Consider the following 144,179-nt stretch of genomic DNA (forward strand, 5'->3'; position numbering starts at 1 on the left):
TCCCGCCCACCGGCAGTCTCGGTATCTCTGATTGGTTGCAGTCAGACCGCGTCCCTACCCTGTGTGACAGCATCTATGATTAATTGGAATCACACATGCGGTCTGAATCCCTAAAATAGTTTAAAAATAAATAAATAAAAAATTGGTGTAGGATTCACCCATATTTTATTTCAAATAAAGGAATTTTTTGGTGTCTGTGTTTTATTTCTTTTTGCTCAAAGGATTAGAAATCAGGAGGGACTCATAGACCGTTCCTCATTGCTAATCTAGGGCTTAGTGGCAGCTGTGATCTGACATTAACGCCTTATATTACCCTGATTGCCACCGCACCAGAGCAATTGGGTTGAGCCCAGAATTGTTGCATTTTGTGGATGTGACACGTCTGGGAGGCTGCAGGCTACTATTTTTAGGTGGGGGGGTCCCAATAACCATGAGCCTCCGCAGCCGGACAATAGCAGCCCACAGCTGTCTGCTTCATCTTGGCTTAGTATCACAAATTTGGTTTGGACCGCACACTGTTTTTTAATCATTTATTTAAATAATTAAAAAAGCTGCATGGGGTCCCTTGTATTTTGATACACAGCCAAGATAACACACACAGCTAGGGGCTGAAGCCTAGAGCCGTTGGCTTTACCTGCGCTGGGTATCAATATGCAGGGGACCGCATGCCATCATTTTATTTATTTTCACACTTCACCCAGGCAGACAGAGAGCTACTGTGTGGGCAACCAATCACAGACGCCGGCATGCCAGAAGTCTGACTGCAGCCAATCATCGATGCTGTCACAGAAACTGGGCAAGGAAAGCATTGAATATGAGTTAGGGACAATGAGCCGACTCGAAAGTAGTGCTACAGCTAAGAATATCCTGCTTTAACCATTTTGCTTTCTGTTTTTTTTTAGTGATTTCCCTGGCCAATCACAGCCACAGTTATCGAACAAAGGCCACATTTTACCGCTTTTGAAAAAAAATGTTCAGGAATCCGAATTCGAATGGGCATGGCTCGTGCCAAATTTGAGATGTAATAAACTTTTTTGAACAAGTTTGCTCATCTCTAGTCCCTACCTTTGACTGACTAGACAGGTATACCACCCCAAACCACACATTCGTAGACTCTATTTGCCATTCACTATGTTTTCTGGCCTGAAAAAAAAAAAAAAATTAAAATCAAAACCCAATTCAATAATAGTTGGCAGCATCCTTCTCTGTCTCTTGGACCTACACTGCCACATCTACTGCAACATCATCCTCCAATTGGTACTCCTCCTCCTCTTCCTCCTCCTCCTCCTCCTTGTTCAAACCATTTCTTGGTTCTTCTATCTTATTTTAAAGGGTTTCTGGGTGCTGGGAAAGCTGTGGGAAGTCTGGCAATCTTGGTTGTGTGAGTCAGCTGTTTAAACCGGCTACATTTCAAATTTACCCTCTTTGGTTAAACTCTGGCATTCTTGGCTGTGCGGGGCAACTGTTTAGCGACATTGTTAAGGCCTAAATTTCAAATTTAGGCTCTGTGGTTAAACTCTTGCAATCTTGGCTGTATCGGTGAACTGGGAATTCAAGCTATACAGGGTACATTATTTGTTAAACTTGGTTCCCTGTGGGTAAACCCTGCTAATGTTGTATGTCTGATTCACAGCAAGAAAGAGCAACAATGTTTACCTGTCCAGGCCACAGAAACAAATGCACTCCCAGGATGCAGCAAAACCCCTTATTAAAGATGGAGGCCACAGGTGCAAAAACACAGATGGAGCAACCACTCACACACTGCCACTTCATGGAGGGGGTGATTGCTTAGTATTAAAATTGCACACAAATAGCTTGTATAGGGCGCCGTTCACATATGTAGGTGCACAGTGTCTGGCTTACAGTCTATTGATGATGCCCATACTATTAGACTAGGCGGGCTGCCCTGCACTATACCGTATAAGTGCACCACACAGGAATGTATACCCTAATTTACAAGGCCTACATTAATAGGCCTGGCTGCATCCTGTATAAAGATATGATAAGTGCAAAGTCTAGCTGACATACCTTCAGCTCAATCCCAAATCCAACGCCAAGCATTTTAGCTGCATCAACTATACTGTATGGAACAGAATTTAAAAAAATTGGTCCTGTGGGGGGAACTGGTAAAACAGACAATATAGCAATCAATGCCCTGCTGAGAAAGGGCAAAGTTGGCACCTGAGGACCATGGACATCTTATTTTAACATCACCCCCTTCAAAATGAGCAAGGCAGTTTGCACCTGCCATTTCTGTTTTTTGACCACGCCATTGGATGGGGTTCTGTGTCCCATCTCTGTTAAAATTGGGTGCTGTATGGTAGCTCTCGGGCAATCTTGGCTGTGAGGATCAACTGGTTAAAGAGATTGCTTAGGGGCCATTTTTAAAATTCGGTTTTCTGTGGGGACACTCTGTCAGTCTTGGCTGTGTGGGTGAACTGGGAATACATATTATATATAATTATATATATATATATATATACATATATATATATATATATATATATATATATTTGTTAAACTTGTTGCCCTGTGCGGGAAGTCATGCAATCTTGACTGAGTGGGTAAACTGAAAATATAGGCCTTTTTTAAATCATTGGAGTCTGTGGAGAATCTGTGAAATCCATCTCTGTGAGGTCACAGTTAAAATGTTTTGTTTATAATAATAATACCTGCTATGTAACCATAATTTCTATGGGGACAGAAGCCTTTTAAGTCATTTCCCTATCGATATGCTCTTACACCCATTTAGCTTCCTTTTGCAACTCTCTAGCCCTTACTATGACCAATTTACAGCACATATTGGTTCCGCATTAATTTGTATGGGATTCGTTGCCCAGGGTTAAGTTCAGGTCAAGTTCAGTTCCTGAGCCAAACTCTTTTTTTTAGTCGCTGTGAGTTCGGCAAACCCAAATATCCACAGTCTTCCTCATGTCTACAAATGGAATTTACAGGAAAAAATGTTAGGAAATATTTTTTTACAATATAATGACTACAAAAAGAACAAATAAAAATGCCTCCTCCACCTCAAAGGGCATTTCACTCGATCAGTGTATTTTCAGGCTTTCACATAGCTGAATTTCCGCATGTATCCCACACCTCTGGTCATTTGCGTTTTTGATGCATTTATGACTCCAGCATTTTTACCTTGTTGATGTCAGTTGTGTAGTTTCGTTAGCATCAAACCCTGGTGTTAGTAATCGAAAGGCATCTATCAGACACCTCCATCACCAATCCAGTAAGTTAAAAAAATAAAGACGCACACTAATACTTTATTTTAAAAAACACCCCCCGACTCTAACCCTAGTTCACCAATTTATTAAAAAAAAAGAGCCACACAGATCTGAAGTAATTTACTGAATCCGATGTAGTCCACAAATGTAATCCTGAAAGAAATAAAAAGAGAGACAAGATACTGTCCTTAACTCCCCAATTTATTGTTAAAAAAATCATCCCCGTAACTGCAACATAGTCTATGGTGTTCCCACAACGTTCACCTGATTCTGTTGTACAACCTATGGAGATACTTCATAGGTCACTACTAGAGATGAGCGAACCGGTCGTGGTTCGGCTCGAGTTCGGTTCGCCGAACGGAGGTCTCGTTCGACTTCGGTTCGGCGAACGGGTTCGGCGAACCACTCGAACCGCATAGGAAACAATGGGAGGCAATCACAAACACATAAAAACACCTAGAAAACACCCTCAAAGGTGTCCAAAAGGTGACAAACAACTCACAACACAACACAAACACATGGGAAAGTGACCAGGACATATACTCATGCGAAAACAAAACAGCTGGACAAGGAAAAAGAGGAGGAGACACAGATATAGGCATGGCACGCCCTTCTAAAATCATGTAAAACAACGCAAGGTGACTCCAAGCGGAGTCTCCCTTTTTTCCAAAAATTGGGCCACACACACACCCACCCCTTCAGTGGCAGCACTTGTGCCCCAGTTGTACACTTCACAGCTAGATTTGCATCAAGCACATTCAAAAATACGCCATACTTAACCGTCCCCAGGATGACACCGGGGTAGGTAGCAAAGTCTTTCCTGATCCCAGCTCTGTGCATCTTGGATCATTTTTAAAAACAATGTAAGCAAGGGTTACTCCAAGCGGAGTCTCCCTTTTTTCCAAAAATTGGGCCACACACACACCCACCCCTTCAGTGGCAGCACTTGTGCCCCAGTTGTACAATTCACAGCTAGATTTGCATCAAGCACATTCAAAAATACGCCATACTTAACCGTCCCCAGGATGACACCGGGGTATGCAGCAAAGTCTTTCCTGATCCCAGCTCTGTGCATCTTGGATCATTTTTAAAAACAATGTAAGCAAGGGTTACTCCAAGCGGAGTCTCCCTTTTTTCCAAAAATTGGGCCACACACACACCCACCCCTTCAGTGTCAGCACTTGTGCCCCATTTGTACACTTCACAGCTAGATTTGCATCAAGCACATTCAAAAATACGCCATACTTAACCGTCCCCAGGATGACACCGGGGTAGGTAGCAAAGTTTTTCCTGATCCCAGCTCTGTGCATCTTGGATCATTTTTAAAAACAATGTAAGCAAGGGTTACTCCAAGCGGAGTCTCCCTTTTTTCCAAAAATTGGGCCCCACACACACCCACCCCTTCAGTGGCAGCACTTGTGCCCCAGTTGTACACTTCACAGCTAGATTTGCATCAAGCACATTCAAAAATACGCCATACTTAACCGTCACCAGGATGACACCGGGGTAGGTAGCAAAGTCTTTCCTGATCCCAGCGCTGTGCATCTTGGATCATTTTTAAAAACACAGCAAGGGTTACTCCAAGCGGAGTCTCCCTTTTTTCCAAAAATTGGGCCACACAGACACCCCATCAGTGGCAGCACTTGTGCCCTAGTTGTACACTTCACAGCTAGATTTGCATCAAGCACATTCAAAATACTCAAGCATTTACTCTCCCCAGGATGACACAGGGGTAGTAAATTCCTTGTGGATATATGACTTGTTCATTTTGATGAACGTTAGTCTGTCCACATTGTCACTGGACAGACGCGTGCGCTTATCTGTCAGCACACACCCAGCAGCACTGAAGACACATTCAGAGACAACGCTGGCAGCTGGACACGACAAAATCTCCAAGGCGTAAGTGGAGAGCTCTGGCCATTTTTCAAGATTTGAAGCCCAAAATGAGCAAGGCTCCATTTGCAAAGTCATGGCATTGATGTTCATTTGGAGATACTCCTGTATCATCCTCTCCAGCCGTTGACTATGTGTCAGACTTGTTGTCTCTGGTGGCCTTGCAAAGGACGGTCTAAAAAAATTATGAAAAGATTCCATAAAATTGCTGTTACCAGCACCAGATACGGTGCTACTGGTACGGGTAGACTGTTGAAGATGACGAGACCGTCCCATGTTTGTCAAGTTACAACTGGGAGATTCACTCCCTGCACCTGCACGGTTGTTTGGTGGAAAAGCCGAGCTAAGATCAAGTAACAGCTTCTGCTGATACTCCTGCATACGTGCGTCCCTTTCTATGGCTGGAATTATGTCACAAAATTTGGACTTGTACCGGGGATCTAATAGTGTGGCAATCCAGTAGTCATCATCACTTCTAATTTTGACAATACGAGGGTCATGTTGGAGGTAGTGCAGCAAGAAGGCACTCATGTGTCTTGCGCAGCCATGCGGACCAAGTCCACGCTGTGTTTGTGGCATAGAGGTGCTAACCGTTCTTTCTTCCTCTGACATCTCCCCCCAACCTCTTTCAACTGAAATTTTACCAAGATCTCCCTCATCCGCTGAGTCTTCCATGTCCATGGACAGTTCGTCCTCCATTTCTTCATGTTCTCCTGCACCTTCCTCAACATTTCGCCTGCTACCATGCGCCATTGTTGATCCCTGTCCCCCATGGTCCCATGCCTGCCGCGTTGGTGATGATGAACGTCTGGACCTTGGTGATGTTGTTGTGTCTTGCGCATATGAATCCTCCTGTAGTTCCTCCCCTTCCTGTTGTCCCACCCCCTGACTCCGAATAGTGTTTAGCGTGTGCTCCAGCATGTAAATGACTGGAATTGTCATGCTGATAATGGCATTGTCAGCGCTAAACATATTCGTCGCCATGTCGAAACTGTGCAGAAAGGTGTATAGGTCCTTGATCTGAGACCACTCCTTCAGGGTGATCTTTTCCACCTCTGCATCTCGTTGGCCCAGGCTATACGTCATGACGTATTGCACCAGGGCTCGGCGGTGCTGCCACAGTCGCTGTAACATGTGGAGAGTCGAATTCCAGCGTGTCGGCACATCGCATTTCAGGCGATGAACCAGCAGGCCGAAAGACTTCTGGAGCGATGCAAGTCGCTCAGCAGCGGTGGTTGAACGACGGAAGTGAGCGGACAGTTTTCGTGCCCTGTTCAGAAAGCCATCTAGGCCGGGATAGTGTGTTAAAAATTGCTGGACAACAAGGTTCAACACGTGAGCCATACAAGGCACGTGTGTCACCTTGCCCAGGCGAAGGGCCGCACCCAGGTTTGCAGCATTGTCGCACACGGCCTTACCAGGCTGCAGGTTGAGTGGAGACAACCATTTATTAAACTCAGTCTCCAGAGCTGCCCACAACTCAGCCGCTGTGTGACTCCTATTTCCAAGACATGTCAAGCTAAAGACCACCTGATGCTGTTGCGCTCTGCTGCCAGCATAGTAATGAGGGGTGCGTGATTCCTTCTGTGCAGTGAGAACGCTGGTGGCCTGAGCAGGCAGGCTTGGGACGGAGGTGGAGGACCCAGATGAGGTGGAGGAGGCAGAAGCAGTGGCGGAACTTGGACAGACAGAGGATTGACACACAAGTCGTGGGGATGGCAAGACTTGTGCAGCAGACCCTTCACCATCTATCACCATAGTTACCCAGTGCCCAGTCAGCGACATGTAACGTCCCTGTCCATGCTTACTAGTCCAAGTATCGGTGGTGAAATGCACCCGTTCACACACAGAGTTTCTCAAGGAAGCGGTGATGTTGTGTGCGACATGCTGGTGTAGCGCGGGCTCACCTTTCTTAGAGAAGTAGTGGCGACTGGGCATCTGGTACTGGGGCACAGCAACAGACATAAGGTCTCTAAAATCCTGTGTCTCCACCAAGCGGAAAGGAAGCATTTCGGTAGCCAAGAGCTTACAGAGGGATAAAGTAAACCTCTTAGCTTTGTCATGGGTCGCAGGAAATGGCCTTTTATTTGTCCACATCTGAGGGACAGAGATCTGGCTGCTGTGTGTAGACGGTGTTGAGTAGGGTGTCCCTGGAAAAATGCAGGTTTGTGAGGAAAGTGCAGGCGTAGACATGATGTTGCCATCATCCAACGTTGGTGCTATCGATGTCTAAGAGAGCTGTACACACGCACTTGTTTCACCTTTCAAACCAACTGACGACCTACCAAGCAAACTGCCTGTTGCGGTTACAGTGGTGGAAGTTGTGCGTGGAAAACCAGGTGTGACAGCTGTCCCCACAGACCTAGAAGATGAAGAGCGTGCGGATGCACTAGAAGGGGCAGGCGGTGGATGGTTCGCTCCGCTAGGCCGCATTGCAGCACGGTGAGCTTCCCACTGGGACATATGATATTTATTCATGTGACGATTCATGGAAGAAGTTGTCAAACTGCTGAGGTTTTGCCCTCTACTAATAGAATCACGACAAATTTTACAGATCACATAATTTGGGTGATCTTTTGCTATGTCAAAAAAGGACCAGGCTAGGCAAGGCTTAGAGGGCATGCGACCTGCTGATCCACCCCGACTAGTGCTCAAAGGCACAGTGGTGGCTGAGGATGCAGTTGTAGACGTGCTACCAGTACTCCAACTCTGTCCAGGAAGGCGCAAGGTAACTTTGTCGTCAGTTGCATCCTCCTCCACCGTCTCTGTTGACCTCCTCGAGGGCCTGACTGTGGGTTGACAGTAGGTGGGATCTAGAACTTCCTCATCAATTGTTGTGTTTGCACTCCCCTCACCCTCAGACCGAGCCTCTTCTTGCCCTGACCGAATATTTAAGTTGTCATCCCAATCTGGTATCTGCGTCTCATCGTCATCAGTATGTTCCTCATTGTCTATTACAACAGGTGTTTCAGTTTTTTAATAAGGGTCAACATTATGCTCAGAAACTTGGTCATCACGGCCTGAATCTGAGTCACAAAGGTTCTAGGCATCACTGCAGACCATTTCCTGGTCTGTACTCACTGTAGCTTGGGAGCAGACCTCTGATTCCCAGGCTATAGTGTGACTGAACATCTCTGCAGACTCAGCCATCTCAGTTCCACCATACTGTGCAGGGCGGATGGAGACTTCAGAGCTGGGAGAAAGCAAGTGGGATTGGGATGACAACTCAGAGGACTGGTGTTTTTTGGATGCGGTAGTTGAGGTGGAGGAGAGGGCACTTGTTGGACCACTTGAGATCCATTCAAGCATTTTCTTTTTTTGGCCATCATCTACCTTTGTTCCAGTTGGTCGTGTCCGTAAAAAAGGGAGCACATCGGATTGTCCACGGTAAGTAGTAGACATCTTACTTTTGCTGGAAGATGGTCTATCTTCAGCAGATGTTAATGGAGCTTTGCCACCTTCCTCACGGACAAACCCTTTTTTTCCTTTTCCAACACGCCTCTTCCCCTTTCCACCAGCATCTGTCATTTTGCCACTCATTTTGATTGCGAAAAGATTGTGCACTTAAAATGTGGTAGTAAAAATTGAGAGGTGGTATAGATTGCAGCAGTGGTCTATCTTTATTAACAGCAGAATAAACAACAATAACTATCCCTGACAATGCAACTACGGCCCTTAAACTGGCAGCATAGTTTGCTAGCATAATGGCTTAGTAATTATGAGTTTGAGTGTGCAATGCAGAGGTGCTGCACATAGATTTGCACCAGTGGAACACTAATGGAAGTCCAACAGCCACTTTTAGGATGCCACTAAGTTTACTCAGTGTTTGCTAGTATAATGGCTTAGTAACAATGAGTTTAAGTGTGCAATGCAGAGGTGCTGCACATAGATTTGCACCAGTGGGACACTAATGGAAGTCCAACAGCCACTTTTAGGGTGCCACTAATTTTACTCAGTGTTTGCTAGTATAATGGCTTAGTAACAATGAGTTTGAGTGTGCAATGCAGTGGTGCTGCAAATAGCTTTGCACCTGTGGGACACTAATGGAAGTCCAACAGCCACTATTAGGATGCCACTAAGTTTACTCAGTGTTTGCTAGTATAATGGCTTAGTAACAATGAGTTTGAGTGTGCAAGGCAGAGGTGCTGCACATAGATTTGCACCAGTGGGACACTAATGGAAGTCCAACAGCCACTTTTAGGATGCCACTAAGTTTACTTAGTGTTTGCTAGTATAATGGCTTAGTAACAATGAGTTTGAGTGTGCAAAGGGCAGGAGGGTACAGTGGCAGGGTTGTGGGTCTGGGTAGAGGAAAGGAAGCCTCCCTTTCTATCCCTCCTAATGGGGAAATGCAGCGAGGAAATCCCTGACCTTAGGAACACAGACGCTGTCATCTTGTGTAGCTGTTAAAATCTGTTTTCACGGACCTGACTGTCACCTATGGCTCTGACCCTGCCGGTATTAGCCCTTACAAGGACTAATAGAAACCTCTATCCCTATTCTGTATAGCGCTGTGTATAGAGCGTACACAGCAGTATCGGAGACAGGAGCTACGCCAGCGGTGACTGACACCAAGACGCAGAAGGCAGATAATGGCGTGCTGGAGGAAAATGTCCGTTTTTATAATGCAGGGACATGTGACATGGACATCCTATCACACATGCCGTTGCTTCTCTGGCTAAAAGTCCACTTAGCTGTGTGTGTGTCTGGGATTGGCTGACATGCTGGCCCGCCCCACTACACGCACGCGCTTAGGGAAGGAAGACAAGGAAAAAAATCCAAACAGCAGTGATCTGAATGCGCTGTTCCCGCACACTATACGCTGAAATTTCATAATAGTGTGAGTCACAGAGTGACTTACACTATTACAGCGGAAAGCCAGCTAGTAATTAGCTTGTCTTTTTGCTGCTAGAACCGTTCTCAAACGTATCTAGAACTATCGAGCTTTAGCAAAAAGTTTGAGTTCTAGTTCGATCTAGAACAGCCCCCAAAATCACTCGAGCCGCGAACTGGAGAACCTCGAACCGTGAACCGCGCTCAACTCTAGTCACTACAGGTCAGGCTGTGCTCTGCGATACCCGGTCACAGAGATGAGCGGTGATGATATCAGTAATATTACTGCTCATCAATGTTCTCACTGGGTCACACAGAGGGCAACGCGAGACCCAGAATGACTCATGAGTGGTGATGTTACTGAGTTACTGACGTCATCGCTAGAGAGACATTCGGGGGAAGTTGTGCGAACGCCATGGATTTAATCAGGCAGAGCCGCACAGGGTTATCATATTAAATTTGTGAACAAGGGACTATCTCTCCCTTATGTCTTATAGGTTTCCATTTGTGGACTATATCAGATTAAGTAGACTACTTCGGATATGCATGGCTTTATTAATTAAATTGGTGAACTAGGGCAACAGTATCTTTTGTGCATGTTTTATTATCTTTATACATACTGAGTTAATAATAGAGGTGTCTGATAGATGCCTCTCTATTACTAACACCAGGGCTTGATGACAGCTGACACTAGACAGCTAATATCAACCCAAATTAACATTATCCTGATTGCCACTGCACCAGGGCAATTAGGAAGAAGGCAAGTAAAGTTGAAGAACTGGCACATCTAATTTGATGCTCCACTTCTGTGGCAGCTGTGCATTGCTATTTTTTAACTGGACCTCTTTTGTGCCTCTCTTTTTCCACAGTTTTTTACTTTGTGCTCCTAGTGGATATTTCTCTATGTCACTAACCTGGTGGTCCGTCTGCATTGGAACATGAGTTGGGAAGAAATACAATACACCCAAGTCACCTATATGCGATTGTCTATTAGACTTTGTTTTATTGATTAATATGCTGTCATATTTTGATAATGCATAAACAGTGTAAATACTTCCTATATACATCCTTGTAGATGCTATCATGATGTAATTGTATGTATTCTCATCTCCTTACAGTGTTCTGTATTCATTTTGACTCTGAATGCGATTTGGCCTCTTTTTTGCCAGGAGTAGACATGGCATTTGCAGCCTTACTTCCTGTTTGCGGCTCTGCGCATGCGCAGTGTGCGCGGCTCTCCGTGAAACGTCTCCTGGGGAATACTGACGTCATCAAAGGGGTTTTCCCTAGCCCAGGTGACGCTGGAGTAGCCGCCCACGCTAGCTCAGCGTGTTTGAGTACTCTACGGCCGCGACAGGTGCTGCAAATGATCCGATATACACTAGTGTATAAATATGACCATTTCCCTCCTTTGTCCACGGTCCCCCGAGGAAGTCATCACGAAATACGTATTGGGACTGCTCCCCTTGTGCGTCTGCATGTGAGTGTTACATTTGGTGGATTCCCCGCCGGGTTATGTGCTTAAAAAATGTGCCTATGGTTCTTTACTTAGCAGTATGTTGTCTCTATACCTTGAACCTGCTTGTTGCTAAGGCACTCACACTGGCCCTGCTGGGAGTATACCTTTGTGTCTACCATGATAGATCCATGCAGCCACACATGGGGATTTTTTGCTCGCTCTTTGTGTCATTTAACCTCTTCACTCACTATGATGTTTTATATCCCATGTAATATTTATATGCCTGACCCAATGAATTAAAGTTTTTCTATGTGCAAATTGCCTTGGTATTGGTGGTTTCTGGGCCATGGGATATGATGTAACATGAGGCAAATTTAAAGACTTCTCTGTCTGTCTTGTTAATATGTTCTTGAAGTTGTTGCCTTTTACTTCATTTAAGTCTGCTGTGACTGTCTTGGTTGTTGCTTATTTTTAGGCTGGGATGGAACAAATAACCATGGACCTTCCCAGCCTGGTTATCCAAAATAAGGAGGACCCTCAAGTCATTTATTTATTTTTATATTATTTACTGTTTGTCCTCCACAAGCACCCACAATACTCGTTCAAATAACGAACGTACCCAAGCAACCCTATGCTCAATCGAGTATCGAGCAATGTCGAGCATGCTAACTCATTACTAGTATTGCGCTGTTCTGGCTCCATTCAATGCTTACATCCACTCTGACCTAGAGCAGAAATCAGCTTATTGGAGGTGGTTCTGAATCTGGAACTGATGAACTGTCCTGTAAACATGTCATTTATTTCATACACCGTGTGCAGAATTATTAGGCAAGTAGTATTTTAGAGATTTTTTTTATTATTGATAAACAACTATGTTCTCAATCAACCCAAAAGACTCAAAATATCAAAGCTTAATATTTTTGAAAGTTGGAGTGGTTTTTTTTTTAGATTTGGCTATCTTAGGAGGATATCTGTTTGTGCAGGTAACTTTTACTGTCCAGAATTATTAGGCTACTTAATAAAAACCAAATATATTTCCTTCTCACTTGTTTATTTTCACCAGGTAAACCAAAATAACTGCACAAAATTTAAAAATAAACATTTCTGATATGCAAAAACAAAACCCCAAAAAATTAGTGACCGATTATAGCCACCTTTCTTTATGATGACACTCAACAGCCTACCATCCATAGATTCTGTCAGTTGCTTGATCTGTTTACGATCAACATTGCGTTCAGCAGCCACCACAGCCTCCCAGACACTGTTCCGAGAGGTGTACTGTTTTCCCTCCCTGTAGACCTTATATTTTATGAGGGACCACAGGTTCTCTATGGGGTTCAGATCAGGTGAACAAGGGGGCCATGTCATTATTTTTCATCTTTTAGACCTTTATTGGCCAGCCACGCTCTGGAGTAGTTGGATGAATGTGATGGAGCATTGTCCTGCATGAAAATCATGTTTTTCTTGAACAATACCGACTTCTTCCTGTACCACTGCTTGAAGAAATTGTTTTCCTGAAACTGGCAGTAGGTCTGGGAGTTGAGCTTCACTCCATCCTCAACCCAAAAAGGTCCCACAAGTTCATCTTTGATGATACCAGCCCATACCAGTACCCCACTTCCACCTTGCTGGCGTCTGAGTCAGAGTGGAGCTCTCTGCCCTTTACTGATCCAGCCTCAGGCCCATCCATCTGGCCCATCAAGAGTCACTCTCATTTCATCAGTCCATAAAACCTTTGAAAAATCAGTCTTAAGACATTTCTTGGCCCAGTCTTGACGTTTTATCTTATGTTTCTTGTTCAAAGGTGGTCGTTTTTCAGCCTTTCTTACCTTGGCCATGTCCATGAGTATGGCACACCTTGTGCTTTTTGATACTCCAGTAACGTTGCAGCTCTGAAATATGGCAAACTGGTGGCAAATGGCATCTTGGCAGCTTCACGCTTGATTTTCCTCAATTCACGGGCAGTTATTTTGCACCATTTTTATCCAAAACGCTTCTTGCGACACTGTTGGCTATTTGCCATGAAACGCTTGATTGTTCGATGATCACGCTTCACAAGTTTTGCAATTTCAAGACTGCTGCATCTGTCTGCAAGACATATCACAATATTGGACTTTTCAGAGCCCGTCAAATCTCTCTTCTGACCCAATTTGCCAAAGGAAAGGAAGTTACCTAATAATTAAGCACACCTTCTATAGGGTGTTGATTAGAGATGACCCACCCCCCTAGAGTTCGAGTTCGGTTTGGTTCATTGAACGGAGGACAAGTTCGACGAATGTTCGACGAACCAACTCGAACCCCTCTGAAAACAATGGCAGGCATACACATACACATACAAACACATTATACATGTACACATGCAGTTAATAAACATTTCCATTACACTTACAGGTACCTGCGACTTGTCCTGCAATCTGTCTCCCGCCACTTTTCCTTCCGATAATCGATACATCCTCCCGGTAACCAGCACTGATGATAGGACCTAACGTAACGTCAAAATACCCATGTGACCAGCACGTGTCTATTATCTTATTGGCTACAGACTGGTCACATGGCTAAACATCATGCTAGTTCCTGTCAGTGCATCTCTTCGGTACGCAGTGCTCGTTTGAGCATGTCCATGTACCGGCGAGATGCTCTGGCACATGGTTGGCTTCCCCGTTTCTGCATGTGGGCACTCTTTTAGAATCAGCCCACATGCAGGGACTAGATGCCACAGCCGGTGAATAGCGGCACCAGGAATCACGTGATTGGAGCACCGTTGCTATGGTAACCCGCCTGTTAGCAGTGACGTCACCGCTTACAGCCCACAGCCTCTGCTCACTCTCACTGAGTGATTAGACTGCACGGAGTAGCAGCATCTTCCTCCCATGCAGTGCTGTCTGATGTAGCAGAGCTGCATGGGTTGAAGGAGAAAGAAGACAGAAGACCATGATCGTGGAGAGATGAGAGGGAGTAATAAACATGGAGTCTCTAAGTGTGTCTGTGTATTTATTTCTATTAAAGTATTTTTTCTCTCTGTGGTGTCTTTTTTTCACCCTTTATTGGAGATTCTTAAAGGCCGGGTCAAACTGCCTGACATTAAGAATTTCTGGCTTAATACTAGCTAGTAAAACAAAGCTAGTATTAACTCATTATTACCCAGCAAGCCACCCGGCTTCAGGGCAGCTGGAAGGGTTGCATACAGTGCCAGATGATGGCGCTTCTATAAAAGGGCCATTTTCTGGGGCGGCTGCAGACTGTAATTCGCAGCAGAGGGGCCCAGAAAGCTCGGGCCAACCTATGCTGCGGATTCCTTTCCCCAGCTGCCTTGTTGTACCTGGCTGGACACAAAAATGGGGCGAAGCCCATGTCGTTTTTTTTTTTTTAATTATTTCATGAAATTCATGAAATAATTAAAAAAAGGGCTTCCCTATATTTTTAGTTCCCAGCCGGGTACAAATAGGCAGCTGGGGGTTGGGGGCAGCCGTACCTGCCTGCTGTACTTGGCTAGCATACAAAAATATGGCGAAGCCCACGTTATTTTTTTTTTTAGTTTTTTGGCAAAAAAGAATAAAAAATGCTTCCCTGGATTTTCCATTGCCAGTGAAGGTAACACCAAGCAGTGGGGGTTAGCAGCCAGTAGCTGCTTGGATTACCCTTAGCTAGCAATACAAAAAATGCAGCGGGAGCCCATATTTTTTTTTTCAATTATTTATTTAAATAACTAAAAAAAAAAAAAAATGGGCTTCCCTGTATTTTGATTGCCTGACATCACAGTACTGTAAAAATAAATCATTAAAAAAAATGATGTAGCGCTCCGCAGTATTTTTGATTCTCAGTGCAGATAAAGCAGACAGCTACGGGTTGCCACCCCCATCTGCCTGGCGTTACCTTGGCTGGCAATCAAAATACAGGGAAGCCCATTAATTTTTTTTATTTAAAAAAATGGTTAAAAAAAAAAATGACATGGGGTCCCCCCATTTTTTGATAGCCAGCTAGGGTAAAGCAGATGGCTGTAGCCTGAAAACCACAGCTGGCAGCTTTACCATGGTTGGTGATCCAATGTGGAGGTCCCCCCAGGCTCTTTTTTATAATTATTTTATAAATAATAATAATTACAAAAAAAAAGTAGAGTCCCCCTAAATTGGATCATCAGCCAGGGTAAAGCGGACAGCTGTGGTCTGGCATTCTCAGGGTGGGAAGGTCCATAGTTATTGGCCCTTCACAGCCTAAAAATAGCAGGTCACAGGCGCCCCAGAAGTGGCGCATCCACTAGATGCGCCAATCCTGGCGCTTCACACCAGCTCATCCCGTGCCCTGGTGCAGTGGCAAACGGGGTAATAAATGGGGTTGATACTAGCTGTAAGGTCACCTGACATCAAGCCCAGCAGTTTGTGATGTCATGGCGTCTATCAGATACCCGACATCACAAAATGTCAGTACTAACAGAAAAATAGACAAAAAAATGTATTTGAAAAAACACTCCACAAAACATTCCCTCTTTGACCAATTTATTGTAAGGAAAAATAAAATAAGGGTGTCCCACGATAACTCTGGACCATCTAGAATATGGGTAGACACGATCAGGGAACGTATCCCCCATTTTCTAGGAGTGCAGACCCTCCATGTGAGGCGTGTGGGTGGAATGAATCTGCACCCACTCTCCCCGGGTCCACAGCAGCAGAGTCCATGTCGTAACTGTTGCTACCAAAGCTGCAATGCCCTGCTCATGAGGTAAGGGCATGCCTAATCAGGAGAACTATTCTACATTTGCAAATATTGGTATTTGCTGATATTATTGCTATTCCACCTACTATATATTGGGGATAGGATCTTGGAGATGGAATACCCCTTTAAGTCCAGTTATCCTGCTGAATGAATACTAAACAACAGAGCTCGCTATTTACACATGTTATTTTGCGGCGTATGACGGACTCTCATGTTTGGTATTCTTTCAGCAGGGCAACAGAAATAGCAAATACCTCCATTTGGAAATGTAGTGTAGCTCTCCTGATTAACTTTGTTCCTTACCTCATGAGCAGGGCAATGCAGTTGCTTACAGGTGCATGGTTACCACCATTCATAGAGACAGTGGGTTGTTCTTGGTCATAACTGTTGCTACCAAAGCTGCAATGCCGTGCTCATGAGGTAAGGGCATGTCTAATCAGGAGAACTATACTAAATTTGCTAAAAAAGGTATGTCCTGATATTATTACTATTCCACCTACTATATATTGGGGATAGGATCTTGGAGATGGAATACCTCTTTAAGTCCAGTTATCCAGCTGAATGAATACTAAACAACAGAGCTCGCTATGTAGACATGTTTTCTTGTGGAGTATAATGGACTGTCATGTTTGATAGTCGTTCAGCAGGGAAACTATAAAATCAAATACCTCCATTTGGAAATGTAGTATAGCTCTCCTGATTAACTATGTTCCTTACCTCATGAGCAGGGCATTGCAGTAGCTTACAGATGCATGGTTACCTCCACTCACTGTGTCTGAACACAGGAAGCTGAGCTGAAAGCCGCTCTGTGCATGCGGCAGCGTCTATTGTGAAGGAGGGAGCCACGGGAGATCAACGCTGCACAGGTACCGTGGGACACCGGGGAAAACCGGTGGGGTTATAGGGGGTCACCTGGCAGGGCCTGGGGAGGAGTTTTCTGTCACATGTGTTATGGCATATGCGACAGAAATCAGAGTAGGGTGAATGCGGCCGGCCCCCTGCTACGCACGCGGCCATCTTGGATTTCCGGGAGGGGGTCAGGAGGGGGCACTTTGGCGACACCGGGGGACCGGAGGGGACCGGGGAGGAGATTTATCTCCCATCTGACATGTTTGTTCATGCCGGATGGGAGATAAATAACTTTTTACCGGCGCTGTCATTTACTGTCACGTGATCATCGGTATACTGTGTATACAGGTAATCACGTGAACGGGGACAGGAAAAACCAGCCTGAATCATGATCTCCAGGGTCTCAGCTACCCCCTGAAACCCCGGAGGTTTTCTAACGCTGGGGGGGCGCTATTCACTTATTTCTGCCTGCTGTTTATAAACGGCAGATCATAATAAGGCTACATTCACACGACCGATCCGTTTTTTGCAGTCCGCAAAAAAGGTCCGTTTTTTTCACGGATACATCCGTGTGGCATCCGTTTCCGTTCCGTATATGGTCCATATGTCATCCGTTTGTCATCCGTGTGCCTTCCGTTTTTTTTTGCGTACCACAAAAAACTGAAGGAGGGAAAATACATAAATTTACCCAGGATCCATAGCTTCATCCTACATGAGGCAGTCACATGTTTACTCTAGTGCCATTTTCTACTGCTTTTCACAGCGTAGAGCGCTCTGGTGATTTTCCTGTGCTTCTACACTTCATATCAGTCTTGTCTGTCATTATAATGGCAGAAAGACACATTATGTCCCACTCTCCTGCATTTTGTAATTTTGCACCCTTTGGTGCCTTTCATGTGGCACTAAGGGGTGCTTAGCCTTCTATTTAGCCAAAAAAATAAATAAATAAAAAAAAAAATGATGTGGGGTTCCCCCTATTTTTGATAGCCAGCTAGGGTAAAGCAGACGGCTGCAGCCTGCTGACCACAGCTGGCAGCTTCACCTTGGCTGGTAATCCAAAACTGAGGGCACCCCATGCTGTTATTTTAAATTAAATAAATAATTTAAAAAAAAAAAAACACATGGGGGTCCCCCAAAATTGGATCACCAGCCAAGGTAAAGCGGACAGCTGGGGTCTGATATTCTCAGTCTAGGGAGGTCCATGATTATTGGACTCTCCCCAGCCTAAAAATAGCAGGCCGCAGCCGCCCCAGAAGTGGCGCATCCATTAGATGGGCCAATCCTGGTGCTTCGCTCCAGCTCATCCTGTTGCCCTGGTGCGGTGGCAAACAGGGTAATATATGGGGTTAATACCAGATGTGTAATGTCACCTGGCATCAAGCCCTGGGGTTCGTGAGGTCAGGCGTCTATCAGATACCCGACATCACCAACCCAGTCAGTGATAAAAAAAAATAGACGACAAACACATTTTTATTTGAAAAAACACTCCTCAACACATTCCCTCTTTCACCAATTTATTAGAATGAAAAACAAATCCAGGTCTGGTGTAATCCAAGGGGGTCCCATGATGATCCATACCATAGTCAATGTCCCAGTCAATGAAGAACAGAATGTTCCATATTGGCTGGGAGAGCAATGCAGTGACCTGAGCTAACATCAATAGGTCAGCCCAGGTCACTGCAGGGGATGGCGAGCGCTGCTGTCAGGAGGTTAGATGAGATAATTATCTGCTGTGATGATCTCCCACACTCCTGACGTCAGCGCTGTCACTGCAGGGCATGACGAGCGCTGCTGTCAGGAGGTTAGCGAGGTACATTACCTGCGGTGATCGCTGTACTCCTGACAGCAGCATTGTCACTGACTTCAATGACCGCTGCCTTCCCAAACCAAGTATCGCGGGAGCCTGTGACGTCACCGCTAATGACAGTCTCGAGTCGGCAGCGAAAGGAGATGTGAGAAGCGGCGGCCATGGAAGATAGTGACAGCGCTGATGTCAGGAGGACAGGACTTCATCACCGAAGGTAAGGAACTTTACTAATCTCCTGACGGCAGCGCTTGTTATCCCCGTGGCTGCTGACTCTGCAGTGTGGGCAGCTGCGGACACCGTACAGTGCGGGCAGCTGCGGACACTGCTGAGTGGGCAGCTGCGGACACACTACAGTGCGGGCATATGCTGACACTGCAGTGTGGGCAGCTGCGGACACCGTACAGTGCGGGCAGCTGCGGACACTGCTGAGCGGGCAGCCGCAGGGCTGGGGCTAGTGTTGGGGCTGGAGCGGGACAGGGACACAGACTGCGGCGGCATCCGACGAAGTCACACGAAAGTGCTTCTGTGTGGCTTCCGGGGATTTTTGCACACGTAGCCAGGGTACACATCAGGTTACTAAGCAAAGCACTTTGCTTGGATAACCAATATTTACCCTGGTTACCAGCTTACCGCAGGCTGCCAGAGATGGCTCCCTGCACACGTAGCCGTGAAAAGCCACGCATTTGGTGATCGAATCGTTCTCGAACGTAACTTGAACTGCCGAACTTTTAGCAAATTGTTCGAGTTCGTCGAACGACTCGAACACCCCCCAAAATCACTCAAACATGAAATTGGCGAACCTCGAACATCGCTCATCTCTAGTGTTGATGTAATTACACCACACTCCTCCTCATTAAAGAGATGAACATTACTTTATTTATTTAATTGGTAGTTGGCTCTCATGCCTATACGGCTTGGAGTAGGACAACATGTATAAAAATTATCATGTGATCAAAATACTCGTTTGCCTAATAATTCTGCACACAGTGTAGATCTTTAAATCTCAAGGTTTATCACAGGTCACTTACATTATTTCCATTTATCTTCTTGAAAAAATGTATTAAAAAAGGCTCATAGTGTAACTGTGACAACATAGTAAGCCTGCCTTTAGAAGTGTTTATACTCAATTCTCAAGTGTCGGAGTCCTATCTAATAAGAAAAGTGAAATGAAATCGAAAAATGAAACTACCATAACACAACTGTAAACAGGACATTTTATGTATTGGTTCATGTCAGCGGGGGATGAATTTACTCAGAAACATGTACAACTTATGAATGATTTTCTGACATTCAAAGGAAAACAATGCCATACATTATCTTCTACAGTAACAGGTGGGAATATGCCAGGCTCCAGGAGAGCTCTTTACGATACCATTAAACATGAGTCATGGCAGCATTTAGCTTTTAATATGGTTAATGCAGTTCACCTACATTTTCATTTTTAAAAGCCTTATAAATAGAAATTCTTAACCTCATAGGATGTGGCCTATTTTAGCCTGCAGAATGTATAAATTATTTTTATTTTTTCATTTTCTTTTTAAAAGAGCCATCATTTTTGTAATTTTTCCATTGATGAAGTAGCATGGCTTTTTTCCTTTTTTTTTAAAGGGACAAGGTATATTTTTCAATTGTACCATTCTGGTGTTCTCATTAGAGAACCCCAGAATGGTACCCCCACCGCCCCCACTTACCTCCCATATAGGAATATACATGCCATTAACAACCAGGAATTTCTGAAGAAGTTGCAGTCATCACTGGCCCCAATATCCTCCCTCTCATGTCCTGACTCTGCTGTAAAACATTATAATGACACCCTACAGAGCGTCCTAGATGAAGCTGCACCTGCTACACACAGAGCAACTCGGCGCAGATGGCAGCAGCCCTGGCACACGTTGCAAACACGCTTTCTCCAGCGGTGTTCCCCGGTGCGCTGAATGTCTGTGGAGAAAATCCAATCTAGCCGAAGATTTCATCCATTACAAGTTTATGTTCAAAACATACAATGCTGCCCTTCACCTCTCCAAACAAGCATACTTTAACACCCTCATCACCTCTCTAGCCAACAATCCTAAACGACTCTTTGATACTTTCCATTCCCTCCTAGGACCAAGAGTTCTGGCCCCAACCACCAACCTCAGTGCAGATGACCTGGCCAATTATTTTAAAGAAAAAATTGACCATATACGCCAGGAAATTTCCTCCCAGCCTCATAACACCACACATTGTCTGCCCTCCTACACTTCATCTAGCTCACTTTAACTCTTTGATCCAGTCACAGAAGAAGTCACCAGGCTCCTCGCATCTTCACGCCCTACTACCTGCACCAGTGACCCTATTCCCTCACATCTCCTTAAATCTGTCACCCCAGCTGTCACCACTCACCTAACTAAAATATTCAATCTCTCTCTCTCCTCTGGTGTCTTTCCCTCCTCCTTCAAACATGCCAGCATACACCCATTACTTAAAAAACCATCCCTGGACCAAAATTGTGCCGCTAACTACAGACCTGTCTCTAATCTCCCATTCATCTCCAAACTCCTGGAATGTCTGGTCCACTCCCGTTTAATCCGCTATCTGTCAGATAATTCTCTCCTCGACCCTCTACAATCCGGTTTCCGCTCCTTACATTCTACTGAAACTGCTCTTAATAAAGTCTCTAATGATTTACTAACAGCTAAATCTAATGATCACTACTCCCTGCTGATCCTCCTGGATCTCTCTGCTGCATTCGATACTGTGGATCACCAGCTCCTACTCACTATGCTCCGCTCTATCGGGCTCAAGGACACCATTCTTTCTTGGTTCTCCTCTTACCTCTCTGACCGCTCATTCACTTTATCCTTTGCTGGCTCCTCTTCCTCTCCTCTTTCCCTAACGGTGGGGGTTCCTCAGGGCTCAGTCCTAGGCCCCCTCCTGTTCTCTCTATACACAGCCCCTATTGGACAAACAATCAGCAGATTTGGTTTCCAGTACCATCTCTATGCTGATGACACCACCCAACTGTACACATATTCTCCAGACATCACCCCTGCACTATTACAAAATACTACCGATTGTCTGTCCTCTGTCTCCAACATCATGTCCTCCCTCTATCTAAAACTGAACCTGTCAAAAACTGAACTTCTCCTGTTTCCTCCCTCTCCTAACCTTCCGAAACCAATATTACCATTTCTGTGTGTGGCTCTACCATTACGCCCCAGCAGCACGCCCGCTGTTTTGGGGTTATATTTGACTCCGATCTTTCCTTCACTCTCCACATTCATTCACTTTCTCATTCTTGTCACTTCCACCTCAAAAACATCTTAAGAATTCGACCTTTCCTTACCGTTGACTCTGCAAAAACTCTTACTGTCGCTCTCATTCATTCTCGCCTGGATTATTGTAACTCTTTACTAATTGGTCTCCCTGTTACTAAACTCTCCCCTCTCCAATCCATTCTGAATGCCGCAGCCAGGATCATTTTCCTCTGCAACCGCTTCACTGATGCCTCTGCTCTGTGCCAGTCATTGCACTGGTTGCCTATCCGTTACAGAATCCAATATAAACTTATCACTCTCACTTACAAAGCTCTCCACGGTTCTGCACCACCTTACATCTCCTCCCTCATCTCTGTCTATCACCCCACCCGTGCCCTCCGCTTTGCTAATGACTTAAGACTGACATCCTGAACAATTCGAACCTCCCACTCCCGTCTTCAAGATTTCTCACGAGCTGCGCCTATGCTCTGGTACGCACTACCAAGAGAAATCCAATTAATTCCCAACATCCACACCTTTACGCGGGCCCTAAAAATGCATTTCTTTAGACTAGCCTATCACCTCACCGCCCTGATCTAATCTAGTCCCTTTCTGCCCTTCAAAAAACTTACTTCCAGTTCTCGTCCCCTGTACCTTTATAAATTCTCACCGAAGGGTTCATGCAGCTGCTTTTGAATACCCTATTAAATCGATGGCTGGACCATATATAACAAGCTTTTCTCCCCCCCATTCACCTTTTGTGTCTCCCCTATTTCCTCATAGACTGTAAGCTTACGAGCAGGGCCCTCACTCCTCCTGGTATCTTAATTTTGTTATTTTGTATTGTCTCATATTGTCTGTACATGTCACCTCTTAATTGTAAAGCGCTGCGGAATATGTTGGCGCTATAGAAATAAAACTTATTATTATTATTATTATAGATGAGCCACCTCCCTGGCGTTCGAGTTCGGTTCGGTTTGTCGCACGGAGGCCCCGTTCGATGAACGTTCGACGAACCGTTCGATGAACCACTCGAACCCCATTGAAAACAAAGTGAGGCAAACAAAAACACATAAAAACACATTATACATGTACACATAAAGTTAATAAATATTGCCATTACACTTACAGGTCCCCGCAATGTGTCCTGCACTCTGTCTCCCGCCGCTTTTCCTTCCGATAATCGGTTCCTCCTTCCGGTAACAAGCAATGAAGATAGGACCTATCGTGACGTCAAAATAGCCATGTGACCAGTCACGTGTCTATTATCTCATTGGCTACAGACTGGTCACATGGCTAGACGTCATTGCTAGGTCCTGTCTGTGCATCTCTCCGGGACACGATGATCGTTCAAGCATCTCCGTGTACCGGCGAAATGCTCTGGCACATGGTCGACTCCCCGTCTGTGCATGTGGGCGCTCTTTACAGAGTCAGCCCACATGCAGGGACTAGACGCATCAGCCGGTGAATTGCGGCACCAGGAATCACGTGATCAGAGCACCGTTGCTATGGTAACCCGTCTGTCAGCGGTGACGTCACCGCTTACAGCCCACAGCCTCTGCTCACTCTCTGAGTGATTGGACTGCACAGAGCAGCAGCATCTTCCTCCCATGCTGTGCTGTCTGATGTAGCAGAGCTGCATGGGTTGAAAGAGAAAGAAGACAGAAGATCAGGATCGTGGAGGGCTGACAGGGAGTAATAAACATGGAGTCTCTAATGTGTCTGTGTATTTATTTCTATTAAAGTATTTTTTCTCTGTGTGGTGTCTTTTTTTTTAACCCTTTATTGGAGATTCTTAATGGCCGGGTAAAACTTGCCTGATATTAAGAATCTCTGGCTTAATACTAGCTAGTAAAACCAAGCTAGTATTAACCCCTAATTACCCAGCAAACCAAGGGCAGCTGGAAGAGTTGGAAACAGTGCCAGATGATGGCGCTTCTATGAAAGCGCCATTTTCTGGGGCGGCTGCGGACTGGAATTCGCAGCAGAGGCGTCCAGGAAGCTCGGGCCAACCTGTGCTGCGGATTCCTTTCCACAGCTGCCTAGTTGTACCTGGCTGGACACAAAAATGGGGCGAAGCCTATGTCGTTTTTTTTTGTTTTTTTTTTTAATTATTTCATGAAATTCATGAAATAATTAAAAAAAGGGCTTCCCTATTTTTTTTAGTTCCCAGCTGGGTACAAATAGGCAGCTGGGGGTTGGGGGCAGCCGTACCTGCCTGCTGTACTTGGCTAGCATACAAAAATATGGTGAAGCCCACGTCATTTTTTTTTTTTTTTAGTTTTTTTGGCAAAGAAAATAAAAAATGCTTCCCTGGATTTTCTATTGCCAGTGAAGGTAACACCAAGCAGTGGGGGTTAGCAGCCAGTAGCTGCTTGGATTACCCTTAGCTAGCAATACAAAAAATGCAGCGGGAGCCCATATATTTTTTTTTTTCAATTATTTATTTAAATAACTAAAAAAGGTACAGGCCAGGTACAAGTAGACAGCTGGGGATGGGAATCCGCAGCTCAGGGCCCCTCAGCTGCGAATTGCAATCCGCAGCAACCCCAGAAAATGGCGCTTTCATTGAAGCGCCATCTTCTGGCGCTGTATTCAACTCAGCTGCCCTGGTGACGGGTGGCTCGCTGGGTAATAATGGGGTTAGGGCTAGCTGTATATTATCAACTGGACCTAAGCCCGAAATTCATGGTGTCACGCCAATATTAGATATGGCCACCATGAATTTCAATTTCTAGTACAGATAAAAAAACCACAACACACAGAAAAATACTTTTATTAGAAATAAAACACAACACAATTAGTCCAATTAGCGCCGTCCAATCCGATTCCAGTATCATCTGATCGGTTTGCTGGAAGGCAAAGCGATCAGATGATGTGTCAGTTTCAAGGGCCTGAATCACATGACATAGCAGCTGATTGTTTAAACGCCTTTTAGACAATCAGGTGATGCATCAGTGCAAAAAACCCCCAAAAAACTACACACTTCTGTGCAGACTCCTGTTCGACAGCAGCAGCTGATAGTTTAGCCGACCAGGCGGTAAAAAGCCGGCCGCATCGCTCGACTTATAGTGTCAGCTGATTCCGTCAGGTGACTGCATCAGCTGATCATCGCCAGGTCTGAGAGAGAGAGAAGAGAGAAAAGAGAGAGAAAAGAGAGAGAAAAGAGAGAGAGGAGAGAGAGAGAAGAGAGAGAGAAGAGAAGAGAGAGAGAGAAGAGAGAGAGAGAGAAGAGAGAGAGAGAAGAGAAAGAAGAGAGAGAAGAGAGAGAGAAGAGAGAGAGAAGACAGAAGAGAAGAGAGAGAAGAGAAGAGAAGAGAGAGAAGAGAGAGAAGAGAGAGAAGAGAGAGAAGAGAGAGAAGAGAGAGAAGAGAAGAGACAGAGAGAAGAGACAGAGAGAAGAGACAGAGAGAAGAGAGAGAGAAGAGAGTGAGAAGAGAGTGAGAAGAGAGTGAGAAGAGAGAGAGAGAAGAGAGAGAGAGAAGAGAGAGAAGAGAGAGAGAAGAGAAGAGAGAGAAGAGAGAAAAGAGAGAAAAGAGAGGGAAGAGAGGGAAGAGAGGGAAGAGAGAAAAGAGAGAAAAGAGAGTGAAGAGAGGGAAGAGAGGGAAGAGAGGGAAGAGAGGGAAGAGAGGGAAGAGAGGGAAGAGAGGAGAGAAGAGAGAAGAGAGAAGAGAAGAGAAAAGAGAAGAGAGAAGAGAAGAGAAGAGAGAAGAGAAGAGAAGAGAAGAAAGAGAAGAGAAGAGAAGAGAGAAGAGAAGAAAGAGAAGAGAAGAGCGAGAGAGAGAGCAATGCAGCGTCATTCCGTGAACTGCTCCGATTTTAGAGGTGTGTCCCGCGGCTCACAGCTGATGTCCGGCTCCTCCCCTCAGTGCATAATTAAATTAAATTATAATTATGAATAAATAATAATTATAATTTAAAATTAAAAATAAATTCAATTTTTTACCGGGACGGACGGGATTCGAACTCGTGAAGTAATGCTTTTTAGATGGGAGCTCAATCCATTGAGCCACTGGCTCTATTGAGAAACATAGGCAGATTTGGTAATCTTGACGTCTGCATTGAAGAGTGAAGTCTGGTGACAGCGCGGCTCACTTCAAGTGCTACATGGAGAGGACACAGATCGCTCCCTGTCATCTTCATGTAGCAGAGCTGACAGTGTCGTGTGGATTACTTCGGACCTGGATTGTTGTTTGGGGATTTTAATAAAAAGGTAAATGAGGTGTTTTTTTTGTCTTTTATTCCAAATAAAGGATTTTTCACTGTGTGTGTTTCTTTACTTTCACTTACAGTGTAATCATGGAAGGTGTCTCGGGGAGACGCCTGGCATGATTAATTCCTTATTACCCCGATTGCCACCGCACTAGGGCAATTCGGGATGAGCTGGGTAGAGTCCCAGGACTGCCGCATCTAATGGATGTGGCAATTCCGGGCGGCTGCCTGCTGATATTGTTAGGGTGGTGGGCTCCCCATGATAAGGAGCTCTCCATCCTGACAATACCAGCCTCCAGCCGTGTGGTTTTGTCGCGGGCGGAGGAGGGGACGCTGCACTCTCCCACTGCTCGGGTCCGGCCGCTGTTGCTGCTGCTGCTCGAGCGGTGGGCCGGATCCCGGGGACTCGAGCGGCGCTCCTCGCCCGTGAGTGAAAGGGGTGGGGATTGGATTGTGGGGATTTGGTTATTGTCCGTGACGCCACCCACGGTTGTGGTGAAGTTGGTGACACCACCGCTGCTCTGGACGGGGATCCCGGGAGCGGTGACAGGGAGCAGCATGGATGTTAGTTCTCCACTCCGTGGGTAGGGGGTTGGTTGTCCCGGGGCCCGGTGATGGGGTAGGGATGGATGGCAGGCGGGTTACGGGGTCTGGTGAGGTGCAGGGTCACGGGGGCAGCGCTGTGCCGCACGGCACGGTGGTACTCACTCAGCCAATGATGAGGACACAGTTCTCGGTAAAACACACGGCTGGATGGACGGGTCCCACAGACAGCTGCGGTGTTGTTTCTCCCGGCAGGTTGATGGTGACTGCCTTTCCCTGCACCTATGTAGTGTAACGGTTCCAATGGGTTCCCACCGGTAACCCGCTCCCCAGCTTGGATGGTTGCTGAAGGAGCCCCTTTTGCCCGCAGGCTCTGGCCCTGGGAACTTTAGCCTTGGCGGTGACTGTGTTTCCCTCTCTCGGTTGGACGGTTGCCTTCTGTCGGGACTTGGCTGCTGGGAAACCCAGGAGGTTCCCTTCGCTAACGGATTTGGCAAATTCACGGTGACTCCTAGCCTTGTCGGGGTCCGTAAGCCCTGGTGCTGGCTTCTCTTTGCGTACCGGTCCGGTACCGCCGGGCCACCGCCCGTCCACGGTCCTTACGGTTAGCTCCAATAGGCCACTCCTGCAGACGGTCACCACCGTCTGCCAACCTTGCTGTACCGTCCGGGCCACACACCCGGACGCTGTCAGATAGTTGCTCCACTACCACACTTTACTTCCTCCAACTTCAAACTCCACAACTAAACTGCCTTCTTTTCCCGCCTCCAGGACTGTGAACTCCTCGGTGGGCGGGGCCAACCGCCTGGCCCACCCCCTGGTGTGGACATCAGCCCCTGGAGGGAGGCAACAAGGGTGTTTGTCTGACTTCGGTGTGCCTGACCGGGAGTGTGGGGTGTGTAGGTGTTGTTCTCTGTGGCCCCTGGCTTGTCCAGGGCGCCACATTTTTATCCTGGCTGGTATCAAATATGGGGGGAACCGCATTTTTTTTTTTTTATTTATTTTTTCTGCACGATATAGAGCTGCCCGTCGGTGGCTGTGATTGGTTGCAGTGAGACAGCTGTCACTCATCGTAGGGGCATGTCTGACTGCAACCAATCATGGGTGCCGGTAGTCGGGGAAAGCACGGAATAACTAATTGAATAATGAAGCGGCAGCCATTTTCAAAAGAGGAAATGCCGCTGGAGATTTGTGACCTTAAATAAAGGGAACCTGTCACATGATTTACGCTGCTTGAACAATGGTAAGTAACAGCAAAGATATAATAATAGAAATGAGCCACTCAGAATAGATATGAAATAGCAAATGAAAAGGCTAAAACATAACCTTTAATTCAAAAGTTATTAAAAAACCTATAATAATAGGTATGTAACAAAAAGTCCCTCTGGGATAAGGATAGGGCTGTTCAGTAAGATCAAAAAGTGGCCATGCATACAAGTAGTTGAAGTGGCCTAGCCCAGAGACCCCATCAATATATGAAAAAAACAAACACAACAAAAAATATAACTGGTGGGTTCTTTTTCAAAATCCCTAAGCGAACAGTGGTCCCGCAAGTATAACTAAATAAATAGACAAACACAATATAATCAACTCAAATTCATATTGACAATGGTAAACAAATCATGTGACACCAATAATTCACATTTGCAGTACATGTAAAAATAATATGGAACAGTCTTACCGGATTAGTAGGGTATGGGGTTAACCGGCATCTCCTTCATGTGGGTACTCAGGTGTCCATGACATCACTTATCCTGTACATCCCTAAAAAACTTATTAAAGCCTGTCATCCTACCAGCTTCTGCCCTAACAAGAGCAGACCACAGCTAACCCTATTACTGAACCCCTAAAATCTCACTAATTCCACCTGATGTGTTTCATCGGCAAAGACTCATCTGGGGACATCAGTGCATATAAGGGTAAGAAGTTCTGTGTCCCAGCTCCCACACAAAATAAACTGTGGAACCAGGACAGCTCAAAAAAGGGGGTATATGTACAATGTTTAACCAATCACAGGTCATATCATAATTGATTAACTCACCCGGTGAGTAATAGAAATTCGTGTCCCATGGAATCCCATTGGTTCACGAAGAAAACGGGGAAGTTATGGGTAATATAGCAGTCTGATGTAGATCACATCCATTACATCACATGACTTTGTTGAACGCAATCTGCGTGCGCTCCACAGGCTATGCGCCTCACTGGAAGTCACAAAAAATGTAGAGACCTCCGGAGGTATCATGTGTCCATGACATGAGTAGCTCCCTGACCAGCACACCACACGAGAGGTGGAGCCTATAGTCCAAAATTGCATCATCACTGGGGCGCAGTGCGCATGCTCCCCCAGTGGAACGCAATGTGTATATGCTCAACAGGCTGTTCGTCCATCCAGAAGTCATAAAAATCTGCATGCCTCCAGTGGATATAACATGGGATAGCATGAGCCTGTGATGTGATGGACTCTACCCCTCACACATCACTTGAGGGGTGGAGCTAATCCTCCGTCCTTGTGTCATCACAAGGAGATAGCACACATGCTCACACAATGAAGCACAGACTCTGTGTATCAAAACTGTGCATGCGCTGGATGTATCAAGCAAATAAACAGGGAACACTCAACGTTAAAGTTATCCAGACGGATACAATAGATAACCCCCATATAGATCACGTGGATGTCCTATAGCTGCCTTCAGTACACACATAAGCTACCTAAATGAATCCAAAATTCCCCGATTACAAGGATTACCTGAAACCAAAATATAACCAAAAGGAATAAAGAATTACAAACAAAGCTATAATCGTGCTCATCATTTCAAATCCTATCATACATGTTAGTGGCTTAGAAACACGCAAGAATCCGTTTAAAGCGTGTATAATAAAAATCCATAATAGTTTATAGGGAGATATTTATCCCCAGTATTCATTCTCCCATAACTATATTGTACTGTTACAGTAAAAGTAATATCAAGGTTAACTCTTTGCAGGTTAATCCATCACAAATGAAGACTCTTTGATGAAACTGGCAAATTGCAAATGCTCCTTAAGTCCCTGAGGTGACAATGTTCCCAGTGTGAAAATCCACCTCATTTCTTCCCGCAACACTTTTTTGTCCCAATTCCCTCCTCGCTTCAGTCTGGGGATGACATCAATGCCTATAAAGTGCATGACTGTAGGGTTATCCCCATGTTTCTCCAATTCATGTCTCGCTATTGGCTTATCCCTTTTATGTTTGATGTCCCCAAGATGATCCCTGATTCTCTGCTTAAATTCGCAGATAGTCTTTCCAACATACTCCTTGCAACATATAAATGTGGCTTTATAGATCACCCCTTGTGTCTGGAAGTTAAAGAAATGGTGCATTTCAAAGTTCCTATTCAATATATTGCTTCTAAAGGTTTTTGCCATCTCCATGTAGGGACATGCCACATATTTTGTGCATTTAGGACATCCCTTAACTTCCTTAGTTAGCCAATTGGTCTCTTTAGGTCGTATAAAGTGGCTATGGACTAAGCTGTCCCCCAAAGATCTATCTTTTTTTGTTTGTGATCAATGGTCGTGAAGGAAGCAAGGGGCCTACATCCCTGTCCATCAACAGAATGAACCAATGATGCTCAAGAATTTTTCGAACCTCTGGGGCTACATTGTTGTATGTGGTAATGAATCAGGTAGTACTGTCCTGGGGGGAGGGGGGGTTCTTTTTGTGCCAATAGTTCTGTCCTCAAGCCATTTTTGGTCTCTTAATAGACTTTCTTGAGAACCTCCCAAAGGTTCCCTAAACGTATCATGGAGATCTCTTCCTTGACTCTCAAAGATCTGTTTAACGGTGCAGTTCCTCTGAATCTGAACGAATTGCCTCTTGAGAATGCCCCTTCTCAAATGGAAGGGATAACTGCCCTTTTGACTTTGCAAAAACTCTTACTGTTGCTCTAAGTTATTCTTGCCTGGTTTACTTTAACTCTCTACTAAGCAGTCTCCCTGTCACTTAAAGTCCCCGTCACACATAGCGATGTCGTTAGCGAGATCGCTGAAACCTTACAGGTTTTGTGACACAACAGCGACCTTGCTAGTGATCTCACTATGTGTGACACATAGCAGTGACCAGCCCTCTACTGCGATATCGCCGATCGTACCTGAATGCCCTGGTTCATTTTCTCATCGTTGGTGTCCTGCTGGCCAGCATGCATTGCTGTGTTTTTGCTTTGTCTTTTCAAAGTCCGTTAGAATAGCTGCTGTGTGACAGCGTCCTAACGACTGCCGAGGATCACCATATCGTTGCTGCGTCGTTACTTAGATCTGCCTGTTTGACAGCTCACTAACAACCATGTAGCGACGTACCAGCGATCCTGACCAGGTCATATTGTTGTCGGGATCGCTGGAACGTCGCTACTTGTAAGGGGACCCTTACTCCCCCCTCTCCAATCTATCATGAATGTAGCAGCAAGGATCATATTTCTGTCCAACCGCTACACTGATGCCACCATCATGTTCCTGTCTTTGCACTAGTTGCCCATATGCTACAAAATCCACAGTTCTGCACCATTCTACATGTCTTCCCTCAGCTCTGTCTACCACACTACCCATTCTCTAAGCTCCACTAATGAACTAAAATTAACATCCTCTATAATCTAAACCTGCCACTCCTATCTCTAGAACTTCACTCGTGTTGCGTGAATTAACTGGAATGAGCTACCCCAGTCAATCGAAGTATCCCCAGTTTCAAGCATGCCTCAAAATCCAATTTCTTCAGACTGGCCTATCACCTCACCTCACTAATCTAACTAACTATCCCTTGTTCTCTCTTCCATGTGCCCAGTAGCACTTTGTACATGTACTTATGAAGATTCTGGCTGGTAACTGGCTCATGCAGTTATTTGAATGCCCCTAGTTATTATACTGATGGCTAGACCTTACATGACATGTATTTTCTTATTACCTTTTACCTTTTGTTACCCCTATTTCCTCATACATTGTATGCTTGTGAGCAGAGCCCTCACTACTCTTGTTATGCGTTGGACTGTATGTTACTCTGTAAAGTCTTATCTTGCTTATACACGTCCTCTCTGATTTGTAAAGTACAATATTTTGGTGCTATAGATATAAAAAAAATGTATTATTACTATTTTGTTAACAGGTAGTGATGGGCAAACCTGAACTGTAAATTTCGGGGTCCATACTAGATACCTAGTGTCCATGCGCGGACCCCATGTCCGGAGTGCTCAGGGAACTCTGTGTAACTATTCGGATTCAGGAACCCAGATAATTTAAAAAGAAAAGAAAGGAAAAAAAAAAATGAGAATAAGGCAGGAGTGTTATACTTAGCAAGTCTCCTGCGTGGCTGTAACACTACTTCTGGATCCTCTCTCTAACCCTCATACATATTTACTGCTTCCCCTCTCCCTGTCATTCCTGGCATGTTATTGGTTGCAGTCAGACTGTGAGTCCACCCTGTATGATAGCGTCTGTGATCAGTGGGAATCATACAGGCTGTCTGTGTCGCTACCGTGGTTTAAAAATAAATAAATAAATTGGTGTAGGGTTCCCCCATATTGTGATACTCAGTGCAGATAAAGCATATGGCTGCAGTCCCCAGCCGTGTGCTTGTCTTGGCTTTGTATCAAAATAAGAGGGACCCTATGGAGCTTTTTTAAAATTATTTAAATAAATAATTTTAAAAAACGGTGAGAGGTGCCCCCTAATTTTGATAACCAGTCATGATAAAGCTGGGAACTCGTAATCTTAGACTGAGGAGGTCCATGGTTATTGGACTCCTTCAGGCTAAAAATAGCAACCTGTAGCCACCCAGAAATGTCGCATTCATTACACCTTGTGTGGATTATGTTGGTATTGGGTGTATGGGGTAAATAAATTGGAGAAAGAGGGTTTTTTCTAATTTATTTCAAATAAAGGATTTTTTCAGTGTTTGTGTTTATTTCTTTTCACTTATAGACATAATCTCATAGACACCTCCCATTACTAATCTAGAGCTTAGTGGCAGCTGTGAGCTGTCATTAACCCCTTATATTACCCCGATTGCCACAGCACCAGGGCAATCAGGATATGCATGGTAAAGTGCAAGAATTGTAACATTTAATGGATGTGACAATTCAGGGTCACTGCAGGCTGCTATTTGTAGGCTGGGGGTCCAATACCATGGTCCTGCCCAGCCTGAGAATACCAGCCCCCAGTTTTTGGCTTTATTGTGGCTAGGTATCAAAATTTTTAACAAAGTTGCATGGGGTTACTTTTATGCTTTATCTCCACAGGGTAACACAATGTGGGGGGATGCTACATCAATTTATTTACTTATTATTACCCTATAGGGATGCAGACAGTCTTTGTGATTCCAACCAAACACAGATGCTGTCACACAGGGTGGGGGGGGTGGTCTGACTGCAATCAATCACATGTTGGGACTGATGGTAGGTAGGGGAAGCACTGAATATGTATGCGGGTTACAGCTGATCTAAGGACCCTATCCTTTTCAACCTCCATTTTACAGCACAATATTTGGGTCCCCATAGACTTAGATCGGGTTCAGGATCCTTGCAAATGTTCAGGTTCAAGCCCGGTCCCAAACTAGATTTTTTTAAATCGAGCCAGAGCTGCTGAACTTGAATATCTATGGGTTCGTTCGTCTCTACTGACCAAACTTTTAAAAGTTGATTTCCAGTAAACTAACTTTATTAACCTAAAAAGCTAAACCAGCTGCTGCGATTCATGGCAAACCTCCAGTTCTCATTTTGTTTGTTATCATATCAATTACACTAATTTCTCATTTTCATTAGAAATTCATCCCATAGGTTCATCAAATGACATTCTAGTTATATATTTGTCCAAAATAGTTTTTAAAAAAAGTGTACTATTGTTTTTATTTTCCCAATTCTAAAACTTCAACTTGTGATTCTCTTAGTAGCGCTGTTTTAGCTTTTCCTAATCTTAGCATTTAAAAAGTCATTTCATCAGAATTTTACCCTTTTAGACTTTGGGTAGGAGTAAATTAAATATCTAAACTTACAAAATGATTATTTCCACAGATTTTGTCCAAAAAATATGGGACACCAGAATAAAATATAATTTGATAAGTTAATTAAATAATTAAGAAAGTAGTTTTAATTTTATTCTGCGGCTTAGCCTGTTGTCACATCAACAGAGCAGAGACTTGTCTTTCACTCTGCTCTATTGCTGGATCACCCCTGCCTATGCCATGCTAATTGACAGGCAGTCATTCACTACCTAACTGCGGGGAACAACTTGTCAATCTCCATGACTTCTGCATTGATACCCCATTGACAAAGCAGACTGGAAGAGAAGGTGATGCTCTGTTGATGAGAAGTGAAATGAAACAAGGATTTGACCTGGCAAAAATTGCCTCAGTGAAGAAAAGACAACTGTTTAGTAACTACCTGCCTGTTAGTTCTTAGCCTAACAAACAAAAATAATAAAATCTTGGTTGACCTCTTTAATGGAGCATGCTGAGGAAAACCATTGGCAAGTTGCAAATTACTTTAATGCCATTGAAATTCACCAGGCCAGAAATGGGTTGATTGAAAAGGCCCCTTCATTCATTGCCTATATCATAGCCGAAAATAGTTGAGTCCTACTGTAAGCTATCATCAATACAAAGTTAATGAACTGTGCTGAAGGGTACATGAGCAACCACCTGTTTCATTTAACCCTTCTGGGCTGTGGTCTTGTACCTGTGACGCTTGCAGGGTGTAGCAAGCATGGCGAGGTGCGTTCAGACCTATGTGCGTCTGATGCACAACAAAAAACACAAGGAATTGGGGGCACTGGGACATAAAAACAACAGGATGCTCTGGAACTAGTGAAAGGGTAGATGGACACCTCCTAACCTCACCTGAGCTGTCCCTCCTCTCCTCACCAGTCTCTATACAATCTCCACAACTGTCGCCGAACCAGAACCTGAAACCCTGTGACCTGACTAGTGAGGGACAGGTGGGGTTTACTAGACTTCACCACTGCATTAACAACACCCCAGGGAAGTAAAGACAAACAGGCGGAAAAAACACTAAAAGGTTATAGCTTGAGCACAGGAAGCTACTTTTGCAGAACCTTCCTCCAAGATGGCCAGAGACCAAATAACTTTATATCTTCAGCAGGGATTGCTGGGATACACCACTATATAAAGCTGAAGGGCATGATTACCAAGTGAAGCAGCTGAACACATTCAACAAGGAACTTCTTGGAAAGGCTTAAAGAGCAAAACTGACATTTAACTACTTCAGTGCCAAGAGAAACAAAACCCATTTAAATATAGAGAGCCAAGTGAGAGACTCCAGTCCAAAGGTTGTCAATGGTCTCTACATGTAGGGAGACAAGCGTTACAGTAAACAGGAAAGAACCAAACACGTATCTAACACAAGAAGGAAACACATTTATGAAAAAAAGGTTCTCCAGAAATGGTATTCAATGGCGAATACTAGAATGGATGAAAACAAAAATGTCAGAATAGTAGACAGGTCATCTTTAGTTGAGTACATAAAAGGAGGTAGAGTGAAGAATACAATTCATTTTAACCACAAAAGCTTAATAAAGCTAAAATCTGGTGAACCTATCAATGAAAGTAAACTTTCTGAATAAGTTTAATAAATAGTATAATGTTTGTTTTTATAGGGAAAACAACATAATTAGGCACAACAATAATTATCTTAAAATCAAAAAATGACTGCTGTGCACATCCAGTGTCCTAGAATAAACATCAATTAAAGCTCTCAATGATCTTTCCAATTTTCACACTAATAAAATAATCACTTAGACTGCCTACTAAAATAAAACATTCATTATATCTGTAAATACAAATGTCGGGAACATTTGGAAAAAATATATATATTTTTTTTACTTTGAAAAACAACACAAGTGTCTATGAACAGCAGCATGATGCACTCATTCTTCACGGGATACATGAGAATATTGCACCTGAATGCACACACTCTCAGCAAGAATCCACTTTGCTGCACAAAAGCCATGAAGCTTGCCAAGGTTTAGAGTTCTCCACTATTTTATTCATATATTTAGAAAGACAAAGTGAATATATATTTGATATTGGCAAATATAATGTGAGATCAATGAAATAAAATAAGTACAATGCCAAGGTATACTTGTACCGATGTGGTAAAGAGTCACAAGTGATCTGAAATGGAAATCAATTCTCCAGTATTAATCTGCCAAAAAAAGGTACAAAAGAAGTTCAGGGCACTAATTAGGAATGAGCACCTATTTAGTAATGAATAGCATACTCAGGCAATGATACTGACAGAATGCAACATCTGTTTCTTGTCGATAGTATCATGCAGATATTGGCATTGTAGTACATCTTAAAAGGTAATATTAACAAATCCAACCTAGGTATGTAGAGCACAGTGATCCCTATATACAATATATTACAGCAGCTAAAATTATACAGTTTAGGAAATGATTAAGTTTTAATTCAGATTTTTGGATTAAATCAATTTTTTATAATTTTTATCATTTTTTTTTTCATATTCTAATATATACTGTATTTTTCAGAATGAAAGATGGACTTTTTGTTGGCAGCGGATTATCAACGATACTCTCCAAGCGTGCAACACAGTAACAGTTGTTATATTCAGGAACAATCAAGGACAAATATGAAGCTTAGTAAATCAGCAAGTAATCATTTCTGTGTGTCTTTATCTGGAGCTCTTGCAGCAAGCATCCTCTCACATAGAACATAGGAAGGAAGAGTATAGAATACAGTCACATACTCTTCCTGTGAACTCCTTTCCCTTTTTTTTGTTCTACCTTTATTAACAGTACACAAACCTAGAAACTAATTACTTATAGACAGGAATGGAGTTGTTGCACTAAACATATTCCAACACTTCCCACACCAAAAAAAACCCACATCTGCCACACATCTGAATTCTCACTATGTTTCATAGTGCTAGACAGTACTAGTGGTGCTGGGCAATGTACTCTCTTGGTTGTACATAAACCTAAAACAGCTCCTAACACAGCATTATTTTTTTTAAAAGGCTTGGTGTCAACGCGTCATAGCTTCTTCACTTTGAAGACAGTACTCTTGTTTTTTCTTTCCAAACAGGTGATAATTTTTGGATCACTTGAGAAAATCCTTTGTAATTGTCTAATCATTTTAAGATTTAAAATTGAGTTCCAGATCCCCCCAAAAAACAGGTGAACTCCTAGTTGTGAAAAATTACTTATTCATGATCAAAATAAAGCAAACGTTTTGTATCAGAAAAAAAAAGAGAATAATTTTTGGATAGCTTGATAAAAAGTGTTTCTAATTGCCTAATCATTTTGTGACTAGCTATTTAGCTGTAGACCCAGAAAAGTGAAAATTTTCAATCCTAGTTTACAAACAGTAACTTCTTTCCATTCAAAACAGTTTAACTTGTCTCTAGTGATGGACGGACTCGCAGATAACTGGGATTGGTGGATTTAACTGGGTTTTTAAAAAAATGGTTGTGGCCCGTAATCGATCACAGAAGCCAATCTCCATATAAGTCTAGGGAGACCAGAATCTGGCTCTTAAAAATGGTGGTAGGAAGTATAGGTGGATTGGAGCAAGCGCGCTATACTTACCAGTCTCCACGTGGCTGTAAGAGTTTCCAGGCCTCTCATTCTACTTACGGGACCATTCATTATCGCTCATCCATAAGTACTGCTTTCCCTGCCCACTGGCAGTCCTAGCATCTGTAATTGGTTACAGTCAGATGCAGTGATTACTTCAATTATTCCAAATATACAAATTTTTATTAGAATGTAGGTAAACATACCACCAACGTGCAAATATAGGTAAAGGTAAAATGACCAAATCGGTCGCTTGCATATAGACAAAAAGACAAAATGTACGATAAACATATACAATTGTCCAAAGAGAGGGTTCACATGAAAGGGATAAAGTCAGAGCCCAAACTTATCTTTGGGACCACAAACAATGGTTCAGGCAGCGCCACATAGTATGGAAGGAAAATTTCAGTCCATATAAATCCAAAGAGGTATGTAGAGGTGCTCTCCAGACAATCCCTTATTATTGTTGAAAGTGAGCCGTCAACTTCATTGAAAAACGGATTATCTCCACCCCAACGCGTTTCCCCATATAAAAAACGTATGGTTCATCAGGAGGCTAAAAGATAAATACACTATATCAGCAACCAAGTGAATTACAATAAGACAAACAATTTAAAAGTGCACCACAAGTGGTATGGAAGCATGACAATAATTAACAAAAAAGTACTTGCCCAAAGAGATATGGTATCAGATATGCAGGTCCATGGTGTCATCAGCAGGGATCCATAGCAGACAGACAATGCTGTAGGTATATTGCTGCCACAGTCCAGAGCGAGGCGTCATGGAGCTGCATATCACAGTGGATTTAAATAGCAAGAGGCAGCTGGGTATAATCTAATTAATCATGCAAATGTCATCCTCCCTGCAGATGCAGGGCAATATGCATGAACGGGGTCCGGCCGGACCTGCATTCAAGGCGGTCCTGCGCCGCCATTAGTATCGCAGGCGCGCATGCCCAGGATTTCCTAGGCAGCGTGCATGCTTAGACGGTGGCCCGGTGGCGCCACATTTAGTCACCCAGACCGCAAGTGCGCATGCCTGGGATCACCCAGGCAACGCACATATACAGATGGCGACCCGGCGGCACTATATTGGGCCCAAGCGCGCATGCCCAGGATCTCCTAGGCAGCGCGCACGCATGGACGGAGGCCTGGCGGCGCCACATTCAGCCAGCTAGACCGCAGGTGCGCATACCCGAGATCTCCCGGGCAACGCACATACACAGATGGCGGCACCACATTGAGTCCAATAGCGCATGCGCAGGACCCCTGATGTCAAAGCACCATAATTAGATAAAATAAATCATATGATCCTGCTGAGGAGTTGCCACACATACGCAGTAGTGTGCAGGAGATATTCTATCTCAATCCTCCCTGCACACCACTGCATTATCGCCTAGAATAAACGATTTACAGATAGAGGCACCGTTCCCAACCAAATTGATACTGGGCACTAAGAGAATCATAGATAACAAATGAAATACATCTACTTTATTGACATACCCCTACTTTACTACTCAAAGCTCAAAAATTAATTTAAGGATACAGGTGCCATGGCAATTGGGGTTCCCGCTTACAACGCTAGGCATATGAATAAATATTGAATATTTTTAATACAGTAATATATAGTATAGTGTAGTGTAGTATAGATATAGCATATTTATATGTACAATGTAACCTACATTAGCATACCATTACTGATAAGAAGACAAATTGATAAACGGATTATCTCCACCCCAAAAATACCAAAAATTGCAACCAGATATACCCCCCCATGCTCCCATTGGGAAAGCACATCTGGAGCAAAAATCCCAAGGGCAACATAAAAATTCTATAAATATTGGCCATCAATATGGCTCCATCCCTCTAAAGAGAAGGGTCATCCAAAGTAAGGCATAGGGACTATCCAGAACGATTCGGGATTCCACTCAACACTACGTGGGAAGAAAGCAAGAAAAGGAGAGCTGTTCGTTAAGCCCTCTCGGAGCCAATGAACCCATTTTAAAGATCCACGCTGATTCTTTTTGCAATAACATCCTATCGAAATTGCCTCCCCTAGGACTAGGTCTGACCCCCTCCAAAACAGAAAACCGAACATGAGTTAAGTCACCACAATGAGCCATATTAATGTGACGAGAAATTGGCGTGTCTCGCCCATTTCGGATGTCCGAGAGATGTTCACCCACCTGCCTCTGGAGTTCTCTTAGGGTCTTACCTATATAGTCCATAGGACACGTACAGGTAGCCCTATAGACAACTCCGGAGGTTTTGCAGTTACTGAAGTTACGCAGAAAGAAAATTCTTCCTGTGGCTGCACTAGTCACCCTTTTACATTGCTCCATGGAACCGCAGTACTTACATTTGCCACAACGGAACATTCCGCAAGGACGTCTATCCAGCCAGGTTCCTGGCGACTTAGGCCCTTGGTACATGCTATCTACAAGTCTATCACCCAGAGTGCGGCCCCGTCTGTAGGTAATACTTGGAGATTTTGTAATGTATTTTGCCAAGTCAGGGTCAGCCCTCAGGATATTCCAGTGTTTTTTTATTGCTGAGAATACCCTTTCAGACTGCATATCGAATGTACCAATGACTCGTGTAACGTTAGAATCATCCTTACGGATCCTAGGGGCCATAAGATTATGTCTATTAATATTCCTAGCATGGGCATATGATTGTTGTAAAATCCCTCTTGGATATCCACGGTCCAAAAAACGACCAAAAAGGTCCGAGGCTTGGGCCTTAAAATCATTCTCCCTTGAGCAATTTCTGCGAATCCGCAGAAATTGCCCCTTTGGGATGCCCTTCCTAAGTGGGAGAGGATGATGGCTATCCCACTTCAGAAGGGAATTGGTCGCTGTTGGTTTACGATGAGTGAGGGTATGAATTTTACCCCCCTCATCTTTAAATATTACCAAATCCAAAAAGGTGATGGAATTCCGATCACATGTATGGGTGAACCTTAAGCCAAGAGAGTTCCTGTTGAGGCCTTCAACAAACTGTTCAAACTCAAAAATAGACCCTGTCCAGAGGATGAGGATGTCATCAATGTACCGGACCCATAGTCCGATACATTGATGAGATTCCCCATCCTCCCCCCCAAAAACTACCGATTTCCTCCCACCAGCCCAGGTACAGGTTTGCATAGCTGGGGGCACAAGGGCTCCCCATAGCTGTACCCCTGAGCTGGTGGAAGTACTGGGTATTAAATAAAAAATAATTATGGTGCAGGGTAAATGATAAGAGTTCCTCAACAAATCTCCTGTGCCATGAACACTCAACGGCCCTAGACCTAAAAAAAAAGTTCACTGCCATGATACCTAAATCGTGGGGAATAGAGCTGTAGAGTGCCTCGACGTCAATGGAGGCCAGAATAGTATCTGGGCCAACATTGACGTCCTCTAGGATTTGCAAAAGATGTGGAGTGTCCCTAACATAGGAGGAAAGGGATGTGACAAATGGGCGTAAACTCTGTCTATATAGATGCCAACATTCTGGGACAGAGAATTAATACCAGCCACAATAGGCCTACCCTTCAAGGGCACAAGGCCCTTGTGCACTTTCGGAAGGGCGTAAAAGACCGGAGTTACTGGGCAGTGTGGTCTCAAAAACTCGTGTTCATTCACCGATGTCAAGTTACTCTGTCTGGCTCCATCAAGTATCGGAAGAAGAATATCAGTATAGGTAAAAGTAGGGTCATGAGGCAACCGTTCATATGTATCACTATCATTAAGTAGAGCGTGACACATATCAAGATATTGTGAATGACTCAGGATTTCAAGATTTCCGCCCTTATCGGACTGTTTGATGATAAAATCATCATTCTTTGATAGACGATCCAATGCCTGGAACTCATCATTGGTTAAATTAGATTCCAAACCACATAATGATTGAGGGATTTTTTGAAGATCATCCTGTACAAGTTTTAAAAAAATATCAACACTTGTACAACTTTGAATTGGTGGAGACTTTTTACTTGGTCTCTTCAGATTAGTGAAGGGGCCATCACCCCTCCCCCTAGTGTTATCCCTAAGGAGGTCAGTAAGGGACTGAAAACAGTCATAATCCTCCTCTAGGATGCCCAATGCCCTACATTGTTCCTGGGTATTACGCTCAAAAAATAATTTCCACTTTAATTTTCTGCCAAAGAGTTCCAGGTCTTTTATCCACCCAAAACAGTCAAACCAGTTTGAGGGGATAAAGCCCAACCCCCTAGAAAGAACCGCATAATCGTTACATGAAAGGGAGATATCAGATAAGTTTAATATCCTCCCCTGGCCTGATGTGCTCTCGTATGGGGGTGGTAAGCCCCCATGCATCTTTGCTCCAAAAAAGAAGAACCAGGAGGACCAGAGGACGCATGGGAGGGCCCACGATAGCCATACTGACCCTCCCTCCTTTTTTTTTATTTTTTTGGGCCAACCCATGTGTGTGGATTGCGATTAAACAATTCAGGGGGATTAGCACCGGTCCTTGGTCAGATGCACCCGCGGTCTGAGTGACAACGTGCTGTACTGCTTGCGATCACAGACCCTGTCTGCGGGACTATATCGTGGCGTGGTGAAAAAATAAATACATTTTTTTAAAAATTGTTGTAGAGTCATAGTATAAGGGTACGCTCACACGAGCGTGAAAATCGGACGAGTGCAATGCGAGAAAATCTCGCATTGCACTCTGACCAATGTTAGGCAATAAGGGCGAGCAGTTGGGCAGCTTTTATCGCATCCAGATTCTGGATGCGAGAAAAGTGGCAGCATGCTGCGATTTTCTGCTACAGCCGTATCTCTCGCACCCATTCAAGTGAATGGATGCGAGAGATACATCGGACTGCACTCGGATGTTATCCCAGTGCAGTGCGATATACGCACAGGCTGACAGTGGAGGAGATGGGAGGATTAACCCCTCCCTCTCCTCCGCAGCCCCCGTAGTCAGCTTCACAGCTGTGACCCGATCGCAAGATCGGGTTACAGTCGCATGACACTCGGCTCAGGCTTGCTCTCGCATCGGATGCCATACGCTCGCGTGAGTCCAGCCTAAATAAAAGTGTCAGCTCAGAACACAAAAACTAAGCCCTTACCCAGCCCCATATCTTGAAAAATTAAAACGGTACGGCTCTCAGAAGATGGCGGCAAAAGCAATTTTTTTTTTACGAATTTCAAAAAACAAAATTCACCACTTAAATAAGAAACAAAACTATACATATTTGGTATCTGTGTACTCATACAATCCCATACAATCATATTATAAGGTCAATTTAACCATATAGTGAATATGGTTAATAACCCCCCCCAAAAAAACAATTGTGGAGTTGCACTTTTTTCAAATTTCAATGCTCTTGGATTTTTTTTTCCATTTTTTAGTACTTTATGTTGGAGAATGAATGGTGTCATTGAAAAGTATAACTCATACTGCAAGAAACAAGCCCTCATATGGCTATATTAATTGAAAAATAAAAAATGTATGGCTCTTGGAAGAATGGGAGAAAAAAAATGGAAAATCACCCAGTCATGAAGGGGTTAGCATTTAAGTTTAGAACTTTATGTTTCCCTAAATGGTAAAAAGTCATAATTATTGCAATTGTCCCAATGAAAATTTAAAAGTGAAGAAAAATATATAATTTAGTGGCCTTAAAATAGCAACATTGTAAAGAAAAATTGTATTTTACATTAGAATTTTATTCTTTTTTTTAAAATGGAGGTATGCAGCAATATAAAGATTTGGATTAACCGGTAGTACTAAATCAAACCAAAATTAAATGATCCTAAATTGCTAATATTTGCGGACGCAGTGTTTGTAAAGTATCTCTACCATGTTTATCACAGAGTAATTCCCCATAATGGGCTTGTTGCTGTTGTTGTTGCTGTAGTGCATTTTTTAGTAATCAATTATATCTTCTTTCAATGTCACTGTTAATTGATGTAATTATTTCCATTTTCTCCTCGGAAAATTACGCTTTTGCATACATTTAGCACTAAACTTTCATGCGTGACTCAGTCAATTATCCTGTATGTAACTAATAATCTACTTGTCTGAAAAATAAAGCCATGCTCATTATGTAGATGTCATGAACTGATAAATTCAATTTTTTTCCGCTACTAAACAGTATTGTAAATGAATTACTATCATTAATGGTCATTTGTGTTAAGCATTCTGCTCTATATAGTACATGTACAGTATAGCTTTCTCACTAAACAACCTCATGTACAATAGAATAATGATAACCAGATGCTAGCCCAGAATTTCCTAAACTTTCAATCATTGAAGAACCCAAACCAGATCTCAAAATAACGAGGAAAATGAAATACAATTTATGGGTTTGGTCACCTTTGCGTATAATTACGAAATGTAAGCCGATAAAAAAAAAACGGATTGCACTCAGACCAATGTTATTCAATGAGGCAGTGCTGATCAGTGATGTTTTTCTCAACAGTATTCAGTCTAAAGAAAAAAATCTCAGCACGCTGCAATATGGTCACATAGAACATCCGTACTCACCAATGCAAGTCAATGGGTGCAAGAGAAAAACGGATGTCACGCAGACCAACTGTATGCTGTCCAATATTTACAGATACATTACCATTCTGTAGCATAGAACAGAATGAAAAGAAGGAAAGAAAAGAAGGAAAGAAAAAGAAAGGAAGGGAGGAAGGGAGAAAGGGAGGAAGGGAGAAAGGGAGGAAGGCAGGAAGGCAGGAAGTAGTGAAGAAAGAAACAAAGAAACAAGAAAAAGAAGAATCACCTTTGCATTATTCCCCATTAACAATACAAGATTGGGCAATTACTGCAGTGTAAATGGCCGGTCTATCAAAATGAAAAATTATGCAACTCTTATGGTAAATTTCCTAAACAAAAAAATAATCCAAATGGTAGAATTGACGTTTTTTCAGTCCCATCAACTCCCTAAATGTAAGCTGTTGGTAACGCAAAATGGTATCAATCAAAACATCAGCTCATCATGCAGCTCCTCATGCATGCATCATGCAGCTCATCATGCATATCAGCCATTACATACCTCTATGAATGGAAAATAAAAACTTAATGGGTGTTTGAAAATGCTGCCACAAACCAATTATTTTCTAGACTTAGAAGTAGTTTTTTATCATATCCACACTCTTAAAAACTGTATCTTATATTACTTATTGGCATGCTCATATTTGGAGACAGGATCTATAATATGCAAGACCTAACAGAAAGGGGCCTGGCTGTATCCTGTACAAAAAAGATGAGGTTTTTAGTTGGTATTATGGCCATAAAATGGAAGCCTACATCCCTCATCACGGGAACCTTATGCTTGTAGGTCACTATGCTATATATAATATAAAAAAGCAACAACAAAGAGGAATAAATATCATTACTTACAGCAAAGATGGGGCTGCAGTTGTAATGACAACCAAAAACATCCAAATGACCCTTATCAAAAGCTCACATATCCTCATGATTTTGGCCTGATAACATGCACAGAGGTTGACAGAAATGGGTTTGAATGGCTAATAAAGATAACATCCTCACCTGTGACCTGTTTGCTTGTAATCAGTGTGTGTGTGTGTGTGTGTGTGTGTGTGTGTGTGTGTGTGTGTGTGTGTGTGTGTATAAAAGCTGAGTGAGTTTCTGAGATCCAGACAGACTCTTGAAACTTTAATCCAGCCACTGACATTTCTGGATTGTGAGTCATAGGGAGTGCAAAAGAATTGTCAACGGATAAGATAGTTGAACTGTATAAAACAGGAAAGTGCTACAAAAAGATATCCAAGGAATTGATAATGCCAGTCTGTAGTGTTCAACAGTGATTAACAAATGGAAAATCAGGGGCTCTGTCAAAACCAAACTACGATCAGGTAGACCAACAAAAAGTTCCACCACAGCTGCCTGGAAAATTGTTTGGGATGCAAAGAAAAACCCACGAATAACATCAGCTGAAATACAGGACTCACTGAAAACTAGTTGTGTGGCTTTATCTCGCCTACAGTATGCCAAACAGGACAGAGACAAACTTCCAAACTTCTGGAACAAGGTAATATGGAGTGATGAGACCAAAATCGAACTTTTTGGCCATGAACATAAACGTTACATTTGGAGAGGTGTCAATAGAGCCTATGATGAAAGTAACACCATTCCTACTGTAAAGCACGGAGGTGGATCGCTGATGATGTGGGGATGTGTGAGCTACAAAGACACAGGAAACTTGCTCAAGGTTGAAAGAAAGATGAATGCAGCACATTATCATCAAATACTGGAGGCAAATTTGCACTCATCAGCATGGAAGCTGCGCATGGGACGTACTTGGACGTTCCAACATGATAATGATCCAAAACACAAGGCCAAGTCGATCTGTAATTGGCTACAGCAGAACAAAGTGAGGGTTCTGGAGTGGCCATCTCAGTCTCCTTACCTCAATATCATTGATCACTCAAGCGCGCAGTTCATGCAAGAAAGCCCAGGAATTTACAAATTGTCTCTCCAGAAAAGGAGACAAACTCTAGCACCATCTATTGGAAGTAGCAATCCTAAAAGTCACAAGTGGCTGTCTAACAAGCCTTTTCATATGACCTAGGATATGTGCCAGATAAGAATCCCAATTTGTAGATACGGTGTTTCGGGGTGATTGCCCCTCGTCAGTGAAAAGTGTGGGTAACTGATCTGGCTTATGAGAAGCTTTGTGGGGATCATGGGGGAAGACTATTCTCCTTACGGAGACCTGACAAACCAGTCTGGCTGTCAGTGGTGAGGGGACTTATAGCTGCAATGCCCCTCTGGGAATTAATCATATTGTCTCTTCAGAAAAGGAGACAAACTCTAGCGCCACCTATTGGAAGGAATTTACAGGAACCGGAGGCTTTTTGCCAAGAAGAATGGGCAGTTTTACCATCTGAGAAAATAAAGAGCCTCACTAACAACAACCACAAAAGACTTCAAGCTGTCTTTGATGTTAGAGGGGGCAATACACGGTATTAAGAACTGGGGTATGTGAACTTTTGATCAGGGTCATTTGGATGTGTTTGGTTATGATTATGATTTAAAAAGAAAACACAGTAGTTTGACAATAAATGATTTCACCCAGACACTAACCATGAGAGGAAAAAAGATTTTGTGTTATCATTCATATTCTCTGTAAAAAGGCCAAGAAAGTATAAAATCTACCCGGGTATATAAACTTTTGAGCACAACTGTATGTTTACACTCCTACCTCTGAGTCCTGCTTCTCTTGCATGCTTGCCGGCGAATATGGCTTATTGTCCACGGCCTTGCTGTTCTACAAGCCATCTGACAAATCTAGCATTCTGTGTCACCACCCTCTGCCCATGTGTTTAATCACACAAATTCGTTAGTGAATCCACCTAGCTAGGTGAGAACTAACACTTTCATATAATTTCATTCATAGACAAAGTGTTGTATGCTGCAATTCTAACTTTATATAACAAAGAAATTCTCAGTTAGGGATACCGATGTGCCATACAATGCTCTTATGTATAGGACAGACATACAGGATACACATATAGTATATCACAAAAGTGAGTACACCCCTCGCATTTTTGTAAACGTTATATTTTGTATACGTTATAATCAGTGTACATCGTGTATAACAGTGTAAATTTGGTGTCCCCTCTAAATAACTCAACACACAGCCATTCATTTCAAAACTTCTGGCAACAAAAGTAAGTACACCCCTAAGTGAAAGTTGCCAAATTGTGCCCAACTAGCCAATTTCCTTCCCTGGTGTCATGTAACTTGCAAGTGTTACAAAGTCTCAGGTGTGAATGGGGAGCAGGTGTTTACATTTAGTGTTATCACTCACACACTCTCTCATACTGGTCACTGGAAGTTTAACATGGCTCCAATGGCAAAGAATTCTCTGAGGATCTGAAAAAAAGAATTATTGCTCTACATAAAGATGGCCTAAGCTATAAGAAGATTGCTACCACCCTGAAACTGAGCTGCAGCATGGTGGCCAAGACCATACAGTGGTTTAACAAGCCGGTTCCACTCAGAACAGGGCTTTCTATGGTGGACCAAAGAGGTTGAGTACATAAGCACAGCATAGTATCCAGAGGTTGTCTTTTCAAAATATACCTGTGAGTGCTGCCAGCATTGCTGGTGAGGATAAAGGGGTGGAGGGCAGCCTGTCAGTGCTCAGACCATACGCCGCACACAAATTGTCCTGCAGGGCTATCGCCCAAGAAGAAACCGCTTCCAAGATAAGCAAAATGTTTCTGAAGACTATTAGACTAAAGACATGGATTACTGAAGTCCTGTAATCTGATGAGACTAAGATACATTTATTTGGTTCAGATGATGTCAAGTGTGTGTTGTGGCAGCTAGGTGAGGAGCACAAAGACAAGTGTGGCTTGCCTACAGTTAAAGGGAATCTTTCACCTGTAAAAACACTATTAGCCAGCACATATGAGGTTAATCAACAGATTATTAGCGTTTGAATCCTGCTCGGTGATTGCACATTGAACCCCACTGCCAGGAGGAAATGAACTTTAATCCTCCCGGGAGCATTCTGGTTTCAATTACAGGGAGGTGCTGAGGCTGGTTAAGTGTTCACTATGTATATGGAGAGCAGCAGCTGTAACCACAACCCCTGCACTGACTGGCAGCTGGTTCAAGAAAGAGTGGCAATTAATGAGTGTGGAGGGCTTAGTTACAGCCACCACTCACCATACACAGAGCAGTGACTGAACCTGCGCTGGTGCCACCCTAATCACTAAAACCGGAATGCTGCCAGGGGGATTAAAGGTATAGTTCATTGAGGGAACCAGGAATGCCAACATATACCATGTCTGCAAATTGAGGTTCTGATCTGGCATAATCCTAAGTCATAGGACAAGGGTCATTAGAGAGTCACTTTGACTTCTAGAATTGCTACTTCCAATAGGTGGAACTAGAGTTTGTATCCTTCCTCTCTGTAGAGACAATTTGTATATTTCCCAGAGGAGCATTGCAGCTATAAGACTCCTTACTGGCAGCCAGATTGGTTTGTCAGTCTCTGCAAGGAGAAAGGTTTTCCCCTTAGGGGTACTTTGCACACTACGACATCGCAAGCCATTGATAGCGATGCTGAGCATGATAGTCCCCGCCCCCGTCGCAACTGCAATATCTTGTGATAGCTGCCGTAGCGAACATTATCGCTACGGCAGCTTCACATGCACTTACCTGCTCTCCGACGTTGCTCTGGCCGGCGAACCGCCTCCTTCCTAAGGGGGCGGGTCGGGCAGCGTCACAGCGACGTCACACGGCAGGCGGCCAATAGAAGCAGAGGGGCGGAGATGAGCGAGACGTAAACATCCCACCCACCTCCGTCCTTCCGCATAGCCGTAGCCGGCGTGAGCCGCAGGACGCAGGTAAGGAGATATTCCTCGCTCCTGCGGCTTTTCAAACAGCGATGTGTGCTGCCGCAGGAACGAGGAACAACACTTTCGATTTGACCCCACCGACATCGCAGCTGCAATGTCATAGTGTGCAAAGTACCCTTTAGTCCCGATTTTAACTTCTCATGCAGCCAGATCAGATCTTATACTTTGCACTGATGAGGTTCAATCACCCCAAAACACCGTGTCTGCAAATTGAGGTTCTGATCTGGCATAAATCCTAAAGGCCACTTTACACGCAACGACATCGCTAACGAGATGTCGTTGGGGGTCACGGAATTTGTGACGCACATCCGGCCTCGATAGCGACGTCATTGCATGTGAAATGCAGGAACGACCGTTAACAATCAAAAATATTCACCATATCGTTAATCGTTGACACGTCATTCTAATCTCAAATATCGTTGCTGCTGCAGGTACGATGTTGTTAGTCGTTCCTGCGGCAGCACACATCGCTATGTGTGACACCGCAGGAACGAGGAACAACATTGTACCTGCGGCCGCCGCCAATGAGGAAGGAAGGAGGGATGTTACAGCCACTCATCTCCGCCCCTCCGCTTTTATTGGGCGGCCACTTAGGGATGCCGCTGTGACGCCACACGAACCGCCCCCTTAGAAAGCAGGCGGTTCGCCGGCCACAGCGACGTCGCTAGGCAGGTAAGTATGTGTGACGGGTGTTAGCGATGTTGTGCGCCACGGGCAGCGATTTGCACAACCGATGGGGGCGGGTGCTTTCACCTGCGACATCGCTACCGATGTCGCTGTGTATAATGTGCCCTTAAGCCATATGACAAAGCTCATTGGAGAGTCACTTTTGACTTATAGGATGCTACTTACAATAAGTGGCACTAGAGTTTGTCTCCTTCCTCCCTGAAGAGACAATTTGCAAATTACCCAGAGGAGCACTGCAGCTATAAGACTCCTCACTGGCAGCGAAATTGGTTTGTCAGTCTCCGCAAGGAGAAAAGTTTTCCCCTTAGAGCCCATTATAGCTCCTCATACAGCCTGATCAGATCTCATAATGTCACATTACTACCAAGGGGCATAAGGTTTACAGGAGAGATGTGGAGCTCTTATGTGTAATGCAGCATCTGCCCACTAGATGTTACCGGTAACTAGACAGGGAGGTAGCAGAATGATTGTGCACACCGAGATTCAGTGCCAGGAGGTAACATCACTGCAAAGAGGAAAGATTAGCCAACTCACATGGAAGCCTAAAGGTTGGTAGCCAGGAGGTTATGTCAGGTACAGGTGGGGAGCAGAACTGTAGTCAAGGAGCAAACCGGGGTCAGAAGCCAAAGGGATACATCAGTGCAGAAAGGGGAAGCAGGACTGAGGAAACAAGACAAGCAAAGGGTAAGGAAGTCAGGGAGCACAGACAGAATGAACAGAGCAGTGGACAGGGAAGAGGAGTCAGGAAAGCAGGATGAGGATCAGAACAAACTCACAAGAAACAGAAGCACAAACTGCAGAGCAGAAACTATCACTGGCAACGCTCCAGAAGAAATAGCCCAAAGATAAAGCAAGGCAATTACCTAAATGAGGCAAAGAACAAGCCCCACCCACCAGCAAGGACCCAGAGAATACAAACAACAGCGCAATAGACAAAACCCAATTGCTCTGCAGGAAGCAGAACCAAAGGTGAATTGTGACACATAGTTTGCACTGACGAGGGTCAATCACCCCGAAAGATCGTGTCTGCAAATTGAGGTTCTGATCTGGCATAACTTCCTAAGTCATATGACAAGGCTGGTTGGAGAGTCACTTTTGACTTACAGGATTGCTACTTCCAATAGGTAGCACTAGAGTTTATCTCCTTCCTCCCTGAACAGACAATGTACTGTGACATATTGAAGCAAAGCATGATCCACTCCCTTCGGAAATTGGGCTGTATGGTAGCATTCCAACATGATAACAACCCCAAACCCACCTCCAAGATGACATCTGCCTTGCTGAAGAAACTGAGGCTAAAGATACTGGACTGGCCAAGCATGTTTCCAGACCTAAACCCTATTGAGCATTTGTGGGGTATCTTCAAACAAAAGGTGAAGTAGTGCAAAGTCTCTAAACTCCACCAGTTGAGTTATAGGGCACACCAAATTTACTGTTATTCAAGCTGTGCACTGACTACTTTACATTGTATCAAAGTGTCATATCCTCAGCGTTGTCCTGTGAAAAGATACAATAAAATATTTACAAAAATGTGAGTGGGAATCACTTCTATGATATATTGTATAATTAATGTTCATAGGTTAAAAAAAGTTGAAATATATATTATACATTTCTTCTTCTGTTTGTCCACACCAAGGGCCACATGAGGGATGTGCCCAGAAAATAAAGGGACCGTGCAAGCACAATATAAGGGCCCTTTGTCTTTCAATATGTTGGATTCTGTACTGTAGCATATTGCATCTTACTCCTTATGTACAAAGGCACTATGTAAAGATTGATGATATTTTAAAGTTTATTTTAAGTTAACTAAAAATTTCTAGTATTATTACATAGTTACATAGTTACTAAGGTTGAAAAAAGACCTAGGTCCATCTAGTTCACGCTTCCTCCACCAGTTCTACATTTGGTCACTAAGTCATTTATAACCAACAATGTTGTGTGTACTGAGGAAATCATCCAGCCCTTTTTTGAAAGCTGTTATAGTATCTGCCATTACTACCTCTTGTGGTAGTGTATTCCACAGTCTGACTGCTCTAACTGTAAAGAACCCTTTCCTATTTAGCTGTCGGAATCGCTTTTCTTCCACTCGCAGTGAATGCCCCCTGGTCCTTAGTATTGTCTTCGGAAGAAATAAGTCATGTGCCAGTCCTTTATACTGACCACACATGTATTTATACATATAAATGAGATCTCCTCTGAGACGTCTTTTTTCTAAGCTAAACATATCTAACTTTTTCAATCTGCCATCATATGGGAGGCCTTCCATTCCTTGTAGTAGTCTAGTTGCCTGCCTTTGAACTGACTCTAACTTCTGAATGTCCTTTTTAAAATGTGGAGTCTAAAACTGGATCCCATATTCCAGATGTGGCCTTATTATGGTTGTCTTATTTCTCACCATTGTAAAGATCTCTGCTTAAAGCACCACTATAGTGTTTTAGCTTTTTTTTGCCACTGTAGTGGTGCTTTAAAGGGAATCTGTCACCAGATTTTTGCTACCTAATATGAAAGCAGCATAATGTAGGGGCATAGATCCTGATTTCAGCGGTGTTTCACTTATTGAGCTGCTTAGTGTAGTTTTGATAAAACCACTGTTTAATCAGCAGTAGATTATCATTAGTGAACTACTTGTCCTGCTGCCAGGCAGTCCAGCATATTCATGAGCTCTGTATAACTGCTAAATAAGCAGCAGAGACAACAGTGATTTTATCAAAATGACAGCAAACAGCTCAGTAAGTGACACATCGCTGGAATCATGGTTTCTTTCTCTTCATTATGCAGCTCTCTGATGGGGAAGCAAAAACTTGGTGACAGATTCCCATCCTCAGTCTTATACTCACCTTCCGGAGTTTTTATACTTTGACTGCGGCACCATCTTGTGGCAATAGTTTCTCACTGCCCAGAAGTCAGCAGTTACTTTTCAAGGTCTCAATTCAAGACTATGAGAGCCAGAATGAGGCGAGAAAGAGGCCTCCATAGAAATGTATTAAAGAGTAAATTCCAGCTCCTGGACTGAGGCTTGGGGCCATACGAGTGTTTTGCATCCGATGCAAGTGCATCAGATGCGACTCTCGTCTCCTGCTGTGCTGCGAGTGTAAGCCAAGTGTCATGCCACTGTGATCCGATCCTGTGATCGGATCACAGCTGCAGAGGAGAAAGCGGGTGCTGCAGAGGAGAGGGGGGCTTAATCTCCATATCTCCTATATTGCTAGCTGATGAGAATATCGCACTGCACTTCGGTGTCATCCAAGTGCAATGTGATCTTTCTCTTGCACTCATAGACTTGTGTGGGTACGAGTGAAAATGATCGGATTCTACCTGCATCATGCTGCGATTGTTTTCTTGGTCTGATTAGGGCTGAGAAAATAATCACAGATGGAAGAGGCCCATTGTTTATCACATTCTACTCTGACTGTTTTACTTGCCATGTATCCTAGCCCTTAAAGCTCCACTCCAGCGGTGCAATTTAACAAAAAAAAACACAAATGCTGTAGTGCTGCTTTCAGGGCTTTGACTTCCTAAAACAGACATTCATTATTTGCAAAATATTTTCTGGACCTGTTCCTGCTTACACAGCTGATGGGCTGTTACAATGTTTTAATCTGCACAGGCTAAACTTGGTTTCAAGATCGATTTTTTTGTCCTCGATTACTTTAGCTGACAAATTGAAACACTATAGGGGGCTTTACACGCAAAGACATCGCTAACGAGATGTCGCTGGGGTCACGGAATTTGTGACGCACATCCAGTCTCATTAGCGACGTCGTTGCGTGTGAAACGTACGAACGACCGCTAACGATCAAAATTACTCACCTAATCTTTGATAGTTGACACGTCGTTCTAATCCCAAATATCGTTGCCGTTGCAGGACACAGGTTGTTTATCGTTTCTAAGGCAGCACACATCGCTACGTATGACCTCCCGGGAACGAGGAACAACACCGTGCCTGCGTCCTCCGGCAACGAGGTGGGAGTGTCTTTCTTTCGGCTGCTCTCCACCCCTCCGCTTCTATTGAACGGTTGCCGTGTGACGCAGGAACAAACCGCCCCCTAGAAAGGAGGCGGTTCGTCGGCCACAGCGATGTCGCTAGGCAGGTAAGTATGTGTGACGGGGACTAACGATATTGTGCGCCACAGGCAGCGATTTGCCCGTGACGCACAACCGACGGGGGCGGGGGTGATCAGCAGCAACATCGCTAGCCATGTTGCTGCTTGTAAAGTGGCTTTAATAATAAGCCAGCCAAGCAAAAGTATAGAAAAAGGTGGTGACGATTAAAACGTAGCTTTTAATAGCCTGTAATAAAATTTAGAACCACACAACAAGAATTGGTTGTAAATCCAACCATAGAATAATTAGGGCCCAAGTCAGGCTCCTACTATTATAGAGATAGGACAAACGGAGACGGAAGGGAATACCCCCACCGTGACCACACTCGTAAAAGCGACAACTAGATTATCACGAGTGTCACACAAAATTGCACACCAATATGTACTGCACTTTGATCCACAGAATAGTACTGGGCTTTAGTCTGCAGTATTAAACATAGTTACCGGAACCTTTAGTCCGGTCCCACTATAATGATACAGAAATAAAACTGTTGTCCTATAGAGGGGGGGGCGGACTCGGCCTCACAATACCCCTCAAAGTGGCAACAATCTGACCTTAGCGATGTTCTAAGACCTCCCGACGCGTTTCTTAATTTACTTAGTCATCAGGGGACTGTGGTCAAGAAACAAAGGCTGCAAGAAATGGACAGAGAACGTTGTCAGAATCAAAATAATAAGGAGGAGTGCAAAAAAAATCCCAGCTTAAACACAGAGAGCATGTCCCTACCTTCAGTATCATATGGGCTTCCTGCATGGTGTGTCAGGTCATGGCATCCAGCACAGTGCTTTAAAAGTGCCGCCCTTAAATATCCTGTGGGCGTACTGGCCCATACAAGGCCCCACCCAGGGGTATATTCCTCCATCAGCAGTGGAGGGCGCTGCCTGGGTACCGCCCATAGGTCCCATAACATAGCAATACCCAATCTGGAGCAAGCAGGTTAACGCCCACTACAGTCTAGCTCCAATCTCCAAGCTACTACAAGTGAGCAGCATCCAACCACCAGTTAACCCACTAGGATGCCGACGCCCACACTTCTCTCCCTATCACTGTGCTCTGCAGCACGCCCACATCCCGGCGTCACAGAGCTTCTCCCCTTAATCCGGCGCTCAGTAAGACTGAACGCCCACACACTCACGTCACCGCGGGAACACGCCCCTGCTAACAACATCACATGCAGGGCGGCGCCGCATAATGCCATCCAGCTGGACGCGTGTGTGACTCCCTCGGATGGAGCTGGGCTGACGTCATCAAGGGTCCGCCCATCACCGCATCACTGACCGCATCACATGACCGTTCCTATCATGGGAACACAAAGCCACGCCTACCCCTGCGTCATCTGTTTATGTAGGAACGCGCGTCCACCAAAACAAGGGGTAGGGGAACGCCCAGTCAGAGGGTATCCACAAGGATACCGTGATTCTCCCCAAAAGAAGGGTGCAATACCCTATGATGGGTGGCGATCATCTCAGAAACGGAGGTGCCCACCCACGTAGATGGACAGAAGAGTGGGTTAGAACTGTATGAACTAATCAGTTTAAGATGAGCAGCATGGACACCAAACTGTCAGTATCCAAGGTGCCCATCCTCCAGCTGAAGGGGAGCCACAAATTGATGACAGTGGAGAAATACTAGGGAGGGGGAGGGAGGAGAAGAGGGGGGATAGGGGAAGATGGGGATAAGTCATATGGAGCTCAGAGTATAGATACTGAGAAATAAGTCATTGCTGGAATCAAAAAAAGTCCCAAAAAATTCCTCATAGGTAATGAGAGGAAACAAAGGGGACACGTTGATTGGATTAAGGCTGTCTCCCACAAAAGACACAAGTAACCCAGGAAAATGAACACAGAGTGACATATCCAAGGGAAAACATTTTTTTAAATATATAAAGTCAAGCTGCCAAAAAAAGGGGGGAATGATGGAAAAAATGAAAAGATATGAAAAAATGATAATGTAAAAGCGGGAGCAAATGAACGCAGACATGGCGAGGCAGAGGGGCGATGGAATATAAGCTAGCCATCCCTGAGAACACCCTATCCTTTCCCCTACCTACCAACGGAGTGTAACAACACCATAAGGTACCGGGTGCCCCCGTTCCACGGCGGCTAGCCCTCAAGACCCTATAACGCCCTAATGATCACAAAAAACAACTGAATGTCAAAGTCTCATTAAGGCCTAATGGTGTTTGAGTTTTAAGTGTGTAAATCCATCTGCACTCACGTTGGAGAATCCTTCGATCCCAATCCCCACCTCTGACTGGGTAGTTGATGAGATCGATACCCATGAAGGTCAGGCCCGAAACATTCCCATTGTGCATGGTTTCCATATGTTTGGCCAGGGGGGTGTCTCTTTTGTTGGCTACGTCTCTAAGGTGTTCACCAACCCTTCTCCTAAACTCCCTGCTTGTCTTTCCCACATACTCGAGGCCACAGATACATCTGGCCTTATAGATGACCCCTCTGGAACGACAGTTAATAAAGGCTTCCCTTCAGCTGGAGGATGGGCACCTTGGATACTGACAGTTTGGTGTCCATGCTGCTCATCTTAAACTGATTAGTTCATACAGTTCTAACCCACTCTTCTGTCCATCTACGTGGGTGGGCACCTCCGTTTCTGAGATGATCGCCACCCATCATAGGGTATTGCACCCTTCTTTTGGGGAGAATCATGGTATCCTTGTGGATACCCTCTGACTGGGCGTTCCCCTACCCCTTGTTTTGGTGGACGCGCGTTTCTACATAAACAGATGACGCAGGGGTAGGCGTGGCTTTGTGTTCCCATGATAGGAACGGTCATGTGATGCGGTCAGTGATGCGGTGATGGGCGGACCCTTGATGACGTCAGCCCAGCTCCATCCGAGGGAGTCACACACGCGTCCAGCTGGATGGCATTATGCGGCGCCGCCCTGCATGTGATGTTGTTAGCAGGGGCGTGTTCCCGCGGTGACGTGAGTGTGTGGGCGTTCAGTCTTACTGAGCGCCAGATTAAGGGGAGAAGCTCTGTGACGCCGGGATGTGGGCGTGCTGCAGAGCACAGTGATAGGGAGAGAAGTGTGGGCGTCGGCATCCTAGTGGGTTAACTGGTGGTTGGATGCTGCTCACTTGTAGCAGCTTGGAGATTGGAGCTAGACTGTAGTGGGCGTTAACCTGCTTGCTCCAGATTGGGTATTGCTATGTTATGGGACCTATGGGCGGTACCCAGGCAGCGCCCTCCACTGCTGATGGAGGAATATACCCCTGGGTGGGGCCTTGTATGGGCCAGTACGCGCACAGGATATTTAAGGGCGGCACTTTTAAAGCACTGTGCTGGATGCCATGACCTGACACACCATGCAGGAAGCCCATATGATACTGAAGGTAGGGACATGCTCTCTGTGTTTAAGCTGGGATTTTTTTTGCACTCCTCCTTATTATTTTGATTCTGACAACGTTCTCTGTCCATTTCTTGCAGCCTTTGTTTCTTGACCACAGTCCCCTGATGACTAAGTAAATTAAGAAACGCGTCGGGAGGTCTTAGAACATCGCTAAGGTCAGATTGTTGCCACTTTGAGGGGTATTGTGAGGCCGAGTCCTCCCCCCCCTCTATAGGACAACAGTTTTATTTCTGTATCATTATAGTGGGACCGGACTAAAGGTTCCGGTAACTATGTTTAATACTGCAGACTAAAGCCCAGTACTATTCTGTGGATCAAAGTGCAGTACATATTGGTGTGCAATTTTGTGTGACACTCGTGATAATCTAGTTGTCGCTTTTACGAGTGTGGTCACGGTGGGGGTATTCCCTTCCGTCTCCATTTGTCCTATCTCTATAATAGTAGGAGCCTGACTTGGGCCCTAATTATTCTATGGTTGGATTTACAACCAATTCTTGTTGTGTGGTTCTAAATTTTATTACAGGCTATTAAAAGCTACGTTTTAATCGTCACCACCTTTTTCTATACTTTTGCTTGTCTGGCTTATTATTGAATTGGTAAAGCATTGACACGATCTATTTGAATACTATACTTCATTGGAATGGCAGGTTTCCTCACAACTGGCCTTGACACAGGTAGTTGGGCACAGGAGGCCAAGGATATCTTCTCTGAGAAGAATTTTTTGCAACCAAAATATACTCCCACTTATAGTGCTGCCTTTAAGGAGCTCACCAGGGTCTATAAAAACCAGATCACATCTTGGTGGGAGGTTCAAAGTCTAGAAAGTTATATCAAAACAGATATAGTCCCCCGACATCTTAGAATCTCTCTTCTTCCAGGCTTAAGATATAAGAGCTCGACCCTCCTTGACAAATGGGAAAGGGAAGCCACTAATAGTTCTATACAATTTATGAAGCTATTATTAGAAGAGGAGAAGGCAACGCTGTCCGCCCTTTCTATCCAACTCAAGGAACAGATTGAGATTACTAAAAAGTTTTCCGGCGAACCTGATTTTGCTTCTAAGGAAGCTTCCTTACAGGGCCAATTGGAGAGATTCCAGTACCATTTAAAAGAGCGCAAACATCGCTATTTTGTAAGGGATTTACAGGAGTTCAAAGACAGGAGGGCATATCTTTTTTCTACCTCTAGAAATATCCCCACACATTTTGAGACGGATCTCTCCTCCACTGATACTGAGGCTTCAGACAGTGAAAAACTAAATAAAAACTCTAGAGGGAGACAGCGTGGCCGGGGAGGAAGAGGTAGAGGCATAGGCTACCAAAACGACACCTTGGGGGCACGTTTTTTAGACCAAGGGTATTATCTGAGGAGCCACTCACGTCCGTCCAATCAGACGGACAACCACAGGTCCTGAATTTGTCTTCTCGAACTCTCACTCCTGAAGAGATGTGCGTACTTAACAAAGGCCTCTCGTTTGTTCCCACCTCAGACTTCCAGCTTTTTGATGGCATAAAGGACTTACACCTCTTTGCCAGGAAGCTGAGGTGGCACAAACATTTTGTAAAAGAGGAGAAACGCATGAGTAAGGAGTTGGGAGTGCCTGAGGAACTTCTGGGGGACATACGCTTACTCTACAATCTATCAGACCCCGACCCAAATCTTTGTGGCGAGGGTCCGTTTACATCTCTGAAGAACAAGAGCACTCGTATGCCTCCTAATTTGTTTAACCAGTCTACGATTGATGTATTCGTGGAACAGGTCTCTAAGGACCTGGAAGTGTTGGCCCACAAAAAGAAACAAAAGATGTTTAATTTGAATAAACTGGAGATGACAGCACTACTGACCCTGGAACAGGATCGCTCAATCGTCATAAAGAGCTCTGATAAAGGCGGTAACGTGGTGGTGTTGGATGTTGAGCAATACAAGAGTATTTGTCTTACCATTCTGAAAGACAGCAATAATTACAAGAAACTGTCGAGTAACCCTCTCAATGAGTTCAAATTACAACTCAAAGAAATATTAACAGAGGGGTTACAAGAAAAGCTTATAGACAAGAATGAATTTGATTTCTTATTTCCATCGCATCCAACTCTGGCCACGTTCTACTGCCTTCCAAAGGTCCACAAAGGCCTCACGCCCCTCAAAGGTAGACCTATAGTCTCCGGGGTGGGAGGCCTCTGTCAAAATATCGGTACCTACCTCGATCAGGTTTTAAAACCATTCGTGAGCGCCCTCAATTCCTTCACTCTCGATTCCATGGATTTTCTGAGGAAGATTGAGGGTGTGGAACTTGACGATCAAACCATACTGTGTTCGATTGATGTGGAAGCTCTTTATTCTTCCATTGTACACAGTGATGGATTAAGAGCGGTGGAATACTTCCTGAAGGGATGAGGCTGTCATCTTACCAGACATAACTTGTGGTTGATCAAGCTGCTCCGCTTCTGTCTCACGAGAAATTTCTTTCTCTTTGATGGGTTCTTTTTCCACCAACTCAGAGGTACCGCCATGGGCTGTCCATGTGCGCCCTCTTATGCCAACTTGCTTCTGGGTTGGTGGGAGGAGAACCTTATTTTTGGGGAAGATTCCCCTTTTGATCTGGACAGGATCGTGTTGTGGACCCGCTACATCGACGACGTGTTCGTACTGTGGCGGGGCACAAAGGAGACCTTTTTGCAGTTTGTCTCCGGGATTAACCACAACCCCCTTGGTCTTCTCTTTACCGCACAAAGTGATGAGAAGGAAATTTCTTTTCTGGACATTTTGGTCACCAAGAATGTTGATGGGACTCTGACAACCAGCACCTTCCGTAAACCAACCTCCTCTAATTCGCTCTTGCGCTGGGATAGTAACCATCCGAGACCCCTCAAGGCTGGCATTCCGAAGGGTCAGTACTTGAGGGCACGACGGAATTGTTCCAACTCCCTATGTTTCACGAGACAAGCGGAGGACCTACGTAACCGCTTTAGAGAGAGAGGCTATCCTGATCACGTCCTCTGCCAGGCCTTTCAGTCAGCGCAATTGAGAGAGAGAGCCAGCCTCTTAGTTCCCTCTGCCAAAAAGAATGAGATGGCTGAGGGTAAATTCCGGTTTATCTCCACATACACTAATTGTTCTGCGGAGATGCGTCGGATTCTTGAGAGGCACTGGCCCATTTTGCAAATGGACGCGGACATTGGCGATGCAGTCGGAATATATCCCAAATGTACCTATAGAAGGAGCCGCTCTATTGGGGACCGGGTGGTTCATAGCCACTTTGTCCGTCCACGAGAGAATAGTTGGCTACATTCAGATGTCAAGGGTTGTTTTAGATGTAGTGGCTGTATCGCCTGCCCACATATACAGACCGGGAAAACCTTCTCCAGCTCAGTTACAGGGGACTCTTTCCACATTAGAGCCTTTATTAACTGTCGTTCCAGAGGGGTCATCTATAAGGCCAGATGTATCTGTGGCCTCGAGTATGTGGGAAAGACAAGCAGGGAGTTTAGGAGAAGGGTTGGTGAACACCTTAGAGACGTAGCCAACAAAAGAGACACCCCCCTGGCCAAACATATGGAAACCATGCACAATGGGAATGTTTCGGGCCTGACCTTCATAGGTATCGATCTCATCAACTACCCAGTCAGAGGTGGGGATTGGGATCGAAGGATTCTCCAACGTGAGTGCAGATGGATTTACACACTTAAAACTCAAACACCATTAGGCCTTAATGAGACTTTGACATTCAGTTGTTTTTTGTGATCATTAGGGCGTTATAGGGTCTTGAGGGCTAGCCGCCGTGGAACGGGGGCACCCGGTACTTTATGGTGTTGTTACACTCCGTTGGTAGGTAGGGGAAAGGATAGGGTGTTCTCAGGGATGGCTAGCTTATATTCCATCGCCCCTCTGCCTCGCCATGTCTGCGTTCATTTGCTCCCGCTTTTACATTATCATTTTTTCATATCTTTTCATTTTTTCCATCATTCCCCCCTTTTTTTGGCAGCTTGACTATATATATTTAAAAAAATGTTTTCCCTTGGATATGTCACTCTGTGTTCATTTTCCTGGGTTACTTGTGTCTTTTGTGGGAGACAGCCTTAATCCAATCAACGTGTCGCCTTTGTTTCCTCTCATTACCTATGAGGAATTTTTTGGGACTTTTTTTGATTCCAGCAATGACTTATTTCTCAGTATCTATACTCTGAGCTCCATATGACTTCTCCCCATCTTCCCCTATCCCCCCTCTTCTCCTCCCTCCCCCTCCCTAGTATTTTTCCACTGTCATCAATTTGTGGCTCCCCTTCAGCTGGAGGATGGGCACCTTGGATACTGACAGTTTGGTGTCCATGCTGCTCATCTTAAACTGATTAGTTCATACAGTTCTAACCCACTCTTCTGTCCATCTACGTGGGTGGGCACCTCCGTTTCTGAGATGATCGCCACCCATCATAGGGTATTGCACCCTTCTTTTGGGGAGAATCATGGTATCCTTGTGGATACCCTCTGACTGGGCGTTCCCCTACCCCTTGTTTTGGTGGACGCGCGTTCCTACATAAACAGATGACGCAGGGGTAGGCGTGGCTTTGTGTTCCCATGATAGGAATGGTCATGTGATGCGGTCAGTGATGTGGTGATGGGCGGACCCTTGATGACGTCAGCCCAGCTCCATCCGAGGGAGTCACACACGCGTCCAGCTGGATGGCATTATGCGGCGCCGCCCTGCATATGATGTTGTTAGCAGGGGCGTGTTCCCGCGGTGACGTGAGTGTGTCGGCGTTCAGTCTTACTGAGCGCCGGATTAAGGGGAGAAGCTCTGTGGCGCCGGGATGTGGGCGTGCTGCAGAGCACAGTGATAGGGAGAGAAGTGTGGGCGTCGGCATCCTAGTGGGTTAACTGGTGGTTGGATGCTGCTCACTTGTAGCAGCTTGGAGATTAGAGCTAGACTGTAGTGGGCGTTAACCTGCTTGCTCCAGATTGGGTATTGCTATGTTATGGGACCTATGGGCGGTACCCAGGCAGCGCCCTCCACTGCTGATGGAGGAATATACCCCTGGGTGGGGCCTTGTATGGGCCAGTACGCCCACAGGATATTTAAGGGCGGCACTTTTAAAGCACTGTGCTGGATGCCGTGACCTGACACACCATGCAGGAAGCCCATATGATACTGAAGGTAGGGACATGCTCTCTGTGTTTAAGCTGGGATTTTTTTTGCACTCCTCCTTATTATTTTGATTCTGACAACGTTCTCTGTCCATTTCTTGCAGCCTTTGTTTCTTGACCACAGTCCCCTGATGACTAAGTAAATTAAGAAACGCGTCGGGAGGTCTTAGAACATCGCTGAGGTCAGATTGTTGCCACTTTGAGGGGTATTGTGAGGCCGAGTCCGCCCCCCCCCCTCTATAGGACAACAGTTTTATTTCTGTATCATTATAGTGGGACCGGACTAAAGGTTCCGGTAACTATGTTTAATACTGCAGACTAAAGCCCAGTACTATTCTGTGGATCAAAGTGCAGTACATATTGGTGTGCAATTTTGTGTGACACTCGTGATAATCTAGTTGTCGCTTTTACGAGTGTGGTCACGGTGGGGGTATTCCCTTCCGTCTCCGTTTGTCCTATCTCTATAATAGTAGGAGCCTGACTTGGGCCCTAATTATTCTATGGTTGGATTTACAACCAATTCTTGTTGTGTGGTTCTAAATTTTATTACAGGCTATTAAAAGCTACGTTTTAATAGTCACCACCTTTTTCTATACTTTTGCTTGGCTGGCTTATTATTGAATTGGTAAAGCATTGACACGATCTATTTGAATAAAGTGGCTTTAAGATTAAACAAAATACCAATTTGTTCCATTATATGCTGAGTAAGCAGAAAATCAATGTATGATTTTTGGGTGTGCAAAAAATGTGAAAATGTGATGTCCGCTGGCTATAGAAAGCTGCGAGTCTCTACTCGGACTTCTTATAAATAAAGAATTAGAATTTGCTTCTGAACAGAATATGCCAGATAGAAAGCCAGCATGTGGTGTGTATATTCCTGTGGGGATATATACGCATGGACATGCATTGGAGAGCTATGTAGCATATAGTTAAGTGAGACGTGAATACATTGCTTTATTGATCCTGAAGATTAAGTCACTAGAGGCAGCAATGTAATAAGATGAGTTACATGATTTAGGAGCACACTCCAGTCATTTCTTAATTATGTTCTCAATTTCCACGTCATGCACTTGACTATTAATTGTATCATCAATCTGAAGTGTATTCCCAGTAACTTATTGCTATACATTAGCCAGAAGCAGTGAAGGACACAGCAGCATATATCCTGTGACAGATAAACCTCAAAGTTCATATTGAATAAATAGCACACAAAATTGCTTGTCAAATGTCTATCATATCCTAAGGTCTTCAACAGTTACTTCAGTGACATCCAAAATAGGTAAAACACAAGAATAAAGCAATTCTAAACCTAAAAATAAAAATTCTGAAGCAAGTGCTATCACCACTAACCACGCTACAAGTATATCCGCATATTGTATGTCACATAAAGAAATGTGGATAAGTGATGTGATGTCCTTAATAATAAACTAATAGGAAAGAATAAAATAAAATAAAAATGAAACATATTCAGTCATGGTATTTTTCGGGACATGGGGCTGTATGATAACTAATTTTTTGTGCTCTGATGTTTTTACGGATACCATTTTGGGGTTAGATACAAAAGTTTTTATCACCTCTTATTGCATTTTATTGCAAAGTTGTGGTGGCCAAAAAAACGTAATTCTTGCATTTTATTTTTTTCTCGTTACACTATTAACTTACTTTATATTTTAATAGACTGGAGTTTTACAAATGTAGCAATACAATATTTTTAATTAGTTTTTTATTGTTTTATCTTTAATATGGCAAAAGGGGAGGATTTGAACTTGTGTTTGTTTTATTTTTTTATATTTTTAAAAACTTTTTTCACTTTTAACTGTATTTAATAGTCCCCTTAGGGGACTATGAACCTGCAATTATATGATCCATTGTGCTATACATAGCAGTGCTTTAGCACTGGTATGTATACACTCATGGCCGAAAGTGTTGGCACCCTTGAAATTGTTCTAGAAAATTAAGTATTTCTCCAAGAAAGTTATTGCAATTACACATGGTTTATCATATGTCTATTTCCTTTGTATGTATTGGAACAACACAGAAAAAAGTAACAGAAAAAAAAAGCAAATTGAACATATTTTCACACAAAACCCCAAAACTGCGGTTGATAAAATTGTTGCCACTTTTTCAAAACTAAAGGCCCCAATACACGCAACAACGTATCTAACGAGATATCACCAGGGTCACGGATTCCGTGACGCACATCCAGCAACGTTAGCGACGTCGTTGCATGTGACACCAAAGAACGTCCATTAACAATGGAAAATACTTACCAAATCGTCCATCGTTGACACGTCGTTCATCTTCAAAAAATCGTTGATTATTGAGGACGCAGGTTGTTTGACGTTCCCGAGGCAGCACACATCGCTATGTGTGATACCTCGGGAATGACGAACTAAAGCTTACCTGCGGCCGCCGGCAATGAGGAAGGAACGAGGTGGGCGGGATGTTATGGCCGCTCATCTCCGCCCCTCCGCTTGTATTGGGCGGCTGCTTAGTGACGCCGCTGTGACACCGAACGAATCGCCCCCTTAGAAAGGAGACGGTTCGCTGGCAACAGCGACGTCGCTAGGCAGGTAAGTACATGTGACGGCTCCGAACGATATTGTGCACCACGGGCAGCGATTTGCCCGTGGCGCACAAACGACGGGGGCGGGTGCTTTCACCAGCGATATCACTAGCGATATTGCTGCGTGTAAAGCCCCCTTAAGGGTAAGCTATTTTGTTTTAAGCATATGATACTTGTTTAAACTCCCTTGTGGCAAGTAACAGGTGTGGGCAGTATGAAAATCATACCTGAAACAGGATAAAAATGGAAGAAGTTTATGCAGTCTTTGCATTGTGTGTCTGTGAGTGCCACACTAAGCATGTTGAACAGAAAGAGGAGAAGAGAGCTGTCTGAAGACTTGAGAACCAAAATTGTTGAAACATATCAACAAACTCAAGGTTACTAGTTCATCTCTAAAAATCTTGATATTCCTATGTCCACACCATGGTGTGTAACATAATCAACATATTTACAACCCATGTCACTGTAGCTAATCTCCCTGTATTTGACGGCCGAAAAAAATTGATTAAAAGTTGCAATGCCAAATAGTAAGGATGATAGATAAGCAGCCCCAAGCAAGTGCCAAAGAAATTCAAGCTGTCCTGCAGGATCAGGGTACATCAGTGTCAGTTGACATTAATTGACATTTGAATGAAATTAAATGAAATGAAACACTATAGCAGAAAACGCAGGAGGACCCCACTGCTGGCACACAGAAATAAAAAAAGCTACACAGCAATTTGCCAAAATATGTCAGTAAGTCAAAATCCTTCTGGGAAAGCATCTTGTAGACAGATAAGACCAAGATAAAGCTTATTGGTAAAACACATCATTCTACTGTTTACTGGAATTGGAATGAGACCTACAAAGAAAAGAACACTCTACCTACAGTCAAATATGGTGGAGGTTCAAAGATGTTTTGGGGTTATTTTGCTGCCTCTAGCACTGGGTGCCTTTACTGTGTGCAAGGTATTATGAAACCCGAAAATAACCAAAAGATTTTGGGTCCCAATGTAGTACCCACTGTCAGAAAGCTGGGATTGCATCCTAGGCCATGGGTCTTCTAGTAGGATAATGACCCCAAGCATACTTCAAGAAACCCCCAGAAATGGATGGATGGATACAAAGTGTTGGAGAGTTCTGAAGTGGCAGCAATGAGTCTGGATCTAAATCCCATTGACCACCTGTAGAGATATCTTAACCCCTTAACGACCGCCGATACGCCTTTTAACGGCGACAAATTAGGGTACTTCTTCCGATCCGCCGCTTTTTAACGGCGGTCGGAAAAAAGGGTCTAGCGCCTCCCAGAGTCAGAAAAATTCCGGGGTGTCAGCTGCCGGGGGTAGCTGAGACCCTGGAGATCATGATTCTGGCCGTTTTTTCCGGTCCCCGCTCACCTGATGACCGGTATACACCGTATACCGATGATCAGGTTACAGTAAATGACCGCGCCGGTAAAAAATCATTTATCTCCCATCTGGCATAAACAAACATGTCAGATGGGAGATAAATCTCATCCCCCGGTCCTCTCCGGTCCCCCGGTGTCGCCAAAGTGTCCCCCCACCACCCCTTCCTCCCGATAATCTAACATGGCGCCGCACATACCGGCGCGCACAGTAGCGCGTCGGCTGCATTTCCCCCTTTCCTATGGTTTCTGTCGCATGTGCTATGACACATACGACAGAAACCTGCTCCGCAGGCCCTGCCAGGTCACCCCCTATTCCCACCCCGGTGTCCCCCGTACCTGTCGGAGCTCTGATCCCCCGCGGCCCCCTCCTCCTTCACAGCAGACGCCGGTCACACCGAAGAGCGCGGCTGTCAGCTTCCTGTGTTCAGAGACGCTGCTGCTGCTGCTCACACTCTGCAGCTGTGACCCGGGGAGGGTGGGTGCAAATTCTTTGCACCCACTCTCCTCAAATGGAGGGTCTGCACTCCAGAAAATGGGGGATACATTCCCTGAACGTGCCCCCCATATTCTAGAAGGTCCAGAATCGCTGCGGGACTTTCACAATGGATTACAGGGACCCGATTTTTTTTTTTCTTTTCAATAAATTGGCCAAAAGAGGGAATGTTTTTGGGGAGTGTTTTTTCAAATAAATTTTTTTTTTGTTGTCAATTTTTTTTTTTTTATTACTGTCAATTAGTTATGTCTGGTATCAAATAGACGCCGTGACATAACTAATTGCTGGGCTTGATGCCAGGTGACATTACACATCTGGTATCAACCCCATTTATTACCCCGTTTGCCACCGCACCAGGGCGCGGGATGAGTTGGGGCGAAGCGCCAGGATTGGCGCATCTAATGGATGCGCCACTTCTGGGGCGGCTGCGGCCTGCTATTTTTAGGCTGGGAAAAGTCCAATAACCATGGCTCTTCCCACCCTGAGAATACCAGACCCCAGCTGTCAGCTTCACCTTGGCTGGTGATCTAATTTGGGGGGACCCTACGTTTGTTTGTTTTTTTAATTATTTATTCATAAATAATTAAAAAAAAAACACAAAACAGCTTGGGGAGCCCTCTAAATTGATCACCAGCCAAGGTGAAGCTGTCAGCTGTGGTTTGCAGGCTACAGCTGTCTGCTTTACCCTAGCTGGCTATCAAAAATAGGGGGGACCCCACGTCAATTATTTTAATTATTTTTTTTGGGCTAAATACAAGGCTAGGCACCCTTTAGTGCCACATGAAAGGCACTAAAGGGTGACAGCTTAGAATATGCAGGGGGTGGGACGTTATATATGTTTGACATCTATCCATTCATCCATTGTAGCATTTTAGGCTATGCGCCCACAATCGGGGTTTGCAGCGTTTTGGGCGCAGTGTTTTCCCTGTGTCCATAACGCTGCGTTGTGCAGTAGAAGCACAGTGGAAGGATTTTTAGAAATCTCATGCCCACTGTGCTTCTTTTCTCCGCAGCATAAAAACTGACCTGTGGCGCAGCTTCCCGAGCCTCAGCATGTCAATTTATGCTGCGGAGATGAGTGTTCTGTGCAGGTAGAATAGAGCTAAAGTCCACAGCAGCCTGAACCCAAATCATGGGCATGGGCAGCTGCGTTCTCCCGTGGACAACACTCACATCTCTGCAGGAAGGCTGGCACTGTGTACTAGACGCCGTGTCGCTGGATCATGGCCACATAGCCTAACAGTGAGAAATATGTTGCTACAGCAACATTTTTGTGAAGTACCTGTGGATTCAAAATGCTTACTATACTTCTGAATAAAATCCTTGAGGGGTCCAGTTTCCAAAATGGAGTCACTTGTGGGGGTTTCTGCTGTATAGGTACCCAAGAGGCCCTGCTAATGTGACATGGTGCGTGCAATTTATTTCAACTTTTCCAAAATTCAAATGGTGCTCCTTCCATTCCAAGCCTTCCCATTAATCCAAACAGAGGTTTTTGGCCACATATGGGGTATCCCTGCGCTCACAAGAAATTGGATAACAACCTGTGGGGTCCACGTTTTGTTGTTGCTTCTTGAAAAAGTGAGAAATGTGATGCTAAAGAAACCTTTTTGTGAAAAAAATGAAAATTTTCAATATGGCAACCTAAGCTTATCAAATTCTGTGAAGTATTCGTGGATTCAAAATGCTCAATATACACCTAGATAAAAGCCTTGAGGTGTCTTTTTTCCAAAATGGGGTCACTTGTGGGGGACCTCCACTGTTTAGGCACTTTAGGGGCTTTCCAAATGCGACATAGCGTCCACTAATTATTCCAGCCAAATGTTCAGTCAAATGGCACTTTTTCCCTTCTGAGCCCTGCTGTGCACCCAAACAGTTGATTTCCACCACACATAAGGTATAAGCATACTCAGGAGAAATTGCACAATAAATTTTATGCTGCTTTTTTTCCTTTTACTCTTGTTGAAAAAAAAGCTATGTGGTTGAAGTAACAATTTTGTGGTAAAAAAATATTTTTTTTATTTTCACAGCTCGTTATAAACTTCTGTGAAGCACCTGGGGGTTCAGGGTACTCACAAAACATCTAGATAAATTCCTTGAGGGGTCTATTTTCCAGAATGGGGTCACTTGTGGGGGACCTCCACTGCTTAGGCACCTCAGGGGCTCTCCTAATGCAACATGATGTCCGCAATTGATTCCAGCCAATTTTGCAGTCAAATGGCACTCCTTCCCTTCCAAGACCTGCCGTGTGCCCAAACAGTTGATTTCCACCACATATAAGATATCACCAAACTCAGGAGAAATTGCACAATAAATTTCATGGTGATTTTTTTCCTGTTACCCTTGTGAAAAAAAAGCTACCTGATTGAAGTAACAATTTTGTGGTAAAATTGTATTTTTTTATTTTCATGGCTCAACGTTATAAACTTCTGTGAAGCACCTGGGGGTTCAGGGTACTCACCAAACATCTAGATAAATTCCTTGAGAGGTCTAGTTTCCAATATGGGGTCACTTGTGGTGTTTTTTTGCTGTTTACGTACCTTAGGGGTCCTCCAAAGGCGACATGGTGCCCGCAATCTTTTTCAGCCAAATTTCCTTTACAAAATTCAAATATTGCTCCTTTTGTTCCAAACCCTCCCATTTGTCCATACAAAGGTTTCAGACCACATGTGAGGTATCACCGCGCTCATAAAAAAGTGGGTAACAAAGATTTGGGTCAAATTTTTGGAATTACCTCTTGAAAAAGTGAGAGAATTGATGCTAAAGCAACATTTTTGAGAAAAAAATGACAATTTTCAATATGACAACGTAACCTTATCAAAATCTGTGAAGTACCCGTGGGTCCAAAATGCTCAGAATACCCCTCGATAGAAGCCTTAAGGGGTCTAGTTTCCAAAATGGGGTCACTTGAGGGGGGTTCCTGCTGTTTAGGTACCTTAGGGGATCTGTAAATGCAACATGGTGCCCGCAATCTGTTTCAGCCAACTTTGCTTTCCAAAATTCAAATATTGCTCCTTTCGTTCCAAGCTCTTCCATTTACCCAAACAAAGGTTTCTGACCACATGGGGGGTATCAGCGCGCTCATAAGAAAGTGGGTAACAAAGTGTGAGGTCCAAGTTTTGGTGTTACCTCTTGAAAAAGTAAGAAAATTAGTGCTAAAGCAACATTTTTAGGTAAAATGTTAAATTTTATTTTTTTTCATTCCACATTAGTTTAGTTCCTGTGAAGCACCTGAAGGGTTAATAAACTTCTTGAATGTGGTTTTGAGTACCTTGAGGGGTTCAGTTTTTAGAATGGTGTCACTTTTGGGTATTTTCTGTCACCTAGGCCTCTCAAAGTCACTTCAAATGTCATGTGGTCCCTAAAAAAATGGTTTTGTAAATTTTGTTGAAAAAATGGGAAATTGCTGATGAACTTTGAACCCTTCTAACTTCCTAACCTCAAAAAATTTTGTTTCAAAAATTGCACTGATCTAAAGTAGACATGTTGGAAATGTTATTTATTAACTATTTTGTGTGACATAACTCTCTGGTTTATGGGCATAAAAATTAAAAGTTTGAAAATTGCAAAATTTTTATTTTTTTGTCAAACTTCAGATTTTTTCACAAATAAAATAAAAAAAATATCATCCTAAATTTACCTCTAACATGAAGCCCAATATGTCACGAAAAAACAATCTCAGAATCACCGGGATCCATTGAAGCGTTCCAGAGTTATAACCTTATAAAGTGACACTGGTCAAAATTGCAAAAAATGGCCTGGGCATTGAGTACAAAACTGGCTTTGTCCTTAAGGGGTTAAAATTGTTGTTGGGAGTAGACACCCTTCATATATGAGAGACTTTCAACAGTTTAAGGCTGGAAACACACTTATGTGTGTAAAATCGGTCCGAGTTGCATGCTAGAAAGTCAGACCATTTTAGTTCACATTATGATCAGTGTGCAATGCAACTGCAATGCGATCCTGGGATTTTTCTCATGATTGCATTCCATGTGCAATGCGTGTTTGATGCGTATGGGATCCGTTTTTACTATGTCATCTGCCATTCAGCTCTGCTACATGGCCGCTGACAGCAGACACAGCCAGAGCCATGTAGCAGAGCTGAATGGCCGCTGACAGCAGACACAGACAGAGCCACACGATCAGAATGACGTCGGATGAACTTCACCCGACTTCATTGTCATTCCGCAGCACTGTCTGTGTGGCATGGCCCCTGATTTTCGGTCACCGTTGAAGGTCTCACTGGTAACCGCAATTTCCCTGAGGGACCGCAGTGAGCCGCACTATCAGCGGTGCCATCACTGAGGTTACCCGCGGCCACAGCAGAAGTCCTCCTGCTGAGATCTGTGGCCGCAGGTAACCTGAGTGACGTCATCGCTGATAGCGCGACTCACTTCAGTCGCTGCGGGGAGCTCACAGAGAGCGGTCGTGGTCTGTTACCGCTCTCTGTGAGCTTTCGATGTAGCAGAGCTGAAAGCGTCGTTGGACAGCTGTGGATTACGTCGGACCTGGAGGGGTATTTGGGGATTATATTAAAATGGTGAAAGAGGTTGCAGTTTTTTGTCTTTTATTACAAATAAAGGATTTTTTTGGATGTGTGTTTATTTTCTTTAACTAACAGGTTAATCATGGAAGATATCTTGGGGAGACATCTGCCATGATTAGTCTTGGACTTAGTGGCAGCTATGGTTTGCTGTCATTAACTCCTTATTACCCCGATTGCCAACGCACCAGGGCAATTCAGGATGAGCCGGGTACAGTCCCGGGACTGTCGCATCTAATGGATGCGGCCATTCCGGGTGGCTGCTGGCTGATAATGTTAGGCTGGGGGGCTCCCCATAACGTGGGGCTCCCTATCCTGAGAATACCAGCCTTCAGCCATGTGGCTTTACCCTGGCTGGTATAAAAATTGGGATTTAGTTATTTATTTTACTTCCTGATATAGATCCGCCCACCGGCAGCTGTGATTGGTTACAGTGAGACAGCTGTCATTCATCGTGGGGGCGTGTCTGACTGCAACCAATCATAGGCGCCGGTGGGCGGGGAAAGCAGGGAATACGAGATAGAATAATGAGCGGCCAGATATTTCAAAAGAGGAGAAGCCGCCACAGTGTGAACGCCGTGCAGCGCCGCGCCGGTGATCGGGGATCAGTGAGTATGAGAGAGGGGGGGAGAGGGATAGACCGACAGAGAGAGAGAGACCAACAGACAAGAGAGACCAACTGACAGGGAGACAGAGAGACCGACAGAGAGAGAATAGAGACCGAGAGGGAGAGACCGACTGACAGAGATAGAGATTGACTGACATTGTGAGACCTCACTCATTTCCAGTGTTTTCTGAAACATGCGATAAATGTATTTAGAAAAACAAATGTCACTAGGATGGTGTGTGTTGCCGTCCGTGTGACATCAGTTTATTTACCCGCTCCCATAGACTTGCATTGGAGAGACTCATGCGAGAAACTCACCAAAACGCAGAATGCTGCGATTTTTTTCTCAGTCCGATTTGGACTGAAAAAAAAATAGCAGATGGCAGCTGCCTCATTGATTAACATGTGTCGCAAGTGAGAAGCCAGCCTAAAAAGAAGAGTGGTCCAAAATTCTAGTTGAGAGGTGTAAGATTGTTCATGGTTATAGGAAGCAAATGATTTAAGTTATTTATTCCAATGGGTGCGCAACCAAATATTAAGCTGAGGGTGCCAGCGATTTTGTTCTGCCCATTTGGGAGGTTTTGTGTGAAATTATATCCAAATTGCCTTTTTTTCTCTTTTGTGTTGTTCCAATATACACAAAGGAAATACATATGTGTATAACAAAACTTGTGTAATTGCAATAATTTTCTGGGAGAAATAATTCATTTTCTGGGTTAATTTCAAAGGTTCTGACACTCTTGACCAACTGTAGAAATTATGTGTCTATTTTTTGTGACTCTTTAAAGAGAACTAATCACTAGGTCAAAAGGGACCACTTTTTGCAGTATTCTGTCCATACTACTGCTTGCTTGAATAATCTGTTGTGCTTGTCTTTTTAAATCTGACAAATGGTTCCAGATACAGTTAGGTCCAGAAATATTTGGACAGTGACACAAGTTTTGTTATTTTAGCTGTTTACAAAAACATGTTCAGAAATACAATTATATATATAATATGGGCTGAAAGTGCACACTCCCAGCTGCAATATGAGAGTTTTCACATCCAAATCGGAGAAAGGGTTTAGGAATCATAGCTCTGTAATGCATAGCCTCCTCTTTTTCAAGGGACCAAAAGTAATTGGACAAGGGACTCTAAGGGCTGCAATTAACTCTGAAGGCGTCTCCCTCGTTAACCTGTAATCAATGAAGTAGTTAAAAGGTCTGGGGTTGATTACAGGTGTGTGGTTTTGCATTTGGAAGCTGTTGCTGTGACCAGACAACATGCGGTCTAAGGAACTCTCAATTGAGGTGAAGCAGAACATCCTGAGGCTGAAAAAAAAGAAAAAATCCATCACAGAGATAGCAGACATGCTTGGAGTAGCAAAATCAACAGTCAGGTACATTCTGAGAAAAAAGGAATTGACTGGTGAGCTTGGGAACTCAAAAAGGCCTGGGAGTCCACGGATGACAACAGTGGTGGATGATCGCCGCATACTTTCTTTGGTAAAGAAGAACCCGTTCACAACATCAACTGAAGTCCAGAACACTCTCAGTGAAGTAGGTGTATCTGTCTCTAAGTCAACAGTAAAGAGAAGACTCCATGAAAGTAAATACAAAGGGTTCACATCTAGATGCAAACCATTCATCAATTCCATAAATAGACAGGCCAGAGTTAAATTTGCTGAAAAACACCTCATGAAGCCAGCTCAGTTCTGGAAAAGTATTCTATGGACAGATGAGACAAAGATCAACCTGTACCAGAATGATGGGAAGAAAAAAGTTTGGAGAAGAAAGGGAACGGCACATGATCCAAGGCACACCACATCCTCTGTAAAACATGGTGGAGGCAACGTGATGGCATGGGCATGCATGGCTTTCAATGGCACTGGATCACTTGTGTTTATTGATGACATAACAGCAGACAAGAGTAGCCGGATGAATTCTGAAGTGTACCGGGATATACTTTCAGCCCAGATTCAGCCAAATGCCGCAAAGTTGATCGGACGGCGCTTCATAGTACAGATGGACAATGACCCCAAGCATACAGCCAAAGCTACCCAGTAGTTCATGAGTGCAAAAAAGTGGAACATTCTGCAATGGCCAAGTCAATCACCAGATCTTAACCCAATTGAGCATGCATTTCACTTGCTCAAATCCAGACTTAAGACGGAAAGACCCACAAACAAGCAAGACCTGAAGGCTGCGGCTGTAAAGGCCTGGCAAAGCATTAAGAAGGAGGAAACCCAGCATTTGGTGATGTCCATGGGTTCCAGACTTAAGGCAGTGATTGCCTCCAAAGGATTCGCAACAAAATATTGAAAATAAAAATATTTTGTTTGGGTTTGGTTTATTTGTCCAATTACTTTTGACCTCCTAAAATGTGGAGTGTTTGTAAAGAAATGTGTACAATTCCTACAATTTCTATCAGATATTTTTGTTCAAACCTTCAAATTAAACGTTACAATCTGCACTTGAATTCTGTTGTAGAGGTTTCATTTCAAATCCAATGTGGTGGCATGCAGAGCCCAACTCGCGAAAATTGTGTCACTGTCCAAATATTTCTGGACCTAACTGTATATGGACCTTTTTATGCAGTGCTACAAATTTTTATGGCCTTTACCAAGACGGCATAGCTCACAGGATTATAATCTCTGGGGAGCAGTATTAATAAGATAAGAACAAATTCTGTCCACTTTTGACCTCTGACAGGTCCTCTTTAAGCATAAAAATCATATTTTTTGGTAATTCCTATTATAAAGCCATAGAACAAACTCTTGCCATTTGTCTCTATTACACACTGCCTTTCCCTACTTTTAAGGGGGCTTTACACGCTACGATATCGTTAATGTTTTATCGTCAGGGTCACATCGTTAGTGAAGCACATCCGGCGTCATTAACGATATCGCAGCATGTGACACTTATGTGCAACCTAAAACGATCGCAAAAGCGGCCAAAATCGTTTGCCGCGGAGAAGTCGTCCTAAAACAAAAACTCATTTACCTCTCATTAGCGATGTTGTTCCTCGTTCCTGCGGCAGCACACATCGCTGTGTGTGACACCGCAGGAGCGAGGAACATCTCCTTACCTGCCTCCACCGCCAATGCGGAAGGAAGGAGGTGGGCGGGATGTTACGTCCCGCTCATCTCCGCCCCTCCGCTTCTATTGGGTGCCTGCCGTGTGACGTCGCTCTGATGCCGAACGGCCAGCCCCCTTAGAAAGGAGGCGGATCGCCAGCCAGAGTGACGTCGCAGGGCAGGTAAGCCGTGTGACGGGGGAGAGCGATTTTGTGCACGACACGCAGTGATATGCCTGTGTCGCACAAACGATGGGGGCGGGTATGCACGCTAGCGATATCGGTACCGATATCGCTAGCGTGTAAAGTCCCCTTTACACTTGTACTTTAACGTGCCTAGCCACGTATGAATGAAGAGGATCGGATGTTTAAATTAAAGCTGCCTGATCCTTCTCTTATCCAATATCATTTGTCAGCCTCAATATCATCAAATTTGGACAACTTTAATATATGTGGATGGCTTAAAATCTTTTTCATAAAAGGGTGAAGTTAAAAAATTCAATCAGATCTGTCATCACCCCTGTTAATCTGTCAGTAAGATTAAGAGGCCCTTTGCACACGACATCGCAAGCTGATGCTGCGATGCCGAGAGCGATAGTCCCCGCCCCCGTCGCAGCTGCGATATCATGGTGATAGCTGCTGTTGCGAACATTATCGCTACGGCTGCTTCACATGCACTCACCTGCCCTGCGACGTCGCTCTGGCCGGCGACCCGCCTCCTTCCTAAGGGGGCGGGTCGTGTGACGTCACAGCGATGTCACACGGCAGCCGGCCAATAGAAGTGGAGGGGCGGAGATGAGCAGGACATAAACATCCCGCCCACCTCTTTCCTTCAGCATTGCAGACGGGACGTAGGTAGGTGGTGTTCCTCGCTCCTGCGACTTCATACACAGCGATGTGTGCTGCCGCAGGAACAAGGAACAACATCGTACTGTCACAGCAGCCAAAATAATGAAAATGACCGACACTACACCGATCATACGATACCGACGCTTTTGCGCTCGGTAATCGTAGTTAAAACGATTTACACACTACGATGTCGAGAGCGACGCCGTAGTGTGCAAAGGGCCCCTAAGTCTCCAATGCCATCTATATGGGCATCCAGATCATAGAAAGTTGAATAAAATTATACCTTGATTTCTGTTATTTGATGTTTTATTCTAGATAAATCTACAGTTTTCTAAATATGTAAATGAGCTGTTAAGATCTATAGGTCAGTCATAGATCTCCACCAAAATCTGCCCCCGAAGCTTATTTTAAATGAATGAGGGCATTATCAGTGTGAGACATGTAATGAACAACAAAAGAAATAGAGCTCACACATCTTGATTATTAAAGGGAACTTGTCGCCAGACTTGTCCCCTATAAACTGAGGCCACCACCTGTACACCCTTATATACAGCATTTTAGAATACTGTATGCAAGTGCCCAAGCCAATCTGTATAACGTAAAAACAGCTTTTATTATACTCACCTGCGGGGCAGTTGAGTCCGATGGGTGTTGCTGGTCTCGGTCCTGCGCCTCCTCTCTCTCTGCGATCACCATCCTCCTTATTGCTTCATGTGGATAACGTGTCCTACATAATCCACACAGTCTTCCACTGCGCTTCTGTGCAGATGCAATTATCTCGGCCCCGCTGAGGGCAAATCAAAGGATTGTTGTCAAACTACCACTAGGGGGCGCAGGGACTCAGGTAGGAAAAGAACTCCTGAGTGTAGTTAGACAGAAGCCCACTAGAGGGCACTAACAAGAGCAGGGATAGTCAATTAGTCAGGGTCTAAGCCGGGATGCCACATCAGAACCAAGGAGAAAACAAGCCAAAATCAAAGACCAGAGCCAAGGTCAGATACTGGGAGAGCAAGTAAGCACAGAGTAGGACGTGAGTAACAGAGGACAGGAGATTGGAGGACAAGGAGGTATGGACAAAAGGATGAGTAGGAGGGACAGAGGAACGGACGGGCAGGAGGAACAGAGATAAGGATCGGCCAGGAAAGCAGATATTAGGTCAGGTCGGGGGGGGACGGAGGTCAGGGCAAACAGTATTGGGTAGAAGGATATTGGAGCACACAGCAGAGCCGGAAGTATCACTGGTGGCGTCCCGGAGGCACCAGCACCAAGATATGGTGGTGTGACCCCTGGAACGAGGCCAGAACAAACAGGCTCCTCCCGGAGGCCGGATACATGCATGGGCTCAGGAATAGCAGAGCCATGCATGACAATTGTAGTGCGCAAGAGCGGGCGTTCTTTGACCTTTCCTTGCATCTGTGCATTACAGTTCTTTGCTCTGCCTGCAGCAGGCACCGAAGCACAATGGCACACAATGGTAAACTCTGTGTGGATGACTTGAGATATGTCATTCACACAAATCAGTGAAGAATGATGGCACACAAGAAAATAGGAGGCGCCGGATCAAGACCAGCGATTTACATTGGACCAGAATACCCCGCAGGTGAATATAATAAAAGGTATTTTTTACATTACACAGATTTCCCTGGGCTCTTATATGCAGTACTAGAAGGTGGCCCGATTCTACGCATCGGGTATTCTAGAATTTACGTATTGTGTAGTTCATGTATGATTTTTGTTATATATATAGATGTTGTTGTGTGTAGTTACCAAGTGTTTGTGTAGGGCGCTGTACATGTTCTGGGTGTTGTCTGGGTGTGGCGGGGGGTGAGAGCGGTGTTGTATGTGTGTTGCATGTGTTGCGTTGTTTGTGGAGCGCTGTGTGTCTGTAGCGTTGTGTGTGTGTGTTGCGCGGTTTGTGTGTGTGTGGTGTGTTTTGGGGGGAGGTATGTTTTGTGCAATGTGTGTGTTGTGCGGTATGTGCGTATATTTATGTATGCCGCGGTGTTTGTGTGTTGGGTGTTGTGTGTGTGCAGCGTTGTCTGTGTGTGTGGGTGTCTGTGTAGGGCGGTGTTTGTGGTTCCCAGTGTGTGTGTGTTGTGCAGTGCGCGTGTGTGTGTGTGTGTTGTGTGTGTTGCGTGGAGGTGTGCACCTCCGATCGTGCTCCATCCCCCATGCTGCGCACCCCCCATCGTGCTCAATCCCCCATGCTGCACACTCCCCATCGTGCTCCATCCGCCATGCTGCGCACTCCCAAACATGCTCCATCCGCCATGCTGCGCACTCCCAAACGTGCTCCATCCGCCATGCTGCGCACTCCCAAACGTGATCCATCCGCCATACTGCGCACTCCCCATCGTGCTGCATCCCCCATGCTGCGCAGTCCCAAACATGCTCCATCCGCCATGCTGCGCACTCCCAAATGTGCTCCATCTGCCATGCTGCACACTCCCCATCGTGCTCCATCCGCCATGCTGCGCACTCCCAAACGTGCTCCATCCCCCATGCTGCGCACTCCCAAACGTGGTCCATCCACCATGCTGCGCACCCCCCATCGTGCTCCATCCGCCATGCTGCGCACTCCCAAACGTGCTCCATCCGCCATGCTGCGCACTCCCAAACGTGCTCCATCCGCCATGCTGCGCACTCCCAAACATGCTCCATCCGCCATACTGCGCACTCCCAAACGTGCTCCATCCACCATGCTGCGCACTCCCAAACGTGGTCCATCCACCATGCTGCGCACTCCCAAACGTGCTCCATCCGCCATGCTGCGCACTCCCCAACGTGCTCCATCCGCCATACTGCGCACTCCCAAATGTGCTCCATCCGCCATACTGCGCACTCCCCATCGTGCACCATCCGCCATGCTGCGCACTCCCAAACGTGCTCCATCTGCCATGCTGCGCACTCCCAAACGTGCTCCATCCGCCATGCTGCGCACTCCCAAACGTGCTCCATCCGCCATGCTGCGCACTCCCAAACGTGCTCCATCCGCCATGCTGCGCACTCCCAAATGTGGTCCATCCGCCATGCTGCGCACTCCCAAACGTGCTCCATCCGCCATGCTGCGCACTCCCAAATGTGCTCCATCCGCCATGCTGCGCACTCCCAAACGTGCTCCATCCGCCATGCTGCGCACTCCCAAACGTGCTCCATCCGCCATGCTGCGCACTCACAAATGTGGTCCATCCGCCATGCTGCGCACTCCCAAACGTGGTCCATCCGCTATGCTGCGCACTCCCAAACGTGGTCCATCCGCCATGCTGCGCACTCCCAAATGCGCTCCATCCGCCATGCTGCGCACTCCCAAACGTGCTCCATCCGCCATGCTGCGCACTCCCAAACATGCTCCATCCGCCATGCTGCGCACTCCCAAACGTGGTCCATCCGCCATGCTGCGCACTCCCAAACATGGTCCATCCGCCATGCTGCGCACTCCCAAACGTGCTCCATCCCCCATGCTGCGCACTCCCCATTGTGCTCCATCCCCCATGCTGCGCACTCCCAAACGTGGTCCATCCGCAATGCTGCCCACTCCCAAACGTGCTCCATCCCCCATGCTGCACACTCCCCATTGTGCTCCATCCCCCATGCTGCGCACCCCCATCGTGCTCCATCCGCCATGCTGCACCAGCATCAGCCTCTCTGCCCGCAGCATCAGCCTCTCTGCCCGCAGCATCAGCCTCTCTGCCCGCAGCATCAGCCTCTCTCCTCCCAGCATCAGCCTCTCTCCTCCCAGCATCAGCCTCTCTCCTCCCAGCATCAGCCTCTCTCCTCCCAGCATCAGCCTCTCTCCTCCCAGCATCAGCCTTTTCTGTCCCTAGCATCAGCCTCTCTCCTCCCAGCCTACCCCAGCCTCAGCCTCCCCCAGCATAAGCCTCTCTTCTCTCAGCCTCCCCCTCCCAGCCTTCCCCAGGATCAGCCTCTCTCCTCCCAGCATCAGCCTCTCTCCTCCCAGCATCAGCCTCTCTCCTCCCAGCATCAGCCTCTCTCCTCCCAGCATCAGCCTCTTCTGTTCCCAGCATCAGCCTCTCTCCTCCCAGCCTACCCCAGCCTCAGCCTCCCCCAGCATCAGCCTCTCTTCTCTCAGCCTCCCCCTCCCAGCCTTCCCCAGGATCAGCCTCTCTCCTCCCAGCCTCCTCCAGCACGCCGTGCTCCTCTGCCGACACAGATCCGATCGCACACACACACACACACACACACGATCGCATATACTCACACACACCCGATCGCATACACTCACACACACCCGATCGCATACACTCACACACACCCAATCGCATACACTCACACACACCCAATCGCATACACTCACGCACACACACATTGACGATATTGCACATACGCGCTCACACTCACAACATCCGGAGATACCACATGCTTCTGGCCATGTGATCCTCCGGCAGGTCCTGGAAGTTCACTGCACAGTATCGCCGCCAAGAAGCAAGCAATATCCCAGGATGTTGTGAGTGTGTGGATGCGATGTGATGTGTGTGTGAGGTGTGTGTGAGAGTGAGTGTGATCTGAAGTGTGTGTGTGTGCGTGCGTGTGTGTATGTTCCGCCGCTGCAGGACCTTGATGTGCTGGTAACTATGCTACCATGGTTACCAGCGTATCCCGTCCCCTGCTCGCACGGGAGCCCACACCAGCATACGGCGGCAACCCCAGCAATGCGAGGGTATGTGTCGGCTGGGTTGGCGGCGTACGCTGATGTGGGCTCCCGGGGGTACAGTACTCACCTGGGAGTCGTGGCTCCGTGTCGGTCGGTTCGGGGAATGCGTGCGGGGGGCGGGGCCAGAGCGAGCGTGCATTGCGTGAGGGGGCGGGGCGTGGGCAAGTTGCCTGGGCGAGCGGCCAATCCGTGCGGGGGGGCGGGGCCATGGCGAGCCCAGCGGCCAATCAGCTTTGTGTCACCGTAAGGACACAATTTTGGAGCAAGACAGACAGACAGACAGACAGACAGAATAAGGCAATTATATATATAGATTCTAGAATGCTGTATATAGCAGCTCATTGGTGTGGCTGCAGTTTATAGGGACAAATCTGTTGACAGGTTCCCTTTGAATGTACGGGTACATAAATATGCTATGTGGCCAATATACAAAGATCTACACACACTGAAGGTTGAACTAGATGGACCTAGGTCTTTTTTCAACCTAAGTAACTATGTAACACTGTGACTAATGAATACATGAACTACGCTATAGTTGGAAAAATGTAAATGACTTGGCTACAAATAATATTTCATGCTTATTACTTATGTAATTCATGGGCAGCGTGGTAATGTAATATTTTATATCTGTAAATTACTTAGCGTTATTTCATCAAAGAGCAAAAAGCTATTCAAAAACATCAAGGTGTACCTGAATATGGGAGGCCCCTATCACTAATATCCTACCTCAGTGGGTAGAAATGAGGAGCAAGCAGACAAATCTGAGATATCCGCCATAGCAGATACAATGAACAATGCAGCATTAACCCTATAAATATGAGTTCAATGAAAGCTAGACGTAAATAAGCAGAATATACAACATCTGATAAATACCAAACTATCAGTACTACTAGTCAGATAACATGAAAAAAAGATTAAAGGAAAGATTCCCAGAGACACCACAGAGTGTAGGAAGAACTAAAAGTGAATGCATTTCTTTACACAGTTTTTTGAGAGTAGAAAGCAAACCCCAGCATCTGCCTTTCGTCCTTCTGCCAAGCATTGTATGGCACCCTGAAGATAAGAAGTGTAAAGAGTTCCCACTGTTCTCTCTCCACAGAGAAGATAAATTATGGACAAGGGAAAACTGACTTTTGTGAACACTGGAAAATACATGTGGAGGGATTTTCTATCAAACTGCTACTAAATTGATCTGATATTGATTGATGATTTCCTATAGATCTGACACAGAATAGACCGTGAAATGAAATAGAATTTTTCACTACGTTTAGCACCATAGCAACGCAGGAAAGACGTTAATGCTCAGTGGTGAAGTCTTTTATTAGTTGCCAGATACGTAATAAACTCAGACAGATAGAGCATTTCTGAGCTGTCAATGACTTGTGTGACAGAGTTAATCCAGATACTGAATGTCTGTAAATGTCCTGTCCATCAGGATTTAATGCTACACAATCCGCTCACCAGAAAAGAATTATTCTCCCCATCACTGTATCTGAACACAGTTCTCGCTCTCGTACCTGGCAATGTGGTGCATTTATCAAACGACTTACACTGATTAGTTTCCTGGTAAAACTTTATTTTTACTTATATTTAGAATTTCTACACTAAAATTACTACTTCTACTTTACCTCGAGGGCTCCTTTTGTTGTATCCTACTTCTACTTATCCTCGGGGGCTCCTTGTGTTTTATCCTATCAATGAGTCACAAATGAAATGGATGGACAAAGGATTTTTATAGGTGTGTGCAGTATATCCATGTGCCTTTACTTTTACATGGAAGTTTATTTCTATGGATTTCATACAAAATCCGGAGAAAACTTTGTATGGCCGAGTTCACGTGTTCGTTAGAACGTGTCATGCCGGAACATGACCGGATGGGATGAATTGGGAGCCCTGGCCGTTTACCCTCAAGCTAAAGGGGAGCCCTAGGTTGACTATAATCCTAAAATTACGCCTCCAGCCTCTCCCTGTCTCCTGTCCTGGCCCTGATGGTAATGTCCCCTCCACACCCACCACCCAAGGAGATGGAGATCCCCAAAACTCCCACTAACCATAAACAACAGACAGATGGTACAACACACAGACACCCATAAACAAACTTCAAAGGGAACTTGTACGGAGGAGGTGAACTGGAATTTACATCAGCAGGGGGGAAAGTAACTACTCCAGGGAACTTTCACACAACCCATAACCAGACACCAGAAGCTGAAGCAGAAGCAGCAGCAGGAGCAGGATCAGCATGAGTAGGAGCAGCAGCAGCAGGAGCAGCAGCAGCAGGAGGAGGAGGAGCAGTAGGAGGAGGAACAGGAGGAGGAGCAGGAGGAGGAGGAACAGGAGGAGGAGCAGCAGCAGCAATACGTCCACCCACCTCCATGCCAAGCACCAGAATGATCTGAATAAAGGGCAACCTCCTGCTGGAGACAGAGGGTATTTATCCAGGCCAGAAGTGGCCATCAGCATGAACAGCTGAGCAGAATTCAGGAGTCTGCTGCTGCAAAAGAAACTGATATTAACCCCTATAGTGCCTGAAAAAAGAAAACGTTTAAACAACAAAATTAAAAGGCCCAAAATTAAAAGGCACATAGACAACGGCCCTGAGCACTTCACAAGTCACATGGCACATAAAGACTAACGTGACAGAATGGATCCAGCAGCAATCCGTTGGCAAAAAAGTGGGGCAGACATAACTTTTTTATCCTTTTTTAAAATAAATTAATTCCATTTTTTAACATTAATGTCTATGGCAAACATCTGTTAATTAACCATCCGTTTTTCTTTAATTTATAAAAAATTTGTTTTTTTGAAAAATTTCTACAGATTATTATGACGGTAATTATCTTATTTTTTGCAGTTGCTTATGTATTCACTGCAGTATTTTGGGCTGAGATGAATACATTAGCATTTCCAATTTGTTAATGAAAAATGTTGGTTGTCTATGATTTTACCAGAAAAAAATAAAAAATGAAGTTGGTAACCCACCCTGCATACTGAGGAACCATGCTGAGAATGTTGGTGGTGTAAGGACTCATGCACACGTTGCGCACTTACATGCATTTACGCTGCGTATTACACTGCAGCGTAAATGCATGCGTCCTGCGTCCCCTGCACAATATATGAAGATTTTGCATGATACGTGCGCACGTTGCTTTTATGAACGCAGTGATTTGGGTTCTAAAATTTTGACCCAAATCCGTGCGTTCATAAAAGCAGCATGTCAATTATTTGTGCGTTCTGGATGTAGCTCCCGCTCTGTCTATGGTGGGGGCAGCAGCCATAGCGCATCAAATTGGCTTTTTTAAACAAAAATACTGCATTCATTCTGCAGCGATTTGAAGCATCAAATCGCTGCAGAATAATCAGCAGTTACGTGCACATGAGCCCTAATATAAGCTTGTTTGTGCTCGGCCACCTATTTTGCTGTACAAAGCTCACGGGTCCCAAGAGAAAAACTGTAGTGCATGATTCAAGTACTGTACATAATGAATTCTGGCATGTTCTGCTTCCCGTGGCCTCAGTTTTGCCTGGAATGTTTTTCTAAAGTGTAAATAGAGTTTCAAGTGACATTTCATAATAGGCTGTCATGTATATGTGACGCCCTGGCAAAACCAGGTAGTCACAGAGGTTGTACAAATCTCTCAGGTATAAAACTCCATCCTCCTTGGCATACCAACACAAAACCCAGCACAACACCAGCCAGTAAACCTAGTCACCCCCCATGACAATAGGGACACACCAGTGGGCGAGACCAGGCGGATGGGAGCGCCCACCTAGGGGTCCTGAGGTGTCAAGGGAGGGAACACAACAGAACAAAGCAGACAAGAGAACAGTGCTGACAGTTGAAGTGGAGGAGTGTGAAGTGACAGTGGAGTCAGGGGTTGGGGCCCCTGGACTAGCGGACTAGGTGGCAGACGGCAAGCAGGACCACAGGCGATGGAGATCCGGTTGCGGGAGACCTTAAGTGGAAACAGTTGGGATGCCTGGACCCTAGGGCGAGGAAGGTTTCAAGCCCCTTGTCAATTGACCAGCCGGGGACAAGATTCCAGGAGGAGGATCATCATGATAAGCAGAGCAAATAGAAGAAAACAGGCAGATATAGACTGTTCTGCTTCATTCTAGTAATTGTATTATCTAACCATAGTGTTGGAGTCACAGATACACTGCTCAATACTGCTGTGCTTTTTTTGTTGCTGATTGTTCTGTGCATGTGTTATCTAAAGAGAGAACAGTCCCATTCAGTGTATGGGAGAAAACAGAGCAACTAATATCTGCCAATTAGCTGATAAACAACCAAAAATAAGAGAGAGAGCATGCAGATGGAAAAAACCACAAGACATAAAATGGCCAAAAACAGTTAATAGTTGTAATAATTTCTTATATATATGTTGCGGACGGGGGCCAGGCCACTGCAGGGGCTGCTCGGATCCGGGTTCGTTATTGTGGCTCAAGTGGTAGCCGGACCCGGGCTCGTATAGCCGTCCGTCCTCACAACCGTAGGAAGGGGGTATTTACAGGGGATTGGTTTGTCAGTGACGCCACCCGTGGGTTGCAGTGAGAGTTGGTAGCACTGCCGCTGTCTGGTAATGGGATGCCCGGGACTGATGGAGTGGAGCAGCAGGATGGAATCCCCTCCACGGGTAAGGGAGGTGTACTCCCGGGGCCCAGGTGAACGGGAGTGGTGGCTGCAGAGAGTGTCATGCAGGGTTGAACGGGGATGGATGGTGTACTCACAGTTCCAAAGACATGCACACAGAGTCCAGTGGTAAACCAAATTGCCAGTGACCGGTTGCCTCCGGCAGGTGTACTCGGGTCCCACACCCTGGTGTAGCAAACAGGGGTCCCTTCCTCCTGCACTTAGTGTGTGTGTCTTCAATGGGACAACTCTGCTTGGAACGGGGAAGTCCACTCCCGGTACCTTGTATGTTGGGACTGTGGCCCGCGAAAGCTGACCCTTGGGATTTCTGTGGGTTCTGGCGGACACCCTATCCCCCGCGTTGGGCTTCCATTTCACTCTCTGGGCTTACTGTGGAACAAGGACTGAAATCTCGTCCTCTGCTGGTGAATTAACAAGGGGCATGCAACCTTCCTCATCCTAAGGTCCAGGCACCCCGACTGTGCACGGCCTCCGGACCGGATTCCCGCTGTCGGCACCAGCGGGCTACAACCCTGCCCTGGTCCACTTAAGGTTTCCCGCGACCGGATCTCTGTCGCCTCTGGCCCTGTTCACCGTCTGCCACCTAGCCGGGTAGTTCAGGGGCCCCTACCCCTGACTCCACTGCTGTCGTCGGTCTGCACTTGACTACTGTCAAAACTGATCTCAACTCCTGTGTTCCCGCCCCTGACACCTCAGGACCCCTTGGTAGGCGTTCTCATCCATCTGATCCCGCCCACTGGTGTGTCTTTATTATCATGAGGGGGTGGCTAGGCTTTAATGGCTGTGTGTTGTACCTGGGTGTGGGTTTTTGGTGGTAACAAGGATGATGGACACTTTTGTGACTACCTGGTTTTGCCAGGGTGTCACAATATCTTTTTTGATCTTGATGAATTTTATCTGTTTTGTAGACTAGTTTTAGGAAGGGGTGGGTAAAACATTGCAAAGTAAGAATGCTTTAAAAAATATTTAAAAAAACGCTATTAACCTGAAGACATGGGATTTATCTGTAGGTTCATAGCATTGTGATGCTGTGTGGCCATTGCACTGACTGACAGCTGATTGAGAATTGCACATATCCGGCTGTCAGTCAGTGCCGGGTCATAGTTACAGCCACCACCCACTGATGCCGTGTGGTCAACTACGCCCCTATGGCTGAAAGCCTTAGACTGACGAGAGGAATAAAGATCACTTCCTCCCAGCAGTAGGACTCTCAATATGGCAGCCGCATGGCATCAGAATGCTATCATTCTGCAGATTACCCAAGTGTTTTTTACATGACAGGTTCCATTTTTGCGATTATCAAAATACAAAGTGATTGAACAAAAGGTTCATCTAAAATAACTTATTGGTGTAACCACCATTTTCCTTCAAAACAGCATCAATGTTTCAGCGTACATGTACACATAGTAAAGGAATTTTGTAGAAATATAGTCAGGTCTATGCTTAGACAATTAAACCAATCAGGTGACAATGATCATCACTTTTATATGAATATTGAAATATGGTTGTTAAATAAAACAAAAACAGCTGTTTAGGAAACTTAAAACTGTGTGCGGAGAAGCCAAACTTTCCTACGTAGGTGAGGTTATGGAAGACAGTTTCATATCAAAGGTAATACACAATGGTAAAATTGAGAACAGCAACAAGACACAAAGTAGTTATACTCTATCAACTTGGTTAATCCCAAGGAAAACTTTTAAAGGTTTCAAGATATTATGTTTCAAGACCAAGGAATGGTCAATGTTGAAAACAGTAGACCCAGTTGTCGGTCAAGAAAATGTAGTGCAGCAGATGAAAGGCACATTTTGCTTACTTCTCTTCTAAATCGGATGATGTTCAGGAGTGCCATCATCTCAGAACTAAGAGCAACTGGTGAGATACAGCTACATCCATCTACTGTTCAGGGAAGTTTGCCCAGAAGTGCTTTTAATGGAAGAATTGTGACTAAAAGGCTATAGATTTGACTTGGAAGCAAGACCAAATGACTCAACTATACACAGAAACATAAAAACTAGGGTGTAGAAAAAATGAAAACAGCTAACAAGTCAAATATTTTCAATAATCCGCTCTACTGAGGAGCAGTGCAATTAGTGTTTGAACCCTAATATGAAGCTATTACCGTCTGCCCCCTGGGGTTTTGCCTTCTTCTGCATCAACCTGCAAGGCTATAAGCTGAACTCGATGGACTTAAGTCTACCTGCAAACTTAACAAAACGATGAAACCATGAAACAGTGAAGTATCGTGGCATCTCTGTACATTTTCAGCCACATTTCAACAATTGGAGTTGGGCAGGAGGTGTGAATTAATGGTATCCTCAAAGATAAGAAATTCAGGCAGATACTGATCCATCATGCAATAATAGGGAAGCATCTGATTGGCTCCAAATTTATTCTGCAGCAGGAGAAAGACCCACAACATTCAGCCAATGTCACTAAGATCTATCTTTATAGTAAAGAAGATCGGAGTCCTGGAAGTGATGATATGGCCCCCAGAGAGCTGAGATTAAATGAGTTCAAGTCCTATTCCTCTCTGAAGAGGCAAATTCCATAATTAATTTTCCAGAAGAGCATCACACAACTTATATGAAAGTTAACACAATGCAAAGGATGGAGGATAACTATATTTAGGTTATTTATTTTACTCACTTATATAGCGCTATTAATTACACAGCACTTTACAGACACAGACATCTTCATCACTGTCCCCATTGGGGCTCATAATCTAAATTCCTTACCAGTATGTCTTTGAAGTTTTGGGAAGAAACCAGAGAATCTGTAGGAAAGCCACACAAACATGGGGAGAACATACTGCTTGCAAATGTTGTCCCTATTGGCATATGAGTTACTCATTACTGGGCATACACGCGAGAATGATGCTCTGGAATCGGAGTATGAGGCTCTTAATAGTCTTGTGATAAATGGAGTGGAGGTGCGCATGCATAATCTTGATCTCTGTGATTGACTTTCTTCATTACTTAGTCCTATAGACAATGAATAGAGCAGAGGTTGAGCATGAACATCTCTGCTCCATTCAAGATAAGGCTTGCAGTGCCCTGTTCATGGAATGGCCTCAGATCCAAGTGGTTGGACCTCCAGCTATGCTTAAAAAGGAACTTTTAAGTCTGACACTGTAAGTGTCAAAATATAACATAACGGTCCTTAGGATAGCACTTCAAAGGCAGCTGTCAATCAATGCAGGGGGCACGGTTACAGCCACTGCTTACTATATACTGAGCGGCGACTGAACCCACACCAGCGCCACTCCCATGACTGGAAGCTAAACATGGCCAGGAAGAATAAGGTTCATTTCCTTCCAGCTGCAGGGCTCTAAGTGTAGGTGCAGGGCAGGTTCAAAATGCTATTAACCTGTAGATTAATCCAATATCTGGGCGTTCATACTGGGTTCTTTTTCACGTGACAGGTTGTACACTGTGTAATAAATAAGACAATGATAACAAATACTATGTGAAATAGAAAATTTGCCTTGAGAACAGGTCTGCAACTTAGTCTGATCTCTGAAAGAAGAGCTGTCACGGTCAATCTGACTACAGAAGAGCTGGACACTGGCAAAGTCATGAACACTGCACCCTGAGGTCTACCTAAAGGAACATCCATAGATCTCTGCACTGCAGTGTTTGATGGTGCGCGTGCGCTACAGAAACATCCATTCATCATAGGCTACTATGGCCTGAATATGACATATGCATTAGACTACATTCACATGACCGCTCCGTTTTTGCAGTCCGCAAAACAAGGTCCTGTTTTTCCACGGATGCATCCGTGTGGCAATCACATCTGCCCCATTCTGTTCCATATACAAATCGTGTGTCATCCATGTCAAACGGAAGGAGAGTTACATACAGACAAAGTGTATCTGGCCAGATGCTGGTCCCCAGATAAGGTCTATGGGGAACAGAATCTGGCGCAAAGGGGTAGGAACAAACGCTACATACTCAACACTCACCGAGCGGCTGTCACACTGCTCCCGTGGCAGCTCTTTGTTCTTCCGAAGCCAGACACTCATTTCATATTCACTGCTTTCCTGCTAACCGGCATCTGTGATTGGTTGCAGTCAGACACGCCCCCATGCTGAGTGATAGCTGTCTGACTGCAACCAATCACAGCTGCCAGTAGGTGGGTTTATGTCATACAGTACAGTACAATAAATAAATAAATAATTAAAAAAAAATGGGTTGCGGTCCCCACCAATTTTGTTAAAGCCTCACAGCTGCTGGCTGGTATTCTCAGGCTGGGGAGACCCACGTTATTGGGAGTCCCCCAATAAAATATCAAAAATATCAGCCAGCAGCTGGCCGGAATTTCCACATCCATTAGATGCGACAGTCCCGGGACATTACACAGCTTATCCCGAATGCCCTGGTGCGGTGGCAAACTGGGTAATATATGGGGTGGATATCAGCTGTGTATTGTCACCTAGTATCAAGTCCTAGGGCTAGTGATGTCACGGCATCTATCAGATATCTGACATCACAAACCCAGTAAGTAATAAAAAAAAAAAATAGACGACAAACAAGTTATTATGTGAAAAAACAATCCCCAACACATTCCCTCTTCCACCAATTTATTGGAAAAACAAAAACAAATCTGGGTCCAGCGTAATTCAATAAGGGGATCCCACGAAGATCCTTACTCACTGTCCCAGTCAATGAAGAACAGAATGTTTCTCATTGGCTGGGAGAACAGTGCAGTGAACTGAGCTAACATCGATAGGTCAGGCCAGGTCACTGCAGGGCATGACGAGCGCCGACTTCAGGAGGTTAGCGAGGTACATTACCTGCAGTGATGGACGCCGCTGCACTCCTGATGCAAGTACTCATCACTGACTTCCATTGTCCGCTGCGTTCACAAGCAAAGTATTGTGAGCGGCCTGTAACGTCCCTGCTATTCACAGTCTCGGGCTGCTTGTGAGACTTGTGAGAACGCAGGAATGTAAGAACGCAGAGGGCATGGAAGTCAGTGACGAGCTATGACATCAGGAGTGCAGGACTTCATCACCGCAGTGTGATGGTGGGATATGGGGGGAGGTGTATCTTGCTGTACAGATTCCTATTTTAAGCTTGGTTCACGGTCCATTATTTGTACTGTTTCTGTGTTCATTGTATTGTTTGTAAGTAATCACCCCCTATAGTGCAAGGTTATAGCCTCTTGAGGCGCTTCCGTCCCTGGGTGTGGGGGGTGGTGGGCCTAGAGTCCACCTACTGTAACATTTTTGCTTACCTGGGGCATAGGCAGTCTGTTTGAGAACTTCAAGAGTGAAGCAGGAAGATTGAACCTCTGGGAGAAACTGGCGACCTGGATATTTACCGGTTACCGGACTATATACTAATTTTACCCTTTGTTTTGTGGATTATGTTATGGACCATTTGACTTGCTTGGAATAAATGCTCTTTGTATTGTACAGCCATCTCTCGCTCTGTTGATCGTGTGATATGGGAGTAGGACCCCGTGACACGCAGGTAATGAACTTTGCTAACCTCCTGATGTCGGCGCTCGTCATCCCCACAGCTGCTGACACTGCTGTTCATGCAGATGCTGACACACTGCAGTGCTGGAAGATGCTGACATGTGAGGGGCTGGCGAGGGAGCGGGACACAGACTGCAGGGCACCCGAAGGAAGGCGCACAGAAGTGCTTCCATGCTGCTTCAGGGGAGTTTGCGGACTTATTGACTTGTATTGAGTCACAGCCCATTATTACGTAATAGAATAGGACATCTTCCATAATAACGGAACGGACATACGGCATCCGATGTGTTTTTTTTGTAGCAACTGATGTACATGGAAGTGCTTCCGTGTGCCATCCGATCCTACATAAAAGACATTTAAAAGATGATCCTATCAGTAGGTCCGCAAAAAAACAGGAACTGAACAGGACAGATAGAACGGTCGTCTGAATGAGCCCTTAACCTGTGAAGTACAAAAAACTGATAAATGACCACTGATCAGCTACAAGCTAATCAGTGGTCATTTAACGCAACACTCTAACGAGTGTTCTTTTTTTGGTGGGAGGTTTCAGAGCTAGAGTGGTGCATATAATCTATGATCCTGGCCCCTAGAATTAGACTCACTCTCTGGCACCTTCACTTTTTATCGATGTCGCTGCAGACCAGCGGCTCAATCATTTGACTGCAATTTCTGACTGGCTGGAAGTCAGAAGTTACATCACAAGCTCAAAATACAAGTTTATAAAAGATGGAAAGAAGCCAGAATGAGACTCTTAAGCACCCCTGAGCCATCAGGAGCTACAGGGAACTGCGTCCTGTCAAAGATGCAGGGCCTACCCCCAGGGACCCAGAAGACCAGTGGCAGTAACACCAAAACACACATATAATCCCTGTTTTCTCCTCCCCAAAACTGGTGACGGGCTAGGGTTGGACCCAATGGATGGCCACTTGGGGATGGAACCGATCCAGTCCACTAGACGACAACCAGGGAGGAGGGGTCAGACAGTCAGTATGTGGAAGTGAAAGGAGACGGACGTAACGATACTGACGGGAGAGTGTAGCAGTGACCTGTCAGGCTCAGGCGTGTGGTTGCCGAAGGAGTATGGTGGAGTACTCTCTGAACCATAGCACTGGTGGGGTGCAGAGCCCTAGGTCAGGAAAACGCTCCAGGCAGACTTGATAAAATCTGCACGGTGAGGGGACCATCCAGGACCTCACCGACCTAAGAGTTCGGGGCACAGTAACAACGGGAGAACCTGAGAACGAGACAAAGATCTGGCCCAACAGGGTTCAAGTTACCTGCCGTACTGACTAAGACTGAAAGACAACCAGGAGGGGACCCGCAGACGCTCCAAGCCACGGGGACCCACCAAGAAGAGACAGGTGCAGGGGAAGAAAACCACCAGGTCACCACACCAGCACTGGAACTAAGGGGACCAGTGGTGAGGTACAGCCTCCATTGGGTTGCCAGCAACAACAATGCTGTGAGTAAAAAGAACTTGTTACACAGCAATCCCTTGTGTGACCTACCTTCTTTCCACGCCCAGTATTATCAGCAGACCCCAGCAACAACCAACATCATCTATCCCCTGAGGCCTGGCCCTACTTGCGGAGGGCCCAACATCCAGGCTGCCATTAACATTAGCCACAGCAGTGGGAGACTATGCAGCGGCGGCTCCATCTATATAGCCGCAACACACAAGTGGCGTCACGACAAAAACTTTATTATCATTGCCATGTACATAACCCCTTCTAAGCGACCCCCAGGGTCACGGAACCGGGCAACGGCCACCCAGTGAATTGCCCCAGTAAATATACTGCCCTGGACCGAGTACCCCAAAGCCCTGGGGTGCGTTAACTTTCATAGACTTGTATTGAGCTGTGACCTCCGGTGCGCTCCATAAAACACTGGATCACTGGTCATAAACTTGAGAAGACCAACCGGAGCGGCAGTGATAGAAGTTGAAGGGAGGGTGAGTATAGAGTAGGAGCAGGGTACTTAGATTTAAAGCACCATTCCATCAGTGCGGAGCTTTAATGGCTTGATTAGACAGGTATATCTGAGTGCTATATGAAGAGAATAATTGGCAAAGTGATATGTGCCGCCCCCATGGGAGCAGCCGAGCTCCGGGTTCGCTGTGGCTCGAGGGTCTCCGGACCCGGGGTCGTGTTGCAACTCAATTGAAGGGGGTATTTACAGGGCAGTTGATATATATATATAGTTTGTGACGCCACCCGTGGTGTACGGTAATTTGGGGAGTACCGCTGCTGCCGTTGGGAGTACCTGGGTGATGAAGTGGGGCAGCAAGGTGTCGTAGCCCTCCACAGGTAGGGGGAATGCCCCGGGACTTGGTGTGGGGAATGCCATGGGATGCAGGGGTCACTCTCGTACTTGCTCAGTCAATAAGCAGACACTGACAACCGGGTAAACCAACTCTCTGGGTGCCGCTGCCGCTGAGGGGAGCTCGTCCGGGTTCCGTCCCCTATAGTGTTGCCTGGTGATCCGTGACCTGCTTTCTGGTACTAAGTTTAACTTCAACGTAGTGGTCCAGTAGTATGGAACTTGACGGGCCCCGCTCCCCACTATGGTTGAGCGTAGGAGCTTGCTCTCAGGGCTCACACTTGGGATTTTCTGTACCATTTTGGATTGGAAAGTCCTATCCCCCTCGTTGCACTAATGCCCCGATTCTGGAGCGGGTGGGAACAGATCATAAAGGCTCTGTTCTCCTCAGGTGAATTGTCGGGTTACTTGAAGCTACTCCCCAACCTAGCGTCCATGTACCCCGTCGTGCCTTCGGTCCCAGACCGGTAATAGTGCTAGGCTGCCGGCTATCCTTCTCGACAGGTCCAGGCACCTTGCCACAATCCCCTGCGACCGGGGGTCCGACTCCTCTAGGCCCAGACCACCATCTGCAACTTAGACAGCTTCTCTAGGAGCCACCACTCCCGACCTCTTATCACTCTCACTCTCTTCACTCAACTCAACTGACTACACTCCTCACCTCCCCTCCCTGACCCCCCCAGGTGGGCGACTCTAGTCCACTCAACCCGTCCACTGGTGTGCCTGGGTGTGGTGCAGTGTGTATCTAGGATTTGATTTGCTGTTGGAGGCAACACTATTTAGATAGGGACCCAGAACCAAGAGGGAGCTGGAATACTGCATGGAAGGATAGGTTGTGCAATACCTGTGACGACCTGATAGTCAAGGGGCGTCACAGATAGAATATCATTCTTCTTGGCATCACCTGTCGATACAGGGCGATATGCTGCAGGAAAAGATCATTTTTAAGCCGATAAAAATCATTGCCCCCGATAAATAATCATTTGGCTCATTCATTGGGGTAATTGCCGGCCTGTTTCGACAGCTGGATAGCCAGAAACAAGCATTAGTAATAATTCTCCTTTCCAAGTTATTGGCCTGTCTAAAAGCAGAATAAGACTCACATATAATTCACATGATTTCCATATTGAAAAAAACACACATTTCAATAAGTGTTTACATGCTGTCACTCCCCATAGACCAAATTGATAAAAACTCTTCCTCAAAAATAATTATGCTTTGGTACAAGGTTGCCCTCAGTAGGAATGACGTCGAAGCAATACACACAAAATATTTTTACAACTGCTTGCAAGTCAAGAGCTCCACCCAGTGGACATTTTTAGAATGACTAACATAAAGGAATTCCAAGATCACTAAAATATTGTCGAATAAACCTAGTTGTACAATATTAAAGCATTGATTATTTATCTTTAATAAGTTCCCAAGTGTCTTTATTATTTCTATGTCTTCAATGGTAATATGAGTTTTGAGATCCAAGACATGTTGGAAAACATTTACTTAGCAACATGCCTGCTATATATATATTCACCATTTTTAAGGTATCTAGAAATCATGTTGTTTCTAAGTGGAGTCACACAGCCATGTCATAGCATCACTGAAGAGTGACCAAGTATCTTTATTTTACAGGTCAGTACAAATATGGCAATTTAAAATTTTTATAGTTGTTTTTGTTTTTTAAATAATAAGTTTAAAAAACTGTTTGTGTTGACTCATTCTGAGATCCATAGATGTTTTGTTCTTCATTGGCGTTTCTCTGTGAGGACATATATTTTGCAATTCTAGCTGTACCTTTTTTTGTTGCATTTATGTTACAAGGGATATTGTGACCACTTTTTATCAAATTTTTTAGGAGGCCAATTAGACTGAAATCGGTAATACCTTGAATCTGTAAATGCTTAAAATAGTGGACCAATACACTGTGTGCAGAATTATTAGGCAAGTTGTATTTTAGAGGATTTTTTTTATTATTGATCAACAACTATGTTCTCAATCAACCCAAAAGACTCATAAATATCAAAGCTTAATATTTTTGGAAGTTGGAGGATTTTTTTTTAGATTTGGCTATCTTAGGAGGATATCTGTTTGTGCAGGTAACTATTACTGTGCAGAATTATTAGGCAACTTAATAAAAACCAGATATATTCCCATCTCACTTGTTTATTTTCACCAGGTAAACCAATATAACTACACGAAATTTAGAAAAAAAAACATTTCTGACATGCAAAAACAAAACCCCCAAAAATGTGTGACCAATATAGCCACCTTTCTTTATGATGACACTCAACAGCCTACCATCCATAGATTCTGTCAGTTGCTTGATCTGTTTACGATCAACATTGCGTGCAGCAGCCACCACAGCCTCCCAGACACTGTTCCGAGAGGTTTTCTGTTTTCCCTTCCTGTAGATCTTATATTTTATGAGGGACCACAGGTTCTCTATGGGGTTCACATCAGGTGAATGGTGAACAAGGGAGCCATGTCATTATTTTTTCCTCTTTTAGACCTTTACTGGCCAGCCACACTGTGGAGTAGTTAGATGCATGTGATGGAGCATTGTCCTGCATGAAAATCATGTTTTTCTTGAACGATATCGACTTCTTCCTGTACCACTGCTTGAAGAAGTTGTCTTCCAGAAACTGGCAGTAGGTCTGGGAGTTGAGCTTCACTCCATCCTCAACCCAAAAAGGTCCCACAAGTTCATCTTTGATGATACCAGCCCATACCAGTACCCCACCTCCAGCTTGCTGGCGTCTGAGTCGGAGTGGATCTCTTTGCCCTTTACTGATCCAGCCTCTGGCCCATCCATCTGGCCCATCAAGAGTCACTCTCATATGATCAGTCCATAAAACCATGAAAATCAGTCTTAAGGTATTCCTTGGCCCAGTCTTGACGTTTTATCTTATGTTTCTTGTTCAAAGGTGGTGGTTCTTCAGCCTTCCTTACCCTGGCTATGTCTCTGAGTATGGCACACCTTGTGCTTTTTGATACTCCAGTAACAACGTTGCAGTTCTGGAATATGGCCAAACTGGTGGCAAATGGCATCTTGGCAGCTTCACGCTTGATTTTCCTCAATTCATGAGCAGTTATTTTGCGCCTTTTTTGCCCAACATGCTTCTTGCAACCCTGTTAGCTATTTGCCATGAAACGCTTGATTGTTCGGTGATCACGCTTCAAAAGTTTAGCAATTTCAAGACTGCTGCATCCCTCTGCAAGACATCTCACAATTTTGGACTTTTCAGAGCCCGTCAAATCTCTCTTCTGACTCATTTTACCAAAGGAAAGGAAGTTGCCTAATAATTAAGCACACCTTATATAGGGTGTTGATGTCATTACAGCACACCCCTCCTCGTTACAGAGATACACATCACCTGATTTACTTAATTGGTAGTTGAATCTCAAGCCTATACAGCTTGGAGTAGGACATGTATAAAAAGTATCATGTGATCAAAAAACTCATTTGCCCAATAATTCTGCACACAGTGTACATATAATGGGTTTTATAAATATCTTTCTATAACCTCTAACAACTATTCTAATTTGCTTTAAAATAAAGTTCCCTAGCATTCTCCCTATACGGCTATTTCCTACATCTGTATCATTTTCTTTACTTCCTATGACATTTTGTTTCAGAGGAGTCTGACAGAGAATGTCACTGGAGGGTGGTCCTGGAGTCATGCCCCCGCAGAATCTATTAACCCGCGACTCAGGACATTACCATATTACGGTACTGCATTTGTGACGCCCTGGACAAGCCAGGGGTCACAGGTCAAGACACCACCACACGCCCTACATTCCCTGCAGGCACACCAAGGTCAGAACACAAATCCTTGTTGCCTTCCTCCAGGGGCTGATGTCCACACCAGGGGGTGGGCCAGGCAGTTGGCTCCGCCCACCGAGGAGTTCACAGCCCTGGAGGTGGGAAAACCAGACAGATGCGTTTGAGAGTTGAAGGAAGTGGTAGAGGAGCAAGTGAAAAGAGTTGAAGTGAAGGAGAAAGAGACAGCAACAGAGCCTGAAGTTGGTCCGGGTGTGTGCCCCGGACTGAGACAGCAAGGTTGGCAGACGGTGGTGACCGTCTGCAGGAATGGCCTATTGGAGTCTACCGTAAGGACCGTGGACGGGTGGTGGCCCGGCGGTACCGGACCGGTACACAAAGAGAAGCCAGCACCATTGGCAGGGGCCTTTCGGATCCCGGCAAGGCTTGGAGTCGCCGTACAATTTGCCAAATCCGTCAGTGAAGGGGACCTCCGGGTCTCCCAACAGCCAAAGTCCCGATTGAAGGCAACCACCCAACCGTATAGGAGAGACACCGCCACCGCCAAGGCACCAGTTTCTCAGGGCCAGCGGCTGCGGGCAAAAGAGGGGCTCCTCCGGCTCATATCCAAGCTGGGGAGCGGGTTACCGGTGGGAATCCATCGTTACCAACAACCGTATCTAGGTGCAGGGAAGAGACAGTCACCGCTAACTTGCAGGGAACATCTACACCGCAGCCATCCGAGGGACCCGTCCAACCAGCCGTTTGTTTACCGTGAACTGTGTCTTCATCCTTGGGCTGAGTGAGTACCTCCGTGCCGTGCGGCACAGCGCTGCCCCTGCGTCCCTGCACCTCCACAGGCCCCATAACCCGCCTGTCAACTATCCTAACTCCCCATCATCGGGCCCCGGGACCACCAACCCCCCTATCCACGGAGGGGAGGGCCATCATCTAGCTGCTCCATACCACCACTCCCGGGATCCCCATACAGAGCAGCGGTGGTGTCCACACAATCACCACAACCGTGGGTGGCGTCACGGACAATAAATCCCCAAAACCAACCAATCCCCTTTTCACTCATGGGCGAGGAGCGCCGCTCGAGTCCCCGGGATCCGGCCCATCGCTCGAGCCACCGAGCAACAGCAGAGGCCGCGGCAGAAGCGGCAGCCGGACCCCGAGCAGTGGGAGAGCGCGGCGTCCCCTCCTCCGCCCGCGACACATTCACTTACTATAGCTACTGTCAATGCAAATCCCTTATGTCGTCCTGTTTCACGGAGCTGATAGATAAGTGACCGCCACAACTAGACCTCCACAACTAGGTTGAACTAGATCTGATCTAAGGTTGAACTAGGTGGCCCTAGGTCTTTTTTCAACCTAAGTAACTATGTAACTATGTAACGCTTTTATTTGTTCCTACCTTTTGCATTTTCAGCCGTCAGACTTTTGTCCATGCCCTCCCATGATTAATGTCACCACTCTGGTATCTGCTTTTGGTATCACCTCCTCTTTCTCTGAAATGAGTCATCATTATGGTATAGGGATAGAAGTAGTGATAGTGACACTGATGCTGCCCCGCAGTTTTGATTACTGCCCTCAAACAAATCGTTATTAGAGGGCATCTCCGCTGTCACTCGCCCTGCTTCTATCACCATCCCCTGATAACATTTCATTAATGAAAAGAGGCATCAGGGACAGAATCAAGACTGTTGCAGCAGAAATCAAAAATGTAGGTGGTGGGGACAAAAAAATCAGGTGATCTTGTTGCGACTCCACCTCTCGGTGCAGTGAACAAATAACATTTTCTCCAAGGCTCAAGTGGAGTCTCTCCTCTCAAGTGGAGTGCATACAATAACTTCACCTCTGTTCTCCCAGGACTAGAACAGCTACAGATAGATTGATACATAGTGTGAGACTCATGTGGGATTAGTGGATGAGGGCAGGTATATCTCACTCCGGTATTGGTCCTATGTGACTTAGCCTGGTCATGATCACCTGGCTACTAATGGATTAATGGGAGGTGAAGGACGGATGTAAAAGGAGTCTGGGAAGTTGGGGGAGAGTCTCCATTTGGGAACACAGAAAGCCTGTCTGTGTAGGAGACACTTGTGAGTGTGAGCAATGCTTGATGTTTGTAAGGTTTAGCTGGAAGGGGGAAGCCCTCCAGTTTGTAGTTAGGATATCATCCTGTATAGTTAGCGCCGGACAGGCAAGGATTTATTTTGTTGGTGTTTTTTTTTGTTTATGCTTCACTGCAATAAAGCTGACCAAGCGTCAGTTACACCTGGAATTCGGCTGTCTGCCTGAAGTGAATACGTGCCCTTTGAACCCAGCAAAGGCGATCCCCGAGCATGTTATCACAATAGATAGATCGATAGATAGATAAATAGATATAGAATGAAGATAGTAGGGAGTGATGTCCTTTAGACTGGCTTTGCACTACCAACTCCCACCTTGCCCATTAGCCTCAAGTGTTTTTAAGTTCCAGGGATACTCACTGATCTTGTATAGGATTTTTAGGAGCCCAGTCAGATGCAGTGTAGCGTAAGGCTACCATAACGTGGTGCTGGGCTGGTATTGCAGTGGCCATTTTAATATTCTAAACATCTCTAAAAACACTTCTTTATTAGTAGTTTATATCTTTGCCATTATAGTGTGCTACTGTTTTTATCTTCATTTTATTTTGTATCATGAACAAGATACGCACCAAGATACTCACATTATTGGAAGTGTTAACAGTCCTCTCTAATTTCATGATAGATAGATAGATAGATAGCTGATAGATCGATAGATAGATAGATAGAAAAAAGAGACAAGAGCAGCAGGGCCTACCTGGCAACTTTTGAAAATGGCAATAATATAGACAAAAATAGAAGAAAGGCAGAACTCCAATATTAAAGCTAAAAAAATCAAACTTTTGTTGGTCTATGATGTGACTGACAGTCACATCATGGGCCAATAAAGGTTTGATTTTTCAGCTTTAATATTAGAGTGCTTCCTTCCTTTTCTTTTTGGATAGATAGACAGACAGACAGACAGACAAACAAACAGACAGACAAACAAACAAACAAACAGACAGACAGACAGACATATAGATAGATAGATTTATATAGATAGATAGATAGATAGATAGATAGATAGGCAGATAGATAGATGTCCCTAGAGGTGAAGAAAAAGTCAGATATTTTTTTTGTTCATATAACACTACAATAGCATGATGAGAAATAAAGAATTAGATTTTTGTAATTACGTTTTATCCCCACCAGGACTCAAAGCAACACCTTACAAACATTTTACCAGCAGACCTAGATGTTGAGTCACAATCTCAGCTGATGTCAGAGGAAGTATTTTCTATATTTGAGGATGCAGTGCTGCCTCTAACTCCACAGGCAAATTACACTGGTACATAGAGATACATTATACAGAGCATTTCATCTCTGTTTTTTCTGCTAATAAAATTACTAAAATTAATTTATAAAAAAAATTAGAACAATGTAATTTTAATGTGCCTTTTTATAAAAGAATAACAACACAGATCAGCAATAACATGGACATATTTGGTGTCCCTGTAATCACAACAACCTGCAGAATAGAGCGATGTGCGTGTGATTCACGCAAGGATTGCATCACATCACCCAGAATGGTCAGTCTCTGGACAAGAGCATTCAGTTTTATGTATTGCTATGTATATTAGCTGCTCCTGTCAGGAGAACCGCCGGCCAGTCCGGGCAGAGCAAAGAGAACCTCGCACAAGTCACATACAAAAGTAACTACAGTCTAAGTCCAATATACAGCTGGTAGCAGTACAGTAGAGTTGACTCAGTGATAGCAAAGCTGAGGGTTTGTCACTTTATCCAATGCAGAGCTGGCAGTGGTGGCGCAGATTTGATTCAGAGACAGCAGAGTTGACTTTGTCACTAAGTCTAATGAAGAGTTGGGAGTAGTACATCAAAGTTGACCAAACAATAGCAGAGCTGAACTGGGTATGTCACTAAGGCCAATGCAGAGCTGGCAGTGTGAAACAGAGTTGATTTAGAGCTAGGCGACCCAAGTTCGTTAGTAAATCCATTGTAGAGCTGGAAATGGTGCACAGTAGTGGGGTGACTGCAAACTACCTGAACACTCAGGCCAGTATATGCTACCTGAGATTCTGAATTTTCAGGAGTTCACCATGTTATCATGGTAATGCAACATGAAGTGGAACATGAATGAAGGGAAAATACGGAGTACAGAGAAGCTAAAAATGGACCTGGGAGTAAAGGCTGCTTTACACGGTACGACCGATTGTGCAATTTCACAATCGATTGTACCCGCCCCCGTCCGTTTTGCGTCACGGGCAAATCGCTGCCCGTGTCGCACAAAGTCGGTAACTCCCGTCACACGTACTTACCTCTCGTGCGACCTCGCTGTGGGCGGCGAACGTCCACTTCCTGGAGTGGGAGGGACGTTCGGCGTCACAGCGACGTCACACGGCCGCCGGCCAATGGAAGCGGAGGGGCGGAGATTAGCGGGACGTAAACATCCCGCCCACCTCCTTTCTTCACATAGTCGGCGGCGGCCGCGTGACTCAGATGAGTTGCTGTTCATCGTTCCCGGGGTGTCACACGGAGCGGCGTGTGCTACCCCGGGAACGATGAACAATTAAATTAAACGATATTATGAAACCTAACGAGCAGTACACGACTCACGATTTGTGAGCGATACTGCATCGCTAGGAGGTGTCACACAGGCCGGCATCGCAAGCGATGCCGGATGTGCGTCACAAAAACCGTGACCCCGACGATCTATCGCACGATAGATCTTCTGGTGTAAAGCAGCCTTAACACTATGGCTTTTATGTGATTGTGACATGTACCATATAAACAGAGTCATGAGCTAAAAACTTGTAAGCATGTACATATAATAAACAAAAATATAAACTTAACACTTTTGCTTTTCTTCTCATTTTGCATGAGCTGAACTCAAAGACCTAAGACTTTTTCTATGTACACAAAAGGCCTTTTTCTTTCAAATATTGTTCACAAATGTTTCTAAATTTGTCTAAATCTGTGTTATTGGGCATTTCTCCTTTGATGAGATAATCCATCCACCTCACAGGTGTGGCATATCAAGATGCTGATTAGACAGCATGATTATTGCACAGGTGCGCCTTGGATTCGCCACAATAAAAGGCCACTCTAAATGTACAGTTACACAGTATTGGGGGATCCGTGGGTGTCCTAAAACCAGTCAGTATCTGGTGTGATCACCAGTTGCCTTTCTGCCATCTGCACTGTACAGGAAAAACTGGGATTCATCCATGAAGAGAACACCTCTCCAACATGCCAAATGCCATCGAATGTGAGAGTTTGCCGTCTGAAGTCAGTTACAATGACAAACTGCAGTCAGGTGGAGACCTCGATGAGGATGATGAGCAGCAGATGAGTCTCCCTGAGATGGTTTCTGAGAGTTTGTGCAGAAAATCTTTGATTATGTAAACCGATTATTTCAGCAGCTGTCTGGTTGACTGGTCTCAAGCAGTCTTGGCAGTGAAGCTGCGGGATGTGGAGGTCTTGGGCTGGTGTGGTTACATATGGTCTGTTGTTGTGAGGCCGGTTGGATGTACTGTCAAATTGTCTAAAAAGGCTTTATAGATTACTTATGTTAAAGAAATGAACATAGAATTCATGAGCATCAGCTCTGGTGGACAATCTGTGGTCAGCATGCCAATTGCACGCTCCCTGAAAACTTGCAACATCTGTGGCATTATGCTGTGGGATAAAACTGCACATTTTAGAGTGGCCTTTTATTGTGGCCAGCCAAAGGCACACCTGTGCAGTAATCATGATGTCTAATCAGCATCTTAATACTCCACACCTGTGAGGTGGATGGATTATCTTGGCAAATGAGAAGTGCTCACTAATACACATTTAGACAAATTTGAGAACAACATTTGAGAGAAATAGGCCTTTAATATACAAAGAAAAAGTCATAGATCTTGTAACGGGGTGCCAGGGGTGCCTCGGGGCTTGTAGTCGTGGCCTCTTCGTTCAGGCTTACCCCTGGTTCCGCCGTCACTATCGGGACAGGAGATGTCTTGGTGGGGCAGAGTGTGGTGGTGCAGATGTCGTCCGACGTATAAACACTCTCCAGGCATGCTTTGGTGCAAATAAAAGACATTCTTTATTTTCCAAAATAAACCGGCAGTTGCAGATGACTTCACGTTTTCCTTAGCTGGGGGAAAGCCTGCCCTGACGTCCTCTCCAGTGGGGATGTGCCCGGCTACTCTGCTTCACCCGGCTCCCACTATGGCTACCCACAAACCGGACCCACACCAGTCTGCTTCGCTCTTGAGATTCCACCCGCTCCTGTTCTCTCCGGCTTCCCTATTCTTCCAGCTCCCACACTCTGCCCCGGCTCTGCTTTCTTTCTCCCGTCCCGGACACAACTGCCTTCTAGATCTCACACTTTTCTTCCTAACAACTCTTCCTTTCCCTCCCCTTTCAGCTGCCGGCTCCTCCTCTTCTTTGCCCTGCTTTTGTGGTGACAGCCGTCCCACCCGGCCACTAGGGGTCCCCTAACACAATATACATACAATAAAACCATTTTTATTAAACAACATTCCGGGTTCCTTTGTAAGGGGTCTGCCCACCCCTTACAGATCTTTTAGTTCAGCTCATGAAAATTGAGAGAAAAAAGTGCTGTTTATAAAAAAAATAAATAAATCTTTATTTTTATATAGCGCTAACATATTTTTGTTCAGTATAAAAAAATGGATATTATCAAGTAATTACTTTTATATTTTCTATTCTATTCTTTCTTTTTTCTTTTTGTTCCATTCATTCAAACTGTCGCAGCACTCACAAACCTTGGATCCCATGTAGCAGGACTTTATCATGCAGAGTTGTCTAACAATCCTCAGGAGTTCCCTTGCCATCTTTGCCTTCAGGCTGTTCTTTGGTCCATTTTTTACAATATACCTCAATGATTCTGAAAGTTTGAACAAAGACCTTCAAGACTACATATATATTCACAATGTGGAAGACTCTTGCTTAGATCACAGCATATTACCCTGCTTGTTCTTTACTGATACTGCTGATGCCTCAGTTTATGTTTCAAGTGTATGATAGTGGGGGGGCTGGATGCCACCCTAAATTACACAGCCTCAGCTTTAAGGGATAATGTTTTTCTTTGCCTTTTGAAATATGCAAACTTATCCTAAACAAACTGACTGTCATTGACTTCTAATAAGATACAACATTACACTTACGCACTATCACAGTTTAACAGTGTTGAAGTCGGCTTAAGTTATTCAGAGCGCCCAAAAGAGGTGTCGCTTTTTGCATATGTCTGCACAGCAGAAGCTTATGGTTATGTCACACTGTGTACATATATATTGAAGAAGTGCTAGAAAGGCAGTTTCTATGTGAAAAAAGACTGTGCTGCTGCTTTAAAGATATGCAGTGAAAGAGCTACTTAAAAAAGCACTCGTATCAAAGTTTTTATCCTCCTAATAAATTGCAATTATCACATTATATGGCACTGTGTACTTATAATTGCTCATTTTGCCTTTTTTACCCACTTAATACTTCTCTTTTCTCTGCTCTATGTAGAAACAGGAAGTTTCTTTTCCCTGCATAAGTTATTCCCCTCTTAAACTCATGACCTAGCTGCTCTGCTCCTCCTCCCTGACAAAGATTTTGCAATGAGTAGAATCTACTGTCCTCCATTAGTCCTTCCCTTTATGTTTTCATAAAATAACATATCTGTTGAAAAATGCATCTCGCAACCGGAGACACAGTATCCCATGTCTCCGGGGCTGCTAAACAAATGGAAGCATGGTGTCCCGGCATCACACACCATTTTCACATGTGTGGCACCATTGTGTATAGTCATGCAACTTGAATGCGTGGCAGCCTCAACCCCAGAGCAGACAGACCATCAGGGAAGTCTGTCAACCAGAGTAGGATGATTGCAACCACAGCAGGTATTCCCCTATCTAGGAGAGAACTCCGAATTCTCACCACCCACCTTATCAGGATATCTATTATGGAATTCAGCATCAATAAGGCAATTGGCATGAATGCTGTCTATCAAGACCCAAAACCTCTCCTCCTGACCGTACTCCTTCCAGTGGATTCAATATTGGAGCTCTAAATCTTACAAGAGTCCTCAAAACTTTCTACCTCATACTCTTTGGCATAATTCACCACAATAGGAGGAGGGTCCTGGGTCACCAACAGAGTTACCTCGTTCTTAAAGGGAAGCTGTCACCAGATTTGTCCCTTATAAGCTGTGACCACCACCAGTAAGCCCTTATATACAGCATTATAGATATTTTAATATAAAGCACCTTATTTAACCTCCACCGATCTTCAGTGATCTTCTGGCAGCACAGATTAACCCTTTTCTTCTACCCACTACTGTTCCTCTCAATATAGTGAGGGATTGGCCCTTTTGTCAGAACGATAACGTGACGTGTCTCTCTTGATTCCTATCTTTGTAGGAATGCATATAACTTATTATAGTAATGTGATATCATATGGGTCTTTATATACCCCCTCCCTTATCCTGTTTTAATTTTTTTCTCTGTTCTTCTCTATTTTTTATTTCTCCTGAATTTCCATAACTAGATATTGATTCCAGAATTATTGTATACTTGATCATTATTTTTAAGCCCCTTGTGTGGGGATCAATAATATTAATATTTCATGTATGTTGCTTATGTTACATGTCATGTAATATATAAAGCTGAGTGTGTGTGTGTGTGTGTGTGTGTGTGTATGTCCGCTAAAGGTATCTGCACTGTCGCATTTCCAATCACGAAACTTTGCACAGACACCCCATGTGACTCAGGGAACGTCATAGACTATGTTTTGATGGGAAAATGTAACCCCGTGCTTTACAGTTACTCTCCAAAAATCCTGCCTCTATTAAAGTCAGTGGAGCTGCGAGCTATAGGTTATTAATAGGAGCTGTGAGTGGTTGCTATAGGAACAAAGGACATTCATAGAATAAGGAGCTTATTGTCACGGGGTTCCTTCTCCCATATCACACGATCAACAGAGCGAGCGATGGCTGTTCAATCCAATAAGCATTTATTCCAAGCAAATCAAATGGTTCATAACATAATCCACCACACAGAGGGCAAAATTGTCCAGTAATGGCAAAAATGTCCCAGGGATCAGTCACAATCCTCCAGCAGTCCTTTTCCAGGCAAAAGGGTTTTCTCACAGTCTCTCTGGCATGCTGGCTGCAGCCTCAGCTATTCCCTCCCGGAGGATCAATCTTCTTTCTTCAAGTTCCCAACAGACTGATTGAATCTCCCAGGTAAGCAGAGAGTTTACAGTAGGTGGATCTCCCCCAACTTAGGAACAAAAGGCTGGCAGGGGAGGAATTAAACTTGCAAATGGGACAATGTACACAGAAGCAGTACAAATAAGACAGTGAACCACGCCCAAACATTAACCCACACAAAATGATATACAATCCACAATATTCCACCATCACACTTATGTGTGAGGTAATAAGATGTCGGTGGAGAGAGAGATAGAGAGAGACAGAAAGAGACAAACAGAAATAGGCACAGACAGAGTAAGAGGCAGACATGGAAAGAGACAGACAGAGGCAGACAGACACAGACAGACACAGACATACAGGGAAAGAGGCAGAGAGAGAGACAGACAGTCAAAGAGACAGACAGAGGCAGACAGACACAGACAGACACAGACATACAGGGAAAGAGACAGAGAAAGAGACAGACAGACAGGAAAAGAGACAGAGAGAGACAGACAGTCAAAGAGACAGAGGCAGAGAGAGGCAGACAGAGAGTGAAAGAGAGAGTGACAGACAGTCAAAGAGACAGAAGCAGACAAACAGACACAGACAGAGAGAGAGAGACAGACATGGAAAGAGACAGACAGACAGGGAATGAGACAGAGAAAGAGACAGAGACATGGAAAGAGACAAAAACATGAAAAGAGACAAAAACATGAAAAGAGACAGACAAGGAAAAAGGCAGAGAAAGAGACAGACACAAGGATAGAGACAGGGAAAGAGACAGATGGGGAAAGAGACAGATGGTGAATGAGACAGACGGGGAACGAGACAGGCGGGGAACGAGACAGACGAGGAAAGAGACAGACCTGGAACGAGACAGGTAGGGAAAGAGACAGACAGACAGACACAGAGGGAGAGACAGACACAGAGATAGAGAGAGAGACTGATACAGAGACAGACAGATAGATAAGGGTGCTTTACATGCTGCGACATCGCTAGTGATAGCTAGCAATGTCGTGCGTGATAGCACCCTCCCCCGTCGTTCGTGCGACATTTGGTGATCGCTGCCGTAGCGAACATTATCGCTACGGCAGCGTCACACGCACATACCTTTTCAGCGATTTTGCTGTGACCGCCGAACAATCCCTCCTTCAAGGGGGAGGTGTGTTCGGCGTCATAGCGACGCCACTGCGGCGTCACTAAGCGGCCGCCCAATAGCAGAGGAGGGGCGGAGATGAGCTGGTGGAACATGCCGCCCTCCTCCTTCCTTCCTCATTGCCGGTGGACGCAGGTAAGGAGATGTTCGTCGTTCCTGCAGTGTCACACATAGCGATGTGTGACGCAGCAGGAACGACGAACAACCAGCGGCATGCACCACTAACAATATTTGACGTTTTTGCGATCGTTGATCGTCGCTCCTTGGTGTCACACGCTGTGATGTCACTAACGGCGCCGGATGAGCGTCACTAATGATGTGACCCCGACAATATATAGTTAGCGATGTCGCAGCATGTAAAGCACCCTATAGACACAGACAGACAGATAGACATGGATAAAGACAGAGACACACATGTATAGAGACAGACACACAGACAGACAGAGACAGACAGGGAGAGTGACAGACACAGAAAGAGACAGACAGAGAGACAGACACACAGAGACACATGGGTAAAGAGACAGAAAGAGAGACAAACAGAGACAGACAGAGACAGACACACAGAGACAGACAAAGACAAACAGACAGAGACTGGGAGAGAGACAGAGAGACAGAGACTGGGAGAGATACAGAGAGACAGTTACTATCCCGGGCAACGCTCGGGTACTACAGCTAGTTTACAATAAAACTTTATTGAAACTAAATAGGACTCCAAACACTGGTTGCTCGGCTTAGTCTGCCCATTGGTCTGAGTCTGGTATGCAGATGAAAATGATAGCTCCATCCTGAGGCACTTACAGAAAGCCATGTAAAACCTAGAAATAAACTTAGAGTTTTGTTAGGAGACAATATTTATTGCAACACCTTGCGGGAGTACCACCTGAGTGAGAAATGGATCTATTATCTCCAGAGCAGTGGGCAGCTCAGCAAGTGGGATCAAATGGCATTGTATGCAAAAGCAGTTAACAATTATCCAAACAGTGGTCATACCCTAGGACTTCGGGAGATCAGTTATGAAATCCATAGATATGTGAGACCATGGACGTAAAAGAATAGACAAACGTAGGAGCTTCCTAGCCAGGGTGGCTCAAGCGACTTTGTTTCTGGTACAAGTTTCACAAGCCTTAAGGAAGATCCCAACATTGTAATCTAGGGACAGCAACCAATACCATCCGTCTAAAAGATGACACTTACCCCTTCATGCCCAAGTGACCTGCAGTGACAGAGTCATGGTACTTCAAGAGCAACCCCAACCTCAAATGCACAGAAACAAAAAACTTGTCATGACACTGTACTAGGTGGAGCCATTTCCTATGCCTTAACCACCTCCCAGGCCTCAGTGACAGATGAGGGCACAACTTCCTTGGGAAGGATGGACTCCAGCTTATTGACCTCAGACTGGATGGGACAAAGACTCCATGAGAAAGCATCCGCCCGTTCATTTTTGGTCTCAAGGAGGTAAGAAAAATAAATAGTAAAGAACAAGGCTCATCGCACTTACCTAGAATTTAATTTCTTGGCGTTTTCTGAAAAAATAAATAAATAAAGTTCCAACCTGTAAGTACAGTAAAAAGGTGTTTAGCCCCCTCAAGGAGATGTCTCCACGCCTCCAGAACTAACTTAATGGTGAGAAATTCTCGGTTGCTGATGTCATAGTTCAGCTCCAGAGAAGAAAATTTACTAGCATAAAAGCTACATGGCCTTAAGGCCCCGTTACACGCAACGACGTATCTAACGATATATCGCCGGGGTCACAGATTCCGTGATACATATCCGGCATCGTTAGGGATGTCGTTGCGTGTGACAGCAAGGAACGACCGTTAACGATGGAAAATACTCACCTTATCATCCATCATTGACACGTCGTTCCTTTTTAAAAAATCGTTGATTGTTGAGCACGCAGGTTGTTCGTCGTTCTCGGGGCAGCACACATGGCTACATGTGACACCTTGGGAGCGACGAAGTACAGCTTACCTGCGGCCGCCGGCAATGAGGAAGGAAGAAAGGAAGAAGGTAGGCAGGATGTTACGTCCCGCTCATCTCCGTCCCTCCGCTTCTATTGGGTGGCCGCTTAGTGACACCGCTGTGACGCTGAACGAACTGCCCCCTTAGAAAGGAGGCGGTTTGCCGGACACAGCGACGTCGCTTGGCAGGTAAGTACATGTGACGCACAAACGATGGGGGCGGGTACGCTCGCTAGCGATATCGCAAACGATATCGCTGCATGTAACACCCCCTTTAGATTAGATAGGGTAGAGGATATCTGGGTGAATCCCGCCACAACCTCTACCTTGGAGGTGTCTAGCTCCACCACAAAAGGCCCGTTAACATATAGCTGGGCCAGAACAGGAGCAGAGAAAAAGGCCTCCTAAATGCCTTGATCACAGTAGGATGTCAATTGGAGACATCTGCACTTTATGAGTAATATCAGTGAATGGTTTCACCACCTTGGAGAACCCTTTGATACACCTCATATAATATTTGGCAATACTCAGGAAATGTTGTAACGCTTTGCGATTACATGGATGGTTCCAATCAAGCACTGCTTTAACCTTTGTGGGGTTCATCCAAAACCCCGCTGGGGTAGAGGATAACTACCAGGAATCCCAACTCTTGATCTTCAAATACACATCTCTCTAGTTTCGCATATAAGTGATGAAGTGATGATCCTTTAATCTTTTCAGAACGGTGTGAACATGGGCCCTATGTGTTGGGACAATCTTTAGAAAAGATGAGGATATCATCAATGTAATCAATGACACAAATGCCCAGGAGGTACTGAAAAACATAATTAACCAGCACCTGAAATACTGCGTTACAAAGCCCAAAGGGCATGAGAGGATACTCATAATGTCCTTTTGGGGTATTGAAAGCTGTTTTCCACTCATCCCCCTTTTAATGCAAAAAAAGGTTATAGGCTCCCCTAAGGACAAGCTTGGTGAACTAACTGTCTCCAATATGTTGGTTAAAGAGATTGACTATGAGTGGAAGGGAGTTATGTACCATTATCCGACTGAGCTCCCAATCAATAAAACCCATATCCTTTTTGGTCACAAAAAAGATCCCCGTTCCCACATTGGATTTGGCGTGGCAAATAAACCCATCGACCAGGTTCTCCTTAATATAATCTCTCATGGCCTGTCTTGGTTTCTGACAAATTAAAACTTTTGCCATTAAGTAATTTCACTCCTTTAATGAGTTTAATGTAGCAATCATAGGTTCTATGTAGTGATAGCTCTAGTATGTCCCCCACCTGTGGAAACTCTGTCAAATACCAGGGAACCCGCAAAATTGAGCCCAATAACTAGGGCTGCATGGACATACAGTGAGACCTACACCTGGTGGACCACTTGATAATATCCCCTCCTTCCAAGTCAATAATTGGATTGTGAGCAAGAAGCCACAGGAGGCCCAAAATCACTGCAGTGGGAAGGTCCCGTAGGATGATGAAGGATACCTCTCCCCTGTGAAGACAACCAGTGGTGATGGACACTGCCTCTACAGTACAGAAACCAACACTCTAGTAAAGAGGAGAATTATCCAGCAAAGATAACATTATAGAAACATCCAATTAGATGAGCGGGACCTCCAGTTCCTTGGCTACAGTAGTATCCAACAAACTAATCTCAGCCCCACAAGTCAGAAAAGCATAACCCTCAAAATAGTTATCAGAAAAAAAAACAATTGGCAAAATTAACTTATTTTTTTCTAGGGGTACTTGAGCACTTGTCCTGACTAGGCATGGTTGTTTCCTACTGGCTCCAGGTATGGAAATGCATGGACCAGATGTCGTTGGGAGCTGCAGGATATGCATTTCCACTGATGCCATCAATGTTGTTTTCACTTTCGAGGGGTGCCCACTCCTCTGATCTGCATGGGTTCACCGATGACCTCTGGGAATGCAGACGGATAGCGTAGGTACCATCCAGAGGATAATTTCTCTATTGTCATCTTCTCCTGTCAAGATGGACCACTAATATCATGATGACAAAAAGAGACCAAGAGAGTGTTGAACCAGCATATCCTTAACCTGATCATTTCAAACCAGCCAGGAAGGTACTGTACAGAGTCATAATTCTATCCCATTTCTATAGATTATCTCTGAAATTGGGAGTAAGTATCCTCTGCAGTTAGGTCCCCCTGGTATAAAACCAAGAGGTTGGACTAAGCTAAAGCTATATGGTTTGGTTCATCATAAATTTACCCCATGGCCTGAAAAAATTAATTAACCAATGAATGAGTGAGTCTGGGGATAAAGAAAATGCCCGTAACTAAGGATCCCCTCTAAGGAGAAAAATTATGAGGCCAACCAGAGTTTTCTCATCTCCAATGGAAACTGGGTGGAGTTGGAAACAGAGTTTAAAACTGGAAAATTGCTTTTGATAGGCTCCTATGGTAGAAATGGGATCAGGAATCTGCTGCACAGCAAGAACCCCATGAGCTGGGATCTGACTATGCTAAGCCACTGTATTAACCATATCCTGGAACATTCCCAGGAGACCTTGCATTTGGTCAGCAAGCTGCTTGACCGGGTCCATCTTTTTTAATTTTTAAGTGCCGTTCATTATATTATGCAAAAGAGGAGCTCAATCCTGTTGAGACTCGTATCGAACCACCAATAGCACAGTCACAGACGCATTTGGCGCAAGCCAACATTCCATCACTGCTAGGCAAATCCTTAAGGGATGGTGTGACACCCTGGCCTATCAGGTCGTCACAGGGTATTGTGCAATCTGCCCTTCTGCACAGTATCCACCCTCCTTGGTTACAAATCCTGGTCTTTTGGTGTTGCTAACAGCTTAGCCAATCAAAATCCTAGGAACACTTTGCACTTTTTCCCACCAGACACACCATTGGGGTGCCTGAAGGGAATAGGGCCGCCCACATGGGGGGTTGGTGAGGGAGAAGTGAAGAAAGTGAGAGTTGAGCAAAAGTTGAGCAAAGGTTGAGGAGGAGAGAGGAGGTGGAAAGGTCACGGAGCAGGGCTCCTGAGTACTAGGTGGCAGACGTTGGTCTGGGCCTGGTAGAGCTGGAACACCGGTCTCAGGGGATAGTGTCAAGGGGGCACGGACTGCCGAGGTGGGCGGCCGGCGGCCTTGAGCTATCACCAGGCAGGGGCCAGGGCACGACAGGGTACGTGGACCCTAGGCCGGAAAGTAGCTTCACAAGTTCCGATAATTTACCCGACGGGGGTGAAAACTTCAAGATTCACCCGCTCCAAAATCTGGGTACTAGTGCACTGATGGGATAGGACTTTCCCAATACAGTCCAAAGAAATCCTACGTGTGAACCCTGAGAGCAAGCTCACTCTGTTAGCCACACGGCTGAGTGGGACCCGAAGAGTTTTATATACAAGGGTCCAAACAAAAAAAAAGGTGCCAAGGACAGGGCCACAGGCTAACAGCAACACCAAAGGCACGGACCCAAGCGTGCTCCCTACAAGCTGTGGTGGTGCTCAGAATTCTGGTTTACAAGCTGTCGGTGTGGTTATTTCATGGACTGAGTGAGTACACTGTCCCAATCCCCAATGGCACCTAAGTACCAGCCATCCAACGGGCCCCCTACCCACGGAGGGGTTAAACATCAGGCTGCCGCACCATTGTCACCGGGCTCCCCAACGGCAGCGATGGTCCCTCACATTACCACACACCATGGGTGGCGTCACGAACGTTCTAACCCCTTTGTACATATACCCCCCTCTTCTTTTAATTCGAGTGTCCGCGCGGACCCCCTGGATCCGGAGACCACTCGAGCCACCGCAGCTCCAGATCCGAGCGGCTCGGCCACTGGTGTGGGGGCAGTACACCTTGGAAAAACTGGTATCATGAACAGGATACGAGCAGGACCCACTTACCTGGGTGACGTGCGCCTTGAAAACCAAAGACCACGAGGCAAAAATTCTGTTTCCCGCCAGGTCCGCCATTTTCCACCATTTTTTCGCGCCAAAACCCAGTCTTCTCCGAGAAAGCACGCAAACCCTAAGCTCCGCCCCTTGTCTTCCTGAAGAGGTCGGAACTGGACGTTCCCAGAGGGCAACGGTCAGCAAGAGAGTGCTGCGAAAAGACCGAGAGGGCGGGCCAGAATGTGTTACTAGCGGAAGTGGAGCAGGGATGCCAGGACTCTGTGACAATGTTCCTGGAAGACGCAGTGGCAAGATGGCAGAGCGAGACTGGTCCCCAGAGCGTGCTGTCCCTGGGACCGTGGCATGGATAGAGGACGAAACAGAGCAGCTGTGCTGGAGGATGCAGACGCAATTCCTCTTCATTCTGAACCACTGGAGGGAAGACATGAGGAGCCTGGCGGTGGCGGTGTGAGCCCGTGAGATTGAAATCCCACGTGAAGAGAGGGTAAGCGGTTACCCAGTCCCTGCTGATTGCACAAATCCGGCCAAAGAGGCTGAGGGATCTGGACCGTGTCCGCTCGCGGTGAGCGCTCCACTACCGACTACCCCATCCTCAGCGGACGCCGAGCTGCCCCCACCAACCCCGGCAGCGGAACCTTCAGTTTGTTTATCAGAGTCTCCGGCTACAGAGATCCAGAACAAGTCCCTCATTCCAGCCACGGCAGCGGTCACCCAGACACCGGCCAGACCAGACCCGGCCGCATCACTGGGCCCGACTTCAGAGGCGGAGCACCCGGGTCTGCAACAGCGGCAGCGGAACCAAGATGTCTACCTGTTCCGTTACAACGCGGCATTCCCACGGCTGTTGGGGCCGCCAGAGTTCAAGTAAAGCCAGAGCCATATAGGGAGCAGAGGCTGGACGCTGATGCCCCCTACTGGGAACGACAACAACACCAGCAACAGATGATGCCAGTGATGACCACGCAAGAGCGACAACAGCAGGAGATGCTTGCCCGCACCCGGAAGGAAAAGAGTACCTGAGGAAGGCCACCTTCCGTGTCCGTGGGCCGCAGCACATCGGGTACGTCTGGCGGTTTCACCCCGAGAAGGGATGGGGTTTTCTGTGGGAAGCAAATCTCTCAGAGGAAGTGTTTGTCACCCGCCGAGATGTGGAGCAGCATCTCCCCAGTGGTCACCCAGGTCGCAACCTGGAGGCCGAAGAAGTGGTCAGCTACACCCACCATTGGGGTGAACGAGGCTGGAACGCCTTAGATGTGAAGCGGCTCGCTATGGTCGATGAGCGAGTAGTACCAGCCGCCGCTGTTGATTACCTGACTCCCAGTGCGCATGAATAAGAAGAGTGTTAAAAATGTTACAGTACCAGTAGTTGCGATGCCATAGAATTGTTAGGTATCGGTGTTTTCGTTTATTATTTTCCATAGTTTATTATTTTTCATATATAAAATGTTAGTAAATAAGTGCCTAATCAACCAATTTTAATGAAAAGGGTGAAAATTACCAGATTTGGAAGCAAATTGTTGAAAAGTGTACAATAGGTACATGGACTCCATTGAAGTTTTAATATATTAAGTAAAAATGGACCACGGTCACAGGACTGGCGTGACAACACAAACTTGTGTCTTGTATAATAGTTGCACCTCCTGTGGCAACCAGAGTCGTCTAAAGTACAACACTAGGGACCTTAACCCGGTCATGGACCCACCTTAGGTTTCCAGGGGGAACAGGTTGCGTGGGTGGCGGGTTATTGGGATCTGGGACGTTGAGACTGGACTGTCGCAGGAAGGGGCTGCAATGTAGTAGGTTGAGCCTCCGTTACCATAGAAACCGGTAGCGTCCCACGGTTGGGCGACGAACTCTTAATAAAACTTTAGTAATGTTTAAGTGAATTGCGTCCCCTGTGACCCGTTAATAAAAATGTGTTAACCTTTCCATTTTTCCTTTTTGCAGTTAAAGCAAAATAAAAATAAACCTCTGGTGTCCTGTAGCTAGCGGAGGAGCTATGTTTAACCAAGAGGGAATGTGACGCCCTGGCCTATCAGGTCGTCACAGGGTATTGTGCAATCTGCCCTTCTGCACAGTATCCACCCTCCTTGGTTACGGATCCTCATCCTTTGGTGTAGCTAACAGCTTAGCCAATCAAAATCCTAGGAACACTTTGCACTTTTTCCCAGCAGACACACCATTGGGGGGCCTGAAGGGAATAGGGCCGTCCACATGGGGGGTTGGTGAGGGAGAAGTGAAGAAAGTGACAGTTGAGCAAAAGTTGAGCAAAGGTTGAGGAGGAGAGAGGAAGTGAAGAGGTGACCCTCGTGAGGGGAGGTCACGGAGCAGGGCTCCTGAGTACTAGGTGGCAGACGTTGGTCTGGGCCTTGTAGGAGCTGGAACCCCGGTCGCAGGGTGATAGTGTCAAGGGGGCACGGACTGCTGAGGAGGGCGGCCAGCGGCCTTGAGCTATCACTGGGCAGGGGCCAGGGCACTACGGGGTACGTGGACCCTAGGCCGGAAAGTAGCTTCACGCGTTCCGGTAATTTACCCGACAGGGGTGAAGACTTCAAGATTCATCCCCAACCCGCTCCAAAATCGGGGTACTAGCACACCGATGGGATAGGACTTTCCCAAAACAGTCCAAAGAAATCCTACGCGTGAACCCTGAGAGCAAGCTCACTCTGTTAGCCACACGGGTGAGCGGGACCCAAAGAGTTTTATACAGGAGGGTCCAAACAGATACAAAGGTGCCAAGGACAGGGCCACAGGCTAACTGTAACACCAAGCGCACAGACCCAAGCGTGCTCCCTACAAGCTGCGGTGGTGCTCAGAATTCTGGTTTACAAGCTGTCGGTGTTGTTATTTCATGGACTGAGTGAGTACACTGAAAACCCCTGTCCCGATCCCCAATGGCACCTAAGCACCAGCCATCCAACGGGCCCTGGGACACAAACCCCCTACCCACGGAGGGGTTAAACATCAGGCTGCCGCACCATCGTCACCGGGCTCCCCAACGGCAGCGGTGGTCCCTCACATTACCACACACTGTGGGTGGCGTCACGAACTTTCTAGCCCCTTTGTACATATACCCACCTCTTCTTTTAATTCGAGTGTCCGCGCGGACCCCCCGGATCCGGAGACCCCTTGAGTCACTGTAGCTCCGGATCCGAGCGGCTCGGCCGCTGGCGTCGGGGCGGTACAATGGAATATTCTTCACCCAATCCCAAAAGGGGTTGAGGACTTTGAGAGATCTTCCCAGACTACTGTCGCAGGATAGCTGTCATTTGGTGACACGAACGATGTCAGAGTCAGGTAACAGAGGTAAATCCAAAACTGGCGGTGCAGTAGTAAATAAAAATAACAAAGGAAAAACCCTGGAAGGGAAGAGGAACCAAAAATAACTGTTACCAAATGTTGTGAAGCAACCAGAAGTATACCAGAAATCACTCACTACACACTGTGCAAGGGTGGTAATTAAACAGCTTTGGACTGGGTTCGGAGCAAGGTTAAAATACAGATTGAACTCAGGTGATATATCCTTCTCAGTCATGTCTAGGGAGTCACTCCCTGTTCACCTGTGCAGGAGGGTGCACACATTCCTATCATTGACTAGCACCAGACAAGGCAATGTCCTACGCTGCCTTTAAAAGGAACCTGTCATCAGAAATTTTGCACTAAACCTAAAAGAGAGATTATGGGTGGCGCTGTGACTTTCATCAGCAAGTACCCACCCATAATCTCGTGGTTGCGCTTTCACCGCCGCCTGCACCGCCGCCTCCACCATTCTGCACAAGCGCTGGCCAGCTTACCTCCCGTCACCTCTTTGAAATTGCGCGATGGGGGATGGCCTAAAGCGACAGGGAGGCAGACTAACGGACACCAGAGAGCCCACCCCCTTGTACCATTATCAAGATCTGAATACAAAAAGGTACCACTTTACAAAGTCTTTATTTTGGTCAGAAAGGGGGCACATAAACAACAGGAACATTGCTAGAATGCAGCCCAGGAGCTGCAGAGGGGGAATCTTTTAGGTTTAGTGCAAAATTTCTGATGACAGGTTCCCTTTAAACAAGTGGGAGACATGGCGTCCCACATCCCTACATCACACACCACCTCCACACATGTTCCACCATCATGTATAGTCGCATAACCTGGGTGTGCGATATCCCCGCTTCCAGATCAGACAGACTGGCAGGGAAGTCTGGCAATGAGAGTAGAATTATTTTGACCATTTGACCATGGTAGTTATTCCTGGCATTTAAGTGTAAAAAAATTGAGATACACTCAGGCTCGGTCTGGCCCGCCGGGGTACCGGGGAATCCCCCGGTAGGCCCCGGGCCTTTAGCGGGCCCCTGTGCCTTATATAGTGCAGGGGCGGGGCAGTGTATAACGCCGTCCGGCCACTGCTTTTTTGGGGCGGTATGTGCGGGCAGACTGGGCAGGGCCCCCACGCTGTGATGGGCCCCCCCTCCCACGCTCTCATGGGCCCCCAGCTTTTCAATCACAAATTGCAGCGATAGTGCAAGTTCTGTTCTATCGCTGCAATTTGCTTGGCTGCAGAAGGACCTATGGTGACAACACAGTCATGTGATGTGATGTCACCACAGGTCCTGCACTGCGGAAGTCCCAAACCTGTCATGCAGACCGCGCCACTATTCAAATGTACGCGCATCTCTCAGATGTGCGTACATGTGAACAGTGCGGCCGGTGTCAGGACTGAGGTGGAGGAGCTGCAGGGAAGCGCTCAGCAGAGCCAAAGAAAAAAAAAAAACATTCTCACCTCTCCTCCTCGTTCCTTCCAGCCGCTTCTTCCAGACCGCAGGGCACAGCCCTCTCAGTGATCCCGTCTTCTGCACGGAGCCGCCGCTGCAGGTGACTTCATAGCTTTACTGTAGTTAAATGCTTTACGGCGCCGCAAAGCCATTTAACTGCAGTAAAGCCATGATGGCATCCTGCGGCGGCGGCTCCGTGCACCGGACGAGATCATGGAGGGGTCTGTGAGCCTGTGGACTGGTAAGGTAAGGACAGCGCAGGAACGGAGAACAGGTGAGAATAAGGGTAAGTTCACACAGTGCATTATTCACAGCGTTTTTGCGCGTTTTTTGGGTGCGTTTTTTGCTCAGAAAATTGCTGACTTTGCTTCCCCAGCAAAGTCTATGAGTTTTCATTTTTGCTGTCTGCACACAGCGTTTTTTTTTAGCTGCGTTTTGTGGTTCCCACAAAAACACAGCCTGTCAATTGTTGTGAGATGTTCAAAAACGCAATGAAAAACGCAAATTGCAAATATAGCTGCGTTTTAGTGCGTTTCTATGACTAAAAACGCAGCTATAAACGCTGGGGGTGGATAGTAAAGTAACATGTACAGGAAGAGGATTCCTTCTGTTAGTAAACACAGAAGCGTGAATCCTCCTGGTACCGCCACTGCTGCTTCCACTTCCCGCCCGGTGCCATGTCAGCTCCCGTGCGGCGCCATGTCCGGGCGGGAGATAGAAGTGGCTGAAAATCAAAAGTGAACAGTAGAAAAAAAAATGTCATACTTCCCTGTCCCAGCACATGTCCGCTCCCAGCTCCTCTTCCCGGTACCGCGAGCCCTGCTCCGGCTGTGTGCAGACTCCCACGCACGTCCAATGGATGCAGGACCTGCCGCTGATCAGCTGATACGGTACCTGAGTTCCGGAGTGCAGCCTAGACTGTACCGCGAGCGCCGAGTGACTGATTCCCCGACGCTTGCAGTCAGTTCATGACAGCTGCAGACAGGCCGGGGCGATCTCCGAAGTTCAGGTGACAGCACCAGAGATCACCCTGGCCTGTCTGCAGCTGACATGAACTGAGCTGCAAGCACCAGGGAATCAATCACTCGGCGCTCGCTGTACAGTCTCGGCTGCACTCCAGAGCTCAGGTGAGAGCTTCGGAGTGTAATGCAAGGTACCTGAACCCAGGCCCGGCATTACTGGAGTTTCTTCCGGTAGTTAGTCCCACGCTGCGTGACAGAAGTGAGTAGGTTTTTTTTTTTGCACTGATGCATCAGCTGATTGTATAAACAGCTTTTATACAATCAGCTGATGTGTCATGTGATTCAGGCCCTTGAACATGACACATCATCTGATCGCTTTGCCTTCCAGCAAACCGATCAGATGACATTGGATCCAAATTGGACGGCGCGGGACCCTTAACCCAGGATTACTGCGTAGGTGGGTTCTTTATTTCAATAAAGATGGAGTCACTAATTGTGTTTGTGTTTTATTGCTAATAAAAATATTTTTCTGTGTGTTGTGTTTTTTTTATCTTTACTAGAAATTCATGGTGGCCATGTCTAATATCGGCGTGACACCATGAATTTCAGGCTTAGGGCCAGTTGATAATATACAGCTATCCCTAACCCCATTATTACCCAGCGAGCCACCCGGCATCAGGGCAGCTGGAAGAGTTGGATACAGCGCCAGAAGATGGCGCTTCTATGAAAGTGCCATTTTCTGGGGTGGCTGCGGACTGCAATTCGCAGTGGGGGTGCCCAGAAAGCTTGGGCACCCTGCACTGCGGATTCCAATCCCCAGCTGTCTAGTTGTACCTGGCTGGACACAAAAATTGTGCGAAGCCCACGTCATTTTTTTTTTATTATTTCATGAAATTCATGAAATAAAAAAAGGGCTTCCCTATATTTTTTTGGTTCCCAGCCAGGTACAAATAGGCAGCTGGGGGTTGGGGACAGCCCGTACCTGCCTGCTGTACCCGGCTAGCATACAAAAATCTGGCGAAGCCCACGTCATTTTTTTGGGGGGCAAAAAACTCCTGCATACAGACCTGGATGGAGGATGCTGAGCCTTGTAGTTCTGCAGCTGCTGTCTGCTCTCCCTCATACACTAGTGGATGAAATATGCTGAGCCTTGTAGTTCTGCTCCCCCTGCCTCTCCCTCCAGCTTACGGTCCTGGATGGAGCATGCTGAGCCTTGTATTTCTGCAGCTGTCTGCTCTCCTGCATACACTAGTGGAGAATGAAGAACATATTGAAGAAAGAAATGACATCCGACCTTATTTATTTTTCTGTCAACAATCTTTAATGGCATTGTTCACTGATAAAAAAACGTGCAAAAATGCAGCAAAACGCGGTAAAAACGCATGCGCATTTTTGCCGTGTTTTTTTTTTGCCGCGGGTGCGAGTTTGTGCTTTTTTTGCCGCAAAAACGCACAAACGCAGCATCAAAAAAACTCAGTGAACTCGCTGCCGCCCGACCACCGTGCGGAGCTGCCGCCCGACCACCGTGCGGAGCTGCCGCCCGACCACCGTGCGGAGCTGCCGCCCGACCACCGTGCGGAGCTGCCGCCCGACCACCGTGCGGAGCTGCCGCCCGACCACCGTGCGGAGCTGCCGCCCGACCACCGTGCGGAGCTGCCGCCTGACCTACACCCCACCTATTGTCTCCTCCCCATAATCCTATAGAATGTAAGCCCGCAAGGGTAGGGCCCTCTTCCCTCTGTACTAGTCTGTCTACTGTAACTTGTATACGTATTTTGTATGTAACCCCCTTCTCATGTACAGCACCATGGAATTAATGGTGCTCTATAAATATATAATAATAATAATAATAATAACTTATGCTAACGTGTGTGTGTGTGTGTGTGTGTGGGTGTGTGCGAACAACGGCATAATAGGGGACAGGAAGGGGACTGGAATGAGGACATTACTAAAGGATGGGGGGCCCATTCATACACTGCACAAGGATGGGGGGAGCGTTGGTGCACGGCACACGGATGGGGGGGCCCGTTACCTATATACAGATCTCTTGTTTATAAAGTCATCTGTGATCACTGTATTACCTGTACACTGACACTATATACAGAGCTCCTGTGTGTAATGCCACTGATGGTAATATTTGTATTGTGGTTTTTATTCATGATCGTTTATTATAGTATTCGTCATCTTGTAGTAGTAATATGTGGTCTTGTCATGGTTTGGTTGTATTTGTCTCTTGTATTTAGTATTATTTAGTAGTCTGGTCATGGTGTCGTGGTATTTCTCCCTTGTATGTGGTAATATTTGGTTACTATGTGGTCTAATTATGGTGTGGCGGTATTACTCTCTTATATGTGGTTGTGTTTAATCACTATGTATTGGTAATATGTTATCTGGTCACGGTGTGGCGGTATTTCTCTCTTGTATGTGATTGTATTCAGTCACTATGTGGTGGTAATATGTTGTCTGGTCATGGGGTGGCGGTATTTCCCCCTTGTATGTGATATTATTGGTCTTGGTATAGTGGATTGTGTTGTGTCTGGAGGTCACTTTCTCTCTATCAATATGGGGAAGATTCTTTATTTCCAATAGTTTAAATACTTGAATGTTTAACCCCTCGCTGTCCTGTGACTATTGCACTGCAGCAAATATGCAGTTACAGAGGTTCTCCAGTGAAAACAAGTAATCTCCTTTACTAAGGCCACGTGCACACAGTATTTGTGAGTTTTTTACCTCAGTATTTGAAGCCAAAACCAGGAATTGTAAAATCAGTAAAATGAGAGGAAAAGTATAATAGATAGACGGGCACCGCTTCTGCATTTTTCACCCACTCCTGATTTTGGCTACAAATACTGATGTAAGATACTGACCAAATAGTGAACGTGTGAATGTGGCCTAAGTATGTGATAACTTATTCATCAGTGGGGTCTGATTGCTGGGACCCGGACAGATCGGCAAAATGTGCAACTTTTATCCCCATTACACAAGCTCATGTCTGACTCGACCCCTGATCCATTCATTCCTCAGTGGCTGCGAGCGCTGCGCTTGTTTTTATCTGACTGCTCCACAGAGGGTGAATGGAGCTGCGGTCACACATCCCATCCCACAGAGGATAAATGGAGCTGCGGTCACACATCCCACCCCACAGAGGATGAATGGAGCTGTGGTCACACATCCCACCCCACAGAGGATGAATGGAGCTGCGGTCACACATCCCACCCCACAGAGGATGAATGGAGCTGCGGCCACACATCCCACCTGCTGCTGCATTGTATAATGGGCATATAAGTGCCCTGTCAGGGATAAAAGGTCCTCATTCTTCCGATCGGTGCGGTTTCCACTGGTCTGGTTCCACCAGTCAATAAGTTATCACCTACCTACCCTGTGGATCGGTGATAACTTGTCACCAAAGATCCCATTACTGCAAACTACTGTAATTGTACAGTTATTGTGTGTGTGCACAGGAGATGTGCCGCCTGTGCTTTACAGTCAGCGCTAAACTATAACGGGCATAGCAGCTAATAGATATTTGAATGTAGCTGTAGGGTGGTGGACCCCTAGAGTTATTTCCCCTGGTAGGCCCCAGACACCCTAGTCCGACCCTGGATACACTGGCCCCAATTCATCAAATCGATTGATAGCATGACGTGGCAGTGGGCTTAATACAATCTGATCAGAATGGTAACCTCATGTTCTATTTCATTTTTTGCCTTACGGCTTTAGATCATTGTACTTTTTGGGATGTGCGATCCATGTCTTTTTCTTCATAGTGTGTTATACAACATTCTATCCCCCTCTCCTATTTGCTTAGATCTGCACTCCCCCCATTCAGCACAGGTGATTTTAATCAGCAGGAGACTGCAAGAGGGGTCAGCCTTTTTTGCTCCCAGTTCACATATAGGAGCCAGTGGGAGGTGAGTGCACAGCTCCTCTCACTGTGTGCTGGTGCTGTATGGTGACCGCTGTTGTGGTGGTTTCATGTCAGTGGGGCTGTGGGGCCTGGAGCCAAGGGGGCTTTGGCTTGCAGCATGGGCGCTGTGAGGCACCAGGTCACCTGCCCTGCTGGCGCTTTGTCGCTGCAGCGGTGGTTAGTACACAGTGCCACACTATAAGGCTTAGAATAGGGACCCACTCAGGAGGTTTGCCATGACGTGGCAGTCGGGTTAATACAGCCTGATCAATGGCAACAAAGAACCTCATGTTTTATTTAATTTTTTGCCTAGTGGCTTTAGATCATTGTATTTGTTTGGGATGTGTAATCCATGTCTTTTTCTTTATAGTGTGTGATAGCATATTTGATTTGAAAAGTCCCAAAATTATGGCGTAACTCAGAGTTGCACAAATTTTGATGAATTTTGTCAATTTCACATCAGTTTCTCCCAGCTGCACCAAAATGCATGGAGCTGGGGCATGCCGTGGGCATTACACTATGTCTTATCTAATTCATGACAAGCGGTGGTGTTATTTACACCAAAAATCTGTTAGGCACTGGTGTAAAATTTCTGGTGTTGGGCAGAGAGGTTCATATCATTCATCAAATGCTCCGAATACAAGAAGAGATGTGCACCTCCTCATAAATCGTCTAATGGCAAGAAAGAGTTAATGTTCATACTGTAAGATTGGTGAATGAAAGTGGCTGTAGTCTTTTAATTGCTCTGTGTGGAATGAGTGTTACTGAACATTATGAGCTAGTAACTAAGAAAGTTGAGCCTATAACCCATCCGCTATAGTTGTATATGAAATATTTGTTTTGTCTCACTTGGTAAGGTAGATCTTTGAAGCTCACATATGAAAGGTCAGTTCTTGAACAACATGGACTGAGGGAGTTGGTGTAGCTGGACGATTGAATCAGGGTGAAGTGGTGACAAAGATGTAACAGTCTGCAAAGGAGATGTTGAACAGGTGTTTAAAAACTAGATCAAGAATGACTGATAAGGCTGAGGTGGCCAGCCATGGTTTATGTAGCAGAACTGACCTAGTGGAGTCTAATGCAGCAGATCTAACATAATAATGGCAGAGAAAGCAAGTTTTCTGCTTGGCATGACAGGCAGGTAGGAAGATCAAACAAATTTATTTAAAATAAATAATGAATCTAGGTGCTACGTGTTTCAATATTGGACAAATGTCTTCCTTGAACCAAACAAGCATGTTAACAGATTATAGAAAGGCAAAAAAGGTTGGGGAAAGGGTTACATAATGACATCAAAATCAGCAGTCAATGAAAGCAAACAAATGAGACATAGATAAAAGTACATATTACATATGTCAAGTATGGAAGAGTTCCTGTTTTTTGTCTAGATTATGGAGTCATGCCCTCTGAGTGTGCACCCCTCCCCCATTAGCCACAGGTGATTTTATTCTCTAGTAGAATGTTCCTAGTTGCCCATACGCATGGAGGTTTTTAACGTAGAGAGAGGCGTTAGCGTAGGTATCCAGCATAAGAGATATGCCTTGACGTGGCTACTGGGCAGATATAGAAATAACCATATTTGTATGCTAAATGTCTCAGTTTTTCCTAGATTTCCTTAAGCAATAATGTACAGTATGTCTATATTCTTACATTCATGACTTGCGTGCTTTAGCATTTCAGAGCGCACCTGTCTTTTTTTTGTTAAGTGTCACGGCAACCATGGGGACTAGTGCCATACAGGGATCCACATCATGTCATAAATTAATGCCGTCGACAGAAGGAATAAGGTTACATACACCAGCAGAGTTCTAAGTATGACACGATTCCCTGTTTATTTAGAGGAAATACTGCATATTTATACAATTATCCTTTTTGGGTACAACAAAGAAATAATATACAAAACATAAGCATCTTATTGGTTGCATTAGCTTTTTACTACTGGTTGGTTGTAATTCAATCTTCTACTTCTACCTAATTGGATATTAATTTAAAACTATACTATATGTCTGTCTCAAACCTTAACTATGAGAACTGGACATTGCATTCCTTCTCAGCAGGAGGCTTCAAGGCCATAGACAGAGTGTTTCTTTAGAGATAGCCTGAAGGTCAGTGCATGTAGAAAATGTATCTTGTTTAGAAATTTGACCATAGACACATTGTGGTGTTCAAAACACCATAAGAAACCCATTGTGTGCTTTACACTATACAGAAAACAAAATGAATGGCAGTGTTACAATTCCGAATTTCTAAATATACATTTATACCACCTAAACTATTATTGTGCAATCCAAGTGACCCTCATTTTCAACTGTCTAGGTCAGTTAACCCCAATTGTCAGCTGGTACTTATGTGAGATGTGTGGATAGGCCACTCAAACCAGGGGACGAAAATATATGTCCCGAGACTGAGCTAGTTGCTCACTGTCGTGGCTACCACATGTAGGTACAGATGGTTGACCTCGGGGAGATCAACATCTAACACCGTGGAGACACCATCACATGTTTCTCAACGAAATGACACTATAACAAGGCCCCCTGGGAAAATTTGCAAAACAAGAATGCCACGGAGACACCATCACATGTTTCTCAATGCTGGCAAGAAACTAGCCAGGTCTTTCACCGGGAAGAAACAACCACGGGAAGGGCAGTCTCCAGTCAAGGAAACTGCCTATACCAAAACATGATATCCATCCACAGATGCCCCTCATCAGTGTGGAGTCGGAAACTGGCTAGTGGGCGCAATGTCTAGTAGAAGACCACATAGGTACAGATGGTTGACCTCGGGGAGATCAACATCCAACACCGCGGAGACACCATGTGGCTACCACATGCACACTTAGGGTTTATTTTCATTCAGAAGCATGCATTCTCTCATTTCTAAGCTCACGTGGGTAGCTATCCAGAGGTGCACCCCTCCGCAGTCCCAGGCCAGTGCACAGGACTAGCAGAACAAGTGGCTCTGACACGTTCAGAGTATAATAACCCAAACTGTTAGAGTGCAACTGTGAGACTTCGTTCTGGAAATAAGGTACTCCGTCCAAGCTTTAAACACTGAGCGATTTTCTGCCAGAAAGGAGGGACAGTCGAGCTACACTATCTGATGATTATTTCCACGATTATCCTTGAGCCTGTGTTTTGGGGGCACACAACATGAGCAGATGTAACATCTTCTAAATCAAATCCTAACATGTCTGGTTCTAAGTTTGCCAAGCTTAGAGACAAAAAAAACATAATTATTTTGACAAGAAAATAAACACAAATTTTTGCCATTGATATCTTTGCAACAAGGTAGATGAACGCCAGCCATCCTCCCTTTCTGTTGAACTAATTGGTGGGGTTAAGCCAGCTGAGGAAATCGGGTTATTGGAAGTTCCAGTTTTCTTGGGAATGGAGTTTTCTGAATTCCTTGTTGTACTGGTGTTATCCACATAGAGAAAGTAGGCAGGTCCCACCAGCTGACAAAGCCCTTCTTGGGACATAGTAAGTATGAGATTCTGTGCCTTTTATGTGTCCCTCGTATATAACATACAGTATGCTTAGGGACCTGCAGGAATGGAAGATCTTTCTCTTCATAGACCCATTTGGCAGTCTGCAATCTGGCTAAAGTGCATATGCCATGGCTGCCAACAGGTACCCATCTATATCCATTCGACCCACACGCTATGAATACACCTTTAGGTAGAATAATACCTGAATGCATAAGTAGTTTACTTATTTTTAATGTAACAAAATTTGTAACATTTTTGTGAGAACAGGCCTATTGGCGGGTGCAACAGAGGGGCACATACTGTTGTCTGTTATAAAATCAGTAAAGTTACTACAATTGGCAGGGGGAAACAATACGCTATTCTCCCAATTAGAGATTACCTGTCTCATTCAGTTGAAAAAAAATTCTCATACCTTCACGAAGGATCATGGAGGCACAGCTTCAAAAGGCTGCCTTTCAGACATAATCCCAGACACTGGAGGCTAATGGCAACCTCAAAGGTTAGTGAGATGTTCCCAAAATCTGCTTTACCTATAGGGACAGTAATTAATTTGCCCCTGCTACCTCTCCAAGTAATGTTGAGGGAATATTGTATAAAATTCCTTACCCACCATGGGGCTTGGAACCATGTCACCACCTTGATGGAGACAACTGTCTTGCTCCACCCTTCATCAGATTAAAAATTATAATTTACCAGATCACTAACACAAGTCTGGTTGAACAATTCCTCAGGGGTCAAAGACACAGCAATATATAGCATTATTTTAGATGACAGCAGGGTATGAGAATAAAGCCAACAGTTAGTTAGTCCAACTATTTTGGTAATTTTCGTATATTTGTTGTCGAGAGGGGTTTATGTTTTTGTTTTCTTGATCATCCCCATGGTGATTGCTTTTAACTGACCACAAAACACAAATATACAATGCGACACAAAGAAGTACTCTCCTTGTCATCCTTGGTCATGCTCAGGGTGACTTTTTGCTGTGACTGGTGTGTATCCAAATGGGTTTTCCCTCAAGTTTCATCAAGGTTGCTATAGTTAGGAGAAGCTGGATTAGCCCATCTATTTTTTGGCTCATGGCTCTTTCTCATTTGTTTTTTTAGGATCTGCAATTGAACAATACACCTGTTGAACACACTATTTAGTCAATTATATAAGGCTTGTACATCACTGGTCAGGCTATCATGCTGTATCTTCAGTGTCTGTGGAAAATATAATCCTTTTCTCGGACTCTAAGCCAAAAAATATCTTATGTGGTAAACTATTCATTAAGAAAAAAAATAAAAACAAAAGCATCCGGTCCATGATTTGCCAGTCTCCACTTTTACCTTCTAGATTTGTAACTTGAATGTTCAATTCAGCCTTTCCACCTTTCCACTGCTCTGTGGATGGTACGGAGTGTGGAAAGCCTGCTAATTCCCAGATATTGTAAAATTTCACTGATGACCTATCCTTTAAAATATGGTCACAAGGAGGCATTTACAAACACCACAGACTGTCATGGCAGCATCAGGATCTGTGGATACTACAGATTCTGGTACTCTGCCTGCTAATTTCTCTGATGTCTGTCATTAGCGCAGGCAGACTCAGGCATCCACCCACAGACTTGTAGTTCAAAGGCAGGCTACCAAGAGTTAATCTATGCAGGGCAGCTTGTTAGTCTCCTTTGATCACATGCTGCGGGGGATTCAGTCACATTTGCTCCTCCTCTAGATATGCTGGCTATAGCGTGGATGGAGAAATGAAGGGGTTAACATCATGCTGCCAAGTTCATGGATCAGACAGAAATTATTGAAGGTGATTTTATTCTGTGTGATTTGGAGGTTATGCCTCCTTCTTCAGGACATTCATAAATATATACTCCCTCAAAAGCTGTCTTAACAGCGGGATGATAGAGTGAATGAGGTATCGCCAAGTTCCCTTATCTCAGCCACACACACCATTCACAGAATCAAATGCCTAGACAGTAAGCACATAAAGCAACAAAAGATAAACAGATTTTACATTCACTGAGACATGGTGCAGGCACAAATCACATGACCAGACTACAGAGCTATGGCCAGACCTATAGGAGGCAACCACCAACACGATGGTTTTTTACTGTGCTTGCTCCTAAATCCTGGTCTGCTCAAGGGTCTGTAGTTCAGTGACTCTGTGTCGCCCCCCACGTCGGCAACCGGGCTGCTCGGATCCGGATCCGCGGTGGCTCGAGAGGGCTCTGGACCCGGGGGTCGTGCTGCTCCTCAAACAAAGGGAAGTTATGTACAGGGAATGGTCTGGAAAGTTTGTGATGCCACCCGTGGTGCGTAGTAAGATGGAGTACTACCGCTGAGATTGGGAGTACCCAGTGGTGATGGTGTGTGCAGCTAGGTGTTTAACCCCTCCACGGGTAGAAGGGATGCCCCGGGACTTGGTGATGGTGACTGGGATGTGTCATTGGGGAGGTAAGGGTCACTTGCGTACTTACTCAGGCCAATAACGCTGACATTGACAACTGTAGTAAACCAAAGTTCAGGACACCGCTGCCGCTGAGGGGGAGCACCCCTGGTTCCCGTTTCTGTTGGTGTTGCCTGTTAGTCTGTGACCTTTTTCCATGGCACCTTGTCTTCTAGTTGGTGCCTTTAGTCTGAAATAGTGATGAGCGAGCATGCTTGTCACTACTCGGTACTCGCACGAGTATCACTGTACTCGGGCTGCTCGGCGGGGACCGAGTAATCTCGCGATACTCGTGCTTTACTCGTGGTCTTCATTTCTGCATGTTGGCGCTCTTTTGAGAGCCAGCCCTCATGCAGGGATTGGCTGGCAGACCACTGCAATGCCACAGCCCTGTTAGTTGTGGAATTGCAGTGATTGGCCGGCCTGCACAGCGTCACCGAGCCTTTATATAGGCCGGCGCGCTGTGCTCTGCTCACAGCTATTCTGACAGTGAGTGTAGGGAGAGTGTCGCTGATTCAGGGAAAGCTTTGCGGCCCTTTATAGCTTTTTCAGTTGCAGGGCTGCAAACAGTGTGACCAAAAGTCCTTCTCAGGACTATTCTAGTTGTATACAGGCAGGCAGGGTATAGCCAGGTCGGCGTACAGTAGCAGAGTCCTTCTCAGGACTATTGTTGCTATATACAGGCAGGGTATAGCCAGGTCTGAATACAGGCTAGTGACCAAAAGAGTCCTTGTCAGGACTATTGTAGCAGTATACAGGCAGGCAGGCAGGCAGGGTAGTGGTGACCGTATACCAGCCTTCATATCTGGGGCTGGTGTACACAGTGTAAAACAGTCCAGATAGTGTCTGACTTGTCTGTACTGTAATTGTCGCTCCCCAAAAAAACCTGTTAGGTTATTATTGCGTCCGTGCTTGGTTTTTAAAACCGCACGTGTGTGCCTGTTGGTGGCAGCGTACAGGTGCACTGGTGTGCGTTTTTACCAAACTATTATATAACGCACAAGTGTAGTGTATAATACATGTCAGTCAGCAGTGGCTGATAGTGTCAGAGTTCTTAATTTTTGCTCCTAAAACCTGTGTTAGGTTATTATTGCGTCCGTGCTTGGTTTTTAAAACCGCACGTGTGTGCCTGTTGGTGGCAGCGTACAGGTGCACTGGTGTGCGTTTACCAAACTATTATATAACGCACAAGTGTAGTGTATAATACACGTCAGTCAGCAGTGGCTGATAGTGTCAGAGTTCTTAATTTTTGCTCCTAAAACCTGTGTTAGGTTATTATTGCGTCCGTGCTTGGTTTTTAAAACCGCACGTGTGTGCCTGTTGGTGGCAGCGTACAGGTGCACTGGTGTGCGTTTACCAAACTATTATATAACGCACAAGTGTAGTGTATAATACACGTCAGTCAGCAGTGGCTGATAGTGTCAGAGTTCTTAATTTTTGCTCCTAAAACCTGTGTTAGGTTATTATTGCGTCCGTGCTTGGTTTTTAAAACCGCACGTGTGTGCCTGTTGGTGGCAGCGTACAGGTGCACTGGTGTGCGTTTACCAAACTATTATATAACGCACAAGTGTAGTGTATAATACACGTCAGTCAGCAGTGGCTGATAGTGTCAGAGTTCTTAATTTTTGCTCCTAAAACCTGTGTTAGGTTATTATTGCGTCCGTGCTTGGTTTTTAAAACCGCACGTGTGTGCCTGTTGGTGGCAGCGTACAGGTGCACTGGTGTGCGTTTTTACCAAACTATTATATAACGCACAAGTGTAGTGTATAATACACGTCAGTCAGCAGTGGCTGATAGTGTCAGAGTTCTTAATTTTTGCTCCTAAAACCTGTGTTAGGTTATTATTGCGTCCGTGCTTGGTTTTTAAAACCGCACGTGTGTGCCTGTTGGTGGCAGCGTACAGGTGCACTGGTGTGCGTTTACCAAACTATTATATAACGCACAAGTGTAGTGTATAATACACGTCAGTCAGCAGTGGCTGATAGTGTCAGAGTTCTTAATTTTTGCTCCTAAAACCTGTGTTAGGTTCTTAGTGCGTCCGTGCTTGCATTTAAAAACCGCACGTGTGTGCCTGTCGGTGGCAGCGTACAGGTGCACTTGTGTGCAATTTCCAGAAACTTTGATATAACGCACAAGTAGTGAATATACACGTCAGCAGTGCACAGCATTGCAAAATGCGCAAGGGCATTGGCAAGGAACAAGGAAGTGGACGTGATGGTGGTGCAGGCAGAGGCCGAGGTCGTGGGCAAGCTCTAATTTCGCCACAACAAAGGGCCACATCTAGTCGCTCGCACGTCCTGTCCCAAATTCTTGGGGACCGCAGCAGTACACCGCTCTTGAACCAAGACCAGTGTCAACAGGTTGTTAGTTGGATAGCGGATAATGCTTCCAGTCAGATTGGCACCACCACAAACACTCTGTCTTCCACACGGTCAAGTGTCAGTAGCCGTGATACTGCACCGCACATTTCTGAACCTGATCCTCCTTCCTACCACCAGGCTGAGTACACGTCCTCCTCGGACATTAATGATCCCACACTTGGACACTCGGAAGAGCTGTTCACGTTTCCATTCACACATTCTGGCCTCTCGCCAGCTCATATTGAAGTGGGTCATGAGGAGATCGTCTGTACAGATGGCCAAATATTTGAGCAGCCACGTTCTCACGAAGTTGGCAACGTGTCTCAACAAGTGGTGGACGATGATGAGACACAATTGTCAGCAAGTCAGGAGGAGGAGCAGGGTGCGGAAGAGGAAGACGACGTGGTGGATGATCCAGTAACTGACCCAACCTGGCAGGAGGATATGCAGAGCGAGGACAGCAGTGCACAGGGGGAGGGAGGCGTAGCATCACAACAGGCAGTAAGAAGCAGGGTGGTGGCCCCAGGCAGAAGTCAGGCAACCGTTCCCCGGAACAACACGACGACACAAGGTGCCTGTACAAATGTTAGGTCTTCACGAGTCTGGCAGTTTTTTAAGTTGGATCCAGATGATTCAAAAAAGGCCATTTGCAACACCTGCCGTGCCAGCATCAGCAGGGGTACCAAAACTAGCAGCCTGACCACCACCAGCATGATCAGGCACATGTCAGCCAAGCACCCGACTTTGTGGGAAGTACAACAGAGTCGAGGAGCAGTGCTTGCTGATGTCACTGCTACGTCTTCGCTGGTTGTGCATGCGAGCCAATCCTCTGTCCATGCTGCCTGCGAACAAGCCTCCTCCACTCCTGCACCTGCAGTTGCCTACGCAGAAAGAACACCATCATCAAGCACGTCCTTGTCCCAGCGCAGCGTTCAGTTATCCATTCAGCAAACCTTTGAACGCAGGCGCAAATACACTGCCAACACCCCACATGCCACAGTTCTAAATGCTAACATTTCGCGACTGCTTGCGCTGGAAATGTTGCCTTTTAGGCTGGTGGAGACAGAAGCATTCCGTGACCTGATGGCGGCAGCTGTCCCACGTTACTCGGTCCCCAGCCGCCACTATTTCTCCCGGTGTGCCGTCCCCGCGTTGCATAACCACGTGTCACAAAACATCACACGTGCCCTGAACAACGCTGTTTCACCCAAGGTCCACCTAACCACAGACACGTGGACAAGTGCTTGTGGGCAAGGCCGCTACATCTCGTTGACGGCACACTGGGTTAATATTGTGGAAGCTGGGACCCAGTCTGAGCGAGGGACGGAACACGTCCTTCCCACACCAAGGTTTGCAGGCCCTACCTCAGTCAGTGTTTCACCCACACTCTACAGCTCCGGAATGTCATGCTCTTCAGCCTCCTCCTCCTCCTGCGCATCCTCATCCACTGTGCCCTCCACACCAGTCACAAGCTGGAAGCACTGCAGCACTGCCTCGGCGAAGCGGCAACAGGCTGTGCTGAAGCTAATCTGCATAGGTGACAAACCCCACAATGCAGAAGAGCTGTGGACAGCTCTGAAACAGCAGGCAGATCACTGGCTCACACCTCTGAACCTAAAGCCAGGAAAGGTCGTTTGTGACAATGGCCGGAACCTGGTGGCGGCTTTGAGGCGAGGCCAGCTGACACATGTTCCATGCGTGGCCCATGTGCTCAACCTCGTGGTTCAGCGGTTTATAAAGTCATACCCAGAGCTGTCTGATCTGCTGGTAAAAGTTCGCCGCCTGTCTGCACATTTTCGAAAGTCACCTACTGCTTCAGCCGGCCTTGCCGGCTTTCAGCGCCGTTTGCATCTTCCGGCTCACAGACTGGTGTGTGATGTCCCCACGCGTTGGAATTCAACTCTGCACATGTTGGTCAGGATATGTGAGCAGAAGAGGGCAGTTGTTGAGTACCTGCATCACCTAAGCCGTCGGGAAATGGGTCAAACTCCACACATAACACCTGAGGAGTGGAGATGGATGTCAGACCTATGTACCATCCTCCAAAACTTTGAGGACTCCACCAAGATGGTGAGTGGTGATGACGCCATTATTAGCGTCACCATACCGCTACTCTGCCTTCTAAAACGGTCCCTGCTGAAAAACAAACATGATGCATTGCAGGCGGAGCGCGATGAGTTGCAGCAAGAAACAGTAGTGGGTGTGGGTGATAACACACAGCCCAGCCTCGTCTCATCACAACGTGCAGTGGAGGACTATGACGAGGAGGAGGATGAAGACATGGAGCAACTCTCCGGCCAAATTGAGGATATGACATGCACACCAGTCATATCCTCGATTCAGCGTGGCTGGCCAGAGGACAGGGTAGATGAGGAGGAGGAGGAGGAGGAGGAGGAGGAGGACAGCATGTTCAGTCATCTTGTTGGTCAGGCTACTGAAGTCCTGGCTGTTAAGAGTCTGGCGCACATGGCTGACTTTATGGTAAGCTGCCTGTCTCGTGACCCTCGCGTTAAGAACATCTTGGCCGACAATCATTACTGGTTGGTAACACTGTTAGACCCACGCTACAAGGAGAACTTTTTGTCTCTTATTCCCGTGGAGGAGAGGTCAACCAAAATGCAGCAGTTTCGGAAGGCCATACTCACGGAAGTAGGCAAAGCATTCCCCTCACAAAACGCTAGCGGCATAGGTCAGGAATCAGTGGACAACCGAGGCGTACAGCCGAGAGAGGCACAAGTCCAATCCGCCAGAGGTAGGGGAACAGTCTTTAAGATGTGGGACAGTTTTCTCAGCCCCTCACGTACCACAGCCCCTGAGGTGCGGGGTAGTGCCACAAGAAATCCTAAGTTTGCCCAGATGCTGAAGGAGTACCTTGCAGATCGAACAACTGTACTCCGACATTCCTCTGTGCCTTACAATTATTGGGTATCCAAGCTGGACACGTGGCATGAATTGGCTCTCTACGCCTTGGAAGTCCTGGCCTGCCCTGCTGCTAGCGTTTTGTCAGAGCGTGTTTTTAGTGCCGCAGGTGGAATCATTACAGATAAACGCACCCGCCTGTCAACTGAAAATGCTGACAGGCTGACTCTGATAAAGATGAACAAGGGTTGGATTGGGCCAGACTTCACCACACCACCAGCAAATGAGAGCGGAGTTTAAAGTTTGCCATGTACCTCCACTCACCCATGGGTACACTTCTCGACTTTGGATAATCGCTGGACTGCTCCTCCTTCTCCTCATGCGCCATCATGATGACCGTTACAATAGTTAGGTCTTTGTTTCAGGTATACCCCCAGTGGTAAATTTTTTCGCCCATTCTTTGCAGAATGGACATTACAACGACAGGAGACCCGCTCCTTTGCAATGGGAACAATGTTTTGAGGCCCTCATGCACGTCTCTACCCAGGGACAACGTGGAGTCTCCCAATTTTTGGCTGCCCTGCCTAAGGGCTATACTGAAATACACCCACTTCCTTACAATGGGCACTTCAGGTTTACAGGCCATCATGCACGTCTCTATCCAGGGACAATGTGGAGCCTCCCAATTTTTGGCTGCCCTGGCAAAGGGCTATACTGAAATAGACCCACTTCCTTAAAATGGACACTTAATGTTTTGAGGCCATCATGCACGTCTCTACCCAGGGACAATGTGGAGCCTCCCAATTTTTGGCTGCCCTGGCAAAGGGCTATACTGAAATAGACCCACTTCCTTACAATGGGCACTTCAGGTTTACAGGCCATCATGCACGTCTCTATCCAGGGACAATGTGGAGCCTCCCAATTTTTGGCTGCCCTGGCAAAGGGCTATACTGAAATAGACCCACTTCCTTACAATGGGCACTTCAGGTTTACAGGCCATCATGCACGTCTCTATCCAGGGACAATGTGGAGCCTCCCAATTTTTGGCTGCCCTGGCAAAGGGCTATACTGAAATAGACCCACTTCCTTACAATGGGCACTTCAGGTTTACAGGCCATCATGCACGTCTCTATCCAGGGACAATGTGGAGCCTCCCAATTTTTGGCTGCCCTGGCAAAGGGCTATACTGAAATAGACCCACTTCCTTACAATGGGCACTTCAGGTTTACAGGCCATCATGCACGTCTCTATCCAGGGACAATGTGGAGCCTCCCAATTTTTGGCTGCCCTGGCAAAGGGCTATACTAAAATAGACCCACTTCCTTACAATGGGCACTTCAGGTTTACAGGCCATCATGCACGTCTCTATCCAGGGACATTGGTGAACCTCACAATTTTGGACTGCCCTGGCAAAGGAAAATACTACAAAGACTCACTTCCTCAAAATGGGCACATTAGACTCAAGAGGCCTTCATGTACGTCTCTTCTCAGGGACATCGGAGTGCCACACAATGTTTTCACGTAAAATCTTTCATGTATTAATCTCAAAAAGTAACATACACCAGCTCTATCTCACTATTGGGTATGTGCCCTTAACATTTCTGCCATGAAAAATCATTTTGGGGTCATTTTGGAAGGTTTTCTGGTGAGTCCGTAAAAATGGCGTAAAACGCGGACAAAATTGTTCACAGCTGTGACTTTTGAGTGATAAATGCTTCAAGGGGTCTTCCCCATGCTGTTGCCATGTCATTTGAGCACTCTTCTGAGACTTTTGTGCCATTTTTAGGGTTTCTCCATGCTGCCGGGAGGTCATTTCACAAAAATACTCGGGTCTCCCATAGGATAACATTGGGCTCGTTGCTCGGGCCGAGTACACGAGTATCTTGGGAGGCTCGGCCCGAGCTTCGAGCACCCGAGCTTTTTAGTACTCGCTCATCACTAGTCTGAAACTAATCGGGTCCAGCTCCCCAGTGTGGGTAACTGAGGGAGCTTGCTCTCAGGGTGCATGCTTGGAATTTTCTGGACCATGTAGTGGAAAGTCCTGTCCCTCTAATTGCACTAGCACCCCGATTTTGGAGCGGGTGGAGAACGGATTTTGAAGGCTCTGTCCTCGTCGGGTAAATTGTCAGGACGCCTGAATGTACTCCCTGACCTAGGGTCCACGTACCCTGTCGTGTCCTTGCCCCTGCCCAGTAATGGCACAAGGCCGCCGGCTGTCCTCCTTGACAGTCCGTGTCCCTTGTCACGATCCCCTGCGACCAGAGTTCAGCTTCTACCAGGCCCAGATCAACGTCTGCTACCTAGTAGTTCCAAGGAGCCCAGCTCCTGACCTCCTCTCTCTCTGATAGTCACTGCTTAACTGACTCCCTCCTGACACTCCTGACCCCCCCCCTTACCAACCCACCAAGTGGGCGACCCTATTCCACTCAGGCCGTCCACTGGTGTGTCTGGTGGGTGTGGTGCAGAGTGTTCCTAGGATTTTGATTAGCTTGTTCTTGGCACCACCAATGGTTAGGGACCCGTAACCAAGGAGGAGGTGGATATTTCACAGAAGGGCAGATTGCACAATACCCTGTGACGACCTGATAGGCCAGGGTGTCACAACTCCATCACTGCATTCTCCATCAATGTAAATGTCATGGCAACTATGGGGACTAGTGCCATACAGGGATTTGCCTTGTGTCACAGATGAATGCCGTTCACGGAAGGAATAAGGTCACACACCAGCAGAGTTTTAAGTATGACAACATTCAGAGTTTATTTAAAGGAAGTACTGTATATTTATACAATTAGCCTTTTTGGGTATAGAAAACACATAATATACAAAATGTAAGCATGTTATTGGTTGCATAGCCTTTTACTACTGGTTGGTTGTATTTCAATCTTCTACATAATTGGATATCAATTTCAAACTAACATGTTTATAGGATACATCTCACGTTTTTGATTAACATAGTGTTGGCATACTGCCACGGGTGCTATGCGTCTCTCAAACCTTATCTAGGAGAAATGGACATTGCATTCCTTCAAAGCAGAAGGTTTTCCAGGCCATAGCCAGTGTTCCTTTAGCGATAGCTTGAAGGTCGTTGCATGTAGAAAATGTATCTTTTTTATAAATTTGAACATAAACCCTTTTTGTTTTTAAAACATCAATAGAAACCCATTGTGTGTTTAACACTGTAAAGAAGACAAAATGAATGCCAGTGTTACAATTCCAAAATGAATGCCATCATCTTAAAGTAAAAAATTGACTTGGGATAGAACATAGAAATTCTGTATTAAAATGAAAACACTACAAGCAAGTGCTCAGACTTGTGGCACCACATCAACAAACATGGTGTGATGAAGATACCAATAACAAGAATACAGACTTTGACAAATAATCATATGGTGGAGTACTCTGCATTTTGTCCTCTCTGTAAGGAAAACTGAAAACAGAGGACAAGAGAAAGGTGATATATAGCATATTTTTCAAACTATAAAATGCAATTTTTTTGCAAAAAAATGTGAACGTAAAGTTTGGGGGGCACTTGTTGGGGACGTGCAGCGGCGGTAGTGGATTGGGGCACAGGAGACAGGTGCAAGGTTGCCACTGCAGGAAGCTGGCAGCTGGGACAAACTTGTGTTAAGCAACATTGAATATTCACTTCTTCCCACACCCATAATTCTGCCCACCTCTTGGTACTGAAGCCAGTGCATCAGGGGTGGGCAGTATTACAAATGTGGAACAGTTAATATTAATTTTCTTTAATATCAAACACGATTGCCCCAGCCTTCGGTTTCCTGTAGCGACTGGGGCAGTCTTGTGTGTCTGCTATTGAAGAAAATAAATATTCATTGCTCTCCATGCCCGTAATCTTGGGCATGTAGAACAGTGAATATTCATTTTGGATTAGCCGACAACTAATGTCGGCATGTGACTGGGAGCACATGGCAGTGATGTCAAGCACTGCCTCGCTTACACACTGAAGCTAGCTGCCAGCATCAGAAGAAGATGCCACAAATAGGGGGAAAGAAGGTAAGGTGCGCAGAGTTGTTTATTTTTTATGTCCAAAAAGATATACAAAATCACATATGGTGCTCCCAGTGTAAGCCTTGGACATGGTACATCTTTATCAAAATTGATGGTTTTTATTGTAGTTGATGATTAAAATATAAAAATGTATTTCAGCTCTTTTCATAGAGCCTTCTTCAGAAAAAAATACATATTGTACACCTCAGTGCCAAACTGAAGTCCATGCTCTGACTATCACTGGAATTATCAATTACTGTATTTTTTTGTGTGCAGCATAATGTGACTCATATATTCCAGTTTGGTCCCATGATGGATGACATATATATCAGGATACGGCACATATGTACCAGGATTAAGGACATATATACCAGGATGGGGATCAAACTGAAGTCCATGCTCTGACTATCACTGGGATTATCAATTACTGTATTTTTTTGTGTGCAGCATAATGTGACTCATATATTCCAGTTTGGTCCCATGATGGATGACCTATATATCAGGATACGGCACATACAGTTAGGTCCAGAAATATTTGGACAGTGACACAATTTTCGCGAGTTGGGCTCTGCATGCCACCACATTGGATTTGAAATGAAACCTCTACAACAGAATTCAAGTGCAGATTGTAACGTTTAATTTGAAGGTTTGAACAAAAATATCTGATAGAAATTGTAGGAATTGTACACATTTCTTTACAAACACTCCACATTTTAGGAGGTCAAAAGTAATTGGACTAATAAACCAAACCCAAACAAAATATTTTTATTTTCAATATTTTGTTGCGAATCCTTTGGAGGCAATCACTGCCTTAAGTCTGGAACCCATGGACATCACCAAACGCTGGGTTTCCTCCTTCTTAATGCTTTGCCAGGCCTTTACAGCCGCAGCCTTCAGGTCTTGCTTGTTTGTGGGTCTTTCCGTCTTAAGTCTGGATTTGAGCAAGTGAAATGCATGCTCAATTGGGTTAAGATCTGGTGATTGACTTGGCCATTGCAGAATGTTCCACTTTTTTGCACTCATGAACTCCTGGGTAGCTTTGGCTGTATGCTTGGGTTCATTGTCCATCTGTACTATGAAGCGCCGTCCGATCAACTTTGCGGCATTTGGCTGAATCTGGGCTGAAAGTATATCCCGGTACACTTCAGAATTCATCCGGCTACTCTTGTCTGCTGTTATGTCATCAATAAACACAAGTGACCCAGTGCCATTGAAAGCCATGCATGCCCATGCCATCACGTTGCCTCCACCATGTTTTACAGAGGATGTGTTGTGCCTTGGATCATGTGCCGTTCCCTTTCTTCTCCAAACTTTTTTCTTCCCATCATTCTGGTACAGGTTGATCTTGGTCTCATCTGTCCATAGAATACTTTTCCAGAACTGAGCTGGCTTCATGAGGTGTTTTTCAGCAAATTTAACTCTGGCCTGTCTATTTTTGGAATTGATGAATGGTTTGCATCTAGATGTGAACCCTTTGTATTTACTTTCATGGAGTCTTCTCTTTACTGTTGACTTAGAGACAGATACACCTACTTCACTGAGAGTGTTCTGGACTTCAGTTGATGTTGTGAACGGGTTCTTCTTCACCAAAGAAAGTATGCGGCGATCATCCACCACTGTTGTCATCCGTGGACGCCCAGGCCTTTTTGAGTTCCCAAGCTCACCAGTCAATTCCTTTTTTCTCAGAATGTACCCGACTGTTGATTTTGCTACTCCAAGCATGTCTGCTATCTCTCTGATGGATTTTTTCTTTTTTTTCAGCCTCAGGATGTTCTGCTTCACCTCAATTGAGAGTTCCTTAGACCGCATGTTGTCTGGTCACAGCAACAGCTTCCAAATGCAAAACCACACACCTGTAATCAACCCCAGACCTTTTAACTACTTCATTGATTACAGGTTAACGAGGGAGACGCCTTCAGAGTTAATTGCAGCCCTTAGAGTCCCTTGTCCAATTACTTTTGGTCCCTTGAAAAAGAGGTGGCTATGCATTACAGAGCTATGATTCCTAAACCCTTTCTCCGATTTGGATGTGAAAACTCTCATATTGCAGCTGGGAGTGTGCACTTTCAGCCCATATTATATATATAATTGTATTTCTGAACATGTTTTTGTAAACAGCTAAAATAACAAAACTTGTGTCACTGTCCAAATATTTCTGGACCTAACTGTATATACCAGGATTAAGGACATATATACCAGGATGGGGATCATATATACCAGTATGAGGCACATATACCACGATGGGCACAGTATGGGGGACAATTATTCCTGGATGGGCCCATGATTGGGATCATATATATCAGGATTAGGAATATATATACCAGGATGGTGAATATAGAAACCAGGTTAAGCGACATATATACCAAGATGGGCCCAGGATGAGGGACATGTATACCAGGATAGGGCACATATATACCAGGATGGGAATCATATATACCAGGAAGGGGACTTAAATACCTGGAAGGGGCACAGGATGGGTGACATTACCCCCTTAACATTGTCAGCAACAGATCCCCCATAACAGTGTATCATGACTACATTTTATGCTTTCATTTTTTTCTCCAATTTTCTACATCTAAAACCTAGATGTGCTGTATGGTCTGGTACATCAAAAAAATATGGTATATGTTTTTAAACCCACAGAGAGAGGCTTTAGTCCAGTGTAGGTACCCAGTAAATGAGATATGCCATGACGTGACTACTGGACAGCTATAGAAATGGCCATTTTTGTATGCAAAATATCTCAATTTTTCTTATATTTCCTTTAGCAGTAATGCATGTCTATATTATTGCATTCATGGTTTATATGCATTAGCAATTCAGAGTGCAGCTGTCTTTTATGTCATTAATTATATGTCATGTTCAGTTATGCACGTTCAGACTGCACGTTAGAAATAGAGATGAGTGAACCTTAGGGTCGAGGTTCGGGTTCGGAATCCAACTTCCAAAAAAGCAAGGTTCAGGTTCGGAGTTTGAGTGATTTATGAGTACGAACCAGTCAAGTGAGCAGCGCTGTGCTTGGATAAGAGTGATGCACAGCCCTGTGCGAGATACGTGATGTTTGATTGGCTCACTATTGAGTTAAATCAGCATGATAAGATGTATTGTGCATACAGAAACCAAATAAAAAAAATAGCAAAACCCAACCCACTCTGCCCCGGATGTGTGTTGCTTACAGACCATATGCAAAAGACTTCTGGGAGAGAGTGGGCGGGGATTTTCAAAAAACATTTTTTTTGTTTGTGTGGACACAATACATCTTATCACACTGATTTAACCCCAAAAGTGAGCCGAACAAACACCGCACGTGGCTCGCAAAGGGCTTTGCTTCACTCTTACTCAAGCACAGCACTGCTCGCTTGAGTGATTCGTACTCGTAATTCACTCGAACTCTGAACACAAACCTTTCTGTTTTGGAAGTGTCAGATTCTGAACCTGAACCTCAAACTTCGAGCCTAAAATTCGCTCATCTCTAGTTAGGAAGTGCTGTCTGTCTTTTTTCTAGATTATGGGGTCATGCCCAGTGACTGTGCACCCCTATCCTATTAGCCACAGATGATTTTATCCTCTATTAGCAGGTTCCAATTCACCCTTACACATGGAAGTTTTTAAACCCAGAGAGAGGCTTTAGTTCAGTGTAGGTACCGAGTAAATGAGATATGTCATGACATGGCTACTGGGCAGATATAGAAATGTCCATTTTTATATGCTAAATATCTAAATTTTTCTTATATTTCATTAAGCAGTAATGCATGTCTATATTGTTACATTCATGGCTTGCATGCTATAGCATTTCAAAGTGCAACTTTCTTCTTTTGTCCCTCCAGATATTGGTAGATCAGCAGCAAGACCTGGCTCATTTAGTTCAGGTATTTGCAGGGTAATTTCAACATAATGAAACCACTCAGGCCCAAGCCCCTGCAGCACTCCCTTGACCATTTCTGAACCCAAAGGTAACCTGCCTGACTGATTTTCATGACATTAACATTCCAAAAACTCTTAGGCTATGTGCCCACGCTGCGGAAAATGCACAGATTTTGCCGCGGATTTCTCGCGGAAAAGCCGCGGATTTTCCAGAAATCTGCAGCACAGCTACTCCCCAGCCATTTCTATGGCATTTGGGAAATGCTGTGCCCACGCTGCGGATTTGTCCGCAGCGGAAATCGTGCGGATTTCCGTGTGGAAAAATCTGCAGCATGTCAATTATTGTTGCGGATTTCTCCGCAGGGTCCCATATACTTACCTGCCTCACCGGAGTCACTTTCTCCGTCCAGTGTACAGGAGCGCGGTGAATCCAGGTCAGGAAGGAAGAGGTGGGCGGAGCCTGCACGAGCTCCGGTCATGTGGCAGCCGGAGCTAGATCAGGCCCGCCCACCTTCTCCTGAAGACGCTGAGAGAGTCACCCGGCTGCCGGAAAGCGAGGTGCTGCATGATGGAGGTAAGTATGAACTCCCCCGATCACTGCAGCACTTGTTCTGCATTGAGAATGCAGTGCCGAAGCCATGGTACTGTATCCTCAATGCAGAAAGTCCGCACCATATCCGCACAAAATTCCGCAGCATGGAAACAGACAAAAGTTGTGGTGCTGTTTCCTGGGAGCACCTGCGGAATGTCCTGCGGATATATCCGCAGGACACTGTCCCCGTGGGCACATAGCCTTACGCTCATTTGTTCCATGGCAGGGGACATCAATAATTCATACGCATTTTACTGTCCTAAGTAGAGTTGAGCGCGGTTCGCGGTTCGTGGTTCTCCAGTTCTAAGCTCGAGTGATTTTGGGGGCTGTTCGAGATCGAACTAGAACTCGAGCTTTTTGCAAAAGCTCGATAGTTCTAGATACGTTTCGAGAACGGTTCTAGCAGCAAAAAGCAGGGCTTTTTACAGCTACAGTGTGCAGGAGCCATCGCTGGCAGCCTGCCACAAGCTGGTAACCAAGATAAACATCGGGTATCCAAGCAAAGCGCTTTGGTTAGTAACCCGATGTTTATCTTAGTTACGTGCAGGAAGCCCACACTTCCCCGCTCAGCTCACTCCGCCCCCTCCTGCCCGCGGCATGTACACATACACACGTACACATACATACATACACACACACACACACACACACACACACACGGTCCCGCTCGGCTTACCTGCGGTGATGAAGTCCCGCCATCCCGACCTCAGCGCTATCACTGTCCTCCATGGCCGCCGCTTGTCACATCACCTCTCGCTTCCGACCCGAGACTGACTAGCGGTGACGTCACGGACCTTTCACGATATTTGGCTGTGAAGGCGCCGGTCATTGAACTCAGTGACAGGGGCTGTCAGTGTGCTGGAGATCAGCGCAGGTAATGTACCTCGCTGACAGCAGCACTTGTCATCCCCTGCAGTGACCTGGGCTGACCCATTGATGTTAGCTCAGGTCACTGCACTGCTCTCCCAGCCAATGGGGAACATCCTGCTCTTCATTGACTGGTGACTGGGACAGTGTGGATCGTCATGGCAACCCCTTGGATTACAGCAGACCTGGACTTGTTTTTCATTCTAATAAATTGGTTAAAGAGGGAATGTTTTGGGGAGTGTTTTTTCAAATAAAAATGTGTTTGTCGTCTATTTTTTTTTATTACTGACTGGGTTGGTGATGTCGGGTATCTGATAGACGCCTGACCTCACCAACCCCAGGGCTTGATGCCAGGTGACATTACACATCTGGTATTAACCCCATATATTACCCCGTTTGCCACGGCACCAGGGCGCGGGATGAGCTGGGGCGAAGCACCAGGATTGGCGCATCTAATGGATGCGCCACTTCTGGGGCGGCTGCGGCCTGCTATTTTTAGGCTTGGGAGAGTCCAATAACCATGGACCTCCCTAGTCTGAGAATATCAGGCCCCAGCTGTCTGCTTTACCTTGGCTGGTGATCCAATTTTGGGGGACCCATACGTGTTTTTTTTTTTAAATTATTTATTTAATTTAAAATAACAGCGTGGGGTGCCCTCAGTTTTGGATTACCAGCCAAGGTGAGGTTGCCAGCTGTGGTCTGCAGGCTGCAGCCGTCTGCTTTACCCTAGCTGGCTACAAAACTAGGGGGAACCCTACGTCATTTTTTTTTTCATTTTTTTGGCTAAATACAAAGCTAAGCACCCCTTAGTGCCACATGAAAGGCACCAAAGGGTGCTCCACTTTTTCTCCATTTTTTTCTCCACTTTTTCTCCACTTTTTCTCCACTTTTTCTCCACTTTTTCTCCACTTTTTCTCCATTTTTTTCTCCACTTTTTCTCCACTTTTTCTCCACTTTTTATCCACTTTTTATCCACTTATTCTCCACTTTTTCTCCACTTTTTCTCCGTTCTTTTTCTATGGTCGGTCTACCCATTAGCTCTGCCATGCATACTGTAGCTCTACACCTACTGCACATGTTACTTTATGATTGACATCTCTTTCGTACCAGAGCTGTCTAAGTCTACTCTGACCCCATATTTGTCATTACTATATTGTCCTTGTACTGTATTATGACATTTGTATCATGTGTTTCATTTCTTGCTGTGTTGCAATTTGTTTTGCTGCATCCCAATTGTACCTCTACATTGTTCGAGTTTATGTTATTGTTCTCTCACTCTTATGTGATACTGATTATTGTCATTTTTCATGATTACATGCAGATAAGTCCAATCTGACGAAGGCTCAGGCCGAAACGTCATTTGTAACTTGTTTTGGACAAAAACATATATGCTTATGAAAAAAAAAATGTTCTTAATACGGA

The sequence above is a fragment of the Anomaloglossus baeobatrachus genome, chromosome 3, assembly GCF_048569485.1.
Source record: "Anomaloglossus baeobatrachus isolate aAnoBae1 chromosome 3, aAnoBae1.hap1, whole genome shotgun sequence".
Lineage (NCBI taxonomy): Eukaryota > Metazoa > Chordata > Amphibia > Anura > Aromobatidae > Anomaloglossus > Anomaloglossus baeobatrachus.